The sequence below is a fragment of the Bos indicus genome, chromosome 2 (genome assembly GCF_029378745.1).
Source record: "Bos indicus isolate NIAB-ARS_2022 breed Sahiwal x Tharparkar chromosome 2, NIAB-ARS_B.indTharparkar_mat_pri_1.0, whole genome shotgun sequence".
In the NCBI taxonomy this organism is placed as follows: domain Eukaryota; kingdom Metazoa; phylum Chordata; class Mammalia; order Artiodactyla; family Bovidae; genus Bos; species Bos indicus.
Window position 1 is genome coordinate 135,095,135 of NC_091761.1, and position 140,837 is coordinate 135,235,971.

Below are 140,837 nucleotides of genomic sequence, written 5' to 3' on the forward strand. Positions count from 1 at the left end.
CCAGCTCTGGTGCCCAGAACTGATGGGGACAGACTTGGAGTGACAGAGTTCAGCCCCTCTTCCACTCCGAGCCTCGTGAACACCTGCCCAATGCTGGGTTCAGCTTCAGCTTGTAAGGGAGTAACCGCTGGCACATCGCGGCGGGCAAACGGGAGACGCCACGGCCCGCCCTCCAGGGAGCAGCCAGCGCTTATACCTATGGCTTTTCTCGTTTATTTTTTATTTAATTGATGGATAATTGCTTTACATGGTTGCTTTGGTTTCTGCCATGCCTGCTGCCTTAGTGAGGGCTTTGCTGACCCAACTTCTTATGGTAGCCCAGATGGTAAAGAATCCACCTGCCATGCCGGAGACCCGGGTTCAATCCCTGGGTCAGGAAGATCCCCTGGAGAAGGGATAGGCTACCCACTCCAGTGTTCTTGGGCTTCCCTGGTGGCTCAGCTGGTAAAGAATCCGCCCACAATGTGGGAGACCTGGGTTCGATCCCTGGGTTGGGAAGGTCCCTGGAGAAGGGAACAGCCACCCACTCCAGTATTCTGGCCTGAGAATTCCATGAACAGTCCATGCGTCGCAAGGAATCAGACGTGACTGAGAGCCTTTCACTTCACTTTCAACTTCTTATGTGTCCAGCTTAACTTAAAAAACATTTAACATCAGAAGAAAAATAAAGCAGGCAAGAGACGTCCCTGGTGGTCTAGTGGTGAAGACTGCGTTCCCAATGCGGGGGCTCCGGGGTAGATTCCTGGTCAGGGAAGTAGATCCCACTCGCTGCAACTGAGACCCTGCACAGCTAAATAAATAAGGCGGGAAAGCAGCGAGAGGCTCCCACGGTGGCGGTGCAGACAAATCAAGGCTTCAGAGATCAACACCCCTGCCTTTTTCGCTTGCTCAGGCAGCCTACTTCAGGTTACAGCCTCCGTCACACGGCTGCAGTTTGCGGGGTGCCAGCCCCTCTGCCAGGCTCCTACTCAGGCCTGCCACTCTGCTCACAGCAGCGCCTTGATGTGGGTACTGTCACTGTGCCCGTTCTACCAGGAGGAGAGTAAAGTTCAGAAAGCTTAAGTAATCTGCTCGAGGTCTCAGACCGGCAGTGGCAGAGCTGGAGAGCATGCCCTGGCCGCCTGGCCCCAGCGCCCAGGCTCCGGACGATGCCGCAGTCCTCGTGGGCACACAGTTGGTGCTTACCAGGCATCCGCGGGACTAAACGAGGGCGGGCTGGGGAGGCAGTTCCGGCTCCTCCCCACCTGCAGAGCTCTCCTGTGCTGGCAGATGAGCCTCAAGCTGCTTCCATGTTGGCACAGTGCTGGCTTCGTGGCTGTGGGCAGGGGAGCAGGGACCACGGAGATGCGTCCTCACGCGCCTCCGGCCGCCCCTGAAGCCCTCCCTGAGGCCGTTCCTCCACTTCCCTCGCAGAGACCCTTGACTCTTTCATCTCTCGCCGGGAAATTCCACTCTCAGGGGCCCTTGCTCAGCAGGCAGGACCCAGGACCACCGCATGGATGCGGCGGGGGGGGGGGGTGAGGGGCAGAGAGGAGCCTGCGGGGTGGGCCTGCGCTGTCTGGCCGCCGGAGAGGAAGACTCGTCTTCGTCCTGAAGGGAGGACACGAAGGGATTAGGGATGAGACTCGAGCTGAAGACAGACGGCAGGGCCCCGGCAGGCTCCCTCTGTGAACCACGTTTCTCTCCTGGTCCAGCCTCCCTCTCCTCCGGTTTCAGGGTGGCCAGGGGCCGACAGGAAAGCCCTCTCCTGGTCTGTAAGGTGGACCTGGCACTGGCAGTGGTCGCCCAGCCAACGCCACATTTCCCAGCGTCCCTGTGCCACGGGACGCTGAGTCCTCACCGTTGGAGAGGAGGCAGGGGTGGCGTGGCCCCAGGGGTTCAGGGTGGGCGTGGTTCTCCAGCCTCTCTTCTCCTCCAGAGGCTCGCTGTCAGGGCCCAGAGTGAAGCTGATAGGGCCTCCGTCAGCCTGGGCCCCTGAGTGGCAGCATGGAGCAGAGTGCCCCACTGCCCCCAGACCTGTACTCACCATTCAGACCCCAAGTGCCTTGGACTGTTGGCCTGAGCAGGAAGGAAGCGCATAGAGTGTCAGGGCCGTCACAGTCTCTCTGTTAGAGCAGCTAGCCTCCCTGGACCCATGCTGCTGCTGCTGCTAAGTCACTTCAGTCGTGTCCGACTCTGTGGGACCCCATAGACGGCAGCCCACCAGGCTCCCCCGTCCCTGGGATTCTCCAGGCAAGAACACTGGAGTGGGTGCCATTGCCTTCTCCTCCCTGGACCCAGACTTACTCCCAAACCACTCCCGTTCCTTTTTCCTCCCTGGCATCACCATTCTTAGCGAAGTCAGTAAAGCTAAACACCTTCTAGATACGTGTTCCAGACAGATTTGTGGATGCATACACCAGGAAACTGCCAAGAATGGCCAGAGCCATGTGGTCTGCTAAGGAAACATGGGAAGAATCTGAGACATGCTGGCAGAAAAAGCTCATTCACAGCAGTGAAGAGGAATGGATTACAGTGACCCGGCTGTGTGTCAGAACTGTCTGGGAAGCTTTATAATATACAGATGCCTAGACTGAGAGATTTGGTCTCGGGAGGCCTGGCTGGAGGGGTTGGTGGCCCAGGAATCTGTGGTTTTAATGACTCTTCCAGGAAATCTTGTGCAATTTGTTAAAGAACCTCTGGCCCAGCAAGAAAATTTGAAAGCAGCAGGAACTGTCTGGTTATTGGAGATGCCATCACAGCCCAGGTGGCTGCCATAAAAGGAAGCCGTGTGTGAGCTGAGTCGCTCAGTCGTGTCCAGCTCTGTGCAACCCCATGGACTATAGCCCACCAGGCTCCTCTGTCCATGGGATTCTCTAGGCAAGAATACTAGAGCGGGTTTCCAGTTCCTTCTCCAGGGGACCTTCCAGACTCAGGGATGGAACCAACGATGCTCACGTCTCCTGCACTGGCAGGCAGGTTCTTTACCACCAGCGCCACCCAGGAGGCTTGGAAGAAGACTGGGGCGGGCGGCCACGCCCTCCTCCACGGGGTCTTCCTGATCCAGGGATTGAACCTGGGTCTCCTGCACTGCAGGTGGATTCTTTACTGCTGAGCCACCGAGAAGGCCCAGGAGGAGGCCACAGCCCCCGAGACGGCTGGCTGCAGATGAGTGGAGGGTGCTGGGTCAGGGGAGGGGCAGAAATGCCCAGGAGGACGGTATGGCGGGGGTTGTAGACTCTCCATCCTGGCTGCGGGGCGGCATCATCGGGCCGCTCTCGGCAACACCCCAACCTCCAGACGGAGTCTCCCAGGGGGAGGAAGGCTCTGCCAGGTTTGAAAGCCTTCCAGATGATTCCAATTTGAGAACCACAAGAATGTCTGGTTAAGAACCAGGTTACAGAGGTCATCCATCCAGGCTCGAACTCGTCTCCCCCACAGACTTGCCATAGCTCCGTGACCCGGGCAGGTTTCATCATTCGTGCCTCAGTGTCCTTGTCTATAAAGTGAGACTAATAACTGCAATTTCACACTAGCCTGTCGTGAAAAGCAGACAAGATGATGTGTGTAAGCAGCCCGGCACATGCCCAGCGCAGCCCACGCTCACCGTCACTCCGCCGTAGGCGGTGGGCATGACGGTGAATTTGTAGGAAAGGACAGCTCCGTGGACTCTGTCCGGTCGTCCAGAATTCCTGTCCAGCCACCCTCCCCTGTAGCCTCAGCCATCCCGCCCAATGCTCCCATCCTGCGGGGCTGTGGGGGAAAGGTCAGGAGACCACAGCGTTGGGCAACCTCCTGCCAGGGCCCCGCAGTTACTCTTTCCTGATTCTGAACGCAGCGTGAGTCAGGCGGGCCTGGGGCCGCCCGAGCCGTCAGTCCCTACGAGAAAGACAGTCTCCCCTCCTGTCTGGGCAGGAGCCTCCCCCGGGTCACTCTCAGGTTGCTGAGTCCAGCAGGCTGTGACCTGAGAGTTGCCAGGACAGCCTTCCCTTCCTTCCTCCCAGGTCCGACCTCTGGGTCTCCAAGGGTCTTTGCCGTCTATTAGAATGCAGACATCGGGAGTATATACACAGAGCGGTCACGTGGAGAGGGTCTGGGGGGTGTTATATGACAGGCATCATTTATCAGGTATTACATGCCGGGCACGACTAAGCACCTCATATAACCCACACAAGCTCGGTGAGGCAGACGGTGTCCATGCCCATTTCACGGAGGAGGAAACAGAGACTCAGAGAGGCAAAGTGTGCCTCCGAGAAAGGCCGTTCAGCATCGGGTCATCCGACTCTGGGGCACGTGGCCCTTCCACTCCACGTGATGCTTTGTCCCTGGGCTGCGGTGTGCGGGGTGTGCGGGCGGAGTGCCTGGGCGTGCTCCGTCCTCTCTGCCCTGAGTCAGGCCCTGGCGGGGAGTGGAGAGGGGCAGGCCGCTTCAGACTGGGCGCAGCGAGGCTGCAGGAACGCGGGCCCCTCCTCCTCCCGCCGCCTCTGCCGCACCCTGCGGGGCTGCCCCGCTCCAGGTCTCAGCACGGCCTTCCCAACGCCTGGAAGCTGGCTTCCCGCTCACCCACCGCTCCAGGCCACCCTCCAGCGTCAGCTCAAACAGCACCGCCTGTCCCACCGAAGCAGGTCGCCTCCCCCTAGTTCTCCGGCCCTCGCTGGCTCCACTTTATGGCACTCATTACAATTTCTAGCTATTTGTGCTTCTTTTCTCGCTGCCTCCCTAGATACGAACTCCTGAGGGTAGAGATTGTGTCTGGCAGACAGGAGACGTGCGTTGAGTATTTCTAGAATGAACGAGTGAGGAGCTAACAGAGGTTTTGAACCAGCGTTTGCTAGGTTGTGGCAGCCGGCCCAGTCAAGCCCCCTTCCGGCTCCCTTGGGACCTCCGTCTTCACTCCCCAGGGTCAAGCTGACCCCGTGTGGAAGGAACCACAGTGTGGGTGGGGGAGAGGAAGGAGTTGCTCCACAAGAACTCAGGCCTCACTCTGGTCTCCCCGGGGCTTTCCAGGGACCAAACGGCACACCGCAGGCAGCCATCTGGGGCGGCCCGGGCGGAGGGGACCCTTGCCCCAGGCTTGAAGAGGCAGCCTGCGGTGCTCTTAGGAGCCACCCAGCCTGCATCCACGGGACCCCGGGTCTCAGGCCGGTGTTGAGGGTCAGGACTGAACGCAAGTGCTGGAGGAGGAGTTCACGGACGGCACCTCTCTCCTGCTGACTCCGTGACACCTGTTCACGGACGGCACCTCTCCTGCTGACTCCATGACACCTGTCAAGAGGCCAAGCTGGATTTCGGAGGGGGCGATTGTGGTCCAGATTGTGGAGGTCAGAGGGGCCAGTCTGGTTGCGGTGGCCAGAATAACCGCCCCCCAAGGGGGTCCACGCCCAAACTCCCAGAACCTATGAACATGTTACCTTACATGGCAAAGGGGAATCGAGGCTGCAGATGGAATCAAGGTTGTGAATCAGCTGACCCAGAGACGCTGGAGGAGCCTGGCTTATCCATCTGGGCCCGATCACAAGGGTCCCAGGAAGTGGAAGAGGGCAGAAGAGTTGGGGGAATGTGTGACGCTACAACACAGGCTCTGAAGCTGGAGGAAGGGGCCACAAGCCAAGGAGTGCAGGAGGCCCCTGGAAGCCGGGAAACTTAGAGAAGCGATTCCCCACTCGGGCTGCCTGGAGAAACAACGCCTTCCAGACTTCTGACCTCCAGAATCTAAGATTATAAATCTGCTTTGTTTTAAGCCACTGAGCCGGTGGCAGTTTGCTAGAGCAGTAGAGGAACGCATGCAGTGGCTATACCGCTGCCGTGCGGACAGGTGACGGCGTCTGCAGGGCCCAGGTGGGGGCTGATTTTGCTTCCTCTGCCATCGAGGCGAGGTTCCTGCAGGAGCCTTCCTGGAGCACAGGAGTCACGCTTGAGCCGCGAGAAGTGTCTCAGACGTGTTGCTGGGTCCACCCGCGGCCTCACGAAGAGGACCTCGTGGTCAGTCTGGGGGCATCCGGGGCGAGAAATGCCTGCTTGGGAACCCATCTGAGTTCTTCCGATTTTAGGCACTTGCCATCTGGAGGCATGTACCTCCACTGAAACTCTTTCAAAAAATACAGTTTTCTCAACACCCTCATTGGTCTCAGTTTCCTTTGGAAGTGGGCTTATTCTGTCGGAATCCGGTCATGTGAGGGGCGGTGGGAGTCTATTTCAGAGATTCTAGGTAAACAGCGGCCAGGAGGGATGCTGGGGGAGGCTGTGGGGTCTTTGCTAACCACCCGGAAACCACCCAGCCCTGGGGCTGAGTGAGTTGTTCTGAGGCTTGCACCTCCAGAGAGAACACCGGGGTTCGCAGGGAGGAGCACAGGGAGCGACTTCCTGGGGCTCCAGAGCAAGCCCGTGGGGCCTTTACGGGGTGGCCACGGCCTCCCCGTGGACAGGAAGGAGGGTGTCACTCAGGGCACACGCAAGCTTCCCCAAGGTCCACACCCTGGCTTCACATTGCCACACTCACAGTGCAACTTTCCGGCCACAGCCCAGACCCTCGCCCTGCCATGCTCACTCGGTCCTGGCAGCCGGGCATTTGACCCCTGGGCTTGCATTTTCACATTGTATCATTGCAACTGGCCATGGTGACCCATGGGATGAGTCCCATGGCCAAGATGGAACAACCTCACAGTCTTAACCAACGTTTGGGCTGCTCAGCCTCAAATTCCTGGAGGCCTAGGCAAGCAGATGCTTCAGCTGCAAGAAAGCCCTCTGCTCCTGCTGTCTAGAGGGAGCCAAATGAGGTTCACGCTGTTTGTGTTTCTGTCCATTTATTAGCCAGTGACGGAAGCACAGCTGGCCCCACACAGAGCACCCATGGAACGGACATACACCTGGAGAAAGCCACCACACCCCTTTCCCTGCCCACCTGAGCTCAGACTGGTCCATCCCCAGAGCCCTCCTGTCCTGAGTGGTCTCGGTGGGTTTGGCCCCACCAGGCCCCTTCTCCTGAGGGAAAGCAGGACATGGAACATTGACCTGGGGTCAACAGAAAGCCCAGGACTGATCCTACCAGGGGTCTCCCCTCCTGCAGAGAGCCCCAGGGCCACTAAAGCACCTTATGTCTTATGAAGGATGTTCTTCACCCTTGTACCCAGTCTTCCCAGTCTCCAGGAATTCCCCAAGCCAGATTTCTAAAGGTCAGATGATGAGATGTTTCTCAGGCTAAGTAAGGAGTCGCTAATGTTGCTTCAGCATACGTCTAGAAGCACGTGCTCTGCTGGGCGCTGGGCAAGGGCGATTTCCACAGCTGGTCAGAGTTGGAATGCTGGTCCCACCTCAGTCTAACAGACCTCTGCTCCTTCCCTGTGGGTGAGGCTCTGGGCTAAATCTCTCCTGTCCTGTGACTTTAACAAATGAGTTCCCCTGCAGAGCGAGAGGCAATCAGACCAAAGCAGGATCGTGGGTCCTTCCTTCATTAGAAGACACAGGCCAAGAGGGCAGAGGAGGGGTGTGGATGTTTCTAGACTCCGGAGGGAACTAGGCTCCACACAGAGGATTTGGGGAAGGAGAGGGGAATGTTTGGAGGAGTCCCCGTGAGTCATGCAGATCTGCAAGACAGACCACAATAAACGAGGTCCTTCTTGGGAAGCCAAGGGGATCAAGTCTGAGAACCGCACGGGCGGCAGGCGAGGCGTGTGAACACTTGGAGGAAAAGGCCTCCGAGCGGGTGCTCCATCCGGAACCTTGGGGTCTCTTGATACTTATCGTTCAGGGGCCTGTTTTGGCCTCCATCGCCCAGGCGGACGGCCCACCCCAGGGGTGAAGGGTGGAGGCGGCCGGCTCAGGGCTCCATGTGCCACCACTTGAAGGAGAAGGGCTGCCGGCGCACGTTGGTGCCGCAGTGCACCTCGCCGTGCAGCATGTGGTACGGGGTGAAGTCGTCGATGAAGGTGCAGTGGAGACCCAGTGGCTCCAGCAGGGACCGCACCTTCTCCTCCAGGCAGCAGCGGCCGTTGATGACGGGCCCGAAGGGCTTGGGGATGCCCAGGTGCTGGCCCAGCACCAGCATGTTCACCTGCAAAGGGGGCGCCCAGGTCAGGGGCAGCATCGGCTCCCACCCAGCACCTTCTCTATGCTCAGCAGGGCCTGGTGCTGTCTTTGAAGCCACCTCGCAAACAGCCACTCGCCCCTCAGGCAGCAAGGGAGGGACGTGGCCTGGCAAGAACCCTAACCAGCTGTGCACGTGCAGAGCTCACGATGAGAACTTCTCTCTCTGGCGGCTGCCCTCCTCGTTGGTAGGCAGCTGCCATGTCTGTGCTACGGAATCCTGAATTCCCAGGCTACAGCTGATGGGACCAGGGTAGATGTGTGACCCAAGCGGGGCCGATCAGATTCCCTCCTCGGCTGGTGCCGTTACCATGGTGGGAGAGCTGAGTCTCTCTCTCCCTGTGTCTGCCCTTCGGTGTGGCCATATTCATGTCTGTCCCCTGGGACACAGAGGCTAGGGAGGCCAAGAAAAGGAGGAGGCAGTGGTGGGGGTGGGGGTGGATGAGCAGTGTAGCCGTGGAAACAGGAGCTGGTTCCAGGCCCTCCTAACGCCCCCCACAGTGGCCACCCCGCCACAGGCCTTCCTGGGGTCCTTATGCTAAATCTTCGGCTCTGGCTGAAACCCACTTTGGTGGTCTTCTGTTTCCTACAAACACAAGAATCTGGAGCGCTGCACAAGCTTCTGGGGGCACGGGCCTTATTGCAAAGCCTCCTTGGAGATGCAGGAAGGAAAGGGAGTGATAAGAGGCTTTGCAAGAGGGGAAATCAAGGAGGGCAAACTGTCAGAAAGGGGAAGGAGAAGGAGGGATGAAGCAAGGGTGGTGTGGACAGGCTGCCCGCAAGCCTCTGACGATGGGCGAGTCTGGTTCCTCCGAGGGATGGAGGTGGGGAGGGCTCGAGAGGGAGGGAAAGAGGCAGGAGGGAGCTGTGCTGCTCGAAGGGTGGGCCTCAGAGAGCGCCCGGGGGTTCGCTGTTAGAAAGGCAGCGAGTCTCAGGCCCCTGCGGGATCGGAACGCCTGGGGTGGGGCCCCGAGGTCCCCGTGTTCCAGATGCAAGTTCAAGTTTCAGAGACACCAGAGGCAAAGCCCCCAGGCTCAATCAAAGGCCACTTCTTCCACGGAGCCCTCTTGGGTCTCCAGGCCTACCTCTCAGGCTGGAAGTGCTTTGTTTCACCTCTGATCTGGCACACCACTTTATCACACAAGGTAGATCTTTGGGACAAACCCTCAGAGAGGTGAAGCGAGTTTCTCCCCGACCAGATTTGACTGGTAGCTCCTTGGGAGCAGGGAGCAGCCTGAGTCATCTCTGCATCTCACACAGGGAACGTTAAATATGCAGGGGGTGGGTGAGCGTCCGGGAGCCGGGGGAAAGGGCTGTCTGACCTTCCGGTGGATGCTACCCGCATGGCCTCACGCCATCTTTCGCTCACTGCACAAATACCAGCTGGGTCCCCGGGAGGAGAGGACGGCCTTCCCAGACGGCCCTGGAGTGCAGGCTTGGCCAGTGAGCATTCCGTGGTGATCGTGACAACCGGTCAAGAAGAGGTCCTTCCGCTGGGACCGTGGGACCTCTGAGTCTCCCTGCCCCGAGCCCCGGCCCCTCAACCCCAACACAGCGGTGCCGGGCGTTTGGCCCCCGGGGGAGTAGAGGCTTGGCGCCTAATCTGACAAAACCCAAAGTCCCGGCTGACGGCCTCACCAAGTCCGGGAAGAAGGCCACGGCCTTCCTCCTCTCCATCTTGAAGAGCTGCGGGATGTCCACGATGTCCCGCTCGGCCAGGCCCAGCTCCCGCTTCAGCACCTCCCGGTTCCAGTCGATGCAGCTCTGGGGAGGGGGACGGGGAAGTCAGGGAGGCCTTGCAGGTGTGGTGGGGGGAGGCCCACGGGGGCACGTCTGGTTAAGGATGGACAAGATGCCCAAGTGCCCACAGGTCAGCCCTCCACACGAACCTACTCCTTGTGAGCCTTCATCAAAACATGCCTGCTCGGGTCCCCCCGCCACAGCTTCACCCCCTGGCAGGGGGCACGAGAGCGTGGCTCAAGGTGCCCTGTCCTCCACCCGCTGGTCCCCCCGCCACAGCCTCACCCCCTGGCAGGGGGCACAAGAGCGTGGCTCAGGGTGCCCCGTCCTCCACCCGCTGGTCCCCCTGCCACAGCCTCAGCCCCTGGCAGGGGGCACGAGAGCATGGCTCAGGGTGGCCCGTCCTCCACCCACTCCCTTCTCGAGCCTCACTCCTCCGGGATCTCCTTCAGTCTTACCGTTCAAAACACTAGACACCGCCAACTCCCATATTTCTACCCCCCAGCCACTATCCCACGGACAGAGGAGCCTGGTGGGCTTCAGTCCATAGGGAAGCAAAGAGCGGGACGTGACTGAACACTCACACAGGAGCCACTTTATAAAGCCCAACGCTTTCCCTCAGCTCAGACGTGCAGGCACAACCAGCCCTGCGCATCTCCACTTGGGTGTCTGACGGGCACGTCAGAGGTGAGGAGTCATTTCTACCCACCCCTCCACACCGTCCCTTCCGCATTCTTCAGCCCTGGAAACTAATCGCTGCCCAGGCCCAAATGCATGGACGTGTATACGCTACCATACATAGCCCGCAGGAGCTTGCCTACAGCACAGGGAGCTTAGCTAGGGGCTCTGATGACTTAGAAAGGTGCGTGGAGGGTGCGGGAGGGCAAGGAGGGGTGTTATACAACTGACCCACTTCCTCCTAAAGCGGAGGCTAACATACCATCATAAAGCAATCGGTTCCGGGTGGCTCAGTGGGTAAAAAGTCCGCCCCCAGCGCACGAGGTGCAGGGGAGGTGGGATCCATCCCTGGGTCGGCAAGATTCCCTGGAGGAGGGCCTGGCAACTGTTCCAGGACTCTTGCCTGGAGAATCCCGCGGACAGAGGAGCCTGGCGGGCTATGGTCCACGGGGTCGCAGAGGGTCGAGCATGACTGAGCGACTAACCACGCGCACGCGCACTCCAGTGAAAGAGAAAACCCTGCTCGACGCCGCCCCTCCTCTCACTCTGCCTCCGCGTCAGCAAGTCCCGGGCACCTCCATCTGCTTCCAAAACGCGCCGATCTGACCCCGCCCCCATGCGGGTACAGCGCCGTCCCCTGCGGCCGGGCCTCCGGCTTCTTGCGCCACGCGGTGACCACGACAAGGCTCTCACAGCTGCCCCTCGCAGGACTGGAGCTGCCGAGGGCCCGCTGCGAGCTCCAGCCCTGCAAGCCAGCCTGTGCGGGCGCCCGAGGCCCACACCCGCTGCGCACGGACAGTGGCTAAGCGCAGGGGCAGAAGGCAGACGGTGTCTCCAAGCCGACCTGACTGGCTCGCGGCTCACCCCGCTTTGCTGAGCCTGACCCGGGGTGCAGGCCGTCAAGGACCAGCTCGCCCTGCCTCCTCCACTCGCTTCCTCCCTCCCTCCTGCAGGCATGGTCCCTAATTCGGTCCCTGCGACGGTCCCCCCCCGCCCGGGCCTGCGCTTCTCAGAGGGCCCTGTGCTGGATATTGTCTGTCCTTCTGGACTCACTGCCCCTTCTTCCCTGCGCTGCGTCCTGGGAGGCTGACCTTTGGGAACCAGGGGCTCCTGTACCCGCAGGCTTCCCGCTGGGCTCAGCCCGTGGGGGCGGTGGCAGAAGGTGGGGGCGCTGCTGGGAGAGTGTACTTGGGGTCACGGCAGGGTGGCTGTGCAGTCCCAGCTCCTGTCTTACAACCTTTTTTTTTTTTTTAATTTCTTTCTTTAATTGGGGGCTAATCACAATATTGTGGCCGTGTTTGGAACGACCCCTCCAGGCTCCAGTAACATGCTCCTCGGCCAATTCCTCCAGGCCTGGGGGAGGTGAGAGCTCCCCTCTTCCGACCCTGGGAATGTGGAATAGGCCCCTGCTGATTTCCTCAAACCGCCCTGCGCCTTTGTAATCATCCCTTTAGGAAACCACTCTCTGGTTATCTGCTCACAGTGCCCTTGCTTCCTGCTGGGACCTCCTGTCACCACCCCCGCCCCTTGCCGTAATAGAAGACAGATCCCTCAGCCCAGCAGCAGAGAGATCATTCCAAAGCCTAAGTCTGATCGAATCTGTCCTGCGCTTGGATCCCCAGACGGCCTCCAGTCGAGCTAAGAGTCACAGCCAGGGCCCCAGCGCTGCCCTGCGGGGCCCTGGGTGGCCCCATCTCTCCTCGTTCCTCTGGGGCCCCCAGCTTTGTCCTTAAATGCTCCAGGCCTCTTCGTTCCACCTCAGGGCCATCGTCTGTGCTGTTCCCTCTGCCTGGAATGCTTGTCCTCACATGCACCTGGCGTGGCCCCTCATTTCTCTCGAGTGAAAGCCGGGATTTAGAGACTCTCTGTCTGGGCCTCTCACCCACCTCCCTGAGCTGTCCTAAACCGTGAGCCTCAGACCTCTGTCCACAGCCCCGTCCCCAGCCATGCCTACCCCCACGCCTGGCCCGTGGCCCTGGTACCTGCACAAACTTATTGTAGCTGATGAGGTTTCCGTTGGAGAGGACCTGGCTGATGGAGACGGTGTTGACCTCCTGGTTGCCTGTGAAGGAGAGGGGCAGGGTGGGAGCGGCACCAGCAGAGGCCAGGCTCGCAGGCGAAAGGCTGGTGAGCCGGCAGCTCCCAGGCGTTTCCTCCTGGCCTCTAAGCAAGCCTGGGTGTGTGAGGACGGCAAGGGCGGGCTGCCGCAGCGCATGGATGTGAGGCCTTCATCCAGGCACATCAGAAGTGGTGATGCTCCTTATTGGAAATGTAACCCCCGACCCCCACCGGGCATTGGATGACGATCACTCGTTTTTTGGCTAATGGTGCGGCGTGGAGCTGGTTCACCCACCTGCCCACCAGGACCCGCCCTGATGGACACTGCTGAACCCAGTCCCTGACCTCCAAGAGGTGACTGCACGGCAAAGGGGCTCCCCCAGACCCATCTCTCCTGGCCTGATGAAGTGCTCGTGGAGACAGGCAGGACAGGGGAGGTCAGAGCCAATGTCTTGAGATGCTCACAGCTTCCATTTACTAATCTCTTACCCTGCACAGGCCCTGAGTCCAAGGCTCCACACTCAACACCTCATTTAGTCCTCACAGCAACCCCACGAGGCATGCGTCAACACCCCCACTTTACAGATGAGGAAACTGAGGTTTAGAGAAGTAAAAAGATTTGCCCCAGGTTTTGCAGCTGGGAAATTGGGGTACTGGTGATTCAGACCCAAGCCAAGTGCTCATGAAGGGCTGAAGCCTCGACCAAGGGCTGGACCCACCTGCCCACGTGCAGGCTTGGTTCCCCCCACTCCTGTCGGAGTAGAGATGCGGGTCCATAGCGTCCCCCTGAGGCAGCTGGGCCAGCAACTTCCCCTTGCTGAGCCCTACATTCTCGGGTGTAAAGCAGACTGAGTCACCCTCACAGGCCCCCCTGAGGTCAGATGGGGTCACATGCCTGGAGCACGCAGCCTGGGGCCTGGCACACGGTGGGTGACCACTGAGACGCCAGGCATCAGTGGCTGCTGCGCTGGTATCAGCTCTCTGGGGCCATCCGGTGGTTACACGTGGCCCGACAGCTGTGGGCTCAGCCTCTCTCTGGGCCCTGCTCACTGCAAACCCCTGCTTCTAAGGAAGATGAAGACGGCTTTCCCCCTGCCCGGTACGTGAAATTTGGATTTGAGAATTTTCCAGGTTTGATCTGAGCTCAAGGAGTCTGTTCACAGTCCCAGTGGGAGAGAGGGGGATGGGGGCAACTGTGTTTCTTCCATTTTACAGCTGGGCTCCGGGGGGTGGGAAATAGCTGTAGGAAGTTGCATGTGGGGGCTTTTAAGTTCTGTGAATGCTTTTCTCTTGGAGGGAGGTTTGGCCCATGGCAGGAATGTTCCTGAGCCCGGGATCCTAGCTCCCAATAGATGTTCCACTGATCAGTCAGATCTCACTCGCAAAACACAAACTATTCAGCCTTTCAAGACAGGAAGGGGCAGAGCATCGAGTCCCGAGTGCTAGGCCCTTCGGCACAGAGGCCCCTGTACGACCGCGCTGCTCACACGCCCCAGAGCGGACCCTGTCTCTGAGTGGCCGTGGCCAACCCCCCATCATGAACCGTGGCGCTCCCTGCCAGACTGTGACTCTGCTGTGCCCGCGGCCAACCCCCCATCATCCTCCGGGGCACTCCCTGCCAGCTCTGCTCCCGCTGTGGACTGCGGGGCCTGCTGAGCCAAGGGGTCTCAGACCTGGGGGACAGGCCACCTTAGAGCAGGACATTTCCCTCTCGAGCCGTGATGTGGCAAGGGGGACAGGAAAGCGGCGATGGGGGCACAGCACCCACCGGCAACCCCTTGGAACAGGAGGGCGCCCCCGTGGCCCCACTTCTGCTTTTCCTGGAAGAGCTTGAGGCAGGCGCTGGGGCTGGCCAGGAGCATCCGGAAGCCCTGTGTGCAGAGAACAGACTCAGCTGAGCCCCTCTCCTCCGCTCGGCTCAGTCTCGGGCCCAGATCTGTCCCCCGGGTCCTCACCTTCCCGTCAGCGACAGGGACGAAGCTCAGAAACTCGTCCACGTGGCCGACCGCCAGCCAGTCCACGAAGAGCTCGACGGGCGGCTGCACCCTCTGGGCGTGCAGGAAGTCCCGGACCACCTGAGTGACCCGGCGGCCCCTTGACCTGGGGCCCAAGGGGTCAAAAAAACTTTAACTGAAGAGAATATACACAGAAACAGAAGGACGAGAGTTCAAGATTCTGCGACGTCTGTAAAAAGCTTGCGCTGCCTTTGTAATCAGGAAAGATGATGAATAAATATACATTTAAGTTACACTCAAGGTGAGTTCTCTACGAGGCAGACACAGGCAGCTCAATCACAGCTTACCATCCCGGTCTCCCCATCCAGGCAGATCCTCAAGACCACCCTCAGACCCACCCTCATGTTCTCCAAGTGACAGATGTCACCCGCATATTCAACCCGCTGCTGGGCAGTTCTTCTTAGAGTCTAACTGACATCTCTCTTGCTGCAGCCTCAGCTTCCCACATATCAGCAGGGAGAGAGGGTGATCTTGTCTCACAGCCCCAGGATTTTATTTTCGTGAACTCAAACCCCCTTTTACTCTTGCCTTCTGAAAAAGTATTGAATGGCATGGCCCAAACGTCCTCTGTCTGTGAGATCATGCGTTTGAGGACAGGTGGTCCCCTTCAAAGCTTCTGGTTTCACCTGTTATCTGAGCACAAGTCTGTTCTAACCACTTTGCTGAATTTGGTTGGCTCTGTCTTGCTGTCTTCCCACAGCAAATAACCGTTGTCACACGATTCCTTTTGTTTTCCGTCAGCACCCCTGTATCGTGTTACTCCCCTTCTTTGCGTCACTGCTGTCTCCGTTTTCATGTCCTGTACCCCCCTTTCGCTCTCGGGGAAAGATCTGATATTAATCATTTACATCGCAGTGTGAACAAGCCTTGATTTAAATGCAATTTCTCCTGGGACTGTTGAGGCTTAAAACCGTTTTCTTCTATAATTATTCACTGGTATTGACATGGATTTATTTTTTGAATCCGAAGACACAAGTCTGGTCATAACTTTGCCTCCTGTGTGACCTTCCCTGGGTGACTCACCCTCTCTGGGCCCACTTGTAAAATGAGAGTGTTGGACGGAATGAGCTCTTGGGGCCCTGCTTGCTCTGGGCGTCTCAGACCCCTTGAGACGAGTGTGGACGATGTCTGGGGGGCAGGACTGCCATTTCATCACTGATCCTCTCTGCTTCTCTTCCAGGAGTGGGACGGCCCTCCCCCAGCCACCATCACCACCCACCCTCAGTCTCTCACCCAGGCAAGTTGCCTCCGAAGAGGATCCGCCCCAGGGGGTACTCCTTCCCGTTGGCCACCACAGGGGGGCTGACCTCCAGGTTCCCGAAGGAGTCCAGGCCGCTTACAGAGTTGTCTTGTGGTTCCCGGGTCACATAGCCGAAATCTGGACCCTGGTTGAGGAAACGGAGTCAGGCTCGGAGTGGGCAGGCTCACCAGGAAGAGCTTGAACCAACCTGCTGGGCTCTAAGCTCCTTAAAGATGGGGCGAGAGTGGCCACCCATTCTTCAGATGCAAACACTGAGTCAAAGATGGACATCTGAGCTGACTGCTATTTCCTGCATGCTCATGCCTGCCGAATCTGGGACATACACAGCCCTCCAGCCCTGCTGCCGTTTCAGAGCGTGTTATTCCCCATGGTCACGGGGATACAGCAGAGAGGGCCAGGTGGTCCCCACACCCCCGTTAGATGTGGAGCCGGGGCTGTGGCCACTCCTTTGTCCTCTGCGTGGCCTCCCATCAGTCCTGCCACGGGGCGGGTATCTGGCTGCTCTAGAGGGGCCTGTTCTCGGGGCCTAAGGGGCAGGTGATGGTCCTTTGAGCCTCAGCTTTCAATCTAGGAAAAGGGACAACTCCCCAGGGTGTCTCTCAGAAGGAATTTAGACAGTCCTGAGGCCAGGAGAGAGCTCCTCCCACCTTCATGCCCCAGCGAGGGGTGGGAAAAGCCTCCACTCTCTATGGCGCCAAGGGGGTCTCCCCTTTTTTCTCAGGAGGGGTCTGTAGGACATATTCTCTCCCTTTTTATGGAAGCAGAGTTGAGTACGACGGTTTGTTAATTTCTGATGTAAAGAAAGTGACTCAGTTATACATATATATACGCGTTCTCTTTCTTATTCTTCTCCACTGTGGTTCATCGCAGGATACTGAAGTCAGTGCCCTGTGCTGCACAGCAGGATCTCGTGGTCTGTCCATCCTGTGTATTAGCTGAGCCCAACTGCCAGTCCGCCCCTCCCCTCTCCGCGTCCCCCTTGCCAACCACAAGACTGATCTCAGTGTCTGTGAGTCTGTTTCCGCTTCACAGGTAAGCCCATTTGAAGACACCCGCTTTATTACCAGTGATAACGCCAGCTATCTATGTTTGTGCTTTCTCTGCTTCACAAACATCTCTGAGACCTGGGCTAACACATTTTTACTGATGAGGAAATCGAGGCTCAGAGAGGGGAACTTACTCATGTAGGGTCGCGTAGCACGTGGGTGACAGAGCCGGGCTGTTCTGACCCCAGAGCCCACGTTCTTCTCTTTTTACTTGGAGGACAATTGCTCCACAGTGTTGGGTTGGTTTCTGCCACGCGGCGTGAAGCAGCCCTAAGTATACAGGCGTCCCCTTCCTCTTGAACCTTCCTCCCACCTCCCACCCCAAAGTCTATGTTCTTAACAGCTGCACTCTCCTGCCTCCCCTCCCCATCTGGGGTTCCCAGATTTAATAAATGAATATAGAGCATGCTCAGTTCAATTTGAATTTTATATAAACAATAAATGTATTTTTAGTATACTCCATGCAGTGTCAGACTTTATTTTTGGGGGCTCCAAAATCACTGCAGATGGTGACTGCAGCCATGAAATTAAAAGACGCTTACTCCTTGGAAGGAAAGTTATGACCAACCTAGGTAGCATATTCAAAAGCAGAGACATTACTTTGCCAACAAAGGTCCGTCTAGTCAAGGCTATGGTTTTTCCACTGGTCATGTACGGATGTGAGAGTTGGACTATAAAGAAAGCTGAGCACTGAAGAATTGATGCTTTTGAACTGTGGTGTTGGAGAAGACTCTTGAGAGTCTCTTGGATTGCAAGGAGATCCAACCAGTCCATTCTAAAGGAGATCAGTCCTGGGTGTTCATTGGAAGGACTGATGTTGAAGCTGAAACTGCAATACTTTGGCCACCTGATGCGAAGAGCTGACTCATTTGAAAAGACCCTGATACTGGGAAAGATTGAGGGTAGGAGGAGAAGGGGACGACAGAGGATGAGTGTTTGGATGGCATCACTGACTCAATGGACACGGGTGTTTGTGGACTCCGGGAGTTGGTGATGGACAGGGAGGCCTGGCGTGCTGCAGTTCATGGGGTCGCAAAGAGTTGGACACAACTGAGTGACTGAACTGAACTGATGCAGAATATGGGACATACTTATGCTAAAACAGTTCTCATGGTTTAGCTGACATTCAGCCTTAACCCAGCTTCTCCTATATTTTACCTGGCAACCCTACTCCCACCCCTGAAGAGCATGGCTCCCAGTCTGGCCCTCGGGGCAAAGCCCCTCGGCCTGCAGGCCCAGCTGTGGTTGCGAACACTCACCAGGATTCTTTTGTAAGGGAAGTTCTGCAGCTCGCCATTCCTGGGGGAGTCAAAGACCACCGGGAAGGTTTTGTGCGGCGCCTGGATGTAGCCCAGCTCCATCTCGTCCTGCAGACCCGGGGGACACCAGTGGTGGATGGTCAGCAGCTTACCCCCCTCGCCTGGCACTCAGGGCTTTGGGGAAGACTGTTCACTCTGCCTCAGGCCTGCTCTACCCTTTGAGGACTGAGGCGGGCAGAGGCCGTGATACCTGCTGGCTGGAGGAAGGGCTGGAGGTTTGGGGGTGGGGCTCTTCTCACCTAGGGCCACAGAGCAAGGCAGGTCAGGAATGAACGAGGACACGGCCTCAGGGTGTCCCTGTGCTGGGTCACAGGGGAGTGGGGGCAGAGAGGGCTTTAGGGTGGGCTGAGTTGGACAAAGAGGCTGCTGGGCACCAGCCATCACACGTGGCCTCCACGTGCGGCCCTGGGGACTGATAGCAAGCAGGTCAGAGGCGGCCTGAGGAGGCACAGATCTGCCTCCTTTCGAGCACGTGCCGCGCCCAGGTCAGTCCTGAGCCCCCTGGTCCTGGAGGCAAAGAAAACCAAGCACTGATGGACCGTGTGTCCAGCGAGAAGCTCGCTAGAGTGTCCCCGGCCCAGCTCCAAGCATTTCACGAGTGCTAACTCCTGTAGCCTCACAATACGCCTATGGGGAGGCACCGCGATCATCCCATATCACAGCAGATGAAAGTGAGGAACAGCCGGTCTCGTTATCCGCCCAAGGACACACAGCTAGTCAACAGCACAGCCAGGATCCAGACCGAGCCAGTTCTTGCCCTAGCGTCCCGTCCTGAAACAACTCCTGGGACGAACTTCCAACTGAAACGGAAGCTTCTTAGCTTGGTGTTCAAGGCCTCTCACCTCAGTTCTTACCCTTTGCAGAAGCTTGCATGCATGCTAAGTCGCTTCAGCCACATCCAGCTCTGTGTGACCTTATGGACAGTAGCCCACCAGGCTCCTCAGATTCTCCAGGCAAGAACACTGGGCTGGGTTGCCATGCCCTCCTCCAGGGGACTTTCCCGACCCAGAAATCGAGCTGCTATCTCCTCTGCCTCCTGCATTGGCAGGCAGGTTCTTTACTGCTAGTGCCACCTGGGAAGCCCTCACAGAAGCTTGATCCTGGCCAAGGAGCACAGCTGATGCCCCTTCTCACATCTCCCACCTCTGGGCCTTTGCGCAGGCCAGCCCTCTGCCAGGACCACCGTTCACGGAGCTCCAGCACGGCCCTCACCAGCTCTGCGGCCCGAGGCATCTCGCCTCACTGAGAGTTCCTTCTTCACTGACAGGGCATTGTCAGGAAGATGAAATGATGCTGGGCATGGCCTGCAGGGAGTGCTCGATAAACCGCACAAGTCATTATCCATTTGCCAAATCTGGTCCAGCTCAAATGCCCCCTCCAGGCAGTCCGCACTGATCTCCTTCACAGACAAGGGTGATTCCACCCGCCTCCAGGCCCCCAGCACCCCTGATCCATCTTAGACAGCTGGAACAGCGATTTCCATCCCATTCATTCTCTGCACCAGGGCTTCTCAGCCTCGGCTCTCTTGACACTTGGAACCAGCTAGTTCTTTGTCGTGGGGGCTGTCCTGTGTATCGTAGGATGTTTGGCAGCATCCCTGGGGCAAAAACGACCTTCCATGGAGGATCTCTGGTCCAGGCTGTTGAGGACAGGGAGCCGGGGTCCCCACCTCTGCCATCCCGCCCCCCCACCCAGTACCTAGCCCAGATCCTGTGGGTGAATGGATGTCATATTCAATGTCAGTGTGCCTGAGTCTCCAGAAAGTTCTGGAGGGTGGGGAGAGCTCTGGGTCTACAATTAGAAAGAGCAGGGCCCTGGGGAGGGCGGATGCAACCCTGGTCCTCCTGGATATTCCCAGCAGCCCCTGCGTTGGAGGGGCCACCTCTCCCGCAGGCCGGGGTCACTCGATGCGCTCACAGCCCAGAGGCCACGGTACCTGGATCCAGCGGTCATTGCGGTTCTCAGCCTGCGGGCAGACAGTCAGCTTGCAGCCGGCCCTTCTGGCCAGCTCCGCCACCGCATGCACGAAGCACGTGTTGTTCTTCACGCTGCGGAGCCCAGGGAAAGTGTTCAGGATGAGCCCAGGGAGGGTGTTCAGGACGAGCCCAGGGAGGGTGTTCAGGAGGAGCCCAGGGGGAGTGTTCAGGACGAGCCCAGGGAGGGTGTTCAGGACGAGCCCAAGGGGAGTGTTCAGGAGGAGCCCAGGGAGGGTGTTCAGGACGAGCCCGGGGGGAGTGTTCAGGACGAGCCCGGGGGGAGGGTGTTCAGGAGGAGCCCAGGGAGGGTGTTCAGGAGGAGCCCAGGGGGAGTGTTCAGGACGAGCCCAGGGAGGGTGTTCAGGACACAGGCAGACACAAGGGCCAGAGCAGCCAGCAGGGTCAGAGGACACCCGGCCCCGACTCACCGGCACACGTACACCTCCAGGGGCGGCTGGGTGCTGGGCGTCATGATCCAGGGGGCCACTCGGAACACCACGGTGTCGGTGAAGATGGGGGACTCGGAGAAATCCTGCAGGTTGAGACCGGAGGGGAAGCAGACTGGCCTCGGGGCCCCGCGCCTGGCTGGGTCAAGGACTACCGTGGACTCAAGCAAGCTGCTAGCTCCTTAGTTTCTGGAGAGGCAGCCGTGGGTGGCCAGGATCCTCCACGCCGGGGGCACCCACCTCTCCTGGGCAGGGAGGCCGTTGCCCACCCTGTCTGTCCTGGCCGCCCCTACCTCGTTGGAGTCGTCCAGCAGGGTGACGTGGAAGGTGACGAGCCCCGAGAAGCCGGCGTCGGGGAAGGACAGGCCCTCCACGAAGAAGCGCTCCTCGTCGCCGTGGAAGTGGTGCACCTCGTAGGACACCTTGTTCTGGCCGAGCACGTGCCGGTACGCCTCGCAGGAGTCCCCGGGGCCTGGCGGGGGCAGAGGGGCCTCGCGAGGGGCCCGGGAGCAGGAGGCATCACGCAGCCTCCCCAACACGATGGAAGCCACACAACCACCCCCGCTTCCCACCTCCCACTCGCAGAGGACAGAGAGGCTCACACCCGAGTGCGGGCAGGTCTGGGTGGGGCAGGGAGGGCGTTCCTTTCTAGGGTGGCACTCAGATCTTTCAGAGGGCAATTCGGTGGCATCTAGCAAAGCAATGTTTACCCCTAACCAGCAAGTCCCTGTCTAGCTAAGTGTCTTTCCTATAAAATACAAGTGGAAGGTGTTCACAGATTATTTACTGAGCACCTACGATGCCCCTAGGAGGTGTGGTTCAGGGCTCAGGACACCGCTGTGAGCACGGTCCCTGCCCTCCAGGAACCAAGATTTCTGCAAAATCAAAACACCACAAAAACCGTACGTTCACGGGACCAGATCAGTTACAGCACCTCCACGCTTTGAAATAGGACGCGGCTGTGGAGGAAGGCAAAGCAGAGCTAAACACACAGAGAGACGTGAAGGATGCATAACTCGGTGAGAGAAACCATGTGGACAGCAGAATGTGGACGCACGCACCAAGCACGATCAGTGCACATAAAAAAATGTCCGGAAGAACACACACGAAATGGCCAACAGAGGACACGTGTTAAGACTCAGGTTTTGGAGTTGGGTAGAGAACTCTCATTTTTAACTTTACATACTTCCGTATTTCTAAAATGAGCATATTACTACTCGTATTGTGTTGCCCCAAAAGTTACATCTTACAGAAAAATCCAAATACATATTTGTATTTTTTGAAGTATTATATATCCTTGCTTGCATTCGTGATAATGACACTGTAGCTATGTAAAGCAATGGTTTGGGGTTTATCGGGGTGGGCGGGAGATGCAGACTGAACAGAGGAGCCAGGGTGTCTGGGACTGGCTTTGAAACACTTCAGCAAACAAGAAAGGACAGATCAAGTAAGAGAAGCAAAATAGCGATCCTTGTTGAATCTGAGTGGTTGGCATATAAGGGTTCTTCACAGTGTTATGCTTCTGAGTATGCTCGAAAGTTTTGATAATCAAAATTTTTAAACGTGCTTAAAATATGTTTAAAAATGCATTCATCTGCTAAAACCATCTTGGGCACGGCTGTGCCAGGGACACCAGGCAACCAGTCGTGAAACTCGCGCATCTGATGCTTCTTCCTCTGGGCCCTCAAGGCGGCCCCGGAGCCAGAGCAGAGCCTGCACCCCAGCCTGGGTGGGGAAACTGAGCACCCCCCACCCCCCGGGCAGGGAAGGAGGGCATCAACTCACCGCAGGCGTGGAACACCCGCGCCCGCTCGGCGTCAGCGCTGGAAGTGTGGAGGACGAGTTTGTGGTCGTCAAACAGGGCATTGGGGCCTTGTGTCCGCAGAATCATCACAGACATGTCTTCTAGGTCTGGGAAGCCAGACACAGGGCAGCGGCTCAGGGGGCCTCCAGCACCCCACCCCTCCCCAGGGCAGAGGGTGCCAAGTCCTGGGTCTCTGAGCCCCAGCTCTGCCCGCCCCGTGGAAATACTGAGAGCCACCAGGACCAAAGCAGGAGCATGTCTGTACGCGTGTGAGTGGTGAGATGCTTCCTGCCCTCTCTGTGCCTCCGTTTCCTCCTCTGCCCATAGAAACAGAAGTGCCAAGTGGCCAGCCCGCTGCCTGGCCCAGGGCAGGAGTGCAGGAGCAACGTACGGTGAGAAGGCCGTCCGGGCAGCAGGCGGGTAAGGGCTCTCCTTTCAGGCCCAGTGTCACTTGCTGCTGCCCTGGGCCGGCCCCTCCCTCCCGGAGCCTCAGTGCTCCAGTCTCTGAAATGATCCTGCCAACTTTCAGAGTAGCTTGGGCATCTCATGGGTGAAGCCCCTGACCCACACCCAGGACACTGCCAAGGCGTCCTTCATGGGGCCATGCACGCGGCTCAGGATGGACTTAGAATGTGGAAAGTGCTCAGTTGTGTCTGACTCTTTGCAACCCCATGGACCATACAGTCCATCGAATTCTCCAGGCCCCCATGAACTACACAGTCCATGGAATACTCCAGGCCAGAATACTGGAGTGGGAAGCCTTTCCCTTCTCCAGTGGACCTTCCCAACCCAGGGATCGAATCCAGGTCTCCCGCACTGAAGGTGGATTCTTTACCAGCTGAGTATACCAGGGAAGCCAAAGAAGGCTGGAGTGGGCAGCCTATCCCTTCTCCAGGGGATCTTCCCGACCCAGGAATCAAACCTGGTTCTTCTGCATTGCAGGCGGATTCTTTACCAGCTGAGCCACCAGGGAATATGGGGCATCTCTGAAATCCAGGCCAGTGATGCCAGCGGGAAGGAGGCTGGATTTGGGTTTATAGGAACCTTGGACCTGCCGCAGGCTGACTGAGTGACTTCGGGGATCCCCTGACCTCTGAGTGTCAACATCGTCATCTCTGAATTTGGGGGAGGCCACCCTCCTGCTTGGATGCTTAGATGAGAATTTGGGGAAAGGCTCTGACGCACAGTAGGTGCTCAGCATTAGCACTTTCCAAGCCTGGAGGGGGAAGAAGAGGAGGCTGCTCCTCTCCAGAATTCTGCCCTGGCAGGGGTGCCTGCTGGCGCTGGGGTGCTGGGGAGGGGCAGGTTTTAAGGAACATTAAGGCTCGCCTGGAAGCTGAACCTCTGGCCCCAGGCTCTGCCTTCAGAGCCCCCTCGTGGGTGAGACTCCCGGCAGGGCGCCCCTCACCTTGCAGGCAGCGCACGTGGTGGTCACAGTTGTCCTGGTCGTCAGAGCTCATACTGTCTCTGTCGCAGTTCACCAGCAGGATGGCTCCGTGCCCACTGGGTCCCCAGACCCACTGCCGCTGCCGATGGCAAAGCACAGTGGTGACGGGGGCTCTGGCCAGGCCTGCGCCCCCCTCCCCGGCTCCCTCCGGGCCTTGTTCCTCAGCCCTCCTCTCTTCTCTGCCCTGAGCCCAAAGGAGCTCGAGGAACACAGCAGCTCCTGCTACTCAAACGACAGCCTCTTTCACAGCTGTCTGTGGCATGCCTCCAGCCAGCATTCCCTTTTCCAACAGACAGCTGTCTGAGGATGAGGTCTGTCTTCCCTCCTTGGCTCCTGCTGCTCCTTCCAGCTGAAACGCCCTGCCTCTTGCCGAACTCTGGAGCCCAGCTCAGGTGGACTTCTCCCTTGCTCACAAAGCCCAGCGTGACCTCTGAACTCCCAGCGTCTTCAGTGCCGCCACAATTCAGCCCAGAGTTCTTCTATAGTTTCGGACTTGGTAGATTTCCTTTTCACATAGGTCAGGGGGTCCGCATGCTACAATCTAGCTTACTGCCTGTTTTTCTAAATAAAGTTTTATTGGAACACCGTCACATCCTTTTCCCCATATTGACTATGTAGCTCTTTCGTCCTACACTGGCAGAATCGAACCGTTGCAGCAGAGACAGGATGGCCTGCAAAGCCTAAAACACTTACTATCTTGCTCTTACCAAAAAAAAAAAGTTTGCCAACCCCCAGCCTAGATTGAAAATCCAGAAGGACTTGTCCCTACAAAGGGAGACCTAGCCCAGGGCTGGGCACGCGTGTGCTTACAGTCCTTGATGATGCTTTTTCTGCCAGTGAAAGACAATCCCCAGCCATTCTTGGGTTGGCTCCACTGGCCTTGACATCAGCTGGGAGGCAGGGGGATACCTCTAATGACCTCACCCCTTTTAACCCAGCCTAGAGCAGCTGCGAACTCCATGTCCCTTTCTGGGTCCAGGCAGAGATAGCCTACCTTGTCCACAAAGTCCCTGTCCTGCCTGCCTTCACAGTTCAGGTCACAGTCCAGGGTGATATCTGCAAGGACAGGGCAGAGGGTGAGTCACGACAGCCTCCCAGGAGCCCAGCACAGGCCCACGACCTCCGCCTTTTAGCCTCAGTCTCAGGGCCCATTCTGGGGCCAGACAAATGCAAGTCATTTCCAAGAAGACGCTACCCAGAGGTAGGAGCATTTGGAGCCTCCCTCCCCGGGCTGGGGAAAGAGGCCTTGGGGAAGATGCAGGGTCAGAGTGAAAACCCAGGTCAAATGCTGCCCCCTCCAGGAAGCCTTCCCTGAATTCTCCCTCTTCTGCCCCCCTGTAACCCTCACTGTCTGGGGGACACTCTGCCCCGCGCCTGGGTTGCCTGGGACATTCTGGGTCTGTATGAAGCTCCCTCGTCTCCCAGGGATGGGCCAGTGAGCCTGGACTTTGGTGTCAGATAATCGTGGATGTGGACCTAGGCTCTGGCACCTACTGGCCGCGTGGTTCTGAGCCTCAGCTTCCCCTCGTATCCCCGCCTCCATCCCACCTTCTTAACCACTCTCCCCAGAAGCTGGGGGAGGTTTTACGGTACACATGAAACCTTCAAGGGAGAGAGAAAAAAAATTGAAATGATTTTTAAATATGTGAAAAGATACTCAACCACCATACAAGAAGGGGATGAGTCTCAGAAACGTAAGGCGGGGCGAAAGGCACAACGTGACCCCCCCAGACAGAGGCCAAGGCAGATAAAAATAGACTGTATGAATTGGGTGTGCCTATTCAGATGACAAAACCATAAAGAAAGGAAAGGAAATATTTATCACAAGACGGTGGTTACCGTAGGGGAAGGAGCGAGTTACAATCAGAGAGGGCCTGGGGGTACTTTGGGGTGCTGGTCATGTTCCCTGTTCTATGTCTTGACCTGGGCGATGGCTGCTCAAGGCTTTGCTTTCTAGCTGTTCTTGTATCTGCCCCTCCAACCCCGCCAACACACACACACTCATATCGGGTTGGCCTAAAAATTCATTCGGGTTTTTCCATAACGTGTTAAGAAAACCAAACTTTTTTTGCCAAACCAATACATACGTACTTTTCTGTATGTGTAATTTTCCAGTAAACAAGGTGTGGGTGTGTGTCCAGGGAGGCGTAGGCAGGGAGATCCCCAACCTCAGTCCTAACTAAACGGAGGCAGAGGAAAGCAACCCTGAGGCGCTGACCTCTCAGGCCGGAAAAACAGAAGAGGCTGGAAACGGATAGTGTTGGCAAGACACTCCCCTGAGCTGCTGGCAGGCATATAAGAAGGTAGGCCTTTCGGGAGAGCCATCTGGGAGCATCTATCACAGCTGAAATGTTCCCTCCCTGTAACTCAGCGGCTCTGCTTCCTAACACGCCTCCTGCAGGCAGAGCCTTTTCAACTCTCTTGCTAACTTTCTTGCCCTCCGAAATGGTTGCCCCAGCGTGAACCCCACGCCTGGTAGAAGGAGTTTCAGTCCTACATCCTTGGCAGCTCTATGCTGAGTATCTTTTCATTTGGGTTCTGAGCACTAGGATTTTCTCCACTGTGATTTGCTGGTTTCTGTCTTTTGCTTATTTCTATTAATTGTTTGGTTGTTCTTTCTTATTGATCAGCATTCTCCATTACCTGCAAACGCTGATCCAGGCATACGCATTGCAAATTGCTTCTCCTAGTCTGACTTTGTCCTTGTCCTCCGTTGCATAGAAGATTTCCATTTCAGTAGAGTCTAATTTAGCAATCTTGCCCCCAATGGGCTGTGCTTTTGTTTTGCCTTGTTAAAGAAAACTTCTGACTACTTTGAAGTTGAAGAGACATTCTCTTCTAAAAGCTTTAAAATGTTGACTTTCACCTGGACTTTTTTTAAATTTTATTTTTAATTGGAGGATAATTACTTTACAATATTGTGATGGTCTCTGCCATACATCAGCATGAGTCAGCCAGAGGTATACATCGTCCCCTCCCTCTTAAACTCGAGTCGTCCCACCTCCCTCCCCGTCCATCCCTCTAGGCAGTCACAGCACCGGCTTTGGGTACCCTGCGTCAGACAGCAAACCCATCTGAAGTTTGTCTTGAGGATGATATAAGCTGGGGTCCAAGTTTATTGAGCACCACAGGATCTGAGTTCCGGTTCTCCATTTGCCCCACTGGTGTTTATCCAGCCTGACACCACCTTCACCCTGCCCTTGGCTGAGGCCCCCGACTTACCCACACAGGTGAGGTAGAGCAGCGCGTAGGCCAGGGGCGAGGAGTCTCGGCTGGAATGGTAGGAAATCTGAACCTGTGGAGAGATGGGCCCAGGGTCAAGCTGGCTGAAACTAGGAGCCTGGCCCCAAAGCACAGGTCTTGGGGGATCTGGCAAGGAGGGAAGGTGCTCCCAGGAACCTCTGTGCAGCCACCAACCCAGCTCTTCCTTTAGCCTTCTCTGCCGCTCTTTTTCCATGCCTCGGTTAGCTCATCTGTAAAATGGGAACTATCTGTGAGGGATTCAATGGAGACCTGCATCCCAGTGCTGCTGCTGACTCCTGTGTGATTTTAGCAAGCCCCTGTTCCCTTTGGATCTCAGTTTTGCCATGGATAAACAAGGAGCTTGGTGCTGAGACTAAGACCCGGTACAGCCAAATAAATAAATACATTAAAAAATAAAATAAAATAAAATGAGGAGTTTGCACTGGGCAGGGCGTAGGGACACCCTCCTAACTGTGGGATTTGGACAGGCCTTTACTCGAGCCCAGCACCTCTGGGTTCTGTGACCTCCACCGAGGCCCTTCACATTTCTGAGCTGCCTCAGTTTGCTCCTCTGCAATATGGGCTTTATACAGGTCTCTACAATCAGAGGACGGTAGTTCAGATTTGAAACAATCCATGGAGAAGACTGATCTGGTAGGAAATGCCCAAGAAATACCAGCTCTTGTTATGAGAGGGCAGGGGGCGTGGTGTATGAGCCGGTGCAGCGCTCCTGAGTCAGATGGCCTGGGCTGGCAGAGGACACCCAGGACAGTTACTGTGCGTCCGGGTCTCCCTCTCCTCCACTGTGGAGCGGCGCAGATGATAGCTCCGTGGGACTGATGACAGGTTGTTCGGATTAAAGCCGGAAAGCGTGGGACGTTTGGCACGGTGCCCACAGCACATGCCCGACAGCTGTTAAAGGTGAGGCTGAAGACGGCGATGATGATAAAGCGAACTCCAGGCGGATGCATCGAAGCCGTTTCACCCTCCGCCCTGCTCCGGGACCCTCCCTCCTGATGCGGTCCCTCAGCTCTCGGGCTCTGATGTCCTGTCTCCCAGGGGGCTCAGGAACTTACCGAGACCCGTCCCTCCTCAGTCCTGAGAGCCCCGAAATCCTGCAGCTGCGAACCCCCAAGTGTCAAGCCCCAGCAGGGATGCTCGCTTCAGGCACATGGTTACCTGGACCCCAGACAAAGGCAGGGATGTTCTCATGGCCCTCCTCTGTCCCTGTGGTCCTCAGGGCCAAGGAATTCAGAGAGTGGCAGCCTCCGCACTGTCCCTGGCTCAGTGCTGGGCGCCCATTGCAGGCTGGCCCACCTTCTCGCCGGGCTCCAGGGGCCTCTGTCCTGACCCTCACCCACTTGGCTACTCACTGATCACGTGACTTCAGGTAAGCCATGCCCCTTCTTGGTCTATCTCCTTGTAAAACAGATTCGTGGAATCCTGCCCCACCTGCCGCATGAAACTCCCTGGATAGGCTAATTTGGATCCCTGGGTGGGAAAGACGTGGGGCTCACGGAGGGAGCTTGTCCCCAGGAGTCAGGCAGGTCTGACCCCTGAGCTCTAGTTCCCCCACTGACCAGCTCTGTGGCCCCGGGATGGTTGCTCTGAACCCTAGTGCCTCCCCTGAGAACCGCACATGAGACCCCGCCTCTGAGGCCGTCATCAGGGCTGGACGAGGGCACGCTGCCTAGTACTGGGCGCCCGGTCAGTGCTCCTCAAAGGGCCAGTTTCCCGAAATGGCGCTCCTGATGTGGAGCGGGAGCCTGCGCCTGCATGACAGACCTGGCTCCCACTGCACCAAGCTCATGGACCACCCATCTCCTCCGTTTTTCGAATGTCCCCTGCCCAGGGGCCAGAACACTGCCTCCAGCCCAGCCGTGGTAGGCTCGCTCTTGTGGCTGAATGGGCAGAGAGAGGAGAGGAGGGCAGGCACCTTGCCTGAGAAGGGAGTGGTGTCAGGAAGGCGGCAGGTTAGGGAAGGTGAGGCCCTTAGGGAAGGGGCCCCCGAGGCAGCTGCTCCCCTGTCCACCTCTGCTTTCTCTCCCTCATTCATAGTAACGGGGACCACGAATCAACCCTCAGCCTCAGGTGGGGAAACTGAGGCTCCGAGAGGAGACGAGAGTGGCCAGCAGACCCACGGCTTGTGTTCGTATGTTGCAGAGCTGGCGGCTCCAGGGCCAGGCTCTTGCCCTCTGGGTTACCCTGCATTCTGGATAAGAGAGGGCACTGGGCCCTCAGGGAGCTGGGTCGCCTCCCCACCCCCAGTCACCCCCAAACAAGGGGGTGCACTCACGTGACTGTCGTTGAGCTCGTTGCTGGGAGAGTTCATGACCACGATGATCTGGGAGCCCATGTCAAAGTGCCACCGCCGGGCATCCGCACGCTCCCGGTCCCTCTCCACGTTGGGGCAGATGTAGATGTCCACGCCGGGGGTTCCGTAGACCTCGAACGTCTCTGTGCCCTCGGGAACTGACCTGGGAAGGATGCAAGCCATGGGAAGTGCTAGAGGGCAGCCCTCGTTCAGATGCTTGAACTCTGGCTCAAACTCTTGCTTCCTCCAGGAAGCCTTCCCAGACTACCCCAGGCTTCTCAGATCCTTCCAGCAAGCTCCTAGGAGTCAAACTTGGAGCCCACACGCATACACACAGTCTCATATTCCCAGGTTCTGTGTTGGTTAACATTTCCCTTGTGAGTTCTCCAGGTATTCATTGTAGGGTTAAAAAGTCCGTGCTGTCTGATGGCCCTGGACTTCCTTTCAGCTCTAGCTGGTCGGGCGTCTTGTTTGAAACCAGTCTGCTCCTCCTGATGGTGTGTGTGTAGGGTGCCCATGCGCATGCGGGAAGGAGCGCCCACGGCCCCAGAGCCTTCAAGCCAGCTGGAGTGCTGAGGACAGCCCTGCCCAGGGCAAAAGGTGGGTCAGGAGGCAGTGGGGTCACACAGGGAGAGGCCTCTGTGGGGAGAGGACCCAGAAGGCTTCCTGGAGGAAGCGGCACACACCCCAGCGGGGGGACAACTGGCTGAGCTCTTGCTATGTGCCAGCCGTATTCAAGTTTCATTACATATATTGTCATGTAATCCATTAAAAAAAACCCAGATAGGTACTATTATTATCTCCCATTTTACAGACGGGAAAACTGAGGTTAAAGTAACCTGTCCAAGCTCATGGAGCTAGTAGGTGGCAGGACTGGGATCCACATCCAGGCCTCCTGGCTCCTGAGTCCACTTTCTTACCCAGGCATAACGACAACAGAAGTTGAAACCCCCAGGACCCCTCCCCTGCATGATTAGCATGGTGGGCTTCCCAAATATCAACTCATCTAAGCTTCTGCACAGTCCCATTTAATGTGGGGAAACCGAGGCTCAGGATGGGCAAGAGGCATGCCCAAGCTGCACTGCTGGCCATAGTTCCCCCCACTCCACCCCAAGGCCCTCTCCTTTCTCTGCCTCCACATGGAAGAAAGCAGGCCTCCTTCACTCCTCTGCTGGCATGATTCTGGCACTTCTCAGCCCAGCTTCCCTTTATAGAAAGAGAAATATACAGGGCCCAAACAGTATTCCATCAGGTGGGTCCCTCTCCAGGGCTTGGCCTGCTAGGCGTCCTCACCCGGTAGGAGGAGCTGACACACCTGTGTCTCCTCCCAGGCAGGGCTGCCAGGTTTAATAAACTATAGCACATACAGTCAGACTCGAATGTCAGGTAACCAACAAACAGTTACCTTAGCGTAAGTACACCCCGTGCGATATTCGGGACATCCTTCGACTAAAACATTACTCATTGTTTGGACTTCCGGTTTAACTGAGTGTCCTGGGTTTTATCTGGTAACTGACTCCCAAAGCTGATGTTTCCAGAACTCTATTATGCTGAGCCCTGGGTCTGTGAGCCAGACCGTCGGGGGACAGGGAGAGCCTGCAGTGAGAGGTGTGGGGACACAGAGACGGAGAGACAGATACGGAAGCCAGAGACACAGAGACTCACGCAGCTGGACCTGGTGTGAAAGGCCCCCCAGCACCGCCCCCCCCCCCCCCGACAACCCAGGTGCTCCTTGGACCCCAGGCCTCCCCAGCTAGAGCGGCACAGCTTGGGTGGTCCTTCAGACGTGACGCCCACCCAGTTCCCAGGCTGCAGACTGTGGTTTGGGGTATTTCAGCCCGGCTCTCCTGTACCTTCCCAGCCCAGGCCCCATGTGAGCCTCCAGGGGGACCCCAGATGAAGACGGAAGCAGCCCTGTGCAGGAGGGTCCCAAAGAAGCCAGGGGCTCAGGAGTGCCAGCACCAGGGTCAGGACACAGGTTCTAGACCAGGCCGGGCTGCCCTACGGCCAAGTGCCCTTAAACAACTCACCTGGCCCTGCAGCCTTGCCTTTAAAGCGGGGCAATGACAGCCACTGGGCCAACCGCAGGCAACTGTGAGGCTCAAACACAATAACAGATGGGGCAGTCTTGGAAAACCACCGGCCAGGAAGGGGGACGGGGTTATTAAGGTACATTAGGACATAGGAGGTGGGCGTACGGGAGCAGGCTGAGGCTGGGACTGGGGCGTCTGGGGAAGCTTCTCGGAGGAAGGGGTGAACTAAGGGCAAGGAGGAGACACAGCTAAAGGGAAGGGGTTCCCAAGCGGAGGAGGTCAAGGGCGAACTCAGGCTGCAACGAGCTCGTTGTCATTTCATTCCTATGTAGTGGGAGCTAGCGGTGGTTCCTGAGTACGAGGGTGACCGGTGGAGCCGTGGTGAGGAGGCTAAGCCTGAGGGCTCTGGGGTCAGGTCGCCTGGGTTCCGGTCCAGCTCCACTCTCACTAGCTGCGTGGCCTGGACCTCTCTGTGTCGGCATCGATTAAGTGGGGGTGATGAGCGGAGGAGATGAGTGTGTTTGTATGCTGAACAGAATGAGCGAAAGTTGAAGGCCCCTGCACCTGCGCCGTTGTTTCCCTGCTGGAGAAACTGGGGCCCAGAAGAGATCAGACCCCCGGTTCAGGGTTTATACCCCCCACACAGCTGTGTGTTAGGAAGACTGAAGCGGCAGCTGCTGGGGGAAGCCCTGCAGCAGGATGGGAGGATCTGAGCTCCCCGGTGCCTGGAGGGCACGGGAGGTGGCCCGAGGCTTACCTGGATGAAGTTCCGCCTCCCGTCAGACCACCCTGAGCACAGCCTGCTGCTCCAGATGGCACCCCAGCCCAGCCCTGGGCACACACAGCTGGGGGCTGTGCCCTCCCCCACATGCAGGACCGTCCAAGACCCTCTGCATCGCCAAGTCCTCTCAGGCAGCTTCAGGACGCCACAGCCTGGGAGCTGGTGCGCGCTGGGAAAAACACGATGGAATGACCCACAGTTTTGGTTGCCAGGGACCGGGGCATTTCCTGGGGTGCAGGACATTCAGTAATAAGACCTAGAAAGTCTTAGGCAAGCAGGGACCGCTGGTCACCCTCACGGCATCAACCTCAGACCTACTTGTTGAAAATGCCGATTCCAGAACCATAAGTTCTGCACGCAGAGCTCTTTTAAACCACCTGATGTCCAGTGAAGTCTGAGGACATAGCTAAGGAGGGGTGTCTCAGAAATGCTGGACCTGCCACCCCGCCCAGGGGGCGTGGGGGGACGCAGCATGAGCTCACGCGCTCCTGGGCGTCCAGACAGCTCAGGCCTGCCTTTAGACTCGTCCACCCTGTCAGTGGCGAGGATGATGGTGAGAGTGATGGTGCAGACGGCGCCCCAGGCCACCGGATGTCAGTACTGTTCCCCCACCTTACAGATAAGAAAAGGGAGGCTCAGAGACGACAGGCGACTTGCTCAAAGCCACGCAGCTGGTGAGGGACAGAGTCAGGACTCAAGCCAGCTCTGTCCCCACTCCCTTGCAAACTCAAACCCACCCTCTCCCTCCCAGCTCTTAGGACCTCCACCTCTGGGAAAACAAAACTAGGCATTTTAGAGCCGGGAAACTGATGGGAAAGGTTCTCTGTCGCTGAGAACAGAAAGGTTGATGAGATGACCACCAAGGTCCCCAATGAGCTGGCCCATGGCAGCAGGGGAGACCAAGGCTCAGAGCGCTCAGGATGCCAGCTGTCCCTCTCTGTTCGTTGAGGTCCCAGATTCCCAGCCCCACCAGCCTCACCAGAAGAACGCGGTCCAGGAGCTCACTGCCCTTCCTCAATCCCACGTCTTCCTGCCCCTGGAACACGGCGGACACACACACCCCTTCTACAAAGTCCACGTAGTTGAGAGTTAAAGATGCATCTGCCTCCTCTGCTCTCCGCACAGGCAGGCCAGAGCTGTACACCAAACAGAGTTTGGGGGAGACCGAGGGGAGCTGCTTTGTCTAACCAAGGAGGAGGCTCAGAAGCCTCTGTGAGCAGAGCCTGAAAGCCACTCTTCAATGCCAACCTCTCTGGGGCACATATGTGGAAACTGAGTCCCAGGAAGGAGCAGAAATGTGCTCAAGGTGACATAGCAAAGGGTGAAGGCACCAGGGTCAGCACTGGGTCCCTGCCCGGCACCCCAAGCCTCTCCGTTCTGTAAGATGGCCTCTGCTGAGGGTCAGAACTGGGTCCCTGCCCGGCACCCCAAGCCTCTTCATTCTGTAAGACGGCCTCTGCTGAGGGTCAGCACTGGGTTCCTGCCCCAGGCACCCCAAGCCTCTTCGTTCTGTAAGACGGCCTCTGCTGAGCATGCGGTGAGCTGGCTGCCCTTCCACCTAGGGACGGCGTTCTCAGTCCTGGCTGCAAGCCAGTGCGCGGCTCATCATGTCTGTGTGTTACCCCGAACAGGGAGAGCAAAACCCCTTCACCAAGCCTGGGCCACCTCCAACTCAGCGGAAAGAAGGAAGATAGGTTTAATCTGCTAGTGATTAGAGATCCCGAGGGGTCTTGCTCGTCCTGCAAGGCTCTGCCTCCAGGGAGCCCACCCTGACTGCTCAGTTCAGTTCAGTTCAGTCGCTCAGTCGTGTACGACTCTTTGCGACCCCATGAATCGCAGCATGCCAGGCCTCCCTGTCCATCACCAACTCTCGGAGTTCACCGACTCACGTCCATCGAGTCAGTGATGCCATCCAGCCATCTAGCCTGTGTTAATTTCTCTTTTCTCCTCTCCGCCTTCTCCCAGCAGGGCTCACAGGTTTTTCTGCCATCTTGTGGATGGTTTGGGGACACTCGAGGCTGTCTCGAGAGCCAGGAAAGATACTTAAGATGATGATGGTGGTGGTAATAATGGCAGCAGTTACCATAATTGAATGTTCACGTGCCAGGCATCGCCTACGTGCCCTACATGCACGATCTCAATCGTGCCCACAGCCCTTTGAAGTGAAGGCCAAAGTGCCCGGGCTGCATTCTGGCCCTGCCTCTCCTCTCTGGCTGTGTGACAGGGGCAAATGACACAGCCTCTCTGTGCCTCAGTTTCCTCATCTCTGAGACGGGGAGGAAGACAGTACCCACCTCACAGAAGGGCTGGAGTCTTAGTTAGCGTTAGTCACACGCACTCTAGGGCATGGGCCAGGCTCTAGGCATCTGCTGATATAATTACGCCCTTCATTCTACAGATGAAGAAAGAGTGACATGGACGTGCAGTGACTTTCCCAAGGTCAGACAGCTCTCAGGAGGCAGAGCCAAGGCCGACCACCACACCCAATCATTCTACAGATGAAGAAAGAGTGACATGGACGTGAAGTGACTTTCCCAAGGTCCGACAGCTCTCAGGAGGCAGAGCCAAGGCCGACCACCACACCCACTCCCTTTCTCCCGCTGGCCCACGGTCCGAGCACCCAGGATGCCGAGTCACAGCATCTCCGAGTCGGAAGGGGCTTTAGAAGTAATCTGGTCCCGCTTGCTTGCAAGACAAGAATCCCCACAGCACCCCTGCGAGGTGGTCCAGCCTCGGCTAGAATTTCGGGACAGGGCTCTCAGAGGTCAGGGCCACGTCTGCTCGTTCACCACTGTGTCCCCATGCCTAGCGCACACTAGACCCCGAAGGAGTATTAATACCTGATGGATGTGCCGATGAACAGACTAGGAGCTCCTCCCCATCCCCGAGACGGGCTGGTCATTAGAGGCCCGAGAGTCTCTCCTTTGAGGCCAGAGGCTGTCCCACCCACAGCCTCCTCCGTGAACCCCAAGGATGGCCTATCATTCCACATCACCCCAAGACACTGCTGCCTCTGCCACTCACGGTCCAAGGCCATCCTCCATCCTCTAGAAAGTTCTGCAGGGGAGGGGCCGGTCCCAGGCTTCCTGTGGCAGGTCAAACAAGAGACACAGGTGCCCGACGGGCATGGGGTAGGCAGGGCAGGTGAGTCACCCCCACGGGCATGCAGAGCTGGGGGAGGCGGTGGCGCCAGCTGGCACGGGCACCCCTCCTCATCATCTGGGGCTTCTCTCTGTGTCGGGAGCAACCAAGACCCCATCCCAGTCCTCACTGCCTACCCACCCTCAGCCTGCTGCAGACCAGCTCCTCAGCTCCTCTCCTCTAGTGCCCTGGGACCAACCCTGTCTCTGCTTGTAAGTTAACTCCAGTTTTTAAAGTCCTGGTTTAAAATGCTGGTTCTCAGGTGGGGGTGACCTTCCCTCCAGGGCACACTGGGCGATGTCCAGAGGTGTTTTTGGCCATCACAAGTGAGGGGTGATCAGTGGCATCTGCTGAGCGGGGGCCAGAGACACACTGCTTAACATCTCCCAGGGCACAGGCTGGCGCCTCAACAAGCAATGACCATGCCAACAGTGCTGAGGCTGAGAAACGCAGGCTCGTCTCAGGAGAGCGCGGAGAGCTGCGCGATGGGAAGAGCGGCATGGTGCGGGCTTCTCTCCTACCCCCGGAGTACCTGCGTTCCCCGCTCAGTCTTGGACCCAGGACCCCCGAGGACGCCTTGAGAAGTAAAGAAGCCGGCTTCCTGGTGGTTCCCAGCGCCCAGCTCCTGAAACCCTGCCTGAACTCTCCTTTTCCTCCGGGGGGAGAGAGAGAAGACGGGGGCCTCCCCCCAGCCTCTGGCTTTACGGCCACGGCCGCGGCGGTAGCAGGGGCATAACGCACGGGTGCGGCTCCGTAAGCAGCAGAAAGCAGACACGACCAGGAACAGCTTTAAGCGCTGGCTTCGCCGCTTGGTAGCTGTGTGGTTGACCCAACGGCTTGCTCTGCCTGTGCCTCCATTTCCACATCCATCAGGCAAAAGAAAACTAGTAATAAACTCAGCTCCTCCGGTTGTTGTGAAAGTCAAGTTTGGGAGTTCAAGTTCAAGGATTAAATTCAAGAGGCTTGTCAAGCTCTTAGAACAGTGCTTGGCACAGAGTAAGTGCTTTGTTGAGTGTAAGTGATTTCTTTTTTTTTTTACAAAAGGATTGATGCCCAGCTTGCAGAGCTCATAAGCTGGGGGTGTGGGTACCCCTCTTCCTAGTCTTGTGTACCCAGTGAGACCCCCCCCCAGCTCAGCCTGCAGGATCGTCAGGACGGGGGCAAGTGCCCAGCAGCCTCTGAGGCCCTGAACCAGAGCGACAGGGCCTTTCACCCTCATTCAGTCCCCTACACTTCACGCCCCCTGGCTGGGGTCTTGAAGAAGCCCGGCTGAGAAAGGCAAAGACCTCCTTGCACGCCTGGCTGCTGTTCCAAGGCCAAGACTCAGGAGAGGGCAGCCAAGTCAGGAAGCACCCAGGACGGCCTGCAGGGAGAGCCCGGGGTCGGCACCAGGGGCCTGCAGTGCCCACCCCCAGGCTTCTGGCTCTTACCCATAAATGTCCACCAGGGTCTCGACTCCAGCCACACACACGGCACTGGTGGGGTGTTCCAGGGATACGCGCACAATCCTCTGCAGAGACATGCTGGCCTCTACCTGGGCTTGAGCCTCAGATGCCCCTTGGCATGCGGTTTAAAAGACCCTGGCCCCGCCCCACCAGCCCCAAATGCTAGCTCATTGGCTCCAGTCCCAGAAGCCCAGCTCCTTCCCAGAGCCACGAGCTCAGGATTGGCAGGAAGAAGCCGGGAGTTTGCATATGAACCTGTGGCTCCCACCCAGGCCTGCAGACAGTTAATTTCTCACTTTAAGGGGAGAACGTTAAGTCCCTTAGGTACCTGGCCAGGGCACCAGGACCCTGGAGGGGTCACAGATGCAGGGTGTTGATCAGGGGACTGTTCTCGATTTCCACTCTCAGCCTCTTCACCCTCTTTTTCTGTCTTTTCAGAGACAAGATGTTGTCAGTGGGGAGCTTCTCTGCCATGCTGGGAAAACTGATGAAAATGCAGATCCCCAGGTCCAGCCTCCAACTTGATAAGCAGCCTGGCATCTGGAGTCTTTTTTTTGCACTGATTTTCAAGTCTTTATTGAATTTGTTACAATATTGCTTCTGTTTTATGTTTTGGTTTCTGATCCTGAGGCTTGTGCAACCTTAGCTCCCCAAGTGGGGGTCCGACCTGCACCCTCTGCCCCAGAAGATGAAGTCTCAACCACCAAGACCCCCAGGGAACTCCCCCGGAATTTTTGTTTTTTTACAAGCAGCCCTATAGCATTTCTGAACTGAACTGAACTATAGCATTTCAAGGCATTTTGAGGAACACCAGTCTTTTTCTTAAGAGCATGGATTTTTCAGGCTGGATTGCCACCCTGCCGCAATTACTTCCTGAGTGACCAGGGGCAAATCATTTAATTGCTCTGTGCCTCAATTTGGCATCTGAAAAATGGTCATTGTGAGAGTTAATGGGGACAACGTGAGAAGAGCTCTAGTGTGGAGCTCAGCATTATTTTATTATGGGTGTTGCTGTTATTGTTTATTATTATTATTATTATTAGATGCAAAAAGCTTCTGGAAACACTCTCTGGCCAGGAGGAGCATAGAAGGTCAGAGCAGGAAGGCTCCCACTTGTCAGGTGGGGAGACTGAGACCAGGGAGGGCGTTTGGCCACCTGACAGGGTGGGAGCAAGGTCTCTGGGAGAGGAGTCTTGGGCTGGGACCCAGGCTCCACCAGGCGCCGGCTGTGCAGCCTTGGGGCTTTGTCCCCTTGTGGTGCCCTCATCCGTGGACAATGCGGCTAGGCAGCAGCCCAGCAGAGATAATAGCAGACACGCCCTGCCCAGGGAGGCCCAGAAGGTGCTGAGCAGAAGTTTCCACCCTCCTTCCTGGTGATGCTAACAGTTTGGGGCAGGGTGGGGACAGGATCTGACCCCGAGTCCCTGGCTGGGGGTGTTTGCACAAGTTCCGGGATCTCAGCAAGTCTAAGACGGGTGCTCCGGTACCCCACTCGGTCTGCAGAGGGTGTTCTTCGCAAGGAGAGAGGCTGGTTCCAGCGACAGCTTCGCCTTTCGGGCTGTAAAATGGCTTGGGGGCTGAGCCTGCTCTGACAGCAGTCAGAGCTGAGGAGGAAACGCCAGGCAGGGGCCTTAGCCTGTCTGTGGACAGTTGGGAAACAGACGCACAAACCAGGGCATCCCTCTGGGCCTGGCCCGCTGTGCAGGGACAGGAGCAGCCTCCTGCTCAGAGCCCCGGAGCTCTGTACGTGCAGGTGGACCCCTGCTTCCCCTCTCCCCAGAGAACGCACGCCAGCTTTTAGAAAGGGATCTGTGGTTTAGTCAGACTAAAGTGTCTGTGACTGACAGGCAGTCAGTTTTTGCTTTTTAGTCCACAATAAACCTCAAATAAGGTGAATGAGTGAGCGAGTGTCAAAGGAGCATTTCAAGGCAGCACCAAGGATGTAGGATATCTTCAGGCCTCCAAAATCAGACCACTGAGGCCTAGCTTAGTAGGTTTCGAGGCAGGAATGAAATGGCTTGTGGCCCTGAACATCAGTCCTGCTGGGGACTGTCTCACTCTGCGGACAGACCCCCCTCAACCCTCCCTGAGAGAGGAAGCAGACAGCCCAGGGAAGGGAGAGGAATTAAGAGACAGGATCCACCCTCCTCTGATAACCATCTCAGCAAAGCAGGAAGCCTCAGGGCAACGGGCATGTGCCAGCCATTCTGCTGTGTCAGCCTGCCTGCCTGGCACTGGGGGCTCTCCCAGCTGGGTAGGAGCTGCCCATGGCCAGTGGAAGTTGAGCCAAGGAGCTGATAGCATAGTGGGGGGAACTGAAAACGGCCCTCCCCGCCCCCGCCCACAACCGCCACCATACTGACTTCCCCCGCCTCCTGCTCACGGCCCAGAGAACAGAAGCGAAGAGACAGGTCCAGGAAGACATGCGTGTTGACATTTTTATTCATCAGAAGGAAGGTGACCAGTCACCTAGAACATTCTCAGAGGGAACATCGGCCCCACCCCCAGCCCAGCAGCCGTTCCAGAGCTCCCGGCCCCCGTGCCCTCCGGAAGGCCCGCCCCGCCCTCCCCGTCCCTCGTAACGCCCGCTCCCCTCCCGCCAGCGGCCCCTTCCCCGAACCCTGGCTGCACACCTTTGGCAGCTGAAGAGCCGCCTTCCCCTCTTGGCTCAGCCCGGGGGCATCAGGATGGTGAGCGGAAGGCGCCCAGGTTAGACCAGGGCGTGCAAATCGGGTTCCACGGAGCCTCCTGGAGGGGGAGGAGCCAGGCGCCCCGCCCCGCCCCCGAAACCAGAGCCGCTCCGTTTTCATCAATTTCACAGGCCAGTGTCTGTGGTCGCCTGTGACGCCAAGTGGTTCGCGGTTAAGAGGGTTTAAAGGGCAGGAGGCTCGGTCTGAGTCTCAGCGGGAACCAGGGGCTCAGAGCTTCGAGGCTGGCCCCAGAGACTGGGAGGAGGAAGGCTGGCGGGTTCCCCCTGCCCCTGCTTGTCGGGGGAGGCCCCCAGCCCTGTGCCCTCACGCGGGGCCAGGCTGCCAGCTCCCGTGGCAGCTCTGCCTTCCCTCCCGGGGGTGGGGGGCGCACACAGGGCCCTTCCTCACAGGTGGAACCCAAGTCGCACGCCGGGTGGCAGAGCTGCTGGGAGAGACTGGGCAAACCTTCCCTCCCACTGCCTGCAGAGCGGAGGGGAATAATTAAGGGCTATTAAAGGAAATTAAACCGCACCCGCAGAGATAACCTAATGGTCCCTCCCACCCTCTCTGACATCGGGGCCTCCCCTCCTTGCTGGGTCTGGATCAGCCAGGCTTCATCGCACCCGGAGCCCAGGCTTCAAAGCCTGGGAGGCCGCGGGGGCGGAAGCGGGTCCCCCTCCCGCAGGGCCTGCCTCCCCGCTCTGGCCTCTCGGTGTTGTCTGAGCCAGATAATTAAAGGCTTTCCAAACAGGAAACAAGCGCCTTTCTGAGGATGGAGGCAGGCATTAACAGGAGTTTTGATGCCTTTTCTTTTTAAAACAGGCCCAGGGACACCGAGTTTCCTTGTCCTGATTTGCCTATGTAAATATGGCTGAGGGGTGCCGGGAGGTCACAGACTGTGGGTCTGCCGCAGGAGACAGTAGCTGGTAAAGGAAAGAGGGGCCCCACATCCCCCTTCCTGGTCTTACTCGAGTCACAGGTGGCCTGGAGACCCAGGGCCCGGGCCCTGTGGGCCCCACTCTTGGTGCAAACACGGAGGGAATCATCTCAGAACCGAGGGGGGCAACTGAAGTTGGGGCACCCACTGAGGGCACACGTGGCCAGCCTGGACCGTGCTAAGGCTGCTGAAGGTCTCCAGAACCTCTGGGAGCCATGGGTGGGGAAGAGGCGAGGGGGCAAGGAGGGCCATCCTTCCCGAGCTGAGTGTGCGGTGACCCTCCCTGTATCCTGGTACCCGTGGCGACCAGCACACTTGGGGGTGCTTGTGGGGGGGTGCACACGGCCCCCCGAGGATGGCGGCCAGGTGGAGGCTCTTCACGCTGGCTGGCTTCCCTGGCGGGGGGTTGGGAGGACGCCGGGTGGGCTGGCTCAGGGCACCACGTGCCACCACTTGAAGGGGAAGGGCTTCCGGCGCACGTTGCTGCCACAGTGGATCTCCCCGAGCAGTTTGTGGTAGGCGTAGTAGTCGTCGATGAAGGTGCAGTGGAGGCCCAGCGGCTCCAGCAGGGACCGCACCTCCTCCTCCAGGCAGCAGCGGCCGTTGATGAGGGGCCCGAAGGGCTTGGGGATGCCCAGGTGCCGGCCTAAGACCACCATGTTCACCTGCGGGGAGGGGGCGAGAAAGAGGCCTCGCTGCCGGGGCTGCGCTCCACCTGGGCCCCTTCTTGGTCCAGGTTTGGGCAGACCCACCCCAGGGCCTGCTCCTCTCCTCTCTCATCCCTGGGCACCAAGGGTGGCCCTCAGAACTAGGGCCTCTGGAAGCAGCAAAGATACAGATGCATAGTTGGAAGAGAGGGTTGATAACAGGCAGGGCTTGGGATTTCCCTGGCAGCCCCGTGATTAAGATTCTGCCCTGTCAGTGTAAGAGGCGTGGGTTTGATCCCTGGTCAGGGAACTAAGATCCCACATGCCACGCGGCATGGCCAAAAATTAAAAAGTAATGATAATAACAGGCAGGGCTGCCAGTAACATACGTGGTAACGTCACACCAGTAAAAGTCACCCTTCCTCCAACACTTTCCTTGTATCAGAAGATTAGATAACAGTTCTGTTAGAACAAGACTTTACCATCATCTGCCAGAAAACTTGTCGAGCAGAAGTGCTCGTCTACAGGTGCACAGGTCACAGGTGTGGAGCGTCTGTGCAGAACACATCGTGCTTGGCCATTCCTCCCACCCACCATTAATCATGGCTACCGTTTCCTGAGCATGCTCCAGGTGCCAGGTAGTATCAGTAAACCTCACAGCCTCGCTGCGAGGCCATGCCTTGGACAGGTTAAATAGCATAATAAGGGCACACAACCAGAGGACGGGGAGACTGAATTGTGACTCAGGTCTGACTCATGCCAACGCCGCACTCCCTTCCCTCTGCCAGAGCACAGCGCTGCGGCTGCAGCGGCGCTGAGAGGTGGGGGCAAGCCCCAGCAAGGCGGCAGCTGTGTTTGTCTCCCTGGAGGGGGCCCTAACGATGGGAAGGGAAGTCTGCCCGTTGCAGGCAGTGGAGGCTTCTCAGAGGTAGCGTCTGGCCCCAGCGGCCGGCCCGAGGAGCTGTCCGTGGTGTTCAGAGGGACACGGGCTCGCTGGGTCATCTCAGGGTCGGGTGGGCGGTCTGATGCGCGCCTCAGCCCTGGCCCCACTCCCTCCAGCCTGCCCTGCAGGGCCATCTGCTGCCGGGACCAATGTGGAGCTGGGAGGTCCACGGCGTCAGTCCCATGGCCTTGCCCTGCGCTGCCTTGCTGCCCGCTAACGGGCCGGAACATCAGGGATGGAAGGGGGGCATGCAGAGGGGTCAGTGCAGGGGGAAGACCCGAGGCTGGCATTCAGGGATGCGGCCAGTCCGGCCCTGCGCCCCGGGGACTCGGGGGACAGCAGGCCGATCCATCTGCTCCCTGGAGACCCCAGGCAATGACCTCTGTGCTCCAACAGGCTCTCTCTGCGTCTGACAAACGGGGGTTAACCGAGCGTTCCCTGAGAGTCCTCCGGTGTGGACACACCGGGGTCCTCTAGCTGGGTCTGCCCTGCAGCTGGGAGATTCCCATAAAGGGCGGCGTTTCGGAGAGGGGGCTCCCAGCAGCTGTGGACAAGGCTGCAACCCAGGGAGGGCGACCACGGCTGTGGGCCCCTCCTCCAGCCTCAGCAGAGCCGGAGCCAGGCCGACCTCTGGGGCTATGACGCCTGGTGCAGTGGCGTTAGCCACAGCGGTGCTGACTGAGAGGAGATCTGCTCTTCAGTCGCACTGGCCACATTTGAAGCGCTCAGAAGCCACGTGTGGCGGCTTCCACGTCATACTGGCATAGAAGTCTTCCGTCGTCCGAGAAGGTTCTGACAGCACCGCCTCAGAGCAGCAGTTCTCAGCCAGGCCGACGTTACCTTTCGGGGTGCTTTTCAACCATCCTACAATTCACAGGACGTCCCCCACCCCCAGCAGACAAAATCTTCAGCTCCGAATATCAGCAAAACCGAGGGTGTGAAGGCCTGTCTCCAGAGGCTCTACAGGGAGCCCACAGCGAGGGGTGAGGAGTGAACGCGGTCCTGCCTGAATCCAATCAGGACCTCACGATTCACACCCCGTCCTTGGCTTGTCCAGCGACAGGGATTCGAGCTAGAGGCCCCAGGCTGAAGGAGGAGGGTCTCCCGTACTGGGAGCCCCTACTCGCTGTTGCCAATGCCTCCACATCCTTTCCCAGGGGGTTGAGGGGCGCTCTGGGCAGCAGGGGCCCCAGCCGTGAGATCCCAGTGGCTCATCTGCTGCTCAGCTGCCCGTGTTACTGACAGCCAGGGTGCCCCTGGGGAGCAGGACAGGCAGCCAAGGCACCCGAGCAAAAGCTTGGAGCACTGGACCCAAAGCAGGCTCCCGCTCTCCATTTTCAGGGGAAAAGCGCTCCGTCCTGGGGCCGCCCTGGGCACCGCAGGGTGTCTGCCTGTCCATGGCCTCCACCCACCAGATGCCGTGGCATCCTCCTTGTGGGGCAGAGTGCCCCGAGGCAGGCAAAGTCACCCTGGTGGGAACTAGTGATGAAGATGCTCTCTATCTGCCCCCAAAGGTGAGCCCTGCAGAGGCCCTCGGACAGGGAGGGCTTCTCCCCCGGACCCCTGACTGGCCGCCCACCAGGACTCCCGGGCCCCCAGGGCAGAAGGAACCCCACCTCCCTTGGCACCCTCACCATGTCGGGGAAGAAGGCTTCTGCATAGGCGTCCTTCAGGGAGAACAGCTGCGGGATGTCCACGATGTCATGCTCGGTGAGGCCCAGCTCCCGCTTCAGCACCTCCCGGTTCCAGTCGATGCACCTCTGGGGGTGAGGGGAGAGGCCCCAGAGCCCAGGGAGCCAGGAAGGGGCAGCGTCAGCTGAGGGCCCCCTGTGCCCTTCAGCTGGTGTGAGCCTCACGACAGCTTTCTGCCACTGCTACCCCGGATGGGACCCTGAGGCTCGAGAGACCTGCCCAAGGGCACAGAGCGAGGAAGGAGTGGGCCTGGGGTTTGCACCCCGGTGCTTTCTGGTTCTTTGAGTGCCTGCTGCCATCCCCCCGGCCACAGCCAGGCTCACGCTGTTGCCCGGCTCAGCGGGCAGGGGAGAAGCGGGCCTCTTCCCACTGACTGCGTGGACTCTGCCAGGCCTGCCCCGGGCACACTCAGGCATGGGCCCCCCACTCCTGGGGCCTCCTCCCACCCCATCTCCTCACTAAGTCTCCCGGACCCCCACCTTCCCACCCCTCACCCCTGCAGACCCCCACCTCTCCCGTCTCACAACACTTCTCGGGGGAGTCAACATTACTCCATAGAAGCCCATCGTTTCCCCAGAATGGACCAAGATCTCCCCCGTCACACTAGCACGACGGTGTCTGTTCCATCAGACTGTGGGTTCCCAAGAGAGAGGCCCTGCCCTGCCCACAGGCCTCAGCAGGCCCCAGGAGAGTCTCCCCCCTCCACTCCCCTCACCTGTGCGTAGAGGTTGTCGTTCCTGAGACGCCTGTCGGCCAGCATCTCGTTAATGCTTCTCTTCACCTGGTGCTCTAAGCCTGCAAGAGAAACAAGACTGTAGCCGGCTCAGCGAGCACTGCCTCGGGCTGCCTGGGGCCTGGGCTAAGCAACCTGGGCCACAAGCTTCCACCCCAGCCCCAGGGTCTGAAGCTAGAACAGAGAAAACCAGGAATTGGAAACCCTGATGGGGCTAAGGTTTGGCATTATAGGGGACTGGAATGCAAAAGTAGGAAGTCGAGAAACACCTGGAGTAACAGGCAAATTTGGCCTTGGAATACGGAATGAAGCAGGACAAAGACTAATAGAGTTTTGCCAAGAAAACGCACTGATCATAGCAAACACCCTCTTTCAACAACACAAGAGAAGACTCTACACATGGACATCACCAGATGGTCAACACCAACATCAGATTGATTATATTCTTTGCAGCCAAAGATGGAGAAGCTCTATACAGTCAACAAAAACAAGACCAGGAGCTGACTGTGGCTCAGATCATGAACTCCTTATTGCCAAATTCAGACTTAAATTGAAGAAAGTAAGGAAAACCACTAGACCATTCAGGTATGACCTAAATCAAATCCCTTCTGATTATACAGTGGAAGTGAGAAATAGATTTAAGGGCCTAGATCTGATAGATAGAGTGCCTAATGAACTGTGGACGGAGGTTCGTGACATTGTACAGGAGACAGGGATCAAGACCATCCCCATGGAAGAGAAATGCAAAAAAGCAAAATGGCTGTCTGGGGAGGCCTTACACATAGCTGTGAAAAGAGAAGCGAAAAGCAAAGGAGAAAAGGAAAGATACAAGCATCTGAATACAGAGTTCCAAAGAATAGCAAGAAGAGATATGAAAGCCTTCCTCAGCGATCAGTGCAAAGAAATAGAGGAAAACAACAGAATGGGAAAGACTAGAGATCTCTTCAAGAAAATTAGAGATATCAAGGGAAAATTTCATGCAAAGATGGGCTCGATAAAGGACAGAAATGGTATGGACCTACAGAAGCAGAAGATATTAAGAAGAGGTGGCAAGAATACACAGAAGAACTGTACAAAAAAGATCTTCACGACCCAGATAATCACGATGGTGTGATCACTGACCTAGAGCCAGACATCCGGGAATGTGAAGTCAAGTGGGCCTTAGAAAGCATCACTAAAAACAAAGCTAGCGGAAGTGATGGAATTCCAGTTGAGCTATTTCAAATCCTGAAAGATGATGCTGTGAAAGTGCTGCACTCAATATGCCAGCAAATTTGGAAAACTCAGCAGTGGCCACAGGACTGGAAAAGGTCAGTTTTCATTCCAGTCCCAAAGAAAGGCAATGCCAAAGAATGCTCAAACTACCGCACAATTGCACTCATCTCACACGCTAGTAAAGTAATGCTCAAAATCCTCCAAGCCAGGCTTCAGCAATATGTGAACCGTGAACTTCCTGATGTTCAAGCTGGTTTTAGAAAAGACAGAGGAACCAGAGATCAAATTGCCAACATCCACTGGATCATGGAAAAAGCAAGAGAGTTCCAGAAAAACATCTATTTCTGCTTTATTGACTATGCCAAAGCCTTTGACTGTGTGGATCACAATAAACTGTGGAAAATTCTGAAAGAGATGGGAATACCAGACCACCTGACCTGCCTCTTGAGAAACCTATATGCAGGTCAGGAAGCAACAGTTAGAACTGGACATGGAACAACAGACTGGTTCCAAATAGGAAAAGGAGTATGTCAAGGCTGTATATTGTCACCCTGCTTATTTAACTTCTATGCAGAGTACATCACGAGAAATGCTGGGCTGGAAGAACCACAAGCTGGAATCAAGATTGCCAGAAGAAATATCAATAACCTCAGATATGCAGATGACACCACCCTTATGGCAGAAAGTGAAAAGGAACTAAAGAGCCTCTTGATGAAAGTGAAAGAGGAGAGTGAAAAAGTTGGCTTAAAATTCAACATTCAGAAAGCTAAGATCATGGCATCTGGTCCTATCACTTCTTGGGAAATAAATGGGGAAACAGTGGAAACAGTGTCAGACTTTATTTTTTTGGGCTCCAAAATCACTGCAGATGGTGACTGCAGCCATGAAATTAAAAGATGGTTACCCCTTGGAAGGAAAGTTATGACCAACCTAGATAGCATATTCAAAAGCAGAGATATTACTTTGCCAACAAAGGTCCATCTAGTCAAGGCTATGGTTTTACCAGTGGTCATGTATGGATGTGAGAGTTGGACTGTGAAGAAAGCTGAGCACCGAAGAATTGGTACTTTTGAACTGTGGTGTTGGAGAAGACTCTTGAGAGTCCCTTGGACTGCAAGGAGATTCAACCAGTCCATTCTGAAGGAGACCGGTCCTGGGTATTCATTGGAAGAACTGATGCTGAGGCTGAAACTCCAGTACTTTGGCCACCTCATGAGAAGAGTTGACTCACTGGAAAAGACTCTGGGAGGGATTGGGGTCAGGAGGAGAAGGGGACGACAGAGGATGAGATGGCTGGATGGCATCACTGACTCTATGGACATGAGTTTGAGTGAACTCCAGGAGTTGGTGATGGACAGGGAGGCCTGGCGGGCTGCAGTCCATGGGGTCGCAAAGAGCTGGACACGACTGAGCGACTGAACTGAACTGAACCATTACTGAACACCCACCATGCTCTGGGACTCCTATTATATTTATTATTGATTGATCGTTCCAGCAATGCTGGATCGGGTTGGTTATCACAGCGCATTCAGAAAGAGGAAACAGAGGCCCTGGGAGGTTCAGAACGCACCCTTGATCCCAGAGTCAGCAGGCAGAGGCCGGGCTCTGGATCCAGACCTGCCCTTGCGGAAGGCTGCGCCACATGCCTTCCAGCGCTGCACGCCCCAGGTGAGAACACTGAGCTCCATGGTGGGGAAGGCGGGGATGCTCAGGGGGCCAGCTAGGTCTGTAGAGGGGGCTCCGCAGAGAGGCCCTGAGCACCCTCCTGGCTCCGCACCTCTCCCCCTCCCTGCTGCATAACCCTGGGCAAGCTGTTTCTCCTCTCTGAGCCTCAGTTTCCTCCTCCGTGGAAGGGGATACAAAGAAGAGGTTGGATGATCTGATTGGGCAAGCGGGTGGAAGTGTCTGCAGACAGGCATGAGGGAGGGCCCATAGCTTCCTGCTTCTTTCTCCTCTTGGGCTGTGGCCAGGAGCAGCCCCGCGCTGGAGGGGGCCGCTGTGCCTGGGGCAAGCCGCGGGCCGTTGGCTTCCATCCCCGGCCCAAGCAAGGGAAAGCCCTCATCTTTGGCTACCATAAGAGGGTGTTGGGAAGATCAGTGATGAACTCTGAGCTGAGAGCTGGCAGACAAAGGGCCTGTAAGCGCAGCCTGGCCATGATGGGCATCAGTGGTGCCCAGGGCTGGCAGCCAGAGGGCAGGGTCTGGTGGGGTAATGGGCTCACTGGCACTCACCATCAAACTGGGCTGCTTCCCCATAGCCCTCCTCTTTCTTCTTTTGGAACAGTTTGAGGCACGCGCTGGGGCTGGCCAGGAGAAGCCGGAAACCCTGGCACGGAGGAGGAGGAGTGGCTCAGTGGACAGGCATCCCCCGAGGCACGCGCCCCCGACTCAGGAGGGGCCTGGGTTCCCAGGCCACACTGCACGTGGCGCTCCCCTGTCCATCTCCCCCACCAGCCACAGGCCTGTCCGAAGTTCCGATCCTCCAAGCCACGCCACACTTCCAGACATTTGTCCGTGACCTTCTCCTCACCTGGAAGCCCTTCCCCATTTTGTCCACCAAGAAACTCGACCACTGGTCACTAGGAGGCCTCCCCTCCCGGCTGCCTGCCCCCCATGGGCTGTGCCCTCCTTGGTCACCTCTGGAAGGAAGTGAGTGTCTGACATGTTGGTCCAGAGCCTGCCATCTGGAAGTCTCACCCTGCTAGTTAACTACCCTTCTGAGCCTCGGTTTCTCCATCTATAAAATGGGGGCAATGATAATAGTGCCCTCTTCTTGGGTTGCTAGAGGATTCAACACATTAAGACACGCACACCTAATACGTGCTCACTAAATGTTACCGATTATTACCAGTGTCATTCCTGGGTCTTGGCTGAGAGGTTTGGATCAGAGCAAATACCCAGTAAGTGTGAAAATGGGTACATGAATCATCAGAATATGAGTGCCCTGCCTCCAGGAAGGCACCCGGATGCACACTGCCTCCTCCAGGAAGCCCGCCCGGATGCACACCGCCTCCTCCAGGAAGCCCGCCCGGATGCACACCGCCTGGCCCAAAGGGCATCTGACCCCAGGCTTTCTGTGGACGGAGGTCATGACCCAGTGTCAGGTGGCCTCGCCCTCTCCCGCCCCATCGGGTCAGGGTGGGGCAGGGTGGCTCAGGCAGGAGGAGGGGGGACTTACCTTTTGGTCGGAGGTGGGCACGAAGGTGAGGAACTCGTCCACGTGGCCCACGGAGAGCCAGTCGGAGTAGACCTCCAGGGGCGCCTGCACCCGCTGGGCACCCAGGAAGTCGCGCACCACCTTGGCCATGCGCCGCCCGCCAGACCTGCCGGGGGGAGAGCGCAGGGTCCCCTCGTGCCCGCCGTGTGCCAGCGCGCCGCAGGCCCTTCCCGAGCCCCGCCCAGGCCTCCGTCAGCCCTCTGAATGGGCCTCTTCAGTCCTCGCGTCCCGGCCCCCGTCTCCAGCTGCTTCCAGGGACTGTCCATCCTGAGCACCACACGAGAGCCTGTCCCTCCCTCACCCCGAGGTACCCTCCCCTGCCCACAAAACAGTCAAACGAGAGCCCTCCCTCTGCCAAAGAGAACCGGAGACCCTCATCTCAGCTCCCGAGACGCAGAGAGGGTCAGCTCCTCACCGAGGCCCTCAGCCTTTGGTTCCCAGTACGACCAGAACCTGGCAAGCCACTCCCACCTGCTTAGCCCAGCATGTCCCGTCTCCCACTTTCTTCTTGTTTAACTCCAGGGTCGCCGTCTTCCTCCACGTGGACTTTGGAAATGGCAATGACCCGCCCACTCACTCCCGAGCTCTATTTTCCTTTACAGTCCTTGGTGCTACTTGGCACACTGGACATTTCGTTTGCTGTCTGGCATCTCACTAAGCTCCCGAGGAGCCTGTATTTCCCTGTATCCCTAGCACCTCTTATAGAACAGATGCTCAGACATATTTGTGAAAGTCTGTTGGACAGCTGTGTAAGAGTCCACAGTATATAACTCGAATGCGTCCTCGACAGAACCAGAAGGGAGACCCGACCCGCAGTGACACGTGAGATGTTGATTTGATTTGGGGGATGGGAACGTGGAAAGTGTTTTCCCTCTATTTCTATTATTTTAACTTAGTGTTGGCAATTTTAAAAGACCTCTTTAAAAACAGTGAGATGGTGGAGAGGAATGAGACTTCGGAAATTATTCATGAGCAGAAAGCAGGAATCGGAAACGAATCAGGGGGAGGGGGGACAGAGCCCTAACCTAAGCCTGACCCCCCTTGGGGCTCTGCAGCCCTCTGCCTGGTGGCTGGGGGATGGACCGGATGACTCCCCCCTAGGAAGCGTCAGACCTGGTCTCTGAGTCACATCAGAGCTGCCACCAGGAGGCAGAATTGCCCCAAGATCGGTTTAAATGTGAGGCGCAGAGCATGGAGAGCTCAGGGTAGTGGGGAAGGAGCAGGCCTTTGCTGAGTCCCTCCTGCGCGTCTGCCCGGGGCTCCTCACACTCGTCTTACGTAATCCCGTGACGACCCTGTGAGGTGTGTAAAGTACCAGGCCCAGGTCGTGATCTGAGCGCCCCCACACCCTCTGCTCGCTCCGCTCACTGCTCTGGCCTCCTTGCTGGGCCTCTGATGTCTCCAGCTCATCCCTGCTTCAGGGCCTTCGCACTCCCTTCACATTCTCCTCCCAAACAGCCACATCTTTAACGTCTCATTTCCTTCAGGGAAATGTCAGCCTCCCACCAGTGCTTCTTCTCTCTAACATACTGTATTTGATTTACTTATTTATTATGGTGGCTTACTGTCTGTTTCTCTCTGCTAGAATGTACGTAGGTTGTCCGTTTTGTTCACTGCTAAGCTCAGAAGCCGAGACAAGAATACAGGACAGCAGCCTGGAGTTAAATTTTAATTTGGGGTCCAAAGAGGAAATCTGATTTCTGACTATTTGGCTGACTTGCTGTGTGATCCTAAGTGGTAGCTGTCCCTCTCTGAGCCTCAGGGCCCCATCTGTCCACCAAGACCTTTGCTCCTGGTTTTCAACACGATGGCCAATGGACTGGGACCCAAATGTGCTGGAGACCCTGCATCTTCCTATCTGGGGTCCTTGCTCTGGGCCTGGGAGTTTCTAGAACATTTTTTTTATCCCCAGCACTGGGCCTCAGACCTGGCATATAAGAAGTCTCAATACGTATTTATTGAATTGACAGATGCATGCATGAATGGGTGTGTCCTCTTCTCTAAACCTCAACCTTCTCATCTGTAAAATAGGGATCGTAGTCATCCCAACCTCATAAGGCTGTTGTAAAAATCAATGGGTGTGATCTGGGTAAAGCACCGTGTTCATGGCATGTAGGTGATCAATAACTTTGATCCACTGAGTTCCAACCTGCTTCATGGCAGATCCACTGCTAGGCGTCCAGCTAAATAATAGCTAAGCATTTGGAAGGTGCTTAATCTGAGTCCTTTTATCCCCAGGAACAGCTATTATACAGCTTCAGTTCAGTTCAGTCGCTCAGTCGAGTCCGACTCTTTGCAACCCCATGAACCGCAGCACGCCAGGCCTCCCTGTCCATCACCAGCTCACGGAGTTTACCCAGACTCATACGACAGGGATTTTTTTTTTATGAGCCCATTTCACTGATGAGGAAACTGAGGAATGAAGTATAGAATAATTTGTTCATTTAACCATGTGCCTGATTTATCCCCAGTACCTTCACCAGTGCCGGGGACATAGTAGCTGTGAAGTCGCTCAGTCGTGTCTGACTCTTTGCAGCCCCATGGGCTGTAGCCCACCAGCCTCCTCCATCCATGGGATTTCCCAGGCAAGAATGCTGGGCTGGGTTGCCGTTTTCTCCTCCAGTGAAACTTCCCCACCCAGAGAGCAAATGCATCTCCTGCATTGCAGGCAGATTCTTTACCGCTGAGCCCCCAGGGAAGCCCTGCGCATAGTAGGCATATAATAAATATTTTTAAATGAAGTAATCAAGCACCTGCGAGGTGCCAGGCCCTGTGGTAGGCATCGGTCAGGCTCTGTACCCCAAATCATGTGGCCAGTGAGTGGCAGAGCCAGGACTCAAACCCAGACACACCGGATGTTCAGAGCCTGTGCGCCTTCCCCTCAGATCCCTCCGGGAGGCACAGAATGACTCCCCAGACGTCCACGGCCTTCTGCGCCCAGGGCTGTGGGCAGGATCCGGCCCCAGGGCGGGGCTGGGCTTGAGTCACCAGCAAGGTGAATGGATTCCTCTAGTCCTGGCCAACCTCGGCCCGGGGCATCCAGCCTGGGCACCCAGCTTCACACCTGGGTTGGCACCAGGAAGCCTCACCTGACCCAGAACGCTGAGGCTGCCAAGGTCACCCTTTGAGGCTGGGTGACCTTCCCTCAGCATCTGAGGCTGCTCCAGGCCCCAGACCAGACAGCCAGGGCTTGGAGAGGCAAGCGGAGGTACATCTGGGCTCCAGGCCAACCCCACACACAGGGAAAGGCCGCCCCTGGGGCCTGCGGTGGGCTCAGTCTTTAGGCAGGAAACAGGGGCTTACACTGGGATCCCTGGGCTACACACCCCATTCTTCAACTGTCCGCAGGCTGGGTGGGGACCCTGGGGACCCTCCCAAGAGGATTTAGCAGACACTGTCATCCATCTGGAGCCCTAAACTCTAAATACCTTGTTTCCTGCTCGATGACAGCTGCCCAGGGTGGGACCCATCGAATCACCTGTGTCATCCAGGTATCCTGACTGCAGCCCCGTGGTGATGCCTGTACCCTTTCCAACTGTTGCTAGGACAGCACTTATTTTATCTCCTCCCCTGAGAAGTCAAAGGATCCATTCCTACTTCTGTGCTGGATTATAAATCACCTCCTTGCTCTTCTGATGTTTCAAAAGCAGCCAGAAATCTGCTTTTTATATGAAGGTTCCTGATATATATATGTTTAATGTTGGCAACTGGGCTTCCCCACTGGCTCAGTGGTAAAGAACCCGCCTGCCAATGCAGGAGACTGGGGTTCAATCCCTGGGTCAGGAAGATCCCCTGGAGAAGGAAATGGTGACCCACTCCAGTGTTCTTGCCTGGAGAATCCTATAGACAGAGGATCCTGGAGGACTGTAGTCCACAGGGTCACAAAGAGCTGGACACCACTGAGCAACGAAACAGCAGCAGCAATGTGGGGACTAATTACGCCCGTAAGATTCTAGGCACGTCAGAACACTGTGGGCCACTAGTTTGGTTTTTCCAAAGATTCTGTGAGCTTTTCGATCCAAGATTCTAGTCCTCTGAGTCTTGGATTCTAGGAGTCCATGCAGGAAGTTAGGACCACTTCTCAGACTGAAGAGCTGTGTCTGTGTCTGTGGGGGGGTGGGGGATAGATGCCGCCTTGCATGCCCCGGGCCCCCCCCGCTCCCCGGCTTCTCACCTGGGGAGGCAGCTGCCGATGAGGATCCGGCCCAGGGGGTACTCCTTGCCCTCCACCACGACTGGCGGGCTGACGTCCAGGTTGCCAAAGGAGTCAAGGCCAGAGACAGCGGTAGACTGGCTTTCCCGGGTTACATATCCAAAGTCAGGACCCTAGGGGAGAACCAGGAAAATCCACACCCCCCGCCAAGGAGGGGTCAGTTTGAACAGGAAGAGACAGCTCTCGGGGTAGGGGCCGAGCGGTGCTCCTGCAGGAATCTACTCCCTAGAAACAACCTCTATGCGATTTTCACAAGGTCTCTCTGTTCCCTGAGCATTGTGCTATTGAAACCCACCCCCCAAAAAAAACGATAGATTCACGCATGGGCATAACTGAGTCACTTTGCTGCAAGCCTGAAACGAGCACAGCACCCCTCATCAACTGCTCTCCAAGAGAAAATTAAAAGTTTAAAAACATAAGTTCCATTTGGTGAGCAATACCCAAGCCAGTAACAGAACCGTAAGTAGAAAATCTCAGATGTTTGGAAATGAGACAACACACTTGTAAAGAACCCGTGGGTCGAAGAAGAACCAAAGGGGAGATCACACCGTATTCTGAAGTGAGAGGTAATAAGCACGCAGCATGTTAAAACCCGTGGGCATTCCAGTAAACAGCATTTCTTGGGAACGACAGAGCTCTAAACACATTAGGAAGAGAAAGGGTTGAAAAATCTTCGTTTCCGTTTCCAGCTAGGAAAAGAATGGCAAATTAAACCTAAAGGAAGTAGAAGAAAGGAAACGATCTAGACAGACCAGAAAGACAGTGTTCGTCACTCAGGCACGACCGACTCTTCGTGACCCCATGACTGCAGCCCACCAGACTCCTCTGTCCATGGGATTCTTCAGGCAAGAATACTGGAGTGGGTTGCCATGCCCCGCTCCAGGGGATCTTCCAAACCCAGGGATGGAACCCGCATCTCCTGTATCGCAGGCAGAGTTTTTACCATCTGAGCTCCCAGGGTAGAGCAGAGATCAGTGGAAAATACAATGGACTGGTCAAGCCCAGGGCTTGGGGTCAGGCCCTTTGTTGATGCAGACTCCGCCTGCAGGGTTCATGGTCACCTCCCTGGGGACTGACCTCTGACCCGTCTCGGGTGGGGTAACGGCCCTGTTCTGTGTGACCAGGAGCTCCTGGACATCCCTAGTGGAGCCCCCGGGACTCGGGCATTGTCCTGGCCGTGGGGGAGGACGCTAGTAAATCGGCCAAGGCGGGTGCTCTGGGGCAGGGACCCCTCAGAAGGCGGCTTAGCCTAGCGGTCAAGAGCGGGGACCGTGGAGGCGGCCCCTCTGGCTCTACACCTCAGTGCCGCTGCTACCTAGCTCTGTGGTCTCGAGTGCTTAGCCTCTCTGAGCCTCAGTAAGGAGGGAATAATCATAGTACTCGCTCACAGGAGTCCATGTGGATTAAATGAGCAACTGTGAGAAGCTGCGGGGAGGGCCTGGAACTCAGGGCGTGGTCGCTGGAGCGGCTCTTGCCGCCCTCCTGTGCCCAGCAGGCAGCGTGGGGTCTGGCACATAGTAGGTGTTCAGAAAACATCAATTACTGAGGAGAGGCCCCGGCACCCAAGCAGAAGCTGTGCGGGTCCTGAGGATGCGCGCCCTCCAGAGGGCGGTTTGCTCTCCCAGGAGCTGACTCGTCTGTTCACAGCCCCTGGGGGGAGACCAGGGCCCCTCCCAGAACAGGGGTGATTTGCATTTCATCTACATACTCCTCCCCAAGCCTCCCCCTAACTCCCGCTCGCCAGAGCCCCCCTCCTGCGTCCCTTTGCAGCCCCTGAAGGACTGGGGCCAGGCAAGACTGCGCAGTGGGTCCCGCAGGGGCAGGCACCCACGGTGGCTGCACTCCGCCCTTTGCCACGTACCAGTATCCTCTTATAAGGGAAATCCTTCAGGCCTCTGTTTCGGGGGGAGTCGAAGACCACGGGGAAGGCTTTGTGCGGGGCCTCAGTGTAGCCAAACTCCATCTCATCCTGGGAAGGCGAGAGAAAAAGGCCTCTGTGACTGCCTCGGTCTCGCATTGAGAAGGGGCTAGCGCCCCAGGCCCGGGGTGGGCAGGGCAGCAGACCTTCCCCAAGACCTCGAGCGGGCAGGAGGTCCCTGGGGGACCCAGCTGGGGGAGGGCTCTGCCTGAGCCAGAGGCCCCGGTGGGGAGCAGGACACACCGAGCGATGCCGGCCGTGGGAGGAGAGGGCTCCCCCAAGCCACGCGCCCACCCCGAGTCCTGGTGGCCGGCCCAGCTTCTCTAGGGAGACGGAAGCTGGGCGAGAGCCGCAGAGGCCGCTCCCCGAAGCCAGGGTGGGGGACGGGGCTTGGGCTGCCCCCCCGCGCCCAGGGCTGCTCCTTGCCCACCTGGATCCAGCGGTCATTTCGGTTCTCAACCCGAGGGCAGATCATCAGCTTGCAGCTGGCTTTCAGCGCCAGATCAGACATGTCACTCAGAAACTGCGCATTTGGGCCATGAGAGTCTAGGACACTGCAAATCACAGGAGAGGGCAGGGAAGCGGGGCTGCTGACGGCAGCCTTGGAGGTGGATGGAGGGGCCTGGGTGCCGTCCATGCTGGGCCGGGGGCCGCCCTCGGCTCCACACACAGCCCCGCGCTGGAGAGGCTCGTGGGCGAGAGACAGAGACGGACCATGTCCCCAGATGCCATCAGGCAGGAGTGATGGGGAGGGGCAGGCCCGGGGCTCTGGGCCCTGCTGAGGAGACCAGGGACTGAGTCTCACGGCCACGGGGACAGTGAGGGGGAGGCGCCCATTTCCTCCTGTCTCTCACAACTGGCCTCAACAAAGGCGAGTCAGCAAAGCGAAAGAAAGGGCCCCCTCCTGTCTGAACACCTGAGCCGGCTCACCAGAGCAGACCCGTCTGACCACAGCCTTCCCTTTGACTTAAGCTCCAAGTCGTCTACAGCCCTTTCTGGTGGTCTGACCGCCTCTGCAGGGCCCTGGAGTAGCCGTGCCAGTCCAGGCTGCCCTGCCCATCCAGGGGCTTGACAAGGATTCTGAGAGATGGCAGAAGGACCAGGGACCCAGGGGTGGCCGGGACTCACAGACGGTCCTGGAAGCTGAATTCTCACGTGCTCTGCAGGCCCAGGGACACAGCCGGCTCAGAGGGAGGCTGGGACTCCTGCCGCCCCCAGAACCTGAACAGGGCCTGGCCCCTCTGCCTGGAATAAACCCAGGATGTTCCGGGACGACTACAGGCAGGGCAGGGTAAGGATGGGGAGCTGGAGCTGGGGCCTTGGCTGCTCAGAGCCGGTGGGCTGATGGCCCAGACAGCTCACTGCTGCCTGTCACCCAGGTGTGCCCACGGGGGCCCTCGGTGAGCCCGGCCGGCGAGCGTGCAGGGCCAAGCCCGGTACCGCGCTCTGCTCCTGTCTCTGGGAGTCCAGAGGGGACAGGAGAGAGGGAGGGAGAGGCCTCACCTGCACACATACAGCTCCAGGGGGGGCTGGGTGTTGGGGGTCATGATCCAGGGGGCCACGCGGAAGGCCACGGTGTCTGTGAAGAGGGGCACCTCAGGCAGGGTCTGGGGGGAGAATGGGGACTCAGTGGGTCCCGCGGGGAGCCCCATCAGGCCTCGGGAGCCCCAGCCCCCAGCCTCCCAGCCCTGGAGCCTCCGGCTGGGCCCTGAAGCTCCCCGAGCCCGTCTCCGCCCCCAGCCCCACCTACCTTGGTGTCTACCAGGCTGACGCTGAGGGAGACCAGCCCCAAGAAATTAGCGTCGGGAAAGCTGAGCCCCTCCACATAGAGGCCGATCTTCCGCTCCCCGGGCTGACGGGCCACTGCGTAGGACAGGTGCTGGGGCCCCAGCACCTGCTCATAGTCCAGGAGGGAATTCCCACCTAGGGAGACCCGAATCAGCACGGGGGCCAGGCTGGCGCAGGGTCATGTGATAGCCGGGGGCACTCACTGTCACGGTAACTCCGGCTGCCCAGCGCTGATGCAGGGGTGTGGGGCATGGGACAGGAGACCCGAGGCCAGGAACGCAGGTGCAGAGCCAGCGACTCGGGCTCCTCCCCAGCAGTGTCGAGTGCTAGCTGTGTGACCTCAGCTCAATGACTCAACCTCTCTGAGCCTCAGTTCCTCATCTGTAAAATGGGCTAACATTACGTTTCTCACGAGGTCGGTGCAAGCTTTACATCGGACAAGGAAATAAAAGCAGCTGGCCCCGAAGGTGGAAACAAGCCAAATGTCCATCCGCGGATGAAGGGATAAACAGAATGCCCACACGGCATGTCCTTCATCCATAAAAGGAATGTAGTACCGATTACCGATAAGTGCTACAGCACAGACAAGCCTTGAGGACACTATAGTAGCTGAAAGAACACGGTGAAAGGCAAACACGGTATGATCCCATCTGTAGGAGACGCACAGCACGAGGACGTCCATAGGGACAGAAAGGAGGTTAGCGGTGGCCTAGGGCTGGGGATTGGCTGGCGCTAGTGGTAAAGAACCCACCTGTCAACCCAGGAGACATGAGAGGCAGGGTTCAATCCCTGGGTCGGGAAGGTGCCCTGGAGGAGGGAACGGCAACCCCCTCCAGTATTCTGGCCTGGAGAATCGCACAGACAGAGGAGCCTGGCGGGCTACAGTCCATGGGGTCACAAAGAGTCGGACGCAGCACAGGGATGGGGGTTGGGGGATGTGACTGTCGCTGGTTAATCGCTCAGGCGTGTCCAACTCTTTTGTGATTCAACGGACTGTAGCCCATCAGGTGGAATTCTCCAGGCCAGAATACTGGAGGGGGTAGACTTTCCATTCTCCAGGGCATCTTCCCAACCCAGGATAGAGCTCAGATCTGCGTCGCAGGCAGATTCTTTACCATCTGAGCCACCAGGGAATGTCACTAAATTGTTTACTTGAAAATGGTTATTTTTATTTTCTGTGAATGTCGTATCAATTTTTTAAACAAAGCTCCTGGCGCTTAGCAGTTCTGGCCCGTCTCCTTTCCCGGCCCCCAAGGGTCGTCTGGGAGGCGGTACCCTAGCGTGTTCTTACAGCAGGAAGGCTTGTCAGCTCACCTACGGACACAGAGCTTATGTTCTGCAATCGCAGTGAGTATTTCCAAGCCAGACCCCTCCCTAACTTTCCAGCATTGGTGCAGAGAAGAAGCATTCTGGCTCCTGCTGGAATTTAGCTGCAATGAGTTCTGAGTCAGTCTGAACAGACAGTGAAGAGGAAGAAGGAAGAGGTAGGAAGGTCTCTTGCTATTTATAGAAACGAGTAAGGTCACCTCAGGGTTAAGGATTGGTTTTGTTTTGTTCTAAGCCACATAGTTTGATTAATAAACTCTCCGGCAGCATAACTGGATTGCAAAGGCAGGGCTGGGCCTTGGCTTGCTGTTCCCTGCCCCCACCTCACCCAGCCTGGACAGCACTTGTCAGGCCTTGAGAGCTCAATCTGTACTGACTCAGCAGAGGAGGGATGGGGTCGGGGGGAGGGCCAGGGCCGTGGAAACAAGAGGGGCTTTGGTGCCCAAAGAGACTGACTTGGAATGCCTGCTCCACTCCCAAGTGGTTGTGTAAACTCAGAGCCGTGAATTCACATGTCTGAGCCTCAGTTTTCCCCTCTGTAAAATGGGTCTAGCTTGGGACCCTCTTCCTTGGGCCATGGATCCTGTTGTGATGCAGTGGCTGCTTTTAAGTGGTAGTGAGAATTACAAAATGATGATGGAAGAAGGGAGAGATGTGGATAAGAGAAAAAAGAAATGATTTGGGAAGCAGAGGCTGGAGCAGGGAGGGAAGAGGCCCCTCCAGGCCACTCACCCCGGGCGCAGAAGACCCGCATTCTTTTGGAATCAGAAGGTGGCACGTTCAAGACCAGCTTGTAGCTCTCAAAGAGTGCATCAGGGGCATCGCAGGTCAGCACCACTGGGGACATGTCCTGCAGGTCTGGAGAGCGTGGTTCCCGTGAGACAGCCGTGCGCCACCCCCCGCGCCATCCCGGGCAGCCCGTCCTGTCTGTTGCTCACCATCCCGCGAGGCCAGCTGGGTGTCGGTGAGGTCCGTCCCTACGGACCTGAGGCTGTCCCGGTCGCAGTTCACCAGCAGGACAGCCCCATAGCCCTCAGGGCCCCAGCGCCAGCGTTCCTGTGCAAAACGAGAGGCCTTAGGGCCAGCGGGACCCAGCAGTCTCTGGGAAGGGGTTCTGGACATGGCTGGAGCTGTCTGCCTTGTTAGCTTGGAGACTTTTGTATTCCAGGTTTACTTGAAGATTTAAAGAGGGATAATAGATTTGGAGCCCTCCAGCTCTCCAGACCCAGAGTCACTCCATGCTTGTTCAGCGAGCAACCTGAGCACCCGTACACGGCAGCCCCTCCCAACCGCCGCCCGCAAAAGGAGGGGGCAGCTCCAAGCCCAGAAGTGGGCTCTGCCAGGCTCTCCAGTCCTGGCCCTGCCTGGGGGCCGAGACGCCTCGCCCTGACCTCGGGAGGGTGAGAGAACTACTGGGACTCTCCCCACCCGGGTCCTCTCCTGGGCCTGTCCCAGTGGTCCCTGATGTGCACTTGTGATCCTGCAGGCCCTACAAGGAGGATGGAGCTGACAGGTGGGGAAGAGGGCTGGAGCCCTGCCTCTGTGACCGAAGCTCTTCCTGACCTGTCTCTGCTTTGTTCTCACAGACTCTGCAAGTCAGAGTTTCTTTTCCCCATTTACAGAAGAGGGAAGAGGCTCTGGGGGGGGTGAACCCTAAGTCACAGAGGTGGGATTCAAACTTGGGTCTGGGGGACCTCACAGGACCACTGCTAACCTACATGGCATGCTTGTCCACCCCCTCCGTATCAGGGCCCAAGACACGCTTTGCATCCCAGGCCGAACTCACTTTCTTGCTCAGCAGCCTTGTGCAGTGAGCAGCCTGCACACCCATCCAGGGAGGTCCTGCCCCATCTTGTCCACAGAGGACCTCAGGCTTCCTCCCTGGGGTCCTTCCCCACAAATTTTACTTTCTATCCTTCCAGGATAGCCTTCAGATACTTCCTGTGGGATAATGCCCGGAGCCCACCCCACCCTCTCTCTCTTCGGAATCTAACCAGGGTAGTCCATGCCGCCTCCTCTACCAGAAGTCTTCATTCAGCCATTTGAAAACCTTTTATGAAGCACCTATCATGCTTAGGGGTCCAAACACAGCCCAGGAAATAGAAAAGACCTCAAGCAAAAGATCCCAGGTGTAGGGTGGCACCAGAGAGACCCAGAGAGGGTAAGCTGTTTTCCAGGAGTCACACAGCATGCTGATCACACAGTGTCAGGCCCACTCATGCTGATTGGAAGTCCTCAGATGGCTTCCCTACACTGCTGGATACACAGAGCCCAGGAATCCATCACCCTTCTGGAGGCAGAGCCGTCCCACCCTAGGACCACCCCCAGGTCTGCCTGTCGACCCTGCCATCTTGGGACAGCTAGAGGAGGCCCACCTTGTCGGCTTGGCTCCTTTTCACATTGCCCGTGCGGCCAGTGTCAGCGTCGAGGGAGATGTCTGAAAAGAGATGGGGAGGGGTTACCTGGGCTCCCCGGTCCCCCGTCCCACCATAGCGTCCAGGTCGGGGCAAGCTTTGACCCCTCCCCAAGCCCAGGAGAGCCGGGCAGCCCTGTTCTGGGGACCACACCCAATGCCTGGGAGGCCCACCCCTGTGGCTCTGGGTTTTGAGGGACCCAAGCCTTGGGCTCTTGACTTTCTCACTCGTCTGCATGCCCTGAATTGCTAGCCCTTGGGGGCCCTGACTCTGGAGGCCAGGACGAGGCCTGAGCTTCCAGCTGCTGGCTCCGCAGTTAGGGCCACTGCCAGGGATCTGGCTGAACGCAGCTGAACTAAGCGTCCCCACGTTTAGTGACGAGCCTTGAGGCTCGGGGACTCTGGATGGAGGAGGCCTGCTGTGGTCTGGCTGGAGACCCATGGGCCGTGCAGTTTCTAGGTTCCTGTGGCTGTGAGCACAGCTGGGACTCCGGCGCTGGGGGTCTGGAGCAGACGGGTGGCCTCTGAAGAAGCCAAGCTCCTCGGTGGACGAGGAAGATGGCCATGGGCCTCCCTAAGCCCCTCAAGCAGCCAGCGTGGCGGGGAAAGGGCAGGGGCCGAGTTGGACCAGATGCGGGACTCACCGGCACCTGTGAGGTAGAGCACGCTGTGGCCCAGGGCCCCGCGCGCCGGCTGCCCGAAGTAGGAGATCTTCACCTGCGGGGACACGGGCAGCCCTCAGCGGGCACGGCCAGGCCTGCGGGGATGGCTGAGGCGGGGGGCGGAGGGGACACCCCAAGGGCCCTGTGTAGATGGGGGATGGGGGCCCTGGCTGCTCCCTGCTGGTGAAGGCCCGGGGCCCACGGGCTCTGCGCCCGGACCCAGAGCCACTTTCTCCAGCTGGAGAGTGCGGATGCCTCCCTGGCTCCCAGAGCTGGGCTGAGGGGCCAGGAGGGCCAGACAGGGTGGGGGCAGGTCCCCAGCGGGGGCAGCCGGACCCTTAGGAATCCATGGGGAGGCCAGGGAGAAAGAATGAGGGAAGGGGCAGTCATCACCAGTGACTCGGGCAAGGTAATCAGTCTCCCTAAGCCTCTGTTTCTTCATCTGTAAAATGGGAACAACGACCCTTCCCACCCCACGATCGCAGCCCATGCTCACAGAGCTTTCCCCATGGCCCAGAGTCCATGCAAAGGGCTCGACCTGGGCCTCTACGAGAGCCCCCAGGCTGGGCCCAGTAGTCGGGGCTCAGGGGGGAGTCTGAGCTCCAGGGCCCCTGCTCTCAACAGCTGCATGGCCCTCACTTTCCCCGTGTCACTGGAGAAAAAGCTGAATCAGTGAGTCTGGGGTCACTGTGTGTGTGGCAGGCACCTGGGGGCGAGTGAGAAGGCGTTGTGTTGTCTGTGAGAGAGGTTTCCCGCTTCCTTAGGTGGGAGACACGCACGCATCCAGGTATGCTCCTATGTCCGATGCATGCGTGTATGTGTGTGCACGGCTGTTGCTGAGGACGCCTGTCTGCATGGGAGCGGGCAGGGCCTGTTTGGGGTCGGTGTGGAGCTGGGATCCAAGCAGGTGTCTGTGAACTTGAGGGGGCGAGCAGGCAGGCTGTGCATTTATGGGAGTGTCCATTCCTGCGTGTGTGGGTGCTGGCGTGGGTGGGTTCACAGGCTTAGGTGTCTATGGCTTGTTTCGGGATGTGTCCTGGGTGTGGATTTGGGTGTCGTAGCCTCGTGGGGCTGGCTGACCAGGGCGGTGTGTGAATGGGGTGTGCTTTGTCGGGGGCTCTGACCTTCTGCAGGGAAGGGACCTCTTACCTTGAGGTCATTTAAAGCCTTACTGGCTGCGTCCACCGATATGACCACTTCCACGCTGGCATCCAGGGGCCAGTAGGCCCTGCCCGTGGGCTCTGTCACCCGCGCTGGGTCATAGACCATGAAGATCTTCACCCCGGAGCTCCCAGAAACTCCAAAGTTCTCAGCACCCTCAGGCACATCACTGACAGAAAAGAGAGAGGGGAGCGTCGTGGGTGCAGAAGAGACCAGCAAGGTAGGGGGTGCTGCCAGGCGATGCAGACAGCAGCCCCATGGCTGGGGTGGGGCGTGGGGGGTGCCCCTGGCCAGGAGACCAAACTGGTTAGGCCCCAGGGCCCCATCCCAGCTCTCCACTGATGCCCACATGACCTGCCCTGAGCCCATCACCCCCTGGCCTCAGTCTCCCCATCTGCAACACGAAGGGCTTGGAGCAGAGCAAGCCCGCAGAGCTTTGTTTCAGGGGCAGAGTTGTTTCCGCGGACCTTGAATGGAGCCCTGGGCAGAAGGTGGACAGAAGGGGCCTGATGGTGACGCCGAATCATAGTGTTTAACCCTTCCGCTCCCATAGCGGCCCCTGAAACTCCAGAGCGCAGAGACGGAACCCCTCAGGACAACCCCAGCCCCACCCTCTCCTGAAACTTCTAGCTCCGATGCTTCCAAACTCTCCAACCCAATGGGAAACCCACCTCTCACGTCCTCTGCTGCAGTCCCTGGCCCCTTAGAGTCCTAGACAGCTTCCTCGGCCCGCCTGCACGTGCTCCAGTCTGTTCCCCAACGAACAGAGCACGCTCTTCCTGTGCTCAGAAGCGCTGGTCCCAGCCACACGCAGCATCGTCTCGGACGGCACACAAGGCCCTCCTGGTCAGCCCTCTCCCACCTGCAGCCCCTGCCCACTCCCGGGGCCTGCTCTTCCCCACTCGCTCTGCTCAGGCCTCCCTGACCTTCCCGATGTTCCCTGAAGCTGCAAGGCTGTCCTGCCTCAGGGCCTTTGCACTGGCTGTTCCCTCTGCAGAAAACGCTTTTCCTGCAGATCCCACTAGGCTCCCTCCCTTACCCTCTTCAGGGCTCAAATGTCGCCTTCTCAGTGAGGCCACCCCCCCAACCTACCACTCTGTGTAATGCTACACCTTTCCTCATCTCCTCTTCCACTCCCCTTACCTCTGTCATTCTGTTCTGATTCTTTTTTTAAAAAATATTTCTATTTATCTATTTAGTTGTGGTATGTGGGGTCTTAGTTCCCCAGCCATGGATTGAACCTGGGCCCCCTGTATTGGGAGTGCAGAGTCTTAGCCGCTGGACCGCCAGGGAAGTCCCTCTGTTCTGATTCTTAATCACACCGTTAGTCGCTCAGTCGTGTCCGACTCTTTGGTGACCCCGTGGACTGTAGCCCGCCAGGCTCCTCTGTCCATGGCATTCTCCAGGCAAGAATAATGGAATGGGTTGCTATTCTCTGCTCCAGGGCATCTTCCTCACCCAGGGATCGAACCCAGGTCTCCTGCACTGCAGGCGGGTTCTTTGCCATCTGAGCCCCCAGGGAAACCCCAGTCAGACAGTTATGTGTTGCTCGTCTCTCTTGCGAGGAGCTCAGGTCCCTGAGGGCACGGAATTTTGTCTGTTTTGCTCGTTGCTGCAGCCCAGAATCTGTAACAGTGTTCGGCTTGTAGTCTTTCTCATAAACACTTGTTGAATCAATGAATGGACTCAGTTTTCCCTACTCCGCCAGGGCATTCAGGCCCCTCTCTACCCGGCAGTGCAGCGCTTGACTGACGCCAGAGCCCAGTGCAAACTTCTCCTGTTCCCCTGACGCCCCGCAGCCACCTGGTAGCCCAGAACTCAGGGCTCCAGAAAGGGCGGGTCGTGGAGCCCCTGGTGTGCCAGCCCCAGGCAGGGGCACCCCTCTTCTGGGCCTGCACACTGCTTCTCACACCACAGCTGCTCCCAGCCACAGCAGAGAGGGGCCGGTCTTCTGGACCAAAGACCCAGAGGGGTGCTCTGCAAACTCGGGCTGCAGAGCACCTGAAGCCAAGCTGGCGGGGCCTCCGAGGGCGTACCTGTCCTTCCTTGCTCCCTGAGTGACCCTGTGCTGTGCGGCCCCCTCTGCCGTCCCTGGGGGAGGCCCCAGGTTTCCGTGAGGCCCTTGGCCGTGTAGAGTGCACTCTAGAGGGGAGCTGGACAAGGGAACTACATGCCAAGCTTCTCCACCGCCATCCCCCAAGAGCCATCAGCCTCAAGGCCACCACCCAAGGTCAAGGCCACGTGCAGATGTCCACCCGACTGCCAGAGGGGTCCTTCAATACAGCTCCTGTCTCCATTCTTTCCCGGACTCCTGAGAACCCAGCCAATGTAAACTCCCCTGGGGAAAACAGACAGGCCTCCCTAATCCCCAGCGTGGCCACTTAGTCCCCACAAAGCACGGGGCCCGGTGACAGTGGTGGTGACGGTCGTGGCTCCAATAACCCCTGGTCCCACGCAGGGTCTGGAGCACCGATGTACATCACAGCCCACAAGGTGGCTACTATTCTCCTTGCTGTAAAGATGAAGCTGGAGCGAGGGGCTGCCCCGGCCGTCCAGTGGTTAAGAGCCTGCGGGCCGACGCAGGCGCCACGGGCTTGGTTCCCGGCCCGGGAGAATCCCGTGTGCCGCTTCAAAGCCATTAAGCCCGTGCTGTGCCCCAAGAGACTAGGGATCTCTTCAAGAAAATCAGAGATACCAAAGGAACATTTCATGCAAAGATGGGCTCGATAAAGGACAGAAATGGTATGGACCTAACAGAAGCAGAAGATATTAAGAAGAGATGGCAAGAATACACAGAAGAACTGTACAAAAAAGATCTTCACGACCCAGATAATCACGATGGTGTGATCACTGACCTAGAGCCAGACATCCTGGAATGTGAAATCAAGTGGGCCTTAGAAAGCATCACTGTGAACAAAGCTAGTGGAGGTGATGGAATTCCAGTTGAGCTATTCCAAATCCTGAAAGATGATGCTGTGAAAGTGCTGCACTCAATATGCCAGCAAATTTGGAAAACTCAGCAGTGGCCACAGGACTGGAAAAGGTCAGTTTTCATTCCAATCCCAAAGAAAGGCAATGCCAAAGAATGCTCAAACTACCGCACAATTGCACTCATTTCACACACTAGTAAAGTAATGCTCAAAATTCTCCAAGCCAGGCTTCAGCAATATGTGAACCGTGAACTTCCTGATGTTCAAGCTGGTTTTAGAAAAGGCAGAGGAACCAGAGATCAAATTACCAACATCCGCTGGATCATGGAAAAAGCAAGAGAGTTCCAGAAAAGCATCTATTTCTGCTTAATTGACTATGCCAAAGCCTTTGACTGTGTGGATCACAATAAACTCTGGAAAATTCTGAAAGAGATGGGAATACCAGACCACCTGATCTGCCTCTTGAGAAATTTGTATGCAGGTCAGGAAGCAACAGTTAGAAGTGGACATGGAACAACAGACTGGTTCCCAATAGGAAAAGGAGTTTGTCAAGGCTGTATATTGTCACCCTGTTTATTTAACTTACATGCAGAGTACATCATGAGAAATGCCGGACTGGAAGAAACATGAGCTGGAATCAAGATTGCCGGGAGAAATATCAATAACCTCAGATATGAAGATGACACCACCCTTATGGCAGAAAGTGAAGAGGAACTCAAAAGCCTCTTGATGAAAGTGCAAGTGGAGAGTGAAAAAGTTGGCTTAAAGCTCAACATTCAGAAAATGAAGATCATGGCATCCGGTCCCATCACTTCATGGGAAATAGATGGAGAAACAGTGGAAACAGTGTCAGACTTCATTTTTCTGGGCTCCAAAATCACTACAGATGGTGACTGTAGCCATGAAATTAAAAGATGCTTACTCCTTGGAAGGAAAGTTATGACCAACCTAGACAGCATATTCAAAAGCAGAGACATTACTTTGCCAACAAAATTTGTCTAGTCAAGGCTATGGTTTTTCCAGTGGTCATGTATGGATGTGAGAGTTGGACTGTGAAGAAGGCTGAGTGCCGAAGAATTGATGCTTTTGAAGTGTGGTGTTGGAGAAGACTCTTGAGAGTCCCTTGGACTGCAAGGAGATCCAACCAGTCCATTCTGGAGGAGATCAGCCCTGGGATTTCTTCGGAAGGAATGATGCTGAAGCTGAAACTCCAGTACTTTGGCCACCTCATGTGAAGAGTTGACTCATTGGAAAAGACTCTGATGCTGGGAGGGATTGGGGGCAAGAGGAGAAGGGGACGACAGAGGATGAGATGGCTGATGGCATCACTGACTTGATGGACGTGAGTCTGAGTGAACTCCGGGAGTTGGTGATGGACAGGGAGGCCTGGCATCCTGTGATTCATGGGGTCACAAAGAGTCGGACACGACTGAGCGACTGATCTGATCTGGAGGAAGCCCAGAACAGCCAGCAATAAAAAGAAACAGTTTTTATTCCAGCCCCAGTGGCTCTCAGTCTCAGCTGCTGTAGAGAATAAAATGCACCTTGTCCATCAAAAAAAAAAAAAGAAAAAAGAAATAGTTTTTAAAAATCTCTAAAGATAAAGTTTTGTCTGGTTTAGTCTCGCTCCACCGGGACCGCTGACTCTAGGGAATGCCTCACCCGTGACTGGAGCCTACGACGGCCGCAGCTGCATCACGATTCCACACGTGGAGTTGCACCTGATCTGCTCATTCTTTCCCCGATTAATAAAGCTGTCCTAAATGCACAGTCATAAACGCACGTGGTGTGAAGGCTGATGGGTTTTCTCATCTGCGCTCGAGAAGAAGAAACCGAGACGATGAAGACGCTGCCCCTTCACTGGAAAGTCCCGGACAAGCGCCTCCTCACGGTTTTGTGTCAATCTCAGCGCAACAGCTACAGACACCAAGTTTAATCTGCGTTATTCACCTTGTCTTCATCAATAAAACAATAAACGGAGTCCTGATTTGTAAACGTTGCCAATATCCCTGGTGTAAACACTCCCACTAAGGTCAGTTTCAAGTTATCATCACAACATCATTGAACCCAGAGTTGCAAAGAGATGCAAAAGAGGCCCCTACGTGCCGCTCTCCTACAGACAGAGGGAATGCTGGTGGAACACAGATGACGGTGGGATGCAGTGAAATATTGGAAACAGATGCGTGTCAAGTGTTTTTTATCTTTTCAAGTACTGCCCATTTATTTTTTGATTGATTTTTTTTTTAATTTGGCTACATCTCACAGCATGCAGGATCTTAGTTCCCCGACCAGGAATCAGACCTACCCCCTGTATGGGGAGCACAGAATTTTCACCACTGAACCACCAGGGAAATCGCTACCATTGCCTTTTTAGATTTTTTTATTTTTGGTTCCGCTAGGTCTTCATTCAGTGCTCAGGCTTCTCCTGGTGGTGGCTTCTCTTGTTATTACTGTTAAATAAACTGTATTTAAAACAATGGTGGGGGGCTTCCCAGGTGGCTCAGTGATAAAGAACCCACCTGCCAATGCAGGAGACGCAAAGGCAAGGGTTCGATCCCTGGGTCAGGAAGCTCCCCTGGAGGAGGGCATGGCAACCCAGTCCAGTATTCTTGCCTGGAGAATCCCATGGACAGAGAAGCCTGGCGGGCTACAGTCCATAAGGTTGAAAAGAGTTGGACAGGACTGAAGAAACTTGGCACGACAATGCAGGAGACGGAGGAGACGTGGGTTTGATCCCTGGGTCAGAAAGATCCCCTGGAGGAGGAAGTGGCAACCCACTCCAATATTCTTGCCTGGAGAATCCCATGGACAGAGGAGCCTGGTGGGCTACAGTCCATGGGGCTGCAAAGAGTCGGACACAACTGAGCAACTCAACAGGCAAGCAATATACAGTGTAATTTTAAATAATGGCTGTGTTTGACAACAGGCTTGTAAACTTCCTTAAAAAAAAAAAAAAAAGACAATCAGGTCCCTTGGGGAGGCGTCCTGCTTTGCTGCTGAGCGCTTGCACAGCCGCCGTTCTCCAGCCTCCCCTGGAGGGACTCAGCCTTTCACCAGGGCGACCGTGCGCTTCTCTAGTTGTGCCGGGCACTGGTCCTTGACTGTCTCTGCTGTGCTGGGTCTTTGTTGCTGGTGGGCTTTTCCCTCGTTGCTGCGAGCGGGGGCTACGCGTCTCTCATTGCAGTGGTGTCTCTTGTTGGGGAGCACAGGAGATGCCCCATAGGCCTTGGCGCTTGGGTTCTCTGCATTTGGAGTGTTCAGCCGGGAGCATCCCCGGGGCCTCGGTGCTTCATCTCTTTTCCGAAGGTGCCCTGCCTGCCCTGTGTAAGGCAGTGGCGGGGGCTCATGGGTGGCGCCATGGGCCTCACACCCCCTAACCGCAGGACCCAGTTGCATCGCCTTCCAGCCCGTGGCACCTGTCACCTGAGGTGCCACATTTATTGCACATATTTCCCTACTGTCTCTCCCATTTCTCCCCCTGGAATGCAGGGAACTTCCCGTTCTACTTTCACTAAAACTGTGGTCATCTCAGCACCCAGCGCGGGGCCTGCTTGTGGGCAAGAAGCACAGGAAGCCCTTGTTTGATGGACGAGGACGAGACAACCCGGGAACGTGGAATGGTAACCAAGCAGAGTCTATGGACCCCCCTGGAACAGACGTCCCCGCCCTCCTCCGCATCCTCCACCTGCCTCTCGCTCGCAATAAAACTTTAGCCTCCTAGGCTTTCCTTGAGTTCCAAAGAGTAAACTTAACCAGGAAATCTAGAAAATGCAGAGGCAAAGGAAAACAGCCGAACAAGACAAAACAATGTCTTGGCCGTTCAAACACTCAAGGACCTTTACTTCCTCCTCACAGAGATGGACAGGATTCTGAGCCATACCCTGGAACAGTTTTGCAGATACTGAACCCCCCACCCCAGGTGGAAGAAGTTAATTGTATGCTGCCCACAGCACGTAGTCCCAGAAGGCTGATGAGGCTGACTCCCGATTACCTCACCACCAGCCAATCACGAGAATGTGCGCAATCACACACCCTACAGCCCTTTCCCTCACTCTGCCTTTAAACACCTTTCAGTGAAATAGAGCACACCCTCTCACCTCATGCAGAAACTCAAGATGGCGTAAAGGCTTAGACATAAGACAGGACACCATAAAAGTCCTAGATGAGATCATAGGCGAACATTCTCTGATATAAATTGTACCAATATTTTCTTAGGCCAATCTCCCAACCCAGACAATAGAAATAAAAACAAAAATGAACAAACGGGACCTAATCAAACTTTTAAGCTTTTGCACAGCAAAGGAACCCATAAACAAAAACGAAAAGACAGCCTGCAGAACGGGAGAAGATATTTGCAAATGATGCAACCAACAAGGGCTTAATTTCCGAAATATGCAAGCGGTTCATAAAACTCAACACGAAAAAAGCAGGCAACCCAACTGAAAAATGAGGAGAAGACCTAAGATAGACATTTCTCCAAAGAAGAAACACAGATGGCCAATAGGCACCTGAGAAGATGCTGGACAAGCTAATTACCGCAGAAATGCAAATCAAGACTACAGTGAAGTATCCCCTCACACCAGTCAGAATGGTCATCATCAAAAAAATCTGCAAACAAGACATGCTGGAGAGACTGTGGTGAAAAGGGAAGCCTCTCGCGAACTGTTGCTGTGAGTGTAAATTGATACAGGCATTTGGAGAACAGTATGGAGGTCCCTTAAAAAAATGAAAAATGAACTATCGTATGACCCAGCAATCCCACTACTGGGCACATACCCTGAGGAAACCATAACTCACAAAGACACACGGACCGCAAGATTCTTTGCAGCACTATTTACAATAGCCAGAACACGGAAGCAACCTAGATGTTCATTGACAGATGAACGGATCAAGAAGATGCGGTACGTATACACAACGGAATATTACACAGCCATAAGAAACGAAATCAGGTCACTTGTACTGATGTGGATGGACACAGAGCCTGTCATACCAAGTGAAGTAAGTCAGAAAGAGAAAAACAATGATTATATATTAACCCATCAATATGGAATCTAGAAAAAAGGTACAGATGAACCGGTTTGCAGGGCAGGAATAAAGAGGCTGACTTAGAGAATGGATACGTGGACATTAGTGGAGGAGGGGGAAGGCGGGGCGCACTGAGGGAGCAGCTTTTACACACACAAACTGCTGTCCATGAAATAGATGGCCAGTGAGGCGTGAGGCCAAGCAGGCCCTAGGAAGCATCACTAAGAACAAAGCTAGTGGAGGTGATGGAATTCCGGCTGAGCTATTTCAAATCCTAAAAGATGACGTTTTAGAGTGCTGTACTCAATGTGTCAGAAAATTTGGAAAACTCGGCAGTGGCCACAGGACTGGAAAAAGTCAGTATTCATTCCAATCCCAAAGACAGGCAATGCCAAAGAATGCTCAAACCGGAGCTCATTTCACAAGCTAGCAAGGAAATGCTCAACATCCTTCAAGCTAGGCTTCAGCAGTACCTGACTTGACGGTGAACAAGCCGGGTTTAGAAAAGGTAGAGGAACCAGAGATCAAATTGCCAACATTCGTTGGATCATAAAGAAAGCAAGGAAATTACAGAAAAATACCTACTTCTGGTTCATTGTCTATGCTAAAGCCTTTGACTGTGTGGATCACAACAAACTGTGGAAAATTCTTCAAGAGATGGGAAAACTAAACCACCTTGCCTGCCTCCTGAGAAACCTGTATGCAGGTCAAGAAGCAATAGAACCAGGCATGGAACAATGGACTGATTCAAAATTGGGAAAGGAGTACGCCTAGGCAGTATCTTGTCGCCTTGTTTATTTAAGTTCTATGCAGAGTACATCATGCAAAACGCCAGGCTGGGTGAATCACAGCTGGAATCAAGATTGCCAGGAGAAATACCAACAACCTCAGATATTCAGATGATATCACCCTAACGGCAGAAAGTGAAGAGGAACTAAAGAGCATCTTGATGAGGGTGAAAGAGGAGGGTGAAAAAGCTGGCTTAAAACTCAACATTCAAAAATGAAGATCATGGCATCTGGTCCCATCACTTCATGGCAAATAGATGGGGAAAAATGGAAACAGTGGCAGATTTTATTTTCTTGGGCCCCAAAATTACTGCGGATGGTGACTGCAGCCAGGAAATTGGAAGATGCTTGCTCCTTGGAAGAAAAGCTATGACCAACCTAGGCAGTGTATCAAAAAGCAGAGACATCACTTTGCCAACAAAGGTCTGTCTAGTCAAAGCTATGGTTTTTCTAATAGTCATGTACAGATGTGAGAGTTGGACCATAAAGAATACTGAGTGCTGAAGAACTGATCCTTTAAACTGTCTTGCTGAAGACTATTGAGAGTCCCTTGGACTGCAAGGAGATCAAACCAATTAGTCCTGTAGGAAATCAACACTGAATATTCACTGGAAGGACTGATGCTGAAGCTGAAGCTCCAATACTTTATAGCCACCTGGTTCAAAGAGCCGACTCATTGGAAAAGACCTTGATACTGGGAAATATTGAAGGAAGGAGGAGAAGGGGACGACAGAGGATGAGATGGTTGGATGCCATCACTGATCCATGGACATGAATTTGAGGAAACTCCAGGAGATGGTGAAGGACAGGGAGGCCTGGTGTGCTGCAGTCCATGGGGTTGCAGAGTCAGACACGACTTAGCAACAGAATAAGCAAGTGGGAAACTACTGCAGAGCTCAGCGAGCTCAGCCTGTGCTCTGAGATGACCTAGAGGGGTGGGAGGGAGGCTCTGGAGGGAGGGGATGTGTGTACACACACAGCTGCTTCACCTCGATGTCCAGAGGAAACCAGCACAACATCGCGAAGCAATTATATGCCAAAATGAATAAATAAATAAAAAGTCTACAAACAAAAACGACAAGTAAAATTACCATATGACGCAACATCGCCGCTCCTCGGCATACATCTGGACAAATCTGCAATTCAGAAACACGTGCATCCCTGTCTTCACAGCAGCGCTGGTCACGATGGCCAAGACGTGAGAACAACTTGAATGGCCATCAACAGATGAATGGGTAAAGAAGATGTGGCGCATACGCACAACAGAATACTACTCAGCCATGAAAGAGGAGCTTCCCAGGTGGCACAAGTGGTAAGAGCAGTCCTGCAATGCAGGAGACACAGGAGACGCGGGCTCCATCCCTGGGTCGGGAAGGTCCCCTGGAGGAGGGCATGGAGACCCACTCTGGTATTCTTGCCTGCAGAATCCCATGGACAGAGGAGCCTGGCGGGCTGCAGTCCGTGGGGTGTCAAAGAGTCGGACACAACTGAGCGACTGAGCACGCACAGCCACAAAAAGAATGAAATGACGCCTTCTGCAGCAATATGGTGAAACTAGAGATCATCATTCCAAGTGAAGTAAGTCAGAAAGAGAAATACCGTGTGGTATCACTTGCATGTGGAATCTAAATTAAAACACAAATGAACCTGCCTCTGGAACAGAGACAGTCGCAGACACAGGGAATGGGCTGGTGGTCGCCTACGGGGAGGGGCCGGGGGAGGGCTCGTTACAGATAAAACAAACAGCAAGCCCTCAGTGGACAGCACAGGGAGCCACCTTCAGTATCCTATGATAAGGACGCCCCTGGTGGTCCAGAGATTAAGAACCCGCCTTGCGATGCAGGGGACTTGAGTTTGGTCCTTGGTCAGGGAACTAAGATCCCACATGCACAGCACCGCAGCTGGAGAGTCCACGTGCCACAAGGGAAGATCCTGCATGAAGCAATGCCGCTGAGACCCCAGGCAGCCAAATTAATCAATTTAAAAAATACTCTATGATAAACCATAATGGAAAAGAATGTGTATTCATGTATAACTGAATCACTTTGCTGCACAGCAGAAACTAGCACATTGCAAATCGACTAGACTTCATCCAAAAAAATACTAGGAAAAAACACACCCAGCACCCCTCTCCATTACCCTGTCTTTAAAAACCTTTCCCTCTGAACTACCCAGGAGTTCAGGTCTTTCAAGCACCAGCCTCCTGGACTCCTTGCTGTGCCTGCCCTTTCCTTCGCCACAGCCCAGTGTCTGTAGACTGGCTTTACTGTGTGCTGGGGAGCGGGCCCAAGTGGTTCAGTGACGAATGGCTTTCCCTGGACCGCCCAGCTGGCAGGTTGGTTGAGCATGAATTTGAATTCAATCGATCCAGCCCCAGGGCCCCTGCTCACACAGCCTAAGAGCAAATCAGCAGGAGACCGGTGTGTCTAGCTGACTGCAGAAGGGTTTCCAGCTCCATGGAGAGCCTGGGGACTGTCACTGCTGACGCAGCCCTTTCAAGGGAAGCAGGGTTCCTTGGAGCCAATCCCCAGCTTTGGGCAAAAGTTGACATTTCTAAGTCACAGCCCTGGGCACACTACCCTTTATTTGGAATCTTGGTAGAACATAATAATAATAATAACGTAAGAAGGGGTGGGAAGGGATAAATTGGAAGACTGGGATATGAGCACTGCTCTCCTGTAGGCTCAGAATCCATCCACCAATGCAGGAAACTCAAATTCAATCCCTGGGTCAGGAAGACCCCCTGGAGAAGGAAATGGCAACCCACTCCAGGATTCTTGTCTGGCAAATCCCATGGACAGAGGAGCCTCGCAGGCTACAGTCCATGGGGTTGCAAAGAGTTGGACACAACTTAGCAACTCAACAACAGCAAATATATAAAATAGATGACTAATGAGGACCTACTGTATACACGGGGAACTCTGCTCAGTACTCTGGAATGGCCTGCAGGGGAACAGAATATAGGAAAGAGTGGGTATGAGTGTATGAGTAACTGATCCACCTTGCTGTACAGCTGAAACTGACACGGCATTGTAAGTCAACTCCTGCGCGCCAGGTCGCTTCAGTCGTGTCCGACTCTCTGCAACCCCATGGACTGCAGCCCACGAGGCTCCTCTGTCCATGGGGTTCTCCAGGTGAGACAACTGGAGTGGGCTGCCGTTCCCTTCTCCAGGGACCTTCCCGACCCAGGGATCGAACCCGAGTCTTGTAGGTCTCCTGCATTGGCGGGCAGGTCTCCCCGCTCTCTGGGGGGCGCCTGTTCAGGCCCCACTCCCTTCCACGCCCGCCCCCATCCAGGCTGCTTCCCTAGGGCTGCCTCTCAGGGCGAAAAACGCAGGTGTCTGCGGTTGGCCCAGCAGGAGGGGTTTTTGTTGTTTTGTGCGTGCGTGCGTGCGTGTGCGTGAGTGCGTGTGCGTGCGTGTGCGTGCGTATGTGCGTGCGTGTGTGCGCGTGTGTGCGTGTGTGTGCGTGCATGTGTGTGTTTGCAGCCCTCCGGGGAGGGCCTCTGTCTCTCGCGTCTACAGGCTGTGCCAGGCCGGCCCCTGGCCGTCTGGATTCTCACTCCCTTGGCGTGCCCCCTCCTCCCCTGTCCCGGGCCTCTAGGACGGGCTCTCAGAGCCTTTCCCCACCTCTCAGACTCCTGGGTCTGTGGGTGGAGCCGAGCATTAAGGGCCGCTCTGGGGGTGGAACAGGCAGGCATGGGTGAGCCGCAGGCCGCCCACAGTGGGACTTGTCTCCGCTGCTCCTCAGCTGCTCTGCGGCTCACCCGATCCACGAGCCAGAACCACCTCCCCCCACCCTCACCTCCCACCAACTCATCGGCATCTGTGGGGTCCAGTCTCCCAGTGCAGCCCCTGGACGGGACCAAACCCCGACTCGGTCATTACCATGCCGGAGGCACCCAGTCTCCAGGGTGTCATCAGTCATTAGCGCTACCGTCATCGCCACTGCCAGGCTGATGAGACTGTGAGCGTGTCCCTTCAACTCACAGCTGGGATGGGGATGGGAGAGGCAGCCTTCTGCACTCTTCGAAATGAAATGAAATGAAATGAAAGTTGCTCAGTCGTGCCCAACTCTTTGCGACCCCATGGACTGTAGTCCATGGGATTCTCCAGGCCAGAATACTGGAGTGGGTAGCCTTTCCCTTCTCCAGGGGATCTTCCCAACCCAGGGATCAAACCCAGGACTCCCGCATTGCAAGCAGATTCCTTACCAATTGAGCTCCTTCAAATGCTACCCCTTCCGTGGAGCAGACTGTGGGCTGTGTGAGGCGTATGGCTTGGGATTCGGTCACTCAGCTGCTCTGAGCCTCGATTTTCCTCCTCAGTAAAATGGATGTAATCCAAAGAGCTACTTCCCAGGGCTGCTGGGCAGATTCGATTAGACGGTGCATTTAAAGTACTTGGCATGGGACTTCCCTGGTGGTCTAGTAGTTAAGACTCCGATCTTCTAAAGCAGGGAGCATGGGTTCAATACCTGGTCAGAGAACTGAGATCCCACATGCCTTGTGGTGTGACCAAGAAATAAACATTTTAAAAAGGAGAAAGCTATACCGAAGTGCTTGGCATACAGTAGGTGCTTAAGCATTTGCTGCCATCACTGCTGGTGCTATAACTCTTCCCAGAGCCCCCAGCAGCCCAAGCCAGTCGGGCCAGGACCCTGTCTCCTCCCGGGGCCCCGCAGCCCCCGTCCAGACCCTCCTTGCAGCCCCTCACAGTCTGTATCACCCAGAACAGCACCCTGACTCGTCCTCACCCCGGGCCCCGGCTCAGAGTAGGGCCAGGTTCACAGGTTAATCAGCAGGCTGCAAGGAGAATGGAGTCAGCTCTTAGAGGGATCTCACAAAGGGAGGCACAGAGGATGGGGAAGGGATCCAAAGCAACCGGTCATTCCAGCCTGGCTCACTTGCTTTAACTACATCCGTGCCCACCCACCTGGTCAGGTGTAAGGACAGCACGTTTCACAGGCGATATTGGGTAGGGTAATACCAGGGTGGCATTTTCAAGCACTTAGTATGTGCCAGGGGGCTTCCCAGGTGGAGCAGTGATAAAGAGCCCTCCCGCCAATGCAGGAGATGTGAGGGACGTGGGCTCGATCCCTGGGTCAGGAGGATCCCCTGGAGGAGGAAATGGCAACTAACTACAATATTCTTCCCAGAAAACCCCATGGATGGAGAAGACTGTTGGGATACGGTCCGTGGGGGTGCAGAGTCAGACATGACTGAGCATGCACACACCGTGTGGTAGGCACGTCGCCAGCTTCTGACACCTGCGATCTTATCTACACTTTACAACAACCCTCGTAGGTACGTGTTGCTGTCCTCGTCTAGCAGTTGAGGAAATCTTTTCAGCGAGGCTGAGTGCCCTTCCTGGGATCACACAGCTGGCAAAGAATGGAAGGGGCGGCAGGCTTGTCTTCCCTCTCGTGCCGTCCCAGCCAACGTTAAAAGGCGTGTGCGTGCTCTGAGCGTGTTCCTGGCAGGGACTGGAGGAAGGAGATACCCAGAGAAGATGTGGGAAGGAAAAAGGGAGACGCTGAAACCTTGCCACACAAGCTCTTTTACATGATCCCCTGGGAGCTGACAGGATGTGGGGCAGTGAGGCAGGAAGGGCACGTGCCCTCCTCCCCCTCCACGCACCCCAACTTTGCAGGGGTGAAGTCAGTGCCGACCAGCAGGATGGCATGACCTTCCAGCCCCTTTCTACCTTAAAACAATGAGACTCTGGAGTGTCTTCACAGTCCTTGGGTCAGAGAAGGGTCCCAGAGGTCATCCTGGCCAGCTCCCTGCCCACTGCAGAACTCTGTGCTCGAACACTTCCTGTGACAGGGAGCTCACTACCTCACACCCTTTGGTACTTTGACAGTTCAGAGAAAGAATTAGGAAGTCTTTCCTTTTGCCTGGCTGCAACCTGCACCCAGAAGCTTCCTCCTCCCGGGGCACCACAGGCACACTTCATCTCAGCTACTCGGAAGCTGACTGCCTGGTCCCTGGGGAGAGGAGAAACAGGGCAGGCATGGGGCCGCTCCCATGCTGTCCACACTCCATTCTTGGACCACACCAGCATCTGGGGATGACCCCAGGGTCAGGGGGCCCTCTGCCCAGCCGAGGGTCTGGGCGGGGAGGGCACACTGGTGCTGACCCAGCCTCCAGCTGGGGGAAAGGGTATGGGCTGGCAGCAGAGAACCAGGGTGTGCGGAGGCTTGACCACGACACTGTGCTGGGGAGAGGCCAGGGTGGAAAGGGGACTAATGTGACTGGATAGAAAGGCTGAGGAGCCAGCTGGTAGGCAGCCCTTGGGCAGAACAGACTGGCCAAGCCTGTGGCTTCCCCTTCACACCTGATCAGCCACCTGCCTGCCCGGGAAGGGCCACCATCCAGGTGTCCTGGACTAGACTCGACAAGTCCTCTCTGACACAGCCAGCTCTGGGGTCCCCCCTGCTGGGGGGCGAGACCTGATGTGGCCAGCAGTCCCCGGAGGCAGCCAGCCCTAAAGGACACAGCTCCCCCAGGAGCTCATGAGTCTTGTCGCTGCCGCCGGCTGCTCCGCCTCAACACGAATTTCCCGAGCGCCCGCTGTGGCAGGGGCCACCCTGGGCACAGGAGAGCAGAGATGAATCACCCTGGCCTCACGGGACCCGCCCAGGGCAGGGACAGCACGGTCTCCAACGTGCTCTCGCTCTGTTCTGATTCCATCCCCGAGGCCCCTGCCTGCTGAGCAGGGCAGTTACCAGGCTTCTCATTTTACAGGTGATATGAAAGTCAAGGAGAAGGCGATGGCACCCCACTCCAGTACTCTTGACTGGAAAATCCCATGGACGGAGGAGCCTATTAGGCTGCAGTCCACGGGGTCTCTAAGAGTCGGACACGACTGGGAGACTTCACTTTCACTTTTCACTTTCATGCATTGGAGAAGGGAATGGCAACCCACTCCAGTGTTCTTGCGTGGAGAATCCCAGGGACGGGGGAGCCTGGTGGGCTGCCGTCTATGCGGTCGCACAGAGTCGGACACGACTGAAGTGACTTAGCATAGCATAGCATGAAAGTCACAGGAGGCCACACATGGGCAGGACCTGAGGTTTGACCTCACCCGGGTCTGACCCCAAAGCTCATCCTCTGCCCTGCGCCCACCACCCCTGCGGAAACCCAACCACACAGAGGATTCCCCAGTAATGGGCGGGCTGTGTGACTCTGGGCAAGCCTCTTGACCACTCTGTGTCTCCGTCTTTGTCTGCAAAACAGGGATCTTAGGAGTCGTCACCGCATAAGCTCGTGTGAGACTTGACTGAGAGAGTGCCGTACGCACTGTGACTGAAGGCCCTGCCATCGTCATGTCGTACTGTCACCAGGGGCCTGGGCAGCAGGCGGACCTGGCGGAAGAGGATCCTGGCACCCCCTTCACTCTCCAGCCTGGCCAGAAACCAGGTGAGCGATTCAGCGGTGAGTGTCCACATCCTGAAGGCTCTCTTAGCCCCCAGAGTAAGGTGGGAGCCCCTCAGGGGTGGGCATAGATTGTCTCGTCTCTAAGCGCCTCAGCACAGCACAGAGCTGGACAAGGAGCAGCTGTCTCGAAACGTCTAAGGGACCGCAGACGGCTCAGAGCCCCGTGTGGCTTTCTCTTTGGTCCTGCCCAGGTGCTGGCTGTGGCTGACACGGTGGGGAGGGGGATGATGAGGCCCGCGGACGCCCCGTTACAGGCTGGGATCGCCCCCTGCGTGCAGAACCACCCCAGGAGCAGCTGCATCATGCCCCTCTTTCTTTCCTTTCCAGACAGACCTGATGCCCTGGCATTGCTCAGCCAAGGCCACACCCAGGGAGCCTGCATGGAGGGCCTGGGCCAGGCCTTCCTCCTCTGGAACCCCTGCCGGCCCAGGGATGGAGGTTGGAGGTGGCGGGGGCAGCTTTCATCCCAGCAGAGGCAAACAGGGGCTGGAGGCCAGGACATCTCAGAGACGAGCCCTGAATGGAAAGTCAGAATCACGGCTCACTCCTCCCCTCTCAGACTGTCTCCCCTTCTGCTACAGAGGAACTGCACAGCTGTGCTCCTCAGATCATGCAGCTTCTAGGGGGCCAAATTCACAGGCGATATCATCCCCTTCTAGTGTGGGAGGACGCTGGCGCCAGAGAGGCTGAGTAACTGGCCCAAGGTCACACAGCCCGCAGGACCACGACGCATCGCCAGCCCTCCCGCTCAGCAGTCACCGAGCAGCCGCATCAGTGGGACCTCCTCCTCGGGGCCCAGTCAGCGTGGGGTCCAGCCTTCTTCCTCGTCTGTGTCCGGAAGCCCCAGCCTCCTCCCCCGACACCTGTCAGCCTGGCGCAGACCACAGCCTCGGCAGGCTCCTCCTGAGGAATTCCTGACCTTCCCTTTGCCCACGCTCCCAGCAAAGTGATGGAGACCCAGGTGGGGGCCGAGGGGTCCTGCACGTGGTTGAGAAGGTGTGTTGGAGAAGCGCTTGGCAGGGCTTCAGGCGGCCTTGGGCTCAGATGCAGGGCAGCGGGGCTCTCTGCTCTGGGCCTGGATGCGCTGCAGACTCAGCACGGGTCTGCCCCTGCCAGGCTCCGGCAGGCCCCAGCTCCCCTGCCCCGGCCCCTGGTGGCAGCGTTTGGGATCCCCACCACCACCCACAGCCCACAGCTGAGGCCCCTCCTGGGCTCCCCGGGGGCTGAGGTCCTCGGCTGGGTGTGGCCTTCCCAGTCCCTTCCGGCCCCACACCCTACACCCCACACCCCACACACCTTTGAGCATCAGGACCACTTGGCAGAGCTGAACAGCTGCTTAGAAACCACAGCAAAGGGAAAGAAAGCGTCTCTGGACCGAGCAAAGCGGAGGACCGCCCATCACAGGAGAAGCATCTGGGGGTCGAGGCACCTCCATCGGGGCTGAGCCACCACCGCCCTTCCCCTGCCTCTCCAGTCTTTTCTCAGGGTCCACAGCCAGACCCTGCCCGCCCAAGGAGAGGGGAAGCTGGGAACTGCGGGGGAGGAGAGAGAGGTGGGGTTGGAAGTGATGGGAGCAGGAGACGGAAGAGAAGACGGTCAGGCACAAGGAGAGGTTCCAAGACCAAATGGCGGGGAGGAGAAGCGGGGCGTGCGCGGAGGTGCCTGGCAGGGGCTGCGGGGCGGAGGAGGGGATGGAAGAGAGACCGACAAGGTCCGTCTCAGGACAGGGGGCGGCGCAGGAGCCGGGGGCCAGGGCATCCGGACGCTCAGGGGGTGGCTGACCACCGGTGCCCTCTCTGAAGCCAGGATCACAGTCCATCATTTCACATCCAGATTGGGTGTGGCCTCTGCTGGCTCCAGGGACCTTGCAGAGGACCCCGACCTCATACCCTCCAAGAACCCTCCAGTCTAAACGCTAACATCACTTCCTATAAAGGAATGGATTCAGTTGCAGGACGGAATGAGGAGGAGGAGGGTTTCTCCCTGGAGCTTAAACCCGGGTCCCTGCCCGGCACTGGGAGCCTGTCGGTCATCAGGAGCTGGTGTTGGGCACCAGGCCTGTAATTACCCCACGAGGAGAACAATTACGCTTCACGGTACTTCTGCACAAGTTAAAAGCATTAATTTACTCAGTGTAAACATCAGAAATACACAGACCACAAGTTTTACAACTCCGTTTAGGCATGTTGGGTTCTTGAAAAGCAGGGAACCCCAGAGAAAGAAGCGGTTTGGGTCTTTTCTCCAGCTCACCTGAGAGGCCCTGAAGAGACCCCCCTTCCTGGGCTCCTGGAATTCCAGCCATCTCAGGTCTAAGAGTCTATCTGGCTTTGAGGCTTGTGCGAGGCTGGGGGAGGCTTAGAAAAAGCTCCAGGAGAGCATCCCAGCCTCACCCGGCCAGCCTTCCCCTCCATCCCCGGGGACAAATGTTCACGTGGTCTCCAGCCCAGGGCTCTGATTCTGGGCAGACAAGGAACTCCGGCCGGATCACTAATGCATTCCTCAGGCCACATTTCCTCCTTTTTGGCAGAAGTCCTCTGGGGACCGCTTCCAGGCAAGGAAAACAGAGACGGTCCGGGCTCTCTGGCCAGATGCAGGGGGTCATCAGCCTGCCAGGTTGAGAGGGCAGGGTCTGTAGCACATGCTATTTCTAGGGCTTCTCAGCCTGGGGCACCCCCAGGACACACTACTATCCCAAAACAGGTGTTTCCCCAAATAACCAGTCTGGAGCGCACACGGGGGAGTTAATCGCTTCCTGTGACGTCACCCCCACACGCCCATCTCCAGGGGCTCCGGAGGGCTGGGACCTCAGCCCAAGTGACTGGCACTCCTCTCTTCGGGGGGCGTCCCCCTTCTACCAGCAAGGCCAGTCAGAGGCCCCTTGCTCAGCCTCAGCTAGGGTGGGGCACCCACAGCAGGGGTGGGAGAGCCCCGAGTTCACCAAGTACAGCCCCTTCCTCTAGCCAGCCAGGGCCCCGGAGTGGGCTTCAGGACCCCCTGCTCCCATTTTTCTTGGCCACGTGTGGGATATTCGTTCCTGGACCAGGGTTCAAGCCCACAGCCCCAGTGCTGGAAGCCTTAACCATTGGACCGCCAGGAAGTCCCAGGCGCCTCTTCAAACCTTCCGAGGAGACAGGCCAACCCCCTCCCTCCACCCGGCTCCGATGACTCCACGTCGCCGGGTCCCACCTATCAGAGACCTCAGAGGCCAGAAGTTCTTCTCAAGGTCTACTTTGGAAACAACTTGTTGCAGAACTAACTTCAGCTTTCCAGAGACCCTCACGGCTACGATGCTAGTCCCCATCAACATCCAGGGTGAGGGCTCCTGAAGGACCCTGGGCGCGGGTCCCCCACGCTGCTCACCAGGACCCCACTGCAGCCCCTGCCCGCAGAGTCGGACCACCAGGCAGCTTCCCTGAGCCCGCAGCAGGGCCGCAGCCCTCCCTGGGGATGCCAGGGGGCTTGGTGAGCCTGAAGTAGGTTTACAGGCGCATTGCCCCTCGTATCCACCGCACAGCCCATCTGCCGTTCCTCCACCCTCTGAGACATGATGGGAGGAAAGCAGACCCACAGAGCCATTAGAGCTGTGGCACGGCCCCTCCCACAGGGCAAGGGCCCCACACAGGCAGGCTCACATTTATTGCCCTCCCCCAACACACTACCGGCGCTTCCCAGGTGGCACAGTGGTACAGAATCCCTCTGCCATTACAGGAGATGCAAGAGACCAGGATTCCATCCCTGGGTCGGGAAGATCCCCTGGAGCAGCAAATGGCAACCTGCCCCAGTGTTCTTGACTGGGAAACCCCATGGACAGAGGAGCCTGGCGGGCTGTGGTCCACGGGATGGCCAACAGAAGGACCCGACTGAGCACACATGCACCCACAACCCATTACCGTCAGTGATCTTGTGCCCCCATTTGTCGAAGAGGAAACTGAGGCTCAGAGAAGCGCGGCAGCTTGCCCAGGGCCCCCCAGCCACCAACGGAGCTAGAATGAGAAGCTGAGTCTGTCCAAGTCGAGTGTGGGTGCTTTATCACCAGCCTGAACTGAACAGGGGATTCAGCTCATCCTGCCGGGGCCCAGAGAGGGCCTGCAGCTTGGCACACGCCAGACAGCAAGTCAGCGGCGGAGGCAGAAGCAGGACTCCCATCTCCTGGCTCCCAGTCAGAGGCTCTCAGAAGGGCCTGAGTTTCTGCAGTTCCCTTCTAGAAGCAGCCGTCCCCTGGGAGAAGAGCAGGGGTGGAATAGGAAGACGGGGCTCACTAGAGACCCTGTCTCCGCTCTTGATGGTAAAGCATAGTCGCCAGATAAAGTAAGGGACGCCAAGCTAAATCTGAATGTCAGTTACTTTTAAAAATACAAGTATGTCCCACGCAATACACTAAAAAAAGTTATTTTTTAAACCTGAGATGTAAACTGGGCGTCCTGCATTTTCATTTGCCGAGTCTGGCAACACTGTGTTAAGATGGCAGAAGAAAACGGGGTCTCCGCTGGCCGCCCAGATGCTGGAGAACCACCCCAGGCCAGGGCCTCCAGGACAGCTGGGAACTGAGGCCTGGCCCCCAGGGCCCCTGGCTCCCCGCACCCCCAAGGTCCCTGCCCCAGAGCCAGGGCAGGGGCAGCAGGAAGGCCCCGGGGACGGGGGCCCCCTGAGGCCAGGTGAAGCCTCTGGGCAGCCTCTGAGGCCAGCTCAGACCCCAGCTTGTACCAGATCCCAGCTCCCACCTGCTCTGGGAGGCAGACCCTCCTCGCCTTGATTGCCCCCTCCCTGCCAACACACCGGGCTGAGTCCTGGGCCCCGCGTCCCAGCCTCATCCCCATCACCCTCTTACAGACACAAGCCCCAGGCTCCTCTGAGCGCCTCCCGGTATGAGCACACTGAAACATGCGCCCCGGGCCTGTTCTCAGTCCTTTTCCTTTGCCAACACGTTCACTCCTTCCCCAGCTCGTCCCCTCTCATCCCAGTCGTCCTGGCTGGCCTCCAACGACCAAGCTGCCACGCGCCGCCCCTCCGCCTCAGAGAGAGGGGCTGTCGGCAAGAAACGGAGGGCAGAATCAGCAGCACTTCGTTCTGATGCTCCGCATGCGTTCCGCTGGGATGTCAGAACGCAGAACCCAGACCCCAGAGCGTGGCCCCAGGGCTCAGAGCTGGAACCCTCGCCCAAGGGCTTGAGGCCAGAGACGGGACCCCGGTGCCGGAGCCAGGGCCCCAGCAGGGACCTGCAGCCTCTCTCTCTCCTGGTGCTGCAGCAGCTCCGCCGGCTCTGCCGTCACAACGGCCCCTCGTCAGCATCCTCCACGGTGCCCGATTCGGCCTCCGGGGGCCACCCCGCTGCTGCAGGCGCCCCAGCCCCGCCCAGCCCTCTGCCAGCCAGGTGGGCACCCCTCGGCCCTCACCTGTGAACGTCCAGGTGTGTCTGAACCCCCACAGCACACACGGCGTAGCTGGGCTTCTTCGGGGACAGCCGCACAGCACTGCGCTGGGCCATCCCGACCCGCTGGCGTCTGACCTCTGTGCACCCTGCTCCCAGGCTCCGCGCCCAGGCACCTCGTTGCCAGGAAGGGGTGTGAGTTCTGACAGGCTGGCGCTTTCCTCCTCCCTTTTAATTTCATCCTCTGACCTGAAGAGCCTGCCCAAGCCCAGTCCCCACCTCCTGGCCCCATGCCATCCCTCTTGGCCTGTCAATCCAAGAGGCTCAGGGAGGAGGTACCAAAAGCCTCCCTGGGGAATGGGGAAGTGGGGCTTCAGCTGAGGCTGAGCAGAGCTCAGCTGCCAGCAGAAGACAAGCCCCCAGCCCCCGCCCCTGCCCAAGCTTAGCTTCCATCCTCAGACTCTCGGCGACTGAGTCCACACGGCAACGAGGCGATGGCAGCGGCTTCTGAGGGCCGGTGCTGCCTGAGTGGCCTGCAGATCTTATCTCGTAAGTTAGCACCTCATTGACCAGGGGATTTTCCCAGAAACTATTGCCCGTGGGCTTCCCTGGTGGCTCCGATGGTAAAGAATCCACCTGCAATGAAGGAGACCCAGGTTCAATCCCTGGGTGAGGAAGATCCCCTGGAGAAGGACAGGGCAACCCACTCCAGTATTCTTTCCTGGAAAATCCCAGGGACAGAGGAGCCTGGCGGGCTACAGTCCATGGGGTCACAGAGTTGGACAGGACTGAGGGACTCACACTGCACCTCACTTCAGGGCCTGTGGTAAATACTGAAACATCTCCAGTTAATAACTCTGGGGCAACAAAAGACCTATTAATACATCTCTGGTCAATAATACGTTAAGGAATCAGTTAGCGCACAAAAGCCCAGAGTGATCAGACTGTCCGGGTTCAAGTCCCAGCTCTGCCACTTAACAACCCACGATCTTGGCAGGTTCGTCAGCGTCGTTAAGGCTCCATTTCTCCACATGTAAGACCATAGTTGTACCATAGCACCTGCTCCATTGGATTGATGTGGGGATTACCCGAGCTAAGTGGAGGAAGGTTAGCACAGTGCCTAGGGCCTAGTATTCACTAGAAGAAATGCTGGCAACTATTACTGGTCTCCTCATTTCACAGGAAGAGAACCGTGGCTGCAGATCACGTCACGAGTCAGCACTAGAGCCATGGCCAGATCCACTGACTCAACACCCCATACCTTCACCAGAGGTGAGCTGATGCGTTTGCCTGCTGACTCCAGAGATGCTGGGAGCCCCCCAGGTTGGCTTCCTCGGCCAGCCTGTGGGGAGGACACTTGAAAAGGGGCTCAGAGCAGTGGGCTGGGTTCTTGTTTCTGAAAATCCCCTCCTTGCAACTCCAGCAAGCACTGGCTCCACCTGTTCTCAGCGGTGGTGGAATTCCGTTGGTTCGCTTGACAAACACCCGTGGAGCACCTACTTTCTAGGCACCCCGTTAGGCGATGGCGGCCCAACTGTGAACAAAACAGACCACCATGGCTGCTCTGATGGCATTTATAGCCTCGGACAAGTAAAGGTACGTAAGTAAAGTGTGGGTGATGTCAAGTAGCGTAGTGATGCTCTTCTGCGTCATCCAGGCAGGAGTCGGTGACGGCTTGGTCCCGGCAGTAGCTCTGAAGGTGGTGAGGAGTGGCTGAATTTTGAATGCATTTGAAGATGGAGCTGAGGTTTGCTGATGGGTTGGAGGTGATGTGAGAGAAAGAGAGGGGTCAAGGGTAAATGGAGTGGTTTGAATCTCAGTAACTAGGTGGCTAGAGTTGTTGTCAGAGAGATGGAGAGGGCTAGGGGTGGGTAGGTTGGGCCGAGGGATCAGCCGTTCGGGGTTGGATCTGTCAGACGTGAGACATTTGTTAAAGTCCTGAGTGGGGACAACTAACTTCAAAGGACACGCTTCCTCCATTCTGGGCATGGGCGGGGCAGGGGCACTGACAAGGAGGAAGCTGCCCCAGGAATTACAGGTTCGCCCTTCAAAACCACAGGTCCTCTCACTCCAGGAAGTCACTGCACAGAGTGCACATCCCACATCCACAGGGCCAGGGTGGGAGGATGAGAGGCAGACAGAGACAGAGAGAGGAGAAACACCTTGCCCGGGGAGCTGCCATTCTGATGGGGAAGGAGGGGGACACATCCCCGCCTGATTAGGGAGATGGGGATCACAAGAAGGGCATGAATGTTTACGTGATTTCTAAGATCTTCCCGGAATGACCTTTCTCACGGCCGGAGTGCCTGGCTGCAGACGCTCCCCTCTCCTTTTGGCTGCACTGAGTCTTAGTCGCCGTGTGCAGCATCTTAGCGGTGGCATGCAGAATCCAGGTTCCTGACCAGGGATTGAACCCAGGCCCCCTGCATTAACCCCTGGACCATCAGGAAAACCTCATGCCTGATTGCAGATGCTCTGGATCTGCAAAGTTCATCCCACCCAAAGGCACTCAGGCAGAGTCTAGGTTTGCCCCCATGCAAACGGAACCTGGCAAAGCAGCACTTCAGGGGTATGTGATGGTTTTGTTTCCCTCACCATCACCCCTCCGCATCAACCAAGATCTGAGCCATTTTATCTGTAATGCAGTGTGGAGTGTGAAAAGCAGGTTCCTGAAGAGTACGTGGGGATATTCTCATTAGAGAAGGATGGCTGGGTGGATGGATGGGTGGGTGGGTGGATGGATGGATGGGTGGGTGAATGGATGGATGGGTGGGTGGATAGACGGGTAGATGGGTGGGTGGATGGATGGATGGTTGGGTGGATGGGTGGGTGGGTGGATGGATGGGTGGATGGGTGGGTGGGTGGGTGGATGGATGGGTGGATGGGTGGGTGGGTGGATGGATGGATGGATGGGTGGGTGGGTGGTTGAATGGGTGGATGGATGGATGGGTGGATGGATGGGTGGATGTGCGGGTGGGTGGATGGGTGGATAGGTGGGTGGGTGGGTGGATGGATGGATGGATGGGTGGATGGATGGGTGGGTGGATGGATGGGTGGGTGGATGGGTGGGTGGGTGGATGGATGGGTAGATGGGTGGGTGGATGGATGGATGGTTGGATGGATGGGTGGGTGGGTGGGTGGATGGGTGGATGGGTGGGTGGGTGGATGGATGGATGGGTGGGTGGGTGGTTGAATGGGTGGATGGATGAATGGATGGGTGGCTGGATGGATGGATGGGTGGATGGATGGGTGGATGTGTGGGTGGGTGGATGGGTGGATAGGTGGGTGGGTGGGTGGATGGATGGATGGATGGGTGGATGAATGGATGGATAGGTGGGTGAATGGATGGATGGATGGGTGGATGGATGGACGGGTGGGTGGGTGGATGGATGGGTGGGTGGGTGGGTGGACAGAGGCGTGACAAGGAGGAAGGCAGGTTGGAGCATAAGGAGCTGCCTGCAAAGGTGGTGATAACAGTGGTCCTGACGGCCGTGCCGACACCGGGGTGGTGCAGCACTGACGATGTCAGCCAAAGGCAAGGTGCCAGCCAGTGCGTCCATGGCCATCGCCACGTGCCAGGCACTGTTCTAGGCCCTTCCATGGATCCACTTAGCTAATCCTCACAATAATACTAGGTGACAGGTTCTGATTAAGCCTGGATCCCAAGTTCAGGCCACAGCCTGGGTGTGCAGGGTGTGCTTTTACGGGTGGTGGGCAGCGCAGGGGAAGGTCAGGTCACGGTGTCCTAAACAGACATGTCCTCAGAGCTGCAGGAAGGAAGAGGAAGTAGCAGAGAGTGGGCAGAGAGGCTGAGACGAACACAGACATCCCCATTTTAGGGGGGATAAACCGAGGCACTGAGAAGTTAAAACCCCCCTCCAGATCTGCAGCTGGAAAGCGGTCAGTCTAGGACCTGAGCCCAGGCCTTCCGACTCCAGATAGACTCGTCCTGTAGCCCAGGCCCCTGGGAGGCAGAACGTGTGTCCTTTTTACCCTCTTCCTCATGCTTTGCACAGATTCTGTGAGCAAATATTTTTACCTTTGAAAAAAATAAATAAAGTCTCTCTTGGCAGAAAAATAAGGAGCATTTCCTGCTCTCGGCCTCCCTGCCCACCCCCTTCCTCTGGTTCTCAGAACACGTAAGATAGGAGGACCCGCCCCGGCCCCTGCCCTGCCCGCAGCCCGCAAAGGGTGCACACCCAGGCTGTGGTCTGTGTGAGCTTGGGGTTTCAGGCATGACTGGTCAGATCTGGGACGTGGGGCGGTGGGCAAGCTGAAGGACATCAGGGTCCCCCGCCCTCTGGCCGGCAGGACACAGCTGGGTTCGTCTCACACACGGCGCCCAGCAGGGGCGGAGGTCTGGGGACCGCTGGGTGACCTTGGAACAGCAGCACGGCTCCAGGATGCCCCCGGAACAGCCCAGGGAAACTGAGGCAGGGAAGAGGTCTGGGGGTGGAGCTCTCGCCCAGGCCCTCATTTTCCCCATTCTTCAACAGTTTTCGGGGGAGGGGGGCAGTTGACATGTGCCAGGCATGACTCATCAATGAGAAAGACCAGCCAAGCCCCTGTCCGCAGGGCACAGCGAGCAGCAGCAGGAGTAAACGGGGTCCGGAGGCTGGGGTGTCGGGAGGAGGTGAGGACGCACAGGGCTGAGCCCCAGGCAGAGTGGACGGGGTGCTGCTGGGAGCAGTCTCATCAGGGAAGGCCTCTCTAGGAGATGATACTGGAGCAGAAATCTGAAAATGAGACCTTTGGGATCTCAAGGACTCTTCCGACCTCAGATCACCCAGGATTCCATTCTACCTGCACAGCCTCCCTGTTTACAAAGTAGGGTGGTTGAGCTCTGAGTTCCTAAACTCAAAAGCCTTCAGGGGTCAAGCAGATAACAGGTGTGGAGCTACCAAGTGTGAGACGATAGGGGTGAACCGCAACTGTGGAAGAGAGAAGAAAGCCCGCTTTGACCAGTGTATTGAAATTCAATATTTCCCAGAAAGAGAACACTTTGATTCGAGCGAAACTAACTCACTGACCCTTAGGTCTTTAGCTAGAGACCCCAGCATTGAGTGTTTATGAATTGGTAGGTGCTGCGTGCTCAGTACTTCAGCCGTGACTCTTTGTGACCCATGGACTGTAGCCCGCCAGGCTCCTCTGTCCGTGGGATTCTCCAGGAAAGAACAGTGGAGTGGGTTGGCATGCCCTCACCCCAGGGGATCTTCCCCACCCTGGCATCGAACCCTCGTCTCCTGCATTGCAAGCGAATTCTTTATCCACTGAGCCATCTGGGAAGCTGACGGGGAAGTCACATGGTGCCCATGGGCATAAACTACCCGGGCCCAGGTGAGTCTTGACACCTTTAGGGCGTGGAACCTGCCAGTCTCAGACCTTGTGACCAGGCAGAGTGGGTTCTGGACGGTTGCCGCGATTGCTGACACCAGCCGCGGGCTCTCCCACTCTGGTAGGGTGCCCCTCAACATGCACACACACCGAGTCTGTGCCCGAGCTTACAGGGACAGCCTTAGAGGGCGGGAGGGCTGAGGAGCGTGCAGCGCTTAGCTCCTAGACCCCCACCCTGTGGCCTTCTCCAAAGCCTGCTCTCCTGAGCCCCGCGGGGCCAGCCCCTCTGCTCTCCAGAATCCTGCTGTTAAGCTGGAACGGCTCCTGGAGGCCATCAGACCAGCCCCTCCATCCTCCAGCTGGGAGCGCCAAGATCCAAGGCTTTGCTTCCTTCTTCCTTCCTTCACTGGAAAACAAACCAGCGAGCGTCTCCTGGGCGCTTCTGGGATATGGGCGCTGCTCTCGACATCGCAGCTCTCGCCACCTGCTGAGTCCTCCCAGGCCCTGAGATGTGGATCTCGCCACCTGCTGAGTCCTCCCAGGCCCTGATATGTGGATCACCCCTCTGGGGCCTCCCAGGCCACCCCCAGTCCCTTTCTGTGCCCCTGACATCCAGAGTAGGATCCTGGACCCCAGATGGGTGGGCGTGGCGCCCCAGGGACTCTGACTCAGCCACAGTGAGCAGGCTGGCGACCCACCAACTCCCGCAGGGCCAGAGGGCTGGCAGGTAGTGGCTCTAATGGCAGGAAGCCGTGAGGGCCGTGAGTCACCCAGTCTAGTCCACTCTGTCCCCGCAGAGCCCGAAACCCCAGCCCAGGTCACCAGGGACCTTCAGGAATCACCTGCTCTCTCCTGGGCTCTGGGACATCCGTGGCTCCATGTCGCAGCATCAGCAGAACTAATGATGCCACGTGGGCGGTTGGGCTGGGCAGGGTCAGGCCTGGTGGGCGTGCTGTGGTCAGGCCGCATCAGCCCCGCCTCCACAGGTGGCTACTCAAGTGCTCAGCAGCCTCCCGAGCGCTGGCTTCTCACCGTCTCAGCAGACGGCGCTGTCTCCACCCTAGGAGAGTGGTCCTCTCCCTTCCCCACCAGAACAGCTGTGATTATGGCCAAGAAAACAAGGACATACTCGTTCCTTTCTATGTTAAATTAAGATTATTTCTAAATATGTAATGATCATGCATAAATATTGTAGTGTTTAGAATTTAAAAAAGAAAAATCACCCCGCCTGACCTGTCCACTTCCCAAGTCTCTCTTGGCCCCACCCTCCCCTGTCCCCCACTTCAGCCCATGGCCGCCTTGGTCCCGGCCTCTGTCGTCTCTCTGCAGAGACCTGAGCACGCTCCTGGTCCCCTGGCTCCAGACTGACTGCACCCCATGCGGTGGGCAGCAGAGATCCATCTGGAACATGCGCCTGAAGACGTCGTTCCCTGAAAAGACTCCCACAGCTCCCTGTGGGCCCGGAGAAAGAAGGTAGGCAAAGCCTAGATGTGGGGGCTCTATGGTTTGGGGTTCCAGTCTGGGCTCTGTCACTTCTTAGAACTTCTCTGAGGCTCCATCTCCTAACCTGTAAAACCTGGAATAATGCAGATGTTATCAGTGACATCTGTAAAGGGCCTGGGGTACAGCTGATCCTCAAAACCCAGAGATTCTGCCTGGCATCCAGGACCCTGGACCAGGCCCCTGATGACCCCTCCCTCACTCAGAACCTGACCCAGTCTGGACCGTTTTCCCTGGGCCGCCCTTCCTCCCTCCCGGGGCCCTGTTCCCATGGCCCTCCCATCAGCAGCCTCCCCGCCCCCTCCCCGCCCACTGCTGTTTCTCCAGCGTCCACTCCACACAAACGTTCAGCATGTCTGCTTCTTTCATGGATTCGTGGCCCACATCCTGATAAGAAGGATCTGAGACAGCTTACAAAATATACCCTGGATATGATGTATCTTTTAAGTGACAAAATGAAGTCAAAGAGTATGGAAAGAAAGAGAAAGAAAGAGGCATCTTATCTGGTGGGTAAATTTAGCTGTGAGTTTCCTGGTGGCCCAGGGAAAAAAGGGAAATACAATCAATTCTGTGAATCATAGTGCTCAGAAGGTAAAACTCAAGGCATTGAGGATGAGAAGGCTGGTTCTTCCAGGCCCTGAGAGCTGAGGGAAATACCCCCACCTGGGGTGGAGTTTATTATTAATAAGTGGGGCAAGGGTGGGATATTAAATTACGTGATTCACAGCATCCTTATGCTTGGGTTTGGCTTGATCCGCAGATGGACTGGGGAGGGGACTGTCTACAGAAGTATCTGCTTTGTGTTTTTCTGACTCTCCTCCATGAGCATGTTTGTTTTCTCCAAACTTCTGATCAAATAGGAAGAGGCAGAGAGTTGAGGGATATTGTCTTTGATACTGGATCTTCCTTGAGCTAAGAAAGCAGAGATCCAACATCTTTCAGGGTCAGCCGAGCTGGCTACTGCTGACACCCCACTGTGAGACCAAGCCTGGGTCTTCGCTTTCTTCCGGCTTCCCCTGGGCTGGAGACTCATTCCTGGAGAGGGGGGTCGGGGCAGGGATGCCTGAGAGTGCGCCCCTGGTGCAGAGCTCCACATTTCAGCGGGCCCTTCCAGAAAACTTGGTCCGCCAGCCTCACAGAACACACAGAGACAGGGAGCCGCAGAGAAGGCGAGCGACTTACCTCAAAGACACAGCCAGGCGGAGGCAACGTGGGGTGAAGGACGGAGAATCAACCCTAGGACTAGAGACGCGGATTCTCCGGTCATCCGACACTCCAGCTCCCTCTGACCTGCCCGACTGCGGTTCTTTTTTATTGTAGTGTTTATTTGTTTGTCATTTACGTATTTGGCCGTGACGGGTCTTGATGCGGCACGCAGGATTTTACCTGTGGCATGCGAACTGTTAGCCATGGCACGTGGGCTCTCGTTCCCTGACCGGGGAGGGAACCCCGGCCCCCTGCATTAGGAGCGCACTTTTAGCCACTGGCCCACTAAGGAGGCCCCCAGTTGCTGCTTTTACCATCCATGTTACTGTGAGACATCTCCGGCTAAGACCCCCGGTGGAGAAATCAGTGGACAGAAGCGTTCAGCATCGTTTATTCAAGAAGCATTTCTTGGGCATCTGCCATGGGCCAGGCTGTGCGTAGATGAAAAAGACATCGCTCCAGTTTGCCTTACAGGGAGGCGTGGTTTGTGGGGAAGCTGGACGTGTGAACGCATCGTCTGTAGGCGCCCCCATAGGCGACGTGCCGAGCACCCAGGACGTGCTCGGAGGGGAGGGGTGCTCACTGGGGCTGGCTCTGCGCTCAGCGCACGGCCGGCATCTCCTTATCCTTGCGTCAAACCTCGGAGACAAGCACTGCTGTTGCCTCTGCTTTGCGGGGAAGGAAATTTAGTCTCGGGGAGTTTAAGCGACATGTCCAAGATGCCCTGCTATTGCGGATCCGTGGGACTCACCTGCGGGGCTCAGATCCTCTGTTAATCGGCGTGGTCTGCTGCCTCCAAGGAGGAGGAAGCCAGGGGAGCTCATGTGCTGTTGGCGCTTGCAGGCTGCCGCGGCCACCGGCCTCAGCCTCTTCTGCGGCCTCCCACACGCCCCCAGCTCCTGCCCCGGGAAAGGCTGTCCTGTGTCTGGCCTCCTGGACCCAGAGCAGCCCCGACCCCGCACAGAGGCCTGATGGCAGGAGGGCCCAAGAGACACCGGGTCCCAGAGCGTCACACTGTTAAGGTCCTTTGGACGCCAGCCACCCAGCTCCAGTTCCCTTCAAGCCCTGCAGCCTCCCAGGACGGGGGTCTGAGCTGTCCAGCCCCTGCTGACTCTGGCGCGGCCAGAGTCCTGGGGCTGGGGGCTGGCCTGGGGGCAGAGGAGCCCCTAATGGCTAGGCTGGGGGACTGGGGGCACATATACTTCTAGAAATTCAGGAGAAGAGGGGGCTGGAGCGGTAACCTGGAAACCGAGGAGGTCACGTTTAAAACAGATTAAGACACTGGCGACCGAGCAGCCCTACTGCGGGAGCCGGTGCCCCTCAGAGCCCCTCAGAAAGCCGCCGGCCTGGTTTGTCACAGATGACATGCCCAGAGAGGGCCAGCAATGGATCCAAGGCCACCCAGCCCAGTCTTACCCCACATGCAGGAAGGAAAGAAGGGTCAGTGGGAGTCAGGGCGCCAGCTGTTGCAAGGGCCCTACCAACACTGCATAAAGCGCAGGCCCAGCCTTGGCTGCAGGGCCGGGGGCAGCCCCTCGACCGCTCTGGGGCCACTTTGCCTCATCTGCACAAAAGGACTTACGTGCACAGCTGGCTGGGGTGCCGGTGCTGAGAGCCTTGGAGAAGCCGGGTTGCCTGGCCACCGCCGCCCAAGCAGCTGGGACCCTCGGCGGGGGTGGTGGGAGAAGCCCCCCGTGCCTTTCAGTCTCTTGGTTTCTGCCCCTCCCTCTGTCTTTCGATCGTCTCTCTCCGTCTGTCTCTCTCCGCGTCTCGCTCTGTCTCTGCACCCCTCCCCCCTCACTCTCTCCCTCTGTCCTGTTCCCTGATCCTCCTGTCCACACCCTCAGACAGGTACAGACCACCTACTGGGCCCCTGGCCCCCGTGCAGGGAACACCATGACCTCCTCGACACCTCCCAGGGGATCGCTGTGTTTATCCCCACTTGCAGATGAAGAAGCTGAGGCTGGAAGCCATCAGGTGACTCGGCCACATAAACTGGGTCCTCCAGTGCTGGGGTGCAGGCGGGAGGATCAGGGCTGGGAGACTGAGGCCCAGAGACGGGCGGTGGCTGACTGGAGATCACACAGCAGTGAGCCGCCGGCCGGCCGCGGCGAGGGGCCAGCTTGCCCGGCACCCTGCCTGGCTCCAGAGAAACCACGTAAATCTCAGGAAGTCTTTGGCAAGGAGGCTGCAGGGCTTACCAGATGGGCTGTGGCCAACGCCCCCAGCCTCATCCTGCCTGCCTGCTCGCTGCCCACAGTCTTTTCTGGGGCTGACCACGGGAACGCAGCCTCTCTCCTCCTGAGGCAGCTGGGACCTGGGACTTGCACCTGGGGCCCTCGGTTGCATGCTTGCACCCGGACAAACATTTCGTCTCCTGGAGCAACAAAATACAAAGACGCTGTAAGGGCCTTCCCTGGTGGCTCAGACGGTAAAAGCGTCTGCCTGCAATGTGGGAGACCCAGGTTCCATCCCTGGGTCAGGAAGGTCCCCTGGAGAAGGAAATGGCAACCCACTCCCCTATTCTTGCCTGGAAAATTCCGTGGACAGAGGAGCCTGATGGGCTACAGTCCACGGGGTCGCAAAGAGTCGGACATGACTGAGCAACTTCACTTTCACTATAAGGGACTAAAATTAACCTCATGTGCAGTTGGGGGAAGTTATGGACAAGATCAAAAAGACCAAAAACACCCCGACTGCCACCTCTGAAGCACAAGCAGGTCCTGTGCGTGCCCCCTGCACTCAGCACCACTGCAGGGGTGGGCAGACAACCTGAGCCACGCCTCCAGCCTGACCCCTGGACGCGGGCCTAGCCTGGCCCCGAATAAGGAACCAGACTGAGCAAGGGAACCTGTTCCTTGTTCTCAGGGCCCGCTGTGGCAGCGGGAGCCCCAGTAAAGCCTCGCTTGCATTTCTGGTCTGGCCTCTCACCTTTCTCTTAATCGGGGAAGGCCAGGAGCCCCAGTGGGTGACGCCAGGGAGCAGCCCCAACAGCAGCGTCCCCAACTCCCATCTCTGCCCTGCACCGGGCCTCCCGTGTAGGACTGACGAGAGGCGGGGTGGCTGTCCCTGCAGCCCTAACTTGTGTCCCCAGGCTCCCCCAAGTGCCCGGGCCCCCGGGGGAGGGAGGGGAGGTCGCACGCGGAGTCCCTGAGCCCTCGCTGCAGCTCACTGGGTCCCTCAGACCCAGCAGGGCAGATGTGGGCGATCAGAGTCCGGCCCGGAGAGGGCCAGAGGCCGCCCGGGGCCACTCAGCGCTGTCAGGACGGCCCATCGGCCAGCGCCCCCCACCCCGGGGTCACACAGCTCAGACAGGATGGGCCCATTGGCCAGCGCCCCCCAGGGTCACACAGCTCACTCAGGACGGGCCTGTCCGCCCCCCACCCCGGGGTCACACAGCTCACTCAGAACAGGCCCGTCTGTCCCCCACCCAGCGTCACACAGCTCACTCAGGACGGGCCCATCAGCCAGCGCCCCCCTGGGCCACACAGCCCACTCAGGATGGGCCCATCGGCCAGCACCCCCAGGGTCACACAGCTCAGACAGGATGGCCCGTCTGTTCCCCACCCAGCGTCACACAGCTCACTCAGGACGGGCCTGTCCACCCCCCACCCCGGGGTCACACAGCACGGTCAGGACGGGTCCATCCAGCCCCCCGCCCTGGCCCCTTTGCTCTGAAGGTTGGCCTCTGTTCCTCAGCCTCTCATAGCCTCCTGAGTCCCCATCAGGGTTGTCCCTGAAGTCCCCGAGGGTGGTGGGGGAGTCTGGTTCTGCCTGACGTGGTGCACAGTGACCCCGGGACAGGTGAGCAGTTCTAAACCGACCCAGCTTCGCAGGATATTCATCAGGCCTGGCCTCACCCCTAATCCCCACCCTCCCAGGCCGTGTGACTCACCTCCACCGAGCAGCAAGAACCGGGTTCCAGGGCTGAGAATCGGACCATGTCCTGGTGAAGCCACCCAAAACCAGGGCAGAAGCCAGGGGGAGGTCAGGAGTTGAGCGCACGTTCAGCCAACGGGGCTTGTAGCCAAGGAAGCGTCTAGAAGCCGTGCTCACCGAGAAGGATTACAGACCCAGCCCAGAAAGCAAACACGGGGAAAGCTCCTCATCCAGCCTGGGCTCTAAAGAAAGTTCTGATAAAGCTTTTGTAAAGAAAACCATGTTAGCTTGGCGAGAGAAACTAGCCTTTCCTCCCTCCTCATCTGAACGTCTGTCTCCTCTTCCAGAGGGGCGCTCCCTTTGAGGCCACATCACAGGCCCGTGGAGCCCCAGCACTCAGCACAAACAGGGCCCAGTCCCCTTCCTTATGTTTCCTTATTTTCTAAACTGAAGTAGAGCTGGTTTACAATGCTGTGCTAATTACTGCTGTACAGCAAAGTGGTTCAGCAGCCCACCAGGCTCCTCTGTCCATGGGATTGTCCAGGCAAGAAGACTGGAGTGGGTTGCCATGCCCTTCTGCAGGGGAACTTCCCATCCTAAGGACAAAACCCAGGTCTCCTGCACTGCAGGCGGATTCTTTACTGCTGAGTCACCAGGGGAGCCTATGCGTACATGCTCTTTTCCATTATGGTTTATCATCGAGTACTGAGTATGGTCCTCTGGGCTATATAGTGGGGTCTTGCTATTGATCCATTTTATATATGAAAGCTTTCATCTGCCAACTCAACCTCCCAGTCTATCCTTCCCCGAGCAGAGGCCCCTCCTGGCCTCCCCAGCCTGCTCTCTGTGTCTGTGACTCTGTCTCTGAGCAGAGGCCCCTCCTAGCCTCCCCAGCCTGCTCTCCATGTCTGTGACTCTGTCTCTGTTTCACAGGCAGGCTCATTTGTGCCGAAATGTAGATTTCATGTGTAAGTGACGTCATGCACTATTTGCCTCCTTCTGACTTACTCCACTTAGTATGACAATCTTCCGTTGCATCCGTGTTACTGCAAATGGCATTGTTTTGTTCTTCTTAATCACCAAGGAGTAGTCCTTTCTGTGAGCTTCCCAGGTGGCTCGGATGGTAAAGCATCTGGGAGCAGGAGACGTGGGCTTGATCCCTGGGTCGGGAAGATCCCCGAAGGAGGAAATGGCAACCCACTCCAGTAATCTTGCCTGGAAAATCCCATGGACAGAGGAGCCTGGTGGGCGATAGTCCATGGATCTCAAAGAGTCGGACACGACCGAGCAGCTGAGCATGCGTGCGTGCAGCCTACACGACTGAGCAGTGTGCATGCATGCGTGCAGTAGCCGTTGGCTGCATGGACCGCATCTTCTTTATCCGTGCATCTGTCAATGGACATTTGTTTTCATGTCTTGATAGTCCGTCCATTATGATGCTCCAGGAATCAGCTGACAATTTAATTTTCCATGTAGAAGAGATAATCCATATCTCTGACAAAGGACTTGTGTCCAGAATACATCAGGAACATCTACAAATCAACATGGAAAAGATAAACCACCAGCCCTGCATGGTAGAGCCAAGCTCAGAACCCACGTCCCACAGATGTCAAGGAGGAAACTTCCAGGAGCTTCTGCGCTCACAGTTAGCTTCCCCGCCGCTGCCCCAGAGTCCCCCGCCCCCGCCCCCTGGCCAAGGCACGCATGGCCGTTCCTCAGGGTAGACTTGGGGAGTATCAGGGGAGGTGTCCTTGGTCAGAGAAGCCTTCCAGGCGGCGCCAGACTTGCCGCCAGGTGTCCAGTGCCAGCAGTGAGGAGGCCGCCGGGGCTGCTGCCCACCCTCAGGTGGGAAGAGAGGCCCCTAAGAGCGCGAGCTGGTCTCCCTAAGAAGCATGCTGGCAGAGTGGAGCGGGCACCAGGCCAGGGGTCAGAGCCTTCGGTTCCAGGCTTCACGCCCTGCAGACTGGCTGGGAGGCCTTGGGCCCCTCTCTACGACCTTGGTCTTTACGCCTGTCCAAGGAAAGGACGGGATAGCTCTGATGTACGGAGCGCTGTCCAGCGCTGACTCGGTGAGGCCAGGCCAGGCCCACCCCTCCTGCTGCCCCAGCAACAACGCCCCAGCGACCCCAGCCTCAGGGACTCCCTGACTCCAAACAGCCCACGGCTGGGGTGGGGCTGAGTCTGACAGCCAGCCAGCCCCAGCACAGGCCTGAATCACCCAGCCCGACTCTGGCCCTCTGCCCTGAGCTCTGGGTGCCAGCTCGGCCTGGCAGGGCGGGCCCCTCGTTCCAAGCCACTGCTCTGCTTGAGTGCCTGCTTCCTGCCCCATGTCCGCTGAGCCCACGTGTGGCCCCCTTCCTCCCGACGTTCACAGGGCTAGTCCCCAAAGGCTGGCCCTACCCCCAGCGGCTACCCGCAGCACAAGCCCCTGGGTGCTGGCTGCGGGGAGAGAGATGAGGGGGGCCAGTCTGAAGGGGGGCACAGCCCATCCTCAGAGGGACCCCGAGAACGAGCGGGCGGCAAACTGCTCCCTCTCTGATGATGAGGCACAGCCCTGCCCTCTGGAAGCTTCCCTGCTGATGGGGAGGAGCAGCCCTGACCACACAGGCCCCCTCGTCCAATGGGGGAAACGCCGCTCCTGCCTACAGGAGCTGGGGATTAGGCTATGCCCAACTCCCTCTTTTTCAAAGCTTCTGATTTCACAGGCAGGAGAGGGACAGCCCCTGTCCTGGGGGAATCTCCCGTCTGACAGAGGCAGCGCCCTCAGGAAGCCGTCTTCCTGCCCGTCTGCAGGACCTGCTCTGTCTTTAGGGTCGCTCAGACGCCGCACACGTGCTCGGCCCTGGCCCTCGAGTCTCATCAGCGTCTAGGAGCAAGACCAGCCACGGGCCGACCGCCTCGTTTGATGAATGGGGAAACTGAGGCCCAGAAGGGGAGGCAGCAGGGTCAAGGCCACACAGGAGGCAGGGCTGGAGCCAAGTTCACCCCCGGAGGCAAGGAGGCGGCGGGGACAGGACAGACGACTCAGGGAGCTGGTTCCCGTGCCCTCGCCCTGGGAGACCAGGCCGCTGGACGCCCTCTGCCCCACTGGCCCTGTCGCGGCCTGACTCGGGGCGGCCCAGAGCCAGCCTTCCTCAACCCTGTTTGGAAAACATGTTCTATCTCAGGGAGGCCTGCTGCCTGCCAGGCCTTCATGAGCCCGGTTCACGGGTCTGCTGCCGGGAGTCTGGGGTGCACTTTCTGTGTGAGCCAAGGCCCAGGCACTTCTCTGAAAGTCACGGCTGGTGGAGGCTGGAAATCCCCAACGACTGGAGCCAGAGGGACCCCAGGGCTGAGCTGACCCAAGCGCTGCCTGTTTCAGAAGGGAACAGGGAGGACCAGAGACGGGCGGTGACTTTCCTCAGGTCACACAGCACACAGCGGCAGAGCTTGGACCTGCCGCTGACCCCTTGCCCTGGGCCGTGGCCCTTGCCTGGGGGCAGCTGGGAGGCTCTTTGTCTCAAGCTGTCCTTGTGAGGACGACTCAGGGGTCAGAAAGAGGGTCGATACTGAGGGTTTTCAGGGATCGCCTTGGGGCTGGACCCCCACTCCCGGCTCAGCCCCCGAGCCTCCCCTGAGGAGGCCAACCCAGGTCCTTGGCGCGGTAGGAATTCACCAAGGAGGGGGTCGTGCGGCTTGGGGGGGTCACCTCACTCCTCCGCCCATCCCGGCGCAGTCAGCCGGCAGGACGCCCCGAGCAGGGGAAAGGCTCGGCCGAGAGGGCCGGGGTAGGAGAGACTTGCTGCTTATTGAGCGCCTCCTGTATGCCCGCCCAGAGAAAACACTTGAGCGTGACATCCTTCGAGCCTCCTGCCGTTGTGAGGTGGGCATCTTTATGAGAGGAAACAGGGGTTCGAAGATGTTGAGACACTTTGCCCAAGGCAGTTGGATAGCCAGCCCAGCTCTGTCTGCTTCTGAAGCCCACGCTTTATTTCTCCATCCTACCGACGCCTCCGGAAGGGCCTCAGGGGACACCCGCCTCCTCTGGGGAGTGTCCAGAGCCTCCTGGAAACCTCCCCTGCTGACTTGGTCCTGCGGGGACTGGGCTCTCCCCGGGACTCAGAGCTGGCCTTGCTGACCCCCACCCCTAGACATAGCCTTGCTCATGGGGTTCCCCAGGCTTCTGGGGAAGGAACAGTGAGAGCAGCCAGACCTGGCCTTGGTGTGTGCATATCCCACTGGCATCACGGGCCAGCGCAGAGCAGCAAGAGATGCCCAGGGACCTAGCTGAAGAGGGTTCACGGACCAGACTCAAATTTGCACAGCTCCAAGGCTGAGAGCGGAGGCTTGGGTTCCAGCAGAACTCTGCCATAGGCTGCTGTGTGACCTTGGACGTGTTGCTGGCCCTCTCTGAGCAACGGCCGGGAGCTGGTCACTGACGTTCTGTGAGGCAGGAGTCTAGTTCCTTTCAAAGGTTCAGACCATTGGTCAGAAAGAGAGCCAGGCCAGGACAGGCTTCGAGCTTCTGGGCTGTCCCTCTCTGCCAGCACTCCGCCAAGGTCATTTCTCACTAGCAACAGCGTCACTGCCACCAGAGTAGAGGCGGGCTTGCTGAGACCTCATTTGCAGAAAGACACGGCAGGCTTCCCTTTCTTGTGTTAGAGCTCAGGGGTGTGACAGAGGCCGTCTCTGCACTCAGTGATGCCAAGTGAGGAACCTGAAACTGGCCACGGTGGGAATATTTACGCTGTGGAAATGGGTAGTCCACAGATGAGTGGCTTTTGCTTGTTTGCATGTCTGTTTGGTTGTTTTGGAAAACCAGCACTTAAGCATTTGCTGGCACACCACTGGTTGTATGGATAAGTCACGTTTTTCTAGAAATGTGTCCATTTCATCTTAGCTTTCACATGTGTAAGCACATTTTTCTTTTCATTTAAATTTATTAACTAAAGAACAAATCAATCAGACTTCATCTAAATTTTAAAGTTTTGTGATTCAAAAGGCAATATCAAGAGCGTGAAAAGACAATCCTCAGAATGGGAGAAAATATTTGCAAATCATATTCCTGATAAAGGTCTAATAGTCAAACTATATGAAAAGCTCGCACAACTCAACATTAAACAGAAACTCCAGTTACAACATGGACAAAGGGTTTGAGCAGACAGTTCTCCAAAGAAGAGACACAAATGGTCAGTAGCACACAAAAAGGTGCTCAGTATCATTGGTGTGTGTGTGTGTGAGTGTGTGTGTGTGTTCACGCACGTGCGCGCGTGTGTAGTCACTCAGTCGTGTCCAACTCATTGTGACCCCCTGGACTGCAGCCTGCCAGGCTCCTCTGTCCATGGATTGTCCAGGCAAGAATACTGGAGTGGGTTGCCGAGCCCTCCTCCAAGGGATCTTCCCAACCCAGGGATTGAATCCAGGTCTCCGGCATTGCAGGTGGATTCTTTACCATCTGAACCACCAGAGAAGCCCAAGAATACTAGTGTGAGGTGCCTATCCCTTCTCCAGGGAAAGTTCCCGACCCAGGAATCAAACCAGGGTCTCCTCATTGCAGCTAATTCTTTACCAGCTGAGCTACACAGCAAGCCCCATTGGTTGTAGGGAAACAAATTAAAACCACAAGGAGATGTCATCCCACACCCATTAAGATGGCTACTATTAAACAATAGATGATGACAAGTGTTGGTGAAGATGTGGAGGAACTGGAACCCCCGGACAAAGCTGGTGGGGCGCTCCATCGCGGGTGGGGCGCTCCATCGCGGGTGGGGTTCTCCATTGCCGGTGGGGCGCTCCATCGCGGGTGGGGTGCTCCATCGCCGGTGGGGCGCTCCATCGCCTGTGGGGTACACCATAGCTGGTATGGTGTGCACCATATACAGTGGTATAGCTGCTCAGAAATGTAGATTGGGGCAGTCCTGTGACAGTCTGAGAGTGCTTTCGCCTCTCAGGAAGAGGAGATGAGGAAGGAGATGTGAGAGGAGGGGACTGTGACCCTGGGGACTTTCACTGACAAGGAGGCAGGCACTTCTCTGGAGAGCTGGGCTCTGGTGTGCTTGCCTGTAGGAATGTGAAGGTCGGCCTCACAGACGCGGCTCCCAGAAACCCCGTGAGACACAAGTGCCCCCTCCCGCGGGGATTCAAAGGCCGGCTGTGTCCCCTAAGAGGATGGCTGTGTCCCCGCCCCGGGCACCAGGGTGGCTTCCTCGGATTTTCTGGGCACATCTTCATTCTTTCCTGGGCCTGCTCATTAGGTCCCTTTGTTCATGCCTCTCTCTTTTTTTCCGATGAGTCTTTTTAAATGATTTTAAAAATTTTACTTTCGTATTGGATTTAGTTGCTTTACACTGTTGAGTTAGCCTCTGCTGCACAGCTAAGAGGTCAGCTGTACATGTGCATATATCCTCTCTGTCATCACAGAACATAGAGTTCCCTGTGATACATAGTCAGATCTCATTAGTCATCTATTTTATACAGAGTGAAGTCAGTCAGAAAGAGAAAAACAAGCGTTATATATTAACTCATACCTGTGGAATCTAGAAAAATGCTCCAATGAATCTTAACCGAAATTTACCAATTAACTTTTTTCACACAGAGACTTTTTTGATTGTTTAAGAATTCCGTTATGTGTTTTTAACAACTCTCATTTTTACATTGACTTCTCTTTTCTTTGGGTCAATCTTACTTTTCTAATCTCTCAAGCTGAGTTCTTAATTCATTGATTTCTTATCTTTCTTGTTTTCTTCCACAAACATTTAAGACTATGTATTTTGTTTTAAGAACCATTTTTAGCTGAGTCCTGAGTTTTCGTGTGTTGTCTTTTCATTATCACTCACTTCAGTTCATAATTTCCATCCAAGTCTCACTTGATCAGTGAGTTCTTTAAAAGACTTTTAAAAATTTTCAGACAAATGGAATTTTCTTATTGTCCTGACTCAGTTCTAAGTTCATTGCATTGGAGTCAGACGATGTGGTCGGGATGATACAATTTATTTCGATTTTGTTGAGACTTGCTTCATGGCCAATACGCATCATCAGTTTTCACAGATGTTCCCTGGCTTGTGTGTGTGTTTGTCCGCAGCTGATGCACAGTTGCACCTACGTTGATTGGATAGAGTTTGTTATCTGTGCTTCTCAAATCTGTTGGCTCCTGATTTTTTGTCTGTTTCATCAGTTAGTGAGATGGGTCAAAGTTTCCCACTCGAGAGGACGTGTCCAGTTGTCAGAGTTCAACACACTTTGTGCGTGCTAAGTTGCTTCAGTCGTGTTCAGCTTTTTGTGACCCCATGGACTGTAGCCCCCCCAGGCTCCTCTGTCCATGGGATTCTCCAGGCAAGAATACTGGAGTGGGTTGCCATTCCCTTCCCCAGAGGAATTTCCCAATCCAGGGATCAAACCCGAGTCTCCCAACTGAGCTACCAGGGAAGCCCTATTGCATTTATACATTAATGTGTAATTACATATTATTATATACAATATTATATATCTTGTAGCTGAGGTGGTAAAGAATCTGCCCGCAATGCAGGAGACCCAGGTTTGATTCTTGGGTTGGGAAGATCCCCTGGAGAAGGAAACGGCAACCCACTCCAGTATCCTTGCCTGGAGAATCCCGTGGATGGAGGATACAGTCCACGGGGTCACAAGAGTCGGACACGACTGAGTGACTAAGCCACAACCCAATATATACATACATTATATATGACATCTTGATGAAATAAAAATTCATATTCTAAGCAAGTCAAGGAAATATTAAACATAAAAATCTTCTCTGCCCTTTAGCCTCCTGTCTGTCCTCTGTGCTTTGTATACCTGCATTATGCCTTGACCAAACCTCCTCCCCAGCAGAAATACCTGCTCGACCGTGAAGAGCAACATCCTCCTAGCACTAATAAGCCTCCTTAAAAGACAACATTCTTTCTGACTCTTGTGAGGGGTCATGATGACCCACCACTTCATACTTGTAGATCTGGCTCGTGTGAGTTATCTACATCCTTGTACAGTCCTCTGTCTCAAAAGCAAATGCCCCAGAGCTCCGGCCTCTCAGGGCGGACCAGCTCTTCAGAGTTTCCAGGTTGTAATCCTCAACGTGGCTTGAATAAAACTTCCCATTTCTTTCTCAGTCGGATTGATTTTTTAAAATCTGTTGATAGACACTGTTCTGCCCGCTGCCGCGGCACTGCAGCTGTTGAGCGGCGCACGCCTCTCTACGTGCTTTTTCGTGTTCGCGTCTGGGATGGTCCACCACGGGCTGTTGAACGTCATTCCCGGGCTGCACGGACTGACCTTTCCTTTGAGAGTATTCATCCGTATATGATTTATAGACATAATTGCAGTTTTGTTTCCTAATAATGTTTTATCCACAACTAACAATGCTACACCGGCTTCCTTGATGTTGGCTTTCCTTCAGGTACGTCTTTTACCATTCTTGTACTTTTCAAACTTTCTGTGATTTAGTGTCTTGGGAGTTTCTTTAATGCAAAGGTGTGTTTGTTTTTACCCATTCTGACAGTGCTTGTCTTTAGATAATGCAGTCCATTTCTGATCGTTGTCATTGCTGACTCATTATTTTGTTCATCAAATATTCAGGTACCTACAATGTGCCTAGGTGTTAGGTTCTAGGTGCTAGGCTTGGACAGTGAACCAGCAAGCGGAAATCCACGGCCTGCAGAGTTAGAGTCTCATTGGGGCAGACAGACAATAAACAAATGACTCACGCATGCATCGTCCACGGATGAGAAGTCCAGGTAGCTTATACAGATACTCTCCCCTCAAGGAGGGGAGCTTCCCAGGTGGCTCAGTGGTAAAGAATCTACCTGCCAATGAAGGAGACACGGGTTCGATCCCTAGGTCAGGAAGATCCCCTGGAGTAGGAAATGCCAACCCTCTCCAGTATTCTTGCCTGGAAGTTTCCAGACGAGCCTGGCAGGCCGCAGGCCACAGTCCACAGGGCTGTAGAGTCAGACACGACTGAGCAACTGCTTACACTCTGACACGGAGGTCGAGCCTAAGCGTCAGCCCCACATAATGACTTCCTTCCGAGGCGTAGAAGATGGAAACGGGAAAGAGTGACTTTAGAGCTCTGTGTTGGTATCCTAGGGCAACCCTAATAAAAGACCACAAACTGAGAGGCTTGAACAGCAGAGATTTGTTGTCTCAAGTTTGGGAAGCTGAAATATCAGCAGGGTTGGTTGCTTCTGAGTGTTGTGAGCAAAAGGTCTTTTCCAGGCTCTTCCGTGTGGCTTGCAAATGGCCGTGCTCCCGCTCACATGCTGATCTTCCAGTGTGGAGGTCACCGTCATATTGGATTAGGGCTCACCCTACTGAACACATTCTAACCCGATTGCCTCTGTAAAGACCCTATCTCTAGGCAAGGTTGTTACTGAAAGGTATGCGTGGGGGCGTCTGGCTGCTGGCTGCTCAAAAGTCAGTAAACAGTTCAGGTTGGTAGAAAGGAAAGTTTGGTTTATTTCAGATGCTGGCAAAGGGGGGAGGAGGGTGGTGGACATCTGTCCCAAGGCTGACTCTGCGTCTTCCCTACCTGCCGAGCAAGCAGGGGCTGGGAACTTTTGCAAAGTGGGGAGGGGGGTACACGCAGAAGCAGCACAGCCGTCTCTAACAGTCATCTTCAGGTTGGTCCTCAGCGGTCTGACTGGCGTCATCTTGACTGCTTTAGGCACAGTTAATCTTCGGCTCTGGGCGCGCTTGCTCCCATTTCCTTGCAGTCAGCTCTCAGAACTGTGGCGGCGCCTGGCTACACTCTGGCCGTCACGTAGTTATCTTCTCCACTGCGTGTTTTGGTATTGATAAGGCAGCTCACAGCACACGGCTCAGAATACCATCTACAGCCCTTGAGGAAGAACTGAAGGTCCTCAACTATGTTTAATGACTACGCTCTTATTATTTAGTCTCTTTAGACTGTTTTCCTCTGTTTCAGCGTTTCTCGCTGCTCTGATTAAACGTATTCTGCGACTAATGTTCCCTGCAGGCTACAGGCTGGCAGAGGATATGGCGGGGTCGGGGGCAAGGACCGTGGGGTCCCGCTCCGTTTGAAGACCTCACTCTGAGGTTCTGAGGGCTGGGACCTCAGCACGTGAATCTGGGTGGGGAAACATTTCAGCCCATAACAGGTGGAGAAACGAACCCACATACAGTGGGTCAGCCAGCTGACCGGGACCAGCATCAACAGTGATGAGATGTGCTGATCGATGCCGCAGAGCAGGGCAAGGCTGCTGCCTTATACAAGGGTCGGGAAGCCCCTCCAGCAGAGTGATACTCGAGCCGAGAATCGAAGGAAGTGAGAGAACAAGCAAGGGGTGTGTCTGGGGCATCTAAGTGCCAGGAAGGGCAACAGGAGTGCGAAGCCCGAGACAGGAGCTCATTCGTTCAAGGACCTGCCAGGAGACCAGCATGACGGGGGAAGAGGAAAAGGACAAGGTACTCAGAGATGGGGGCAGAAAGGTAGACAGTAGAACTGTGTTGACCTTGAGACCAAAGGAATGGTTCAGATGAGGAATCATTGGAAAAATTTAAACAGAATCCCTCTGGAGGCTTTTCTGACCAAGGAGGCAAGCAGAGACCAGCTGGAGGCGGTGTGAACAATCCCAGCCAGAGGCAAGCAGGAGCGGGAAAAGCGGGCAGATTGAAACCATGGTTTTGGAGGCAGATCCGACAGGGTTCACGGATGGATCAAATGTAGGGTGTGAGAGAAAGACAGGAGCCAAAAACGACTCCCAGTTTGGGGTGTGAGTAACCGGAAGCACGGCTCTGGGGGAGGCGCGGGTTTGCAGGGTTGCAAAGCGGGAGGGTGGTCTCCGGGGTGTTGACACTGCAGCGCCTATTAGACCCTCAGGAGGGGATGGGTGGGAGGGGCCGGGCCGCCCGCTGGAGTTCAAAGGGGAGGGCTGCGCTGGAGATTTGAATATGCGAGTTGGTGGGCAATTTTGAAGCCTGAAGACTGGGTGAGAGCTCCTAGGGAGTGTCGGGAAGAGAGGGACAAGGCGCGGAGGGCTTCCCAGGCGGCTCAGTGAGTAAAGCGCCTGCCTGCCATGCAGGAGACACTGGAGACGCACGTTCGATCCCCGGGTCAGGAAGATCCCCTGGAGGAGGGCGTGACAACCCACTCCGGTATTCTTGCCTGGAGAATCCCATGGACAGAGGAGCCTGGCGGGCTACCGTCCATGGGGTCACACAGGATTGGACACGACTGAAGCGATGAGCGGGAGGCCCAAAGGCCACATCCTGGAGCCCTCCATGGTGAGAGGCCGGGGAGAGGAAAGGCGCTGAGAAGGAGCGACCAGGGAGGCGGGGGGAACCGAGGAAGAGTGGGCACGTCTCAGAGGAGAAGGGCTCTCCAGAGGGGCACGGTCCGCTGCGGAGTGCGGCAGAGGAGTCTCAGAGAGGGAAGGAAAACGGACGCTGAGCAAGCCTCCCAACCTCTTTCAGGCCACGGCACACTCAGAAAGCACCAATACTTGGGCGACCCGCAGGGACACAGACACGCCTGTCAAGGAAGCAGGTGGTCAGCTTGGGTCCTCTGGCCGCCCAGGGGCCTGCCCAGCGCCTCACGAGTGGAGAGGACCCACATCTGGGCCCCTGAGACCTTTCCATGCTCGGGACTCCAGCTGGAAAACTGGACAGCTGGGCTCGGTGACAGGGAGGTCGTTGGTACACTTGGCCCGAGCTGGGACGGCGGGTCATGGGAACAAGCGCCTAATCACAGTGTTTTGGGAAGACGCGGGAGGCAAGGTATGGAGACTACAGGCAGCCACCTCTGCAGAGCTCTGCTGAAATGGAAACAAGAGAAGTGGGCAGTGGCTAGAAGCATCTGGATTTACTTCAGCCATCTCACTTTGGGCTCTCTATTTTCTTGATTTTTTAAAAAAATTTCTTTTCTTTTGGATCGAGTGTTCTCCTCATGATTTTTTCCCCTCTCTTTCTTTAAATGTTATGTCCTCTATTTCTGTTCTCCAGTAGTTAAAAGCTTAAAAGCAGAGGTCAGCAAACATTTCCTAGAAAGTGCTTTATAGTAAATACTTTAGGATTTGTGAGCCATACTGTTTCTGTAGCAACCACTCACGAAAACAGCCATAGAGTGCATGTAAAGGAATGGCCACGGCCATATGTCAATAAAGCTTTATTTGTAAAAGCACGCACAGTCCTAATTTGGCGAAAGTGTCATATTTTGCAGGCTTCTGTCTTAAAGCATGTGTAAAAAATCACTACATTTACTCTCCTCCAAAATCATACTGCAGCCTTCAGTGCAGTGCAGTCCAGTCACTCAGTCGTGTCTGACTCTTTGCGACCCCATGAAGCACAGCACGCCAGGCCTCCCTGTCCATCACCAACTCCCAGAGTTTACCCAAATTCATGTCCATTGAGTCGGTGATGCCATCCAACCATCAGATCCTCTGTCACATCCCCTTCTACTCTCAACTTCAGTCTTTCCCAGTACCAGCATCTTTTCAAATGAGTCAGCTCTTCGCATCAAGTGACCAAAGTATGGAGCTTCAGCATCAGTCCTTCCAATGAACACCCAGGACTGATCTCCTTTAGGATGGACTGGTTTGACCTCCTTGCAGTCCAAGGGACTCTCAAGAGTCTTCTCCAACACCACAGTTCAAAAGCACCAATTCTTTGGCACTCAGCTTTCTTTATAGGCCAACTCTCACATCCGTACATGACCACTGGAAAAACCATAGCCTTGACTAGACGGACCTTTGTTGACAAAGTAATGTCTCTGTTTTTGAATATTCTGTCTAGGTTGGTTATAACTTTCCTTCCAAGGAGTAAGCGTCTTTTAATTTCATGGCTGCAGACACCATCTACAGTGATTTTGGAGCCCCCCAAAATAAAGTCTGACACTGTTTCCACTGTTTCCCCATCTATTTCCCATGAAGTGATGGGACCGGCTGCCATGATATTTGTTTTCTGAGTGTTGAGCTTTAAGCCAACTTTTTCACTCTCCTCTTTCACTTTCAATCAAGAGGCTCTTTAGTTCTTCACTTTCTGCCATAAGGGTGGTGTCATCTGCATATTTGAGGTTCTCGATATTTCTCCCGGCAATCTTGATTCCAGCTTGTGCTTCTTCTAGCCCAGCGTTTCTCATGATGTACTCTGCATATAAGTTAAATGAGCATGGTGATAATATACAGCCCTGATGTACTCCTTTTCCTATTTGGAACCAATCTGTTGTTCCATGTCCAATTCTAACTATTGCTTCCTGACCTTCATACAGATTTCTCAAGAGGCAGGTCAGGTGGTCTGGCATTCCCATCTCTTTCAGAATTTTCCACAGTTTATTGTGATCCACACAGTCAAAGGCTTTGGCATAGTTAATAAAGCAGAAATAGATGTTTTTCTGGAACTCTCTTGCTTTTTCCATGATCCAGCGGATGTTGGCAATTTGATCTCTGGTTCCTCTGCCTTTTCTAAAACCATCTTGAACATCTGAAAGTTCACAGTTCACGTATTGCAGAAGCCTGGCTTGGAGAATTTTGAGCATTACTTTGCTAGCATGTGAGATGAGTACAATTGTGTGGTAGTTTGAACACTCTTCGGCATTGCCTTTCTTAGGGATTAGAGTGAAAACTGACCTTTTCCAATTCTGTGGCCACTGCTGAGTTTTCCACATTTGCTGGCATACTGAGTGCAGCACTTTCACAGCATCATCTTTTAGGATTTGAAATAGCTCAACTGGAATTCCATCACCTCCACTAGCTTTGTTCGTAGTGATGCTTCCTAAGGCCCACTGGACTTCACATTCCAGGATGTCTGGCTCTAGGTGAGTGATCACATCATCATGATTATCTAGGTCGTGAAGATCTTTTTTGTACAATTCTTCTGTGTATTCTTGCCACCTCTTCTTAATATCTTCTGCTTCTGTTAGGTCCCTACCATTTCTGTCCTTTATTGAGCCCATTTTTGCATGAAATGTTCCCTTGGTATCTCTAATTTTCTTGACGAGATCTCTAGTCTTTCCCATTCTGTTGTTTTCCTCTATTTCTTTGCATTGATCACTGAGGAAGGCTTTCTTATCTCTCCTTGCTATTCTTTGGAACTCTGCATTCAAACAGGTATATCATTCTTTTTCTCCTTTGCCTTTCACTTCTCTTCTTTTCTCAGCTATTTGTAAGGCCTCCTCAGACAGCCATTTTGCTTTTTTCCATTTCCTTTTCTTGGGGATGGTCTTGCTCCCTGTCTCCTGTACAATGTCATGAACCTCCATCCATAGTTCATCAGGCACTCTATCTATCAGATCTAGGCCCTTGAATCTATTTGTCACTTCCACTGTATAATCGTTAGGGATTTGATTTAGGTCATATCTGAATGGTCCAGTGGTTTTCCCTACTTTCTTCAATGTAAGTCTGAATTTGGCAATGAGGAGTTCACGATATGAGCCACAGTCAGCTCCCGGTCTTGTTTTTGCTGACTGTATAGAGCTTCTCCATCTTTGGCTGCAAAGAATATAATCAATCTGATTTCGGTGTTGACCATCTGGTGATGTCCATGTGTAGAGTCTTCTCTTGTGTTGTTGGAAGAGGGTGTTTGCTATGACCAGTGTGTTCTCTTGGCAGAACTCTATTAGCCTTTGCCCTCCTTCATTCTGTACTCCAAGGCCAAACTTGCCTGTTACTCCAGGTGTTTCTTGACTTCCTACTTTTGCGTTCCAGTCTCTTATAATGAAAAGGACATCTTTTTTGGGTGTTAATTCTAGAAGGTCTTGTAGGCCTTCATAGAACCATTCAACTTCAGCTTCTTCAGCATTAGTGGTTGGGGTATAGACTTGGATTACTGTGCTATTGAATGGTTTGCCTTGGAAATGAACAGAGATTATTCTGTCGTTTTTGAGATTGCACCAACTACTGCATTTCAGACTTTTTTGTTGACCATGATGGCTACTCCATTTCTTCTAAGGGATTCCTGCCCACAGTAGTAGATATAATGGTCATCTGAGTTAAATTCACCCATTCCAGTCCATTTTAGTTCGCTGATTCCTAGAATGTCGACGTTCACTCTTGCCATCTCCTGTTTGACCACTTCCAGTTTGCCTTGATTCATGGACCTGACATTCCAGGTTCCTATGCAATATTGCTGTTTACAGCATCGGACCTTGCTTCCATCACCAGTCACATCCACAGCTGGGTATTCTTTTTGCTTTGGCTCCATCCCTTCATTCTTTCTGGAGTTATTTCTCCACTGATCTCCTGTAGCATATTGGGCACCTACTGACCTGGGGAGTTCCTCTTTCAGTATCCTATCATTTTGCCTTTTCATACTGTTCATGGGGTTCTCAAGGCAGGAATACTGAAGTGGTTTGCCATTCCCTTCTCCAGTGGACCGCATTCTGTCTGACCTCTCCACCATGTCTGCCCGTCTTGGGTGGCCCTACATGGCGTGGCTCACACACTGCAGCCTTAGAAAGCTTTAAATCTGATCACCCCTCTTCACTTACCATGCTACTGGTATTTTTATTCTGGTGATTTTTTATATATATACTCTCAAAAAAAGACATCACCCCCACCAAGACATCACCCCCACCAAGTACAGATTCGGTATTTAGTTCAATTTAATCACTTGTTTGGCAAGTATATTATTCACATTTCCAATGGGTCTCAGGCTTTCCTGTTAAAATCATTTTCTTTCCTTTTTGAAGCACATTGTTGATGATTTCCTCCGCTGTGCTTCATTCCGAGCTAATCTCTAATGTGTCTCATTCGGAGCTAATCTGCAGCTTTTCTTGGTCAAGACTACTTGACTCCCCCTCGCGCCTCAGAAATAGTTTCACTAAGTATCTAGTTCTGATCAACAGCTATTTTTCTCAGCACTTTGAAGGTACCATTCTACTGCCTCTGCTTGGTGAAAAGTCAGTTATCAGCCTAACTGGTAGTCCTTTGTAGGTAATCTGACTTTTCTAATGACTTTAAGGTCTTCTCTTTACACTTGATATTCTGAAATCTCAACATAACTGTCAAGGTGTATTTGCATTTTGTTTCCTGTTGAGTTTCTGAGTTTGAGGATTCATCTCTCATTAATTCTGGAAAATTCTCAGTCATGATCCTTTTAAAAAATGCTTCTCTTTTTTCTCCCTATTGTCGTCATCTAGAATTCTCAGTTTGTTTTAGATCTTTTCATGTCATTCTCTTAACCTCCCTTCATAATTTCTTTTGTCCTTCTGTGCTGCGGTCTGGAGATTTATTCAGCAATCTTTCAGTTCACTAATTTTCTTTTCAACTGTGTCTGATCTACTCTCAACCACTGTATTTTCTATTTTGACTTTATATATTTCATCTCTACACAGTCCACTGCAGGGGACATGGGTTCGATCCCTGGTCCAGGAAGATTCCACACGCCATGGAGCAACCAAGCCCGTGAGCCGCGAGCACAGAAGCCAACACGCTTAGAGAACCCAAGCTTCACAGCAGGAGAAGCCACTGCAGTGAGACGCACGTGCCCCGCAAAAACAGCAGCCCCCGCTCACCGCAGCTAGAGAAGGCCCACACAGCAGCCAAGACCCAGCACAGCCAGAGACGAATAAATAAACCTTAAAAAACGCACAGCAAAGACCCAGCATAGCCACAGATAAATAAATAAACCCTAAAAAAACACAAAACCGTGTTCAGTTCAGTTCAGTCGCTCAGCCGTGTCCGACTCTTTGCGACCCCATGAATTACAGCATGCCAGGCCTCCCTGTCCATCACCAACTCCCGGAGTTCACTCAGACTCACGTCCATCGAGTCAGTGATGCCCTCCAGCCATCTCATCCTCTGTCGTCCCCTTCTCCTCCTGCCCCCAATCCCTCTCAGCATCAGCGTCTTTTCCAATGAGTCAACTCTTCGCATGAGGTGGCCAAAGTACTGGAGTTTCAGCTTTAGCATCATTCCTTCCAAAGAACACCCAGGGCTGATCTCCTTTAGGATGGACTGGTTGGATCTCCTTGCAGTCCAGGGGACTCTCAAGAGTTGCCTCCATACACACTGCTGATACACACAACACAGAGGAATCTCAGATACGTCATGCTGAGCAGAAAGAGCCACGAAAGGTGACCTGGGATGTGATTCCATGTATATGACATCCTGAAAAAGCCTAGAGGGACAGAAAACAGGTCCGTGCTCTCCAGGGGCTGAAGATGAGAAAAGAGGTTAAAGGAAGACACTGGGAAATTTGAGAGGAGAGGAAATTCCTCTAAATCTTGACTCTGGTGGTGAGTACACAACTCTATGCTTTGTCAAAACTCAAGGAGCTTCATATTTACAAAGGTGGACGTTACTGTATGCAAATCTGGCCTGGACTTGACGACCAGCAAAGCTCCAGTTCACAGGGATCTTTCAGGGGAGCTGCCAGTTCAGGGCTCACAAACCTCTCCTGACTTGTGCACACATTCTCTTCTATTATTTTTTAATTTTTAAAACTTGTTTGTCTAGTTTTTGCTTTGGAGTGCTTCTGATTTCTTGCTAGCTCAGTCATGCATTTTAAAACATTCTTTTAGGGGATTTCCCTGGTGGTCCAGTGGCTAACATGCCACACTCCCAACACAGGTGCCGGGTTTGAATGCTGGTCAGGGAACTGGATTCCACACGTTACGACTAAGAGCTCATGTGACGCCACAAAGGATTCTAAAGATCGAAGATCCCGAGTCCCGCAACGAAGACCCAGTGGCAGCCAAATAAATGAATAAATCTTAAACATAATATAGTCCACATTCTTTCAGATCTTCTGTCCAGAGGACCAGCCCAGTGAGGGAGATGCCGTCTTCATCCTCAAAGGGCTGCTAGTCCGATGGAGGAGGAGAGAGCCAGCCAACAAGGAAGAGCCTCCTCCCAAGCTCTGTCCTCAGATAGCAGCTCCTCCAGGCGATTCGGGGCTTCCTGGACCTGTGAGATCACATAACCTTTTCGTGATGACAGTAATGGCTATAATTAACTGGCAAAAAAAAAAATGTGATGCATAGCAGGCAGCTGGCTGGGTTCACAGGCAGGGAGGTGGCGCTGCATGACTCATGGCACTGTGCTGAGTGCCAGCAGGGCAGGCCGGAGGGGCAGGTGGCCCAACCAGGCTCCACAGAGAGGTCTGGAGAGGGGCAGGCGGGCATCGAGGTAGAGAACGCCGGGGAGGGGCCTGACTCAGCTGGAGTCAGTGGCCAGTGCTCCTTCCACCAGAAGAAATGCCCGCAGCATCGATCTCACTGGCAACTCTTAGTGCCAAGTGCTCACCAGGGCCAGACACGGAGCTTATCCATTTGCCAGCATGAGTGCCTGGAATACTCTGCTGCTGTTCCAGTAGCACCTGTCTTACATGGTGGCTTGAAGGATCCAGTTACCTGCACTTGTAAAGCACTTGGCACTGGGGCTGTGACTCAGGGAATGCTGGCCTTGTGGTCAGCACCCCCATTAAACAGATGAGGTAGCTGAGGCCCAGCACCGTTAAGGGACTTGCTCACGGCCACACAGCTACTAGGCTGCAGAGCTGGGTGTGCCTGGCGCTAAGGCCTCACAGGGCCACACAGCTACTAGGCTGCAGAGCTGGGTGTGCCTGGCTCTAAGGCCTCACAGGACAGCCCCCCCTGAGCAAGTCACAGCTACACAGAATTCCTTCGGCATCCAAGGGGGACTACCACTAAAATATTCCAAAGGGGGCAGAGGTTCCCCTGGACCTTCTCCACCCAGCTCTTTGCATCTCTACGCTGTTCTCAGTGCCAACCACTCATCCCCGTCCTGCATTTTGCTTCCTAGCTCTAAACACCTCCTCCAGGGAGCCTTCCTTGACTGCCCCACCTTCCTGGTCTCAAAGCACAGGATGGACTCCATGCCGCTTGCTGCTGTTGGTCAGTCAGTCATGTCCGACTCTTTGCGATCCCAGGCCTCCCTGTCCATCACCAACTCTCGGAGTTTCCTCAAACTCATGTCCATCGAGTCGGTGATGCCATCCAACCATCTCACCCTCTGTCATCCCCTTCTCTTCCCGCCTTCTATCTTTCCCAGCATCAGGGTCTTTTCTAATGAATCAGCTCTTTGCATCAGGTGGCCAAAGTATTGGAGCTTCAGCATCAGTCCTTCCAATGAATACTCAGGACTGATTTTCTTTAGGATGGACTGGTTGGGTTTCCTTGCGGTCCAAGGGGCTCTCAAGAGTCTTCTCCAACACCACAGCTCACAAGCATCAATTCTTTGGGTTCAGCCTTCTTTTAATGAGGGCCTATTTGATACCAGGCACTGCCTGAGGTTCTGGGGATGTGGCAATGAAAGAAGTAGCCAAGTCCCTGCCCGCGTGGGTCTGACGTTCTAATGGAGAGAAGGAAAAATAAACAAGTTTTAGGACAGTTAAGGTAATTGCAGTCTGTGATTAGGTCTATGAAGGATTCAAATAGGAAATGTTTCTTTTTTTATTTATTTTAATTGGAGGATAATTACTTTACAATATTGTGGTGGTTTTCCCATACATTCACATGAATCAGCCATGGGTGTACATGTGTCCCCCATCCTGAGCCCCCTCCCACCTCCCTCCCCATCCCATCCTCGGGGTCATCCCAGTGCACCGGCCCTGAGCACCCTGTCTCATACATCGAACCTGGACTGGCGATCTGTTTCACATATGGTAATATACATGTTTCAATGCTATTTTCTCAGGTCATTCCACCTTCGCCTTCTCCCACAGAGTCCAAAAGTCTGTTCTTGACATCTGTGTCTCTTTCGCTGTCCCGCATATAGGGTCATCGTTACCATCTTTCTAAATTTCATATATATGCGTCAGTATACTGTATTGGTGTTTTTCTTTATGACTTACTTCACTATGTATAGGAAATGTTTCTTAGACAAGGAAACATTTAAGCTGAAGCCTCAGGGATAAGAAGGCCCAGATATTGTCAGGAATAGAGTACTCCAGGCAGCAGAAAGGGCTTATGCAAGGGCCCTGGGGTAGAAAACAGCCCAGAGGGTTTAGGTGACCACAAGGACAGGTCTGTGGCTGGAAGACGAGGGAGGGGAGGGGTGAGTAGAAGATGGATGTGACAGGTAGGGGCCGGGTCACGCCAGGACCCCTGTGGCTTTGACTCTGAACGCGGTGGAAATCACTGTGGGGTTCTGAGCGGAGGATGCCAGGCAGGGGGTGGGTTCCAAAGAGGCAGGATAGGAAAAGGGAGGACGCAGGGGTCCAGTGGGGCTGATGGGGCCTGGACCAGGGCAGGGGCAGGGAGGCGGTGGGAGGACCCAGGGCTCCCTCCTTTCTCTCTCTGCTGACCCCTCGTGACACCCATCCCTCCTCTGGGTTTATTTCCCAACTGCAAGCTTCCTGCTTCCAGGAAGCCCTCCCTAATTCTCACTCCCCCACTTGTATCTGAAAGGGCCCTTCCCCGTCCACATCACTGGCTGGATCACCGTCTTGGAGCTGCACACACCCTCCTTGCCCAGGGCCACCCCCTACATCTGTGGGGTCAACAGCTTTAGCCCAGGGTGGAGCCCAAGACTGGAGACAATTCCTGAGACTCAAGCTTAGAACCAACCGTCTCCAGAGGACATCTGCTTTCCCGTCCCTCTTAATACCCTCCACCTGCAGCTCTGGATATGAAGGGCTTAGGAATGGACTTGCAGAGGACGGAGCCTCCCACGCTGACGCCCACCGAGCCCCCTCCCCATCCACCCCCACCCCTAGAGCCGATCCTGACAGCCCTCCCTCCAAACCCTCACTCTCATCTTTCCCTGCCTCCTTCATTCTCCCAGGAGACACTTACCGGGCACCTACTGTGTGCCTGGTTCTGACTGGCCCCCGGATCAAAGGGAACCGGGGCACAGCCAGGCCGCACGGTCTGGGAGAGGCAGATGGGCGAGCTGCTGACGACAGCGATGCTGGTGATGGGTGACAGTGGGGGGATCAGTCCAGCTTGTCGGGGCCTCACTGCGTGCCCAGCACGGCGCTGAGCACTCAGAGTGCGTTAACTCATCTAATTCTCATAATAGCCCGATGAGGTAACAGTAATTATCTTAATAAGGAGTAACACTTACTACTTATTAAGCACCAGACACTGTTCTAGATGCTTTGCGGGTGTTAGCCCATTCAAGGTGGTACTATTATTACCATATTTCACAAGTGAGGAAACTGAGGCACAGAGATGTTTAATAACTTGCCAAGGTCACACGGCCAGTTTTTGGCATAGCCAAATGCATTTGCAATGGTGGCTGAAGGTAGGGTGTGCTGTGGGACACAGAGGAGAAAAGAGTCCATTCCTCCTGGGCAGATCAAGGAAGACTTCAAAGAGGAGGTGACTTTTAAGTCTTATGGGATTAGCAGGGTTTTGCCAGGTGGGTGGGAGGGGAAGGGCATTCCAGGCAGGTCAGTGGAGCAAAGGCCGGAAGGATGTTTAGGGCCGAGCCGTAGGTCAGCTTGGCTAGAGGGTCAGGCGGGGATGCTTGGATTCGAGAGACGGGGAGAAGCCAGGTGGCAAAGGGCCCTGGGAGTCAGGCTGAGAGGCTTGGACTGATCCTGGGGGCAACAGGAAGCTACCATTCCCTCCTCTCTCTCCCGACCTGCTAACACTAACTTCTGACCCTTCTGGATGCGGAAGAGATAAACCTTCCTTAAATGCGGCCCACTCAGCACCCTCACCCGCCCCCACCCCGGTCTTACTACACTCCGAAAGCGCCCGTGGTGGCCTCAGACCACCACACCGCCACCTCTAACACTGTGTGGGTTTCACCCTTCCAGCCCCCTTCCCTGTACCTCGTCCCCCGCCCAAATGCTCTCTTTCTGGCATCCATCTCTCCGCAACCTGTTCCTCCCCTGGGTCTGGCTGAGGAAAGCCCTCCTGGATCACTCTAAGCCATGCGAGTTTCCATCTTAATTCTTCTTGCTTGCACATCACTGGGCTTCCTCATCGCGGCCGGAACTATGGACTCTCAGCTTGCTTCTTACCAGTCCTGTCTCTTCAGCTGGAATGTGAGATCCTGAGGGGTCGAGATCATGCCCTATAATTCAGTGTGAAAGGTGGGCACTGCCTTCTGAAAGCTGTGCCAGGCGGCATGACTGTGAGGCTGTGCTCCGTGCTCACCTGTGCCTTCGGCCATCCTGCAGTTTGAGGAAACCGAGGCTCAGGGGGATGAAGGTGCTCCTCTGCACTCGCCATAAGTCTGACTCCAAACTCCGTGCAAGGAACGTTTTCTCACACCCCACCTGCGTCCCACCCTCCTGGGTAGAGGCCCAGCTGATGCTCAGGAGGGAATCAGAGAAGGACCCAAGCCTGGTCCCTTTCTGTGCTGGGGCCTGCTTCAGCCCTGTTCTCGCTTCCTCCCCGCTGCAGAGATGGGATCCCGCAGGACTGCTGGCCGCCCTCCGAGTTACTGCCACGGGCACTGGCTGACAACCCTGCGGTCTGGGTGGCCCCCAAGCCCCCAGGAGCTGGTGGCTGAGTCTCAGAGGTTCTGAGTTCCTTTATCAGATGCTGGCCTGGGCTCATTCTGAAAGGCCGTAGGCAGGAGCCTGAACTGAGCCCCAAAGGACCCAGCAGGGTGACAGGCGAGAGCCCACATCACTTGCAGCCAGGCGATCCTAACCGAGTCACAGCGGCTCATTGGGAAAGAACCCACTGCCAGTGCAGGAGACCCGGGGTGATCCCTGGGTCTGGAGGATCCCCTGGAGGAGGAAATGGCTACCCACTCCAGTATTCTTGCCTGGACAACCCCACGGACAGAGGAGCCCATGTGGCTACAGCCCATGGGGACGAAATTAGTTGGACACAACTGAGCAATTGAGCCACAGTGATAATCACCGTTGGCACGCATCGGGCACCTCCTGTGTGCCAGGCACCGGCTGTGTGAAGCCCCTCACAGGAATTCCTCATTCCTGCTCCCAACAGCCTCGAGAAGTTAGTAACATGACCAAGTCCACTGAGCAGGTGAGGACGCTTCGCGCATTTATTCCACCATCCGGTCACCCACTGAGCACCACTACAAGCCAGGCATGGAACCCAGAACTGGGGTAAAAAAAATGGGCAAGATGCACATGCGGCCTGAAGGGGGCCTGGCATAAGGCCTCGGGCATAAACCCTCCCGGGGGGCAGGAGGGGCAAAGGCCTCACTAATTGCTAAGGGTGAGGAAGGGGAAATAACTCCTCAGGTCCTGAATGTAGCACCGGGCACCACCATGAGCGCGAGCTCGTGCATCCCAGAGGAGATGCCCCGGGAGCAGGTGGACACGCACCCCGGGAGCTGCTGTCACCGAGGGGCAGCTGGGCCTTGCTGAGCGTCCCATCCCGGCAGCCTGTGAGGGCGAGGAGAGGAGGTGCCAGTCGAAGCAGCAGGAAGGAGACCAGGAAACTGCCACGCTCCCTAGCCCGGGGATGGAGCAGCGCACGGAATCAAAGCCGCTGTGCAGTCAAGGGCTTACCTGAGGCTTTGGCAACAAGGGCTTCCTCAGAAGGGGCTCTTCTGGGGGCACCAAGGGCTGATAGTGGGAATGGAGCTGGCCAGGAGAGGAGCCAGAGTGGAGGGGGCTTGGGGACCATGTTTCCCAAACAGGGCTTCCCTGGTGGCTCAGCTGGTAAAGAATCTGTCTGCAATGTGGGAGACCCAGTTTGATCACTGGGTTGGGAAGATCCCCTGGAGGAGGGGATCAGTCCAGTCGCTCAGTCATGTCTGACTCTCTGCGACCCCATGTACTGCAGCACGCCAGGCCTCCCTGTCCATGACCAACTTCCGGAGCTTGCTCAAGCCCATGTCCATAGAGTCGGTGATGCCATCCAACCATCTCCTCCTCTGTCGACCCCTTCTCCTCCCTCCTTCAATGCTGTCGCCCCCTCCAGTATTCTGGCCTGGAGAATCCCAGGGGAATCTGGTCGCAAAGAGTCAGACAGGACTGAGCGACTTTCACTCGCTACATGCTTGCTTCCCAAACTGAAGCTCCTCTGGGTCTGGGGACTGAGGGGACTGAGTCACGGAGGGACAGAGACTGCCCAGGGCTCTGGCCTCACTGGCGGATGGGGACACTGAGGCCCAGAGGGCAAAGAGTGCTCCAGGGCCATGTGGGGCGGCCGTGTGCCACTGTGGGCCGCTCCTGAGTCACGGCCCCCGCGCGTGCTGCGGCTTCCTCCTGGGGCCTGTCATGTCCTCGTGATGGGTCTCCCAGCCGCCGGGCAGGTATCCACGGGCTTGTTGCCGAGGCCCCAGCAGGCAGGCGGGGGTGAGGCTGCAGAGACCCGCCGTGGCCTTGGCCTCTGGCCAGCCCCCTGCTCCGCTTCTCCCTCCTGGGGGCCTTCTCCCTGCTCCCTTCCCGGGGCCCCTGCGGGCGTCTGAACGCCCCTCCAGAGGAGCAAGGGCACTGCTAAGCCCCCCTCGCTGGGCTGGGATCTGCTCCAAGGCCAGACCTGCGTCTCTGCAGCCTCACAAGGAACGCCCCAGGACTCCCCCCTCAGACTACGGATTCTGCCTGAACAGAAGCTTCTCCAGGACGGACCCGGGTGTCTCCCACAGCCTAGGAACTCCTGGACCCCCTGCTCTGGGAGACCAGTCAGCTCTGCTAAATGAACCCCTCCCTGTTTGGGGCTGGTAAGAATTCAAGTGCTTCCCTGGTGACTCAGATGGTAAAGAATCCGCCTGCAATGCAGGAGACCGGGGTTTGATCCCTGGGTCAGGAAGATCCCATGGAGAAGGGACAGGCTGCCCACTCCAGTATCCTTGCCTGGAGTGGGCAGCCTGTCCCTTGGACAGAGGAGCCTGGCAGGCTGCAGTCCGTGGGACAGCACAGAGTAGGACACGACTGAGCATGAACTTGAATGCAAGCAGTGGCCTGGAGCCGCGTCCAGGGCCTCATCCCACTGCCGGCCCTGGGGTGAGAATCAGCCAGCCGCCAGGTCGGCCTGACCGGGGTGTGCCTGCGGCACGCCACTCCTCACCCTGGACCTGAGGCAACTTCCCTAACATCTCCAGCCTCCCGCCTCACAGTTGGTAACAGCCGCCTGGCTTGTGGGGTCGGTGAGAATCAACGACACAATGCTTGTCGAGTGTTTACGTGGGCAGCACACTGGAAACAGTGCTATTACCATCATCATGAAGAGAGTCGTGAGAGCCGACCGCGCCTCAGTGGTGCCGGCGCTCCACGGTTTACACAGCACTTCCAGCTGTGGCCGCGTGGGAACCTCGAGGAGCCAGTGTGGCGTCTCGGATGGAGGCTCCAAAGGCCCACACTCCTTTCCTGGAGTCACGGAGCCCAACTGCCTGGCTCTGGCCTCGTAATCCTGACCCGCCAGCGGCTCGGTGTCTGTACAGCATCTGAATATTTACAGGCTGGATGCCTGGAGCATGTTACTTCACCTCTCTGAGCCTCAGTTTCCTCTTCTGTAAAACGGGGTCAAGAGGACTACTACTCTCACAGGCTTATTGTGAAGAGTAGATGACACGTGTCTTCAAAGGGCCCGGAACAGGGTCTGGCAGAGTGAGGGCTATGTACTTTTTTCGGGGAGGGGGGCATGCCATGCAGCTTGTGAGCTTAGCTCCCCAGTTCAGTTCAGTTCAGTTCCTCAGTCGTGTCCAACTCTTTGCGACCCCATGAATCGCAGCACGCAGGCCTCCCTGTCCATCACCAACTCCCGGAGTTCACTCAGACTCACATCCATTGAGTCGGTGATGCCATCCAGCCATCTCATCCTCTGTCGTCCCCTTCTCCTCCTGCCCCCAATCCCTCCCAGCATCAGAGTCTTTTCCAATGAGTCAACTCTTCGCATGAGGTGGCCAAAAGACTGGAGTTTCAGCTTTAGCATCATTCCAGGGATCAAACCGGGGCCCCCTACAGAGGATGCAGAGTCCTACCCACTGGAGCACCGGGGGGTCCCCCCGTGAATGCAACTTTTGGGTTGTGCCCTTAAAAAAAAAAACCAAAAGAAACGAAAGGAAGGAAGGAACCTGGCCCCTCCTTCCCCTTCCTTCTCAGGAGATGGAATACAGATGGAACAGAGGGACACTGGGCAGCCAGGTTAGACCACGAGGGAGAAGAGCTGGGGAAGCAGAGCGACAAGACAGAAGGACCCTGGGGCTCAGCCTGACGCCAGCCCCGTCCCTCCTGAACTGTGCTCTGCCCCTTCCTCTGCTCTATTGTGGAAGCCTTTTGTCACGGGGTCGCCAAGAGTTGGACACGACTGAGCAACTGAAGCAATGTTACAAGCCTTTGCTGACCTTTGTTACCACTACAAAACCCAAATGTCAACTGATACAGGCCAGGGCAGTCCCGCCAAAAGGGAACTTTGTGAACACTGGTGTCTCTTCTTCCGTTTTTTCCCCTCTTACATCAGTGTATGTGGGTGTATGTATTTGAATATGCGGTGGGTGCAGATTCCCCAGGCTATAAATGCAGGTGTGCAACAAATGCAGCTTTATTTGCTGCAACTGAACGTAGTTTATGTCTCACGCTCCTTGTTTCCCGCTGGTGGAAATCTAAACCAGCCAATGCATCACGTCAGTCACCTCAGATCAATTCCAGCTAGGATGTGTCTGCCGTGAGCAAAGCAGAGTGACTTCCACCAGTCCAGGGTTCCTCCTGCCCCTCCCACACACCTCCCTCTTTTCTTGGTAGCCTTTCGGTTCTGCTTAGTAACTGAAACAGAGCATCACAGCCTCACTGACTGAAGCCAGGCCGCCTGGAATTCGGGTAGGATCAGAGCTGGACGTCACGCCGTGTGACTCATGACAGTTCTGAGATCCGCATTCCTGCCTGGTTTCCAGCTGTGGAGTCTCAGCTGCCTGGGCCCAACGTCACCTCGTTGCGACCCCACAGTGCCACTGCACACCTTCCTGGGGAGGCTTCTGGGCTCCAGACCCCAGCTGACGTTGGAGCATGCAGACTGCTTCCAGGCAGCCCTCCCATCATCACGGCTTCCTAGCTTCCAGGCTCATGTCCTCTCTGATCTCAGATTCCCAAACTCCTGGGCCCCTTCCCTTGCCTGCTGAGCTCCTCTCCAGGGAACGAAGGCTGGAAGCGGTGCAGTCTCCTGACTCTCCCTGCTGCGTACAGCGAGGCTGTTTCTGTGGGTTTTGCCGTGGTTCCCTGCCGGGAGCCGGCATATTGCATATTGCGTGCATATTGCATATTGCATATGGAGTGCAGCACTTTCCACAGCATCATCTTTCAGGATCTGGAATAGCTCAACTGGAATTCTATCACTGCCGGTAGCCAGTGTGAGGAACTCCGCCCATGACAAAGGTCATGAGGAAGGAGGCTCGGCATACGCAAAGGCGGGATCGAGCCTCAGGAGTCCCCCTGGAAATTCTCGAGCATCTACCCCCAAAACCAGAGTCTGCCTACTTTCTGCTTTGTGCTTTCACCTACACCTCTGACTTTACGGGGGGCTGTCCCCCACTACCTCTCTCTGAAAAAAGAGTTAGCTTACAGCTCCAGTTAATAATTCCTGGGTGTGACAGTGTTTCAACCTACAAACTCCTTTGGAAATCCTCTAGCCTGCCTGAATAGGTTTTTCCAGCCACATGTGATTGCTCACAGCCTCCCAACTGTGAGAGGCATGAGATGTTCTAAACTGTCTAAATACAGATTCCTTTGAGCAGTTAAAAGATTGATTAGAAATTGTATTGGTGAAGGGATTTTCACTTGTTGGGCCAGTGTTTGCTGCTAAGTTTCCATATCCCTTACCTGCTGTGTCCCTGGCAGTGTATTGATTAATATAATTGGTGTAAATAGTAGCTTTAATGTTTGTAACCTGGGACCCTTGAGTTAATTCTTTTTCTTGTTATAGCCCATCACACCTTTGCCCTGTAGGAATGTAACTTTATCTAATGCTTTTGGAGGGTGGCGCTTGACTTATTACCTTTAGAGAAAAATAAGTTTTCTGAAGAAAGGGTCTTAAAATGTTAACAGGCCTCCGGGGTAGAGGATGATGCAAATCACCTAAGCTTTTGCATATGATAAGTCTGCAGGAAGAAAGCCTGGCTTACTGCTGACTCTACCCCTTCCCCCATTATCCTCTATGCATAACTTAAGGTATAAAAACTACTTTGGAAAATAAAGTGCGGACCTTGTTCACCGAAACTTGGTCTCCCCATGTCGTTCTTTCTCTTACCTTCTGGCTGAATTACTCAGCCTCTTTTCTCCACTGAATTTCCTCACTGAGCTATCCTTATTTCAGCCTCTTTTCTTCACTGAATTTTCCGACTGAGCTATCCTTATTCTATTACTCTTTATATCCTTAATTAACGTTTAATTAAGCAGTTGTTTCCTGATCCTCGCCGACGCCGTCCCCGCTTCGAATTCCCTGGATCCACCGGGGCTGGACCCCGGCAGTTCCCAGTACTGGCTCCCCTGCCCTGGGTCAGGGAGGCCTCATGTCTGGGCTTGAATGCTGGAGGGTCGGGGGTTGGAAGGAAGTACAGGGCAGGACAAGCTCCCTTTTAAGAGATGCTGCTCACCCCTCCCTCTTTATTCCTGCCCACACGGAGGACACCATAGTGGGACAACGTGGTCCCCAGCAAGTCTAGGTTGAAAAACGATTCTGGAAAGTCAGACTCTGAATGTGAAGATGTTTGAGAAATATCTTGACTAATACATTTCACTTATACTTTCCTTTAATGTATGTATAAGACTGATAATAAAGAACACGGCCTGAAAGAGCTCTTTTGGTAAGAATAAAATAAAACCTAAAAGATACTGAAGCCTTGTGTCCTAGTTTAGCTGGTGGCCTTCTTTCTTTACGGTATGCAAAATGTCAGTGTGGGACAATTGATGGAGACTTAGATTTGATGAGCTTGGGTTGCTTCTAATATTATCCCCACTTTGCAGATGAGTAAACTGAGGCCCGGAGAGGTGAAGTCAAGGTCATGTAGCCAGCAGACAGGGGGGATGGGATGTGAACAGAGGCATTCGCACTTTAGCCACAAGGCCGTTCTGCTTCTGTGGGGCATCCTTCCCTTTCCCTGTCCAGTTTTATCCTCAGAGTCTCCTCTGTTGTTCACGAATATCTCATAAGGAAGACAAGAATCAAGAGGGCGGATTTCCCTGGCGGTACAGTGGATACGAATCCGCCTGCCAATGCAGGGGACACGGGTTTCACCCCTGGTCCAGGAAGACCCCGAATGCGTGCAGCAACTCAGCCCGTGGGCCACAACCACTCACTGAGCCCCACCGAGCAACAAGAGCTGCCCACGCTCCGCAAGGAGGAGGAGCCCCCGCCTGCTGCTACTGCGCAGCAGCAAAGGCCAAGCGCGCCCCAAACCTGATCAGTTAATAAAGCAAGGCGGGGATGACCTCGGTTTCACAGCTAGGGAAACTGAGGTCCACTGGAAAAACGTGAATTGGCCTCAGGGATCCAGCTAAGGAGGAGTGAAACCAGCTCTAGACCGAGGTCTCCCCCGTCCAGGGATACGCCCCACGCTTGTGGACTGTCCTCGGCCACACACACACACCCCACACCCCCAAATGCACATACGTACCCACAGATACACGCACAGCAGGGCTGGCTTCGTTTCAGGACGCAAAAACCATTACCCGGCCCCACACTCTGCAGTGCTCTCTGAGCAGCAGCACCGGGCTGCTGGCGGGGAAAGTGGAACCACAAAGCTGTGGTTAATCCTCCACCCCAATTACCAGCAATACTTTGGGAAGGGCCTGTTGGCTCCTGGAACCAGGAGGAGCAACATCAAATGCGGGTCCTGAGTGCGCCAGGAGGAAGTCTGTTTCATTAGCCAGGAGGCGGCTACTGCGTGGGGAGGGAAGAGGCCGCGGGTCTCAGCAGAGGGAAGTGGAGGCTTGGGGGTCAAGTCCCAGCCCCACAGACGTGTGGCATTGAGGACATCACTCCCCACCCACAACTGGCTGGGGAGGCCCCTCTGGCATCCGCACCTTTTAACAATCATAACGACAACTTGTGTACGTGGGAACCTCTGGGTCAGGGACCACCTCTGTCCTGCCCATCGTTAGAGCTCCAGCACGAGGCCTGGCCCAGGGTCGGTGATTAATGAATGATGGTTCAAAGACTGCATGGCCATCTCTTCCTATTCACACAGCTTTTAGAAACCGCCTCTCGTTTGATTTCATGATACTGGAGTTAGTATGCCCATTTTAGAGATGAGAAAACTAAGGCTCAGAGCAGCTGAGACAAAGCACAAGCTGTGACATTAACCTGTGTGGGGCTTCTCCCAGCTTTATACTATTTGACCTTCATTTCCTCTTCCCCCAACTTCTTTTTCATCTGAACACCCCCACACACGCACACACACACACACACACATCATACTGTCTGGACGTACAAACATGCCTGTTGCTCAGATTGTCACACACCGCAAAGCCGTATGTCTTTACGAGGAGGACATGAAGAGGAGGAGGAGGGTGATGCCATCCACTCCTCAACATCCAATCGCCCTTCCTAATGGGACCCCGAATTTGCCAACTTGCTGCTTTGGGAGGAATTATTATAACTCCACCCTCAGCTTCAGAGGCAAGTGCTAATTAACCAAAGCCATTTAGCATGTCTTATTCTCCTGGCCACCGTTATTGATTGGGAGGTGGACAGATGACCCGAGGCAGGTCGATCAAGGCCAACAAGATCTCCTTCCAGTACTTTTTTGAGCCACTAGGCAACTTTCCTTTTTGCTACTGCGTTTGAATCCAGAAACAAAGAGTCCCAGAAACTTCTTAAGCTGTCTTAGGAACACAAGGGCAGAGTCTGACTGAGCATGGAGCTGACGTTGAGGCTGCATTGAGCAATTGTGAGCTGCTGGGTCAAGCCGCATCTGAAGGGTGAGCCTACCTCTGGCTTTTCAGTACCACGAGCCAACGAATTCCCTTTATCAGTGGAGTTGGGTTTTCTACAACTTGTAACTGCAGAAAAGTATCCTAACAACTGTAAACAGCTTCAGTAGTATCTCCACAATAAATGCGATGACTGCTTTTATAGGTCCTCATAATCCCGCTTGTTATCAAGGTGGACTGCAGGCGAGCAGGAAGCGGTATGAGGACTCTTCCTCCAGCTCCTTCCACACTTCTCTCCACAGTTTTGTTAGATAATGACCTCAAGGCTTTACCTCCAATGCAAATCTAGGGTGAAGCCCCAGAAGCTGTTACGTGAGTGTGGAGCTCAAGAGACCGCAGCAGAGGGCCGCAGGCTAGTCTGCCCAGCCCCACCTGGAAGGAGCCACAGGGCCCACGAGCAGGTCCTGTCTCTCCCGCAGCCTTGGTGGAAAGCTTGGGGGAAGATCCCCAGCTTTCCATGGGCAGTGGTGGTATTCACAGTCTCATCCTTCCAGCTCATCTTCCACTCTGTCCTCCACTGATCTTATCCACTGAGTAACTACCTTCTGAGATGTCATAGTTTCTCAAACGACTTATCAGTTTAGAAGTTCCCTGGGGCTTCCCTGGTGATCCAGTGGTTAAGCCTCTGCCTTCCAATGTCAGGGGTGCAAGTTTGATCCATGGTCGGGAGCTAAGATCTCACGTGCGTCTTCAATAAAGACTTTAAAAGTGGTCCACATCCAAAAAAAAAAAACTTAAAAAAAATTAAACTAAATTAAAGAAAAAAGAAGTTCCCTGAAACCTTCCAACAAACTTCACTGAGTCAAGAGGAGTTAGAACCAAGGCAGCAGCAGAGCCCAGTGACAGAGGCCACTGGGACGGGGCTTGCAGTTTGGGGTTTGGGTTCAAGTCCTGGCACTGCTGCTTCTGGGGTGCGTGGCTTTGGGAAGATCACATCACCCTCTTTGTGGGAGGCAAAATAACAGTCCCTCAAACATACCTGCATCCTAATCCCCCGAACCTATGAGGATGGCGAAAACTAGAGATGATGAGATTACCCTGGATTATCTAAGCGGGCTTTCCTGGTGGCTCAGATGGTAAAAAATCTGCCTACAACATGGAAGACCTAGGTTCAGTCCCTGGGTAGGGAAGATCCCCTGGAGAAGGAAATAGATACTGATGCCAGTATTCTTGCCTGGAAAACCACATGGACAGAGGAGTCTGGTGGGCTATAGTCCATGGGGTCGCAAAGAGTCAGACACGACTGAACCACCAACACACACACACACCCCTAACCAAATCAGCAATTAAAAGTGGAGAACTCTTCCAGGCTATGATCAGAGGGAGACGTGACTACAGAAGAAGGATCAGAAAGACACAGCATTGCTGGGACTTCCTGGTGGTCCCATGGCTCAGACTCCACGCTCCCAATGCAGGGAGCCCGGGTTCGATCCCTGGTTGGGGAACTAAACCCAACAGGCCACAACTAAACGACACATCACTGCCGACTTTGAGCTGAAGGAAGGAGGCTATGAGTCAACACAAGTGAGTGGCCTTGAGAAGCTGGACAAGGCAAGGAAACAGACGCTCCCCCAGAGCCTCCTGAGAAGAATGCAGCCCTGCCGACAGTTTAAATTCAGCCCAGCGAGACTCATGTCAGGACTCAGACCTCCAGAAGTCCACGAGGATCCGTGGGTGTTGCTCAGCTGCTGAGGTTGTGGCAATTCACTACAGCAGCCACAGGACCCTAATGCAGACCCTGAGCCTCAGTTTGCTCATTTGGGACACAGGTAACAGCCCCGAACTCCACGGAAGCCTGGGAGAGCTAGAGGTTGAGAGCTCAGCCTCGAGATACCCAAGTCCTAGGTTCAAACCCAGACTGACGCAGGGGTCCAAACTCTCACCCCAAGTCGGACAGCCCTGGGAAAGCTGTTCCCCACCTCATGAGGCACCACCCCGACACTTCTGGACCTTGGATCTTGAGCTGTCTCACCGGGCCAGGCCGGGGGGGCGGGTAAGGATTAAGGGAGAGTCTTGGGTGGGGCAGGAAGTCCTGAGCAGGGCCGGGGTGCTGGCCCAGGTGTCAGGGGCCGCCTGGGAGTCGGCGGAGGGGAGCAACGCCCCGAGTCTCATCCCTCATGCCTTCCATCAGCCCTCACAGAACCTCTCTCCAGGGAATAAGCAAAGGGGAGTCTGTCCCCCACCTCAACCGAGACCCAGGTCAGCCTCCCGTCTCCCCGGTTCTTTCACTAACCACTGCCCCCAGAGGCTTCATAAAGAGGGAACGGGGTCACACGTGGGGCAGAAAGATAAAACCAAATGCCAGGTTGGCCCCCTACTGGCTATGAGAACTCGAACCGAGGACTTTGTCTCTCTGAGCCTCCTCATTGTTCCTCATCAGAAAAACGGGGACAAGGACATCCCTGGTGGTCCCACGGTGAAGGATTAGCCTGCCCCGGCTGCCTGGTTGGAGACGGGCGAGTCAAGCTCGTTACATTCAGGGCAGCGTGCTAATGACTTGTTCACTTTAATAAAGACAGATTTTGGTAATGTCAAAGAAAAAAAAAGAATCTGCCTTCCAACGTAAGGGACCCGGGTTCGATCCCTGGTCGGATAACTAAGGTCCCACAGGCCACGGAGCAATGAAGCTCATGCCCCACAAGTACTGAGACCGAGCGCCATGACGAAGAGAGGCCACGCACTGCGGCTACTGAGCCCCAAGCTCCAGAGCCGGGCACCGCAACTGGAGGAAGACCACGCACGGCAATGCAGACCCCGTGCAGCCAAAATTCAAAAAAAAAGGAAAGAAAAATGGAGATCAGAAGAGTACCTGGACAGCGTGTTAAATAGTGGAGACGTCACTTTGCTGATAAAGGTCCATCTGGTCAGAGCTACGATTTTTATCCTGACAGCCATGTACAGACGTGAGGGTTGACCATAAAGAAGGCGGAGCACCGAACAATTGATGCTTTTGAACTGTGGTGCTGGAGGAGATTCTTGACAGTCCCTTTGACTGCAAGGAGATCAAACCAGTCAGTTGTAAAGGAAATCAGGTCGGAATGTTCATTGGGAGGACTGTTGTTGAAGCTGAAGCTCCAATGCTTTGGCCACCTGAGGATAAGAGCCAACTCACTGGAAAAGACCCTGATGCTGGGAAAGATTGAAGGCGGCAGGAGAAGGGGACGACGGAGGATGAGATGGTTGGAGGGCATCGCGACTCAATGGACATGAACTGGAGCAAACTTCAGGAGACAGAGGAGGACTGAGGAGCCTGGCATGCTGCAGTCCACAGGGCCACAGTCAGACACAAGTTAGCGACTAAGCAACAGCAGCAACCTTACCACTCAAGTTGTCAGTTTAGCACTACGTGAATAGTCATGTAAAGTATTTAACAAGGATTAGAAACGTAGTAAGTGTTAAATAATGGTTCCCATTAAGTACCCACCCCCACACGCACACAAAGGAGAAAGACATAATTTCTAGGTCAGCACAGTCAGACCTGACAAGTGCTTATTAATGACCTATTCTGTTGTTGCTCAGTAGCCCAGTGGTGTCTGACTCCTTGTGACCCCATGCGCTGCAGCGCACCAGGCTTCCCTGCCCTTCACTATCTCCTAGAGTTTGCTCAGACTCACGTCCATTGAGTGCCACCCAACCGTCTCATCCTCCCTTCTCCTCCTGCCCTCAATCTTTCCCAGCATCAGAGTCTTTTCCGATGACTAGCCTCGTCTTATCAAGTGGCCAAAGTACTGGAGCTTCAGCTTCAGCATCAGTCCTTCCGATGAGTATTCAGGACTGATTTCCTTTAGGATTAACTGCTTTGATCTCCTTGCTGTCAAGGGACACTCAAGAGTCTTCTCCAGCCCCACAGGTCCAAAGCATCAGCATGACTGCAGGAAAAACCATAGCTTTGACTCACAGACCTTTTTGGCAAAGTGATGTCTCTGCTTTTCAATATGCTGTCTAGGCTTGTCATAGCTTTTCTTCCAAGGAGCAAGAGTCTTTTAATTCCATGGCTGCAGTCACCATCCACAGTGACTACGGGTAAGGCCCAATCAAACCCTGACAGAAACTGGAAGACACACATCCTTTCCCTTCCGGGGGACTCGGCCTCAGGGAAAAAGGGAGACCAGAATTCACAGCCCAGCGGGCCAGGGTTCAGGGCGGAGCTGCTTTCTGGGAAAAGACAGCAGATGGCAGCCAGCGTTCGCAGAGGGCAGCAAAGGTGGGACACGAGAGCCCCTCGTGCTTGGCAGCTGTTTATGGAGTTGATACTCTGTCCCAAACATGGTCCAGTTCTTAAACCTTTAGGTGGTATAATCCTCACAACAGCTCTTAGAAAGCACACTATTATTATACCCATTTCATAGACAAGGAAACTGTGCCCAGAGTAACCTTCCCAATCTTGGATGCTGGTAGGAGGCAGACAGGGTCTACGGGCGGGTCCTGGCATTCCAGTGCTTCTCAGACTTCAGCACACACTGGAGTCTTCTGGGGATCTTGTTAAAATGTGGTCTGGCTCAGCAGGGCTGGCCGGAGGTCCAGCCACCCTATTTCTAACAAGCTCCACAGATCATACTTGGAGCTTCTGGCTCTATACTGCCCCTTACTAAGTGTCACTGGAGACTTAAGAGATGTGGGCTCGATCCCTGGATCAGGAAGATCCCCTGGAGTAGGAAATGGCATGTCTGACTCTTAGTGACCCCATTAACTGTAGCTCACTAGGCTCCTCTGTGCATGGAATTCTCCAGGCAAGAATACTAGAGTGGGTTGCCATTTCCTTCTCCAGGGGAATCTTTCCGACCCAGGGATCGAACCAGGGTCTCCTGCGTTGCATGTGGATTATTTCCCGTCTGAGCCACTGAGGAAGTCCCAGGAAATGGCAACCCGCTACAACAGTCTTGCCTGGAAATTTCCATGGACAGAGGAGCCTGGCAGGCTGCAGTCCATGCAGCCGAGTGAGAGTGGAACATGGCAGCACAGCACACACGCACACGTTATTGTTAACAAGGGGTTTTGCTGTGGTTCCTGTAAGGTGAGTAGAGGCTTGGAGAGCTTCATTTGCCAAGGTCATGGAGCCGGCAAACAACAGATTTAGGACTTGAAGCCATGGCTCACGATCACATCAGTACACCAGGCTGACGTAAAACAGAAGGACGCCTGGGAGGAAGGGTGCCTGAACCCACTGACAAGAAGGGAGTCCTCGGGGGCCTGAGACCTCGGTTTGGCAACGCCAGATCTTGGTCCCGGGGTTGGGACCAACCTTGGTCCCTTGGTCCCGGGGGCTTTGTGGGGCTCCAGCAGGTCCGGAGAGGTGGGGGTGCCTAGTTTTCCAGACAGAGACGCAGCTGCCTTCAGCCAATCAGTTCTGGCTTTTCATCCTCATCCCGTGTGGTTGGAGGAGGGCACTCCCCACCCCACCTCCAATCACCCAAGGGCGCCTCCGCCACCCACCGCCAGTCCTTAGGGGCTGGGACACCTGGGGCGGTGGCTCCTGCCAGGAATCTGCGCTTAGTCACTAAGGCCCTTGCCGCCTGCACTCATCCTGCCTAATCTGTGCTGAACTCTGCTGCGGGCTCACTCCTGGCGTCGTGGATCCGGGCTTCATGGGGCGCGCCTCTCTTACCCTGCTCACACCACGTGCTTCGCGCTTCCCCGACCCCAGCCCCCCAGCAGCACCAGCCGACCCCCGCAGGGAGCACCAGAGAGGGCTCCAGCAGCTCTTCTTGCGCAGGCTGACAAACCCACGTCACAGATGGGAAAACTGAGGCCCAGGAGGAAGGAGCTTGCTGGGGCCAGCAGAGCTGCACTCTGTGGAATTCTGTTGACTGCATCTCCTATTCCCGTCTAAACGCATGCTCTCACGCTTAGGCCAGGCCCTGGCGGGTAGGTGTTGAATGAACCTGGGCCTTTGGGATCATCTCAAACTGCACAATGAACAGGCGAAAAAGACAAGACTGTGGCTGAAAAGTTAGTGAGAGAAATGAAGGGGCGGAATATTCTGGAAAGCTCAGGGAAAAACAGTAAAATGTGCCTTTTTATATGAAATGCACGCGTGCTAAGTCACTTCTGTCATGTCCGACTCTGTGTGACCCTATGGACTGTAGCCCGCCAAGCTCCTCTGTCCATGGTATTTTCTAGGTAAGAACACTGGAGTGGGTTGCCATGCCCTCCTCCAGAGGATCTTCCCGACCCAGGGATCCAACCTGCTTCTCTTACGCCCCCTGCATTGGCAGGCGGGTTCTCTACCACTAGCGCCACTTGGGAAGTCCGTTTTATATGAAAACCTGCTAGAAATACTGGTTGTTGGAACCAGAACGTGCCCGCTTTTCTTTGCTTTTGCTTTCACTTTTAAAAATGTAAACTCGCGGGGCTTCCCTGCTGGCCCAGTGGTTAAGGATCCACCTTGCAATGCAGGGGACATCAGTTCCATCCCCAGTTGGGGAAGATCCCACGTGCCACGGGGCAGCTAAGCCCGTGGCTACACGCACTGAGCCTGTGCCCCAGAGCCCTAGCTCCGTAACAAGAGGAGCCCCCCTCGGTGAGAAGCTGAGCTCCACAGCTGGAGACGAGCCCCCACTCTCCCCAGCCAGAGAAAGCCCGCCCAGCAAGGAAGATCTAGCACAGTCATAAATAAATTTTAAATAAATAAAATGTAAATTCGTATTTTCCATGTCAAGCTGCTGGCAGTTTGCTTGCATATTTCATCTAATCCTTTTAGCTGGAGATTATATTACCCTTGTCTTACAGATGCAGAAACTAACTGGAATCAGGTATCAGGTCACTTGCAGAGATCACACAGCTAGACACAGACGTAAGATTGAAACCCAGGTCTGTGCTTCCCCCCACCCCACAACTGAATTGAACTAACAGTGTGTTGAGAGCTTTCAGACCTGAAGTTCTGTGGCTCTGTTGGAACAGTTTATATTTTTGGATTGGTCTTCTTGCAAAATCCGCTCGTCTGCAGCCTGGTGCCTGAGCCTGTCCCTAGCCTCTTCCCAGGTCAGCCCATGGCTCCCAGGAGGAGGCACCACTCTGTTCCCCAGCCTCCTCTGGAGGCTGTTCCTTTGTGGGAAATCTCCCAGGAAACATGCGAGAGTCTGTGCACCAAGCAGCCACTTGTCCAGGTAGAGTAGAGAGAGCATGAAACTTGGGACTCGGGAGAACTGGGCTATTAATCTCATATAAATTAATCCCCTGGCGTTACAGGACAGATACTCTTCTGAGACCAGAGATAGAAAAACCAGTGAGACACTTCTGCTCTCTGCTCCTCAGTCCGCCCACCTGTAAAATGAGAGCCTTTGACTAGGTCAGAGGTGGCAGGAGGCACAGCACACCGGCCACTTCTCTCCATTCCAGCTCTCGTGGCAGACATTGCTAATCGATCCCGGAGTGCTTTCCTGCTGAAACACATCAGCCTCCGCTATATAAATGCCAACAGTCACCAAACACCAAGGAAAGAGGTGCCAGAGGAGATGAATTATTTAGCCTTCCCAGGACCAAGGCAGCTCAGCTTCTGCCCAGCTTCTGCCCAGCTCTGCCATTCAATCACTACCTTCCACTCCCCCCAGGGCCCTCAGCTGTGAGGTTTGTCTGCTCTAGGAAAGTGTTCTCCACCGTGATGAGTGAGACTGCTGGGCCAAACCAACAGCCACAGGGCAGGCTCCTCTGTCTCTTTCCTTGTGCTGACAGGAAGGACACTTAGTAAGGCCTCTGAAGACCTGCCCCCTGCAGCACTTCCTGGCAGGCCTGCTTCCAGGCTTGCCGCAGGGAGGCTTAGCCCTCCTGCAGTCAGACGTCATTCAGCTGCCCCCGAAGACCACACTGGCTCAGACCGAAGTTCAGAAAGGAAAGAAGTAGGAAGTTGGGGTGAGCCAGGGAGGAATCCCACAAAGCTGTAGCTTTCCCGTATCCATCAACTGCTGCATACCCCCAAGCTTTTGCACGCACAGTTCCCTCTATGCTGACCGCTCGGCCCCTTTGTCGGTCCGACGAGCTCCTGTTCATTCCTTGAAACCCTACTCAGATATCCTCTCCTTTGGAAAGCTTTCCTTGCCTCCCCTTCAGGCAGTCACCTACTTATTCTTGGGTATGATGTCTCTGTGTCGTGTACAAACTTATCCTTTCTTGGGGTCACTGTGTACACACTTCTCCTCTCTCGAGGTCACTGTGTACACACTTCTCCTCTCTCGAGGTCACTGTGTACACACTTCTCTCTCAAGGTCACTGTGTACACACTTCTCCTCTCTCGAGGTCACTGTGTACACACTTCTTGCTCGAGGTCACTGTGTACACACTTCTCCTCTCTCGAGGTCACTCTGTATACACTTCTCCTCTCTCGAGGTCACTGTGTACACACTTCTCCTCTCTCGAGGTCACTGTGTACACACTTCTTGCTCGAGGTCACTGTGTACACACTTCTCCTCTCTCAAGGTCACTGTGTACACACTTCTCCTCTCTCAAGGTCACTGTGTACACACTTCTCTCTCAAGGTCACTGTGTACACACTTCTCCTCGCTCGAGGTCACTGTGTACACGCTTCTCACTCGAGGTCACTCTGTACACACTTCTCCTCTCTCGTGGTCACTGTGTACACACTTCTCCTCTCTCGTGGTCACTGTGTACACACGTCTCCTCTCTCGTGGTCACTGTGTACACACGTCTCCTCTCTCGTGGTCACTGTGTACACACGTCACCTCTCTCGTGGTCACTGTGTACACACGTCTCCTCTCTCGAGGTCACTCTGTACACACTTCTCCTCTCTCGAGGTCACTCTGTACACACTTCTCTCTCGAGGTCACTCTGTACACACTTCTCCTCTCTTGTGGTCACTGTGTACACACTTCTCGCTCGAGGTCACTGTGTACACACTTCTCTCTCGAGGTCACTCTGTACACACTTCTCTCTCGAGGTCACTCTGTACACACTTCTCCTCTCTCGAGGTCACTGTGTACACACTTCTCCTCTCTCGAGGTCACTCTGTACACACTTCTCCTCTCTCGAGGTCACTGTGTACACACTTCTCACTCGAGGTCACTGTGTACACAATTCTCCTCTCTTGTGGTCACTGTGCACACACTTATCCTTTCTCAAGGTCACTCTGTACACACTTCTCTCTCGAGGTCACTGTAGTGCAGTTGCTTACTTGCCTATTACTCTCTTTAGACTGTAAACCTTGAAGGCAGAACTATGACTCATCAGTCAAGGGCTTGGTACCGAGCCAAACTCACTAAATATTGATCCAACCCCAAGCCCTACCCCCTGAGAAGTTTAAACTGTCTCAAGTTAATGAGCCAGGAACAAGTATCATTATCCCCAATTTGCAAGTGACTCACTCAGGTCAAGAGGCATACCAAAATGTCACCTGTTCATGCCACTAACTAAGTCAGGGCGAGGATCTGGATGCCCGAGCTCACCAACATTCCAAGGAGGGGAAGCTGTCTCTCCTTTTGGTGCTGTGTAAGAGTGGACCAACCCTGAGCATCCATTCGTGTTTTTCCATCATTTACAGGCTGAGGCTGCAGCCGTCACTCCAAGAGGTAGGAGCTACATGTGCATGCTACCATCGTCGAAAGTTTGCAGCATTTGTTTCGGCAAATGCCTTTTAAGAAATCAAAAACAAGGTGCTAACATCCTTGATAAACAAAGAGCTCTTACAAGTAAATAAAAGTAAAAGCTCAGTAGAAAACAGATAAAAGTCACAAACAGGCAAGCCGCAGAGTTTTAAACAATTCAATGAGCTTCACTGAGCAACTGTATGCATCAGGCACTACCCAGACACTGCAGGTCCAGTGAGCAGGACGAGGCCCCTGCTCTCGCGGAGCAGCCTGGCGAGAAGGGGGTGACATAAGTAAAGAGCAAACATGTATCTCATACAGAAGGCAGGGTAAGTGCTGAGAGAGTCGATTCCTAGGCGTCCGGAGGTCCCCGAGGAGAGAGTGGTCTGGAGTTCTCAAGGAGGAGGAAAGGACAAACATCTGTTTTCTCTACATTCCTTAGTCTTAGTCACTTAAAACACTTTTTTCTTTAGGCCCGGAACTGATGATTACACCACAAACAACTCAGTTTAAACTCTGTTCTAAGGATTATAGAACAACAGTGTGTCTTGCTTGAGGACAGTTTCTCCTTGAAAACCTTCGGGCTAATCCTGTTATCTTAAAATGTAAACTATGGGAGTGGGTCTAGTGAGATCATTACAACCTTGAGACATTCTTTTGATTTATTGTAATAACTAATTTAAAAAGTATTTAACTCCCTTGCTAACACTAGCGAGGGGAACACTCTCCATCCCCCTTCTGAGTCTATGTCAGAAACTTTCTCTGTGACTTTTCTTACTTTAATAAAACTCTGCTACACAAAAGCTCTTGAGTGATCAAGGCTAGTCCCTGGTCCCAGAGCTAAGTCTTCTTCAGAGATCACAAATCAGACACATTCCCCATCAGCTCTTGGTTCTGCGTAGCAAAGTGAGAGAGGTGATGCGATGGCAGTGACAGAGCTAGAGTGGGTAGGCGGCCGGGAAGGATGTCTCACGAAGGCGGGAACGATTATAATGGTTAAGACGTGGAAGTGACACAGTGTCCATCAACACAACAGATGGATGGATGAAGAAGATGCGGTGTACATACTGACTGGCCCAAAAGTTCATTCAGCTTTATGCCGTCTTAATGGAAAACCCAAATGAACTTTTTGGCCAACCCAATACACACTGGAATACTACTTAGCCATACAAAAGGGTGAAATGATGCCATTTGCACCAACATGGATGGCCATAGAGATTATCAAGGTATTAAGTGGTGGTATTAAGTGCAGTAACACATATAATATAACTTGCATGTGGAATCTAAGAAATGATGCAAATGAACTTATTTACAAAACGGGAACAGACTGGGAATCCCCTGGTCCTTCAGTTGTTGGCCCTCCGTGCTTCCACCGCAGGGGGCAGAGGCTCAGTCTCTGGTCAGGGAACCACATCCCTCAAGTCATGCAGCACAGCGAAAAAGAAAAAAAACAGACTAACAGACACAGAAAACAAACCACATACGGTTACCCGAGCGCATGGGGAGGAGTACCCTAGGGCTCTGGGATTAACATCTACACACTGCTGTCTATGAAGTGAACAGCAGGGACCTACGCGGGGAACCATGGTCAATATCTTGTAATAACCCACAATGGAAAATAATCTGAAAAGGAATATATGTATGCACACAGATACATATGCGTGCTCAGTCGCTCCAGTCGTGCCCAGCTCTTTGTGAACCTATGGACTATAGCCCGCCAGGCTCCTCTGTCCATGGAATTCTCCAGACAAGAATACTGGCATGGGTTGCCATGCCCTTCTCCAGGGGATCTTCCTGACCCAGGGACTGAACCCCAGTCTTCTGTGGCTCCTACAACGCAGGCAGATTTTTTACTACAGAACCAGCAGGGAAGCCCATGTATACATATATATATATATATATATATATATAAATAAAATCTTATAAATGAATCGCTTTGCTATATAACATGACATTGTAGATCAACTATAATTTTTTAATGGTTAAGAAAAAAGGAACTGCTGATATGTGAATGACAAAACCACTCCTGAGGAGAGGCCAGTGAGGCAGGACAAGCTCTCTAAGGAGGAAGGAGCTCAGACTTTCAAGAAGCCAAAGGAAGGTGAGTGTGGCCAGAGAGGAGAGGGTGAGGAGGGGCGAGTGGACAGAGAGGAGGGGTGGGGAGGGCAAGTGGACAGAGAGGAGGGGTGGGGAGGGTGAGTGGACAGGGGGACAGAGGGGAGGGGTGAGGAGGCGGCATGTGGACAGAGAGGAGGGGTGAGGAGGGGCGAGTGGACAGAGAGGAGGGGTGGGAAGGGGCGTGTGGACAGAGAGGAGGGGTGAGGAGGGGCGAGTGGACAGGGGGCAGAGGGAAGGGGTGAGGAGGGGGCATGTGGACAGAGAGGAGGGGTGAGGAGGGGCGAATGGACAGGGGGCAGAGGGAAGGGGTGAGGAGGGGGCATGTGGACAGAGAGGAGGGGTGAGGAAGGGCGAGTGGACAGAGAGGAGGGGTGAGGAAGGGCGAGTGGACAGAGAGGAGGGGTGAGAAGGGGCGTGTGGACAGAGAGGAGAGGTGAGGAGGGTGAGTGGACAGAGAGGAGGGGTGAGAAGGGGCGTGTGGACAGAGAGGAGAGGTGAGGAGGGTGAGTGGACAGAGAGGAGGGGTGAGGAAGGGCGAGTGGACAGAGAGGAGGGGTGAGAAGGGGCGTGTGGACAGAGAGAAGAGGTGAGGAAGGGCGAGTGGACAGAGAGGAGAGGTGAGGAGGGCGTGTGGACAGAGAGGAGGGGTGAGGAAGGGCGAGTGGACAGAGAAGAGGGGTGGGGAGGGGCAAGTGGACAGAGAAGAGGGGTGAGGAGGGCGAGTGGACAGAGAGGAGGGGTGAGGAGGGCGAGTGGACAGAGAGGAGGGGTGAGGAGGGTGAGTAGACACAAGGGCCCAGCGCACAGGGATGGGTGAGCTGGGGAGAGAGTTGAGACATGAGAGAGGCGGGAATCACCAGAAGCAGGAGAAGGACATGATCTGGTTGCGTTTTTTCATCACTTTGGCTGCTGAATGGGAAACCACAGAAGAGGGGCCAGAGGGAAGCAGGGAGTGCAGTCAGGAGGCACCTCATCTGTCCAGGGCAGACAGGACGAGGACTTGGACTGAGGGCGTGCCTGGGGTGGGAGTGTCAAGGTCTAGGGGAGTAAGTCACAGGATTTGCTGATGATGGACTGGATTTGGGGGGGAGGGGGAAAGGGGAGTCGAGGATACTGTATATATCTTGCCTGGGGCAGACGGTGGTACTTTTTCTTGGATGGGAAAAATGGGAGAAAGCAGGAGGGAAGGAGCTGGTTCAGACAGAAATTTGGATTTTAGTTTCCCAATCAGGGATGGAACCCACGCCCATTGCAGTAGAAGCATGGAGTCTTAACCACTGGACAGCCAGGGAAGTCCCTTTAAAACAATAACATTAGCTGACATCAGCTGAGCTGTTCCCCTGTGCCTGGCACACTTTCCATCACGGCTTTGAGGCCAGATAATTCTTTGTCACGGGGCGGTCCTGGACACTGTAGGATGTTTAGCAACATCCCTGGCCTCTGCCCACTAGATGCCAGGAGCACCTGTGTACACACACACACACACACACACTCAGTTGGACAATCAAAAATGTCTCCAGACAGTGCCTACTGACTCCCTGGGGTAAAACCACTCCTGATTGCAAATGCTGCTCTTCATAGATGCTCTCTCATCTAATCCTTGCAAGCACCCTATGAATTCAGCCATCGTCAATTTACAGATGAGGCCCAGACTAGCTAAGCTCTTCTTTGGCCAGGTGACCGTCCATGCTGAGATACCTTGGAGTCGGGTGTGTGGCTGTGCCTGTGGCTCGCAGGGGCAGTTAGGGTGCCGAGCACGTTGCATTCAGTCGTCACTGGTGTCCCAGTGGGCTGACCCCATGGACTGGGGGAGGCCGTCCCACTGCTGCCCGCCTTGCAGGGTCAGTTCTCCAACCAGGGCCTGAGCCTGGGCTACAGCAGTGAAAGTCCTGAATCCTAACTACGGGGCTGCCAGGGAACCCCCGCTTTTCTTCTGAAGAACGTCATTCCTCCTGGTATCACTCCTGTTTCCTGAGTCAGTTTCTTTCTCTTCTGAATGTTCCCCGTGAGCAAACACAGGCAACGCCACCCTCCCTGTATCGCACTCCCCTCCAGCTCCCACCCCGTTTCTCCGCTCCCCTTCACAGCAGCCTTCCTGAAATAGCTGGCACAGGCTGTCTCTCGCAAACCTCACTTCCCATGCTCCCTGCCACCTTCTGTAATTCCTGGCCTCCATGCCGACTAAGCCCACCAGTCACTCCCCTGTCCCCGTTTCACTGGCCCTCTCAGCAGCCTTGGACACACCTGGCCTCCCTCCCTCTTGAAGCACCTTCTTTCCTGGCCATCTTTTGTTGTTGTGGTTTTATAAAGTTGCTAAGTTGTGTCCAACTCTTTGCAACCCCATGGACTGCAGCACACCAGGCTTCCCTGTCCATCACCAGCTCCCAGAGCTTGCTCAAACTCATGTCCATTGACTCAGTGATGCCATCCAACCATCTCATTCTCTGTTGCCCCCTTCTTTTGCCTTCAATCTTTCCCAGCATCAGAGTCTTCCAATGAGTCAGTTCTTTGCATCAGGTGGCCAAAGTATTGAAGCTTCAGCTTCAGCATCAGTCCTTCCAATGAATATTCAGGACTGATTTCCTTTAGGATGCACTGGTCGGATCTCCTTGCAGTCCAAGGGACTCTCAAGAGTCTTCTCC

At 55.4% G+C, this 140,837-nt stretch overlaps 2 protein-coding genes across 2 annotated transcripts; both read right to left on the reverse strand.

The window, feature by feature from the left end:
- Positions 1–6,817: 6,817 nt before the first annotated feature.
- PADI3 (peptidyl arginine deiminase 3) lies at positions 6,818–36,885 on the reverse strand. The gene is made up of 16 exons (XM_019986086.2): positions 36,794–36,885; positions 29,391–29,571; positions 27,074–27,146; positions 24,846–24,907; positions 23,813–23,930; positions 22,386–22,511; positions 20,894–21,072; positions 20,583–20,686; positions 20,115–20,226; positions 18,119–18,226; positions 15,786–15,937; positions 14,493–14,637; positions 14,306–14,408; positions 12,462–12,541; positions 9,700–9,825; positions 6,818–8,029 (listed from the first exon to the last, which is right to left on the reverse strand). The coding sequence occupies exons 1-16, from the start codon at positions 36,883–36,885 to the stop codon at positions 7,796–7,798; spliced, it is 1,995 nt and encodes a 664-aa protein (XP_019841645.2). The 3' UTR covers positions 6,818–7,795.
- Positions 36,886–39,389: 2,504 nt separating this feature from the next.
- Positions 39,390–84,100, reverse strand: LOC109576230 (protein-arginine deiminase type-1). Its single transcript, XM_070778078.1, has 16 exons — positions 83,940–84,100; positions 62,351–62,531; positions 61,184–61,256; positions 60,502–60,563; positions 59,065–59,182; positions 58,859–58,984; positions 56,763–56,935; positions 56,516–56,619; positions 55,443–55,566; positions 54,956–55,063; positions 53,056–53,207; positions 48,843–48,987; positions 47,897–47,990; positions 44,433–44,512; positions 43,660–43,785; positions 39,390–41,100 (listed from the first exon to the last, which is right to left on the reverse strand). The coding sequence occupies exons 1-16, from the start codon at positions 84,029–84,031 to the stop codon at positions 40,867–40,869; spliced, it is 1,992 nt and encodes a 663-aa protein (XP_070634179.1). The 5' UTR covers positions 84,032–84,100; the 3' UTR covers positions 39,390–40,866.
- Between the last annotated feature and the right edge of the window lie 56,737 nt (positions 84,101–140,837).

Bases quoted from the DNA above. Each gene is read 5' to 3' on its own strand.
- PADI3 (XM_019986086.2), bottom strand. From the start codon at position 36,885: ATGTCTCTGCAGAGGATTGTGCGCGTATCCCTGGAACACCCCACCAGT. The intron at 23,931-24,845 runs GTAGGCTATCTC...TGCCATCGGCAG, and splicing joins ACAGGGACTTTGTGGACAAG to CGGCAGTGGGTCTGGGGACC. The intron at 18,227-20,114 runs GTACCGTGGCCT...CCGGGTCTGCAG, and splicing joins GCAATGACCGCTGGATCCAG to GACGAGATGGAGCTGGGCTA.
- LOC109576230 (XM_070778078.1), bottom strand. From the start codon at position 84,031: ATGGCCCAGCGCAGTGCTGTGCGGCTGTCCCCGAAGAAGCCCAGCTAC. The intron at 58,985-59,064 runs GTGAGCAACAGA...CACGCTCTCCAG, and splicing joins CCAGCTGGCCTCGCGGGATG to ACCTGCAGGACATGTCCCCA. The intron at 44,513-47,896 runs GTGAGTGCCAGT...TTTCTCTTGCAG, and splicing joins GGAAGCAGCCCAGTTTGATG to GCTTAGAGCACCAGGTGAAG.